The sequence below is a fragment of the Cupressus sempervirens genome, chromosome 3 (assembly GCF_028749045.1).
Source record: "Cupressus sempervirens isolate cs-2001-9-10 chromosome 3, ASM2874904v1, whole genome shotgun sequence".
In the NCBI taxonomy this organism is placed as follows: Eukaryota; Viridiplantae; Streptophyta; class Pinopsida; order Cupressales; family Cupressaceae; genus Cupressus; species Cupressus sempervirens.
This window is the reverse complement of record NC_143120.1, coordinates 112,084,205-112,228,383: the sequence shown is the minus strand read 5'-3', so window position 1 is coordinate 112,228,383 and position 144,179 is coordinate 112,084,205. Positions and strand designations below refer to the sequence as shown.

The 144,179-nt window shown below is 35.3% G+C and overlaps 1 protein-coding gene across 2 annotated transcripts; it reads left to right on the top strand.

Moving 5' to 3' along the window:
• The first annotated feature begins 51,907 nt into the window (after positions 1–51,907).
• On the top strand, positions 51,908–142,838 carry LOC149565030 (E3 ubiquitin protein ligase RIN2-like). Of its 2 annotated transcripts, none has more exons than XM_089818578.1 (13): positions 51,908–52,147; positions 55,102–55,384; positions 77,124–77,201; positions 87,922–88,008; positions 88,138–88,259; positions 100,698–100,794; positions 100,891–100,996; positions 112,627–112,784; positions 112,901–113,038; positions 113,160–113,227; positions 125,968–126,207; positions 141,523–141,886; positions 142,052–142,838. In XM_089818578.1, exons 2-13 carry the CDS (start codon positions 55,145–55,147, stop codon positions 142,100–142,102), a joined length of 1,749 nt encoding a protein of 582 aa, XP_089674704.1. In that variant the 5' UTR covers positions 51,908–52,147; positions 55,102–55,144; the 3' UTR covers positions 142,103–142,838. The 2 variants fall into 2 exon arrangements, with proteins under 2 accessions (XP_089674704.1, XP_089674703.1); XM_089818577.1 differs by having other exon boundaries at positions 141,523–141,931.
• Positions 142,839–144,179: the final 1,341 nt, after the last annotated feature.

The following is a 144,179-nucleotide window of genomic DNA, read 5'->3' as shown; positions in this document are numbered from 1 at the left end:
GCAAGTGGACAATCTTAAGTGCTAGCAACAACTCCTATTATTGAAGTAGGACCTTCAGAAGGTGTGACAATAGTGCAACCATGTGTACAGGCCCATATTTCACCTTATACAGTAGTTACACAAGTGTAATCTATGAGAACAAGAAGCGAGCAACCAAGAAGATAGCAAGAGGTGGAAGCACCTATTACATAGAGAAAATCAGAGAGATTGATAAAGGTGAAGCATGGACCTGCACCATCACCAAAGAAAAGGGTCAAGAAGACCACTAGGGGACTAGGAAAGAGGAGAAAAATTATGCAAGTAAGTGATTCAAAGAGTTCTAAGGATGAACCTAGAGATAGACCAATAGAGAAAGATGCACAAGAAGGTAGAATTGTAGCTAAGAAGAAGGCATGGAAACCAAAGGTAGAGAACCATAACATGTAGATAATAAATGATGCTAATTTTGTATAGTTGAATAAGTATTATAACTTATATAGTAATATGGATAAAAGGTAGTTAAAAAATTCCATTGTAAGGAATATGATTTTGAGAAATAAGAAATTTGAGAATATACAGAATAAGATGCCAAAAGATTTGCATAATAGGCTTATAAATAGAAAGAAGAGAGTATTGGAACAAGATATGAATATGAGGATCTTTATGATAAATAAACTATGTGAGGTTGACTCTAAGGAGGACTTAAACATAATTTTGAAGTGCATTGAGCCCTTGGTGATGAACATTAGAAGAACAATTCTTCTAATGGGAGGCAATTATTAAGATGTAAGGAAAGAAACAGAGGATGCAACTATGAAATACATGACTATAGTGCCAGTGGTAAGTGTGATTTCCAAACCTGACAACCTATTCTATGTACAACAAAGTACACTTACTAGTGAAGAGGAAAAAGTAGAGGAGACACAAAAGGCACTATCACCACTGCATATTGTTATGGGTAGTGAGTCTATGCAAGTAGATAGTACACACATAATTGTGGACACAAAAGTAAATCTATTTTCAGCCTATGGCCAAATTATTGTTAGCAATTTTACAACTTACTCTAGCTTAGATGATGATGGAGAAGAGGAGATGAAGAAGAAAGAAGAAGAGGAGCTAATGAAGAAGAAAGTAGAAGAGGATTTGATGAAGAAGAAAGAAGAAGAGGAGTAGATGAAGAAGAAAGAAGAAGAAAAAAAGAAAGAAATAGAGAGGCTAGCAAAGATGAAGAGGCTAGAAGAAGAAGATAAGAAAAAGAAAGAGGAGGAGAAGAAACATTAAGCAAAAGAAGACAAGAAGAAGAGGAAAGGAAGAGAGTTGAAGAATATGCTAGGAAAGAAGCAGAAAGATTGGAAGAAGAGAAGAAGAAAGTTGAGGAAGAGAAGAAGAAGAAGATAGAATTGAAAGTAGTTACACATATTCCTATAGTAACTTCAATAAAAGCAATAGCAACAGTAGTAGTATCAAATGATGAAGATCAGAAAGATTGATGAGCTCACTGAGCAAGTTGTTTGAGAAGAACAAATCTATAAAGTCTTTGGAGAAGACACTGATTGAAGTCTTGGACATAATGCAAAAGATAGTTACTATAACTATAGAAAATCCTAACTTGTAGGAAAAGGCCAAGGAGTTGGTGAAGATTTTACAACTTTAGTAGAGGTAGCTTCAGTGCAAGCACAGGCTAAACATGATGCAAAACTATTTAATATAGTATGCACCAATGTGAGGAATGATCTAAAGGCACTTGATGGAAGCATAAAGGAACTAAGAAAGCACATTGATGAAGGAAAAAGGTTGTATGGACAGTGCAAATTGTCATACAAGTACCTAAAAAATTTTGAGAGCCTACTAAAGGGTAAGCTAAGTGAACTTGAAACACTCACTGCTAAGTTACAACTTCCAGAGACCAGTATTGGGGACTGTGGAGTAGAAGTTGAGAAGATACATGATGTGATCAGAGGCCTAAAATCTAATAAGGAAAAGGTAGCAAAGAGATTCTCTAGTCTTAGAGAAATTTTGTCAGCAAAGATTAGCATTTTGCAGAGGCAATTGGAGGAATGTCTTGCAGCAATGACTTCCTATGACAAATTTGCCTATACTCACTTAAGTAGTTGAAGTGGCATCTTATGCACTATGTGCACTAGTCAGTATTTCAAATATAGTAAAGGAGAATTAGAAGAAGGAAGTAGTAAGATTAAAACTTGTATCTACAAATTGCTTTTCTAGCATATCAAGTTGATCAGTAGTAGGACACCCAATTTTCGTTGATACAGTTTTGTTTTTAACACCTTTGGCATTGATGTCAAAGGGGGAGTATTATGTAGAAGGAAAATTGTAAGTCGTATATGTAAGGGGAAGTACACTTATGTGTTAATGTAAAGGAGTGATAAAGAATGTAATGATCTATCAAAACATGAATAAAATTGTTATGTTTTGAAGGTAGTTTTGTGTAGTTACTTTTATTTGTTTTTTACTATGTATGACATCATTTTGGGAATTAGCCAATTTTCCCAAATGTTGCCATCAATGCCAAAGGGGGAGATTATTAGCAATATGGTTAGATAGATGTATTGAGTGTTGTCATTTATGGCAACATATATTTAGCATTTCATTTATGCATTTAGAGATAGAAAATTATCTAAGTGTTAGACAATTTGCAACAGCACAGAGAAAAGATGTGATGTGTATGGACAACTCATTGTGAGTTAGCTTATGTGCAGTTGAGGAAAGTTCTATGATAGTGTCATGATGATGTATTCCAGTGTACAGGTGTGTACAGATAGTAAGGTACAAGATATTCTTGAAATACAAGTATGAGTATAACAATACAGAAGAGAGCATAGCAAAGAATTGGATTGTACGACTTGAAGAGTTATTTTAGTGAAAAAATAATTATTAAGTCATGATGAGTTGACTACGTGGATATTATTCCATAAGTTATTTCATATTATGTCAAGTGTGTGAAGACATGGAGGGCGACTAAGCAAAGATTTATAAATGTGCAAGTTATAAGCAAAGATCTAGTCTTGCACAGATAAGTGTGATAGATGTGAAGGTAGTATGACATGCAAATAGTTGTGCGAACTATCTAAAATATATGAGAACCTTATGTGATGCAAAAATGTGTGATGTACAATAGACAAAAAGCATTGTATGTATGTCTATTCTTGTGAGCAACTAAATTGTATAATTGCATGTTAGGGCAGTGGGCTCTTCTTGCACACATTGTATTTGATCTACCAACTCCTAATAGGGTTGAGGCTTCTAACAAGGCCTAGTCTCCTAATAGGGACTTGAGACATTATATGTACTTCATAGACTCCTAATAGGGTCAATATCCTTAACAAGATTCTATTGTTCAGTAAATCAACTAGTGGGTATCATCCTGACTGGGTTTTCCCTTGGCTAGGGTTTCCCTAGTTAACAAATAATGGTGTTATGAGTTCTCTATGTGCATGGTTATATTTACTGTTCAACATTGTTGGTTTACTTTCATATGCAAGTTATAAATTAATTAACAATATTTAGTTAGGAGCAAAAGTTTGTAGAATACTGATTCACCACCCCCCCTTTCAGTATTATATATTTTTAACAAAGTTGACCTATAACAAATATTAAATACCAAATGCCTTAGATGGCTTACAACACTCATTAAATGCACCTAAAACAAATAACCATGACCCAAATAGGTCCACACAAACTCCCATGATTGATCCATGTCACAATCTCAATCCTCACACTATAAATGCACCAAGTTAGCCAAACAAACCAATGAAAACTCCATCTTGCAAGCCACACTACCAAGTGTCGTCAACTACCAGCCAAGTAGTATTGAGCTCCTACAAGCATTGCCAAGAAACATAGTGCATGTTGAGCAACAATATATGTCGAGCAAAAGTATATGTCAAGCTCCTTTAGTGATTGAGCCCCTTCAGTGACCGAGCACCTCAACCAACACTACACTCAATAACAATCGAGTACCACTCCTTTGGTGACCAAGTCCTCAACTCCAAATCCAAAATCCATCCAACATGCAAGATTAATAACTACCCTAGGATGCCTCTACATCACTAAGTAATGAAGTACATATCTACAACACAAAACACCAAATGTTTTGTGTGGAAACCCAATTAAGGGAAAAACCACCATGGGGATGAACCTATGAGATATTATCTATTAAAACTATGTATACCTTATGATACAAGAGCATCCTAGGTGTAAGATCAATCTTGCATCACCCAAAAATATTTCATTTTTAGTCTTTTCTATTTTAATAAGGACTAGTAGATATAGTGGTTACTATTTATGGAAATTTTCTATTTTTAGTAAGTTTTTCATATGAGCTCAGAATGTTCTCATTTTCTCTAGGAAGGTTCATTTTAGATTTGTAAGACTACCATAAAAATCTCATTGCTCAAGCTTAAGTATCAAAGAAGTTATTGCAGATTTTTGGTGGAAAAATTTGCAGAAAAATCTTCAGGCTCACTGTAGGAGGCCTTAGAGTGCTCGGATGAGGTCTAAAAACTTGATGGAAGGGTTATTACATAGTTTTCAGCCTATAGATCAAGAGCTGGCATTTTTGAAAAGTGGTTATAATAGCCAATCAGAGCAACAGATCGAGAGTTATGGCCTTCCGAAGTTGGGCTACTGAAATATCTAAAATAATTTGTCAAAAATGTACTTAGTCAACTCTATATGTATTATTAAGGTCAGTCAGCACTAGGTATTAAGTTTGACCATCTAGAACCTTCTTGGGCAGCATAAAATTGCCTATTTAAGAAAGGCTCGAACATTGTCTAGGACAGCTCTGGGAGATAGTTCACAGCTTGTCTTGCAAATTATTGTAATGAAGGCGCCCATGTGGGTTAGTGATGAGTCTAGTTTATGGGGTATTTTGTTCATGATTTTCTAAGTATAGACTTGAATATCTTATAGTTTTTGCATAAACATGATATAGTCTTTATGTTTATAAGTTTTAACTATATGTATATTTGATGTTTATGAAACCTAAAGACAATACTGAATATATATATATATATATATATATATATATATATATATATATATATATATATATATATATATATATATATATATATATATATATATATATATATATATATATATATATTAATGAATGTCATGGTAAATCTGGTATATTTTCTTTTCTACCTTTAATAGGTAGACCTCCTACAATTGTGTGACAAGGCTACATTAAAATAGGGAAAACTTATTATGATATATGCCTTGGATTCATGTTTTGGATTTTTTTGTGTTAACCTTTTGTAGGAAGAATAAGTCAAGTAAGGAGCATGGACTAAAGGATGAGTGGGTCTTTTAAGGTGGGTGACTGTTTCAGAGATCATTGTAGCTCCACTCCTTCCATCACTTTTCAATTGTAGATTTAGTCCAAGACAATCTAGTTGTTGAGTGTTCCTATATTCCTGAAGCATTGAATGTGGTTTATCTTCTTACATAAATGATGTTGTCTCTCCTAAAACTAAAAGTTGTTATGCTATGTAATGGAAGACCTAATTTGTAGGCATTTTGTTTTTCCTAGTTTCCTTTGAATAAGCTTGAACTTATGTTTCCAAGCTAGTTAGATGTTTTGAGAAATTCATGTTGTCGTCAAGTAGTAGAGTAAAGCATCTTGATATTATATATTGTGTCTATGCTTTATTGAATGAATATATGACAGTTCTTCACTTTAATATCTAAGTTATAATTCATTCACACTTTCGTGGGGGCCCACATGGAAGGTGAATTCTTTGTTCATGTTTAAGTAGAATTTAGTTAAGTTTCCTTTGAGTTGTTAAGTACTATTGTTCCTATAGTCACTGGTAATAGAACCATTGACTGTATCCTACAACATAGGTTTATTTTCATAGCATTATTTATTTATTGTTATGTTTTTCCTTCAAGATGAGAATTAATCTGTAAGTTTAGTTTCTAGTATAAGTTTCCTATAGCAACTGCTTTTACCTTAGTAGTAATGACTATTGAGAAGAAATAAAGCATAAACTTTGCAGTCACTATCTCAAGTTCCCATTCCCAAAATGATACATTGTAATGTCCCCATCTTTTTAGCCTCTCAGTGGAGTTCTTAGCCTTTACATTCTCTGAAGGCTAAGTGGAGAAATAAGGAGAAATTCATTAAATTAATTTCTTATAAAGTCATTAAATAAATTAAAATTAAAAGGTGATTTTATATTTAATTAACTTAATTTTCTAGAAGCATAATTAATTATTGTATTGCAAGGGAGAAGCTTCTCGAGAGTGCATTTTCTAGAAATACAACTAATTATTGTATTGGAAAGGGGGAAGCTTCTAGAGAATGCAATTAAATGATATTTTATTTCCTTCTAGAAGGGTGAAGGAAAAGAATAAATAGAGGTGAGAGCTTCATTGTTAATCATCTGATTATTGTGAATTGCATTTGATATAAGACTTGGGAGAAGAAATTAAGGTTTATAATTTCAATCAGCCATTGGAGAACTTCAACTCTTCAATATTGCAACCATTTGAGGTGGTGAAATATCTACTGAATTTGGTATTCAAGAGAGCTTCAATTCAAGAGTTCTATTTATGCTTAAATTGGAGAATACATTTATTGTTGTTTTCTATAGTACACAAGAATGATGTCGCTCTACAGTACTTATGTTTGATTCATCTCCATCCTTGGGCATCACTATTATCAAGTTCCTCTTGCAACTATTAGTAGTTAGCATTGTAATTTTTTTGCATATGATTTTGTTGTGATAATTTAGAATCAAATTTTGGCATTACTATAGCCATTATTATAAGCTCATTTGTCTTGGAAAACTCATAGCAACATTGTACATGAGAATGAATTCAATAAAGGAGATACATGTTTCATATCATTTGTTTGACAAAATGTCCATCTAATAGCATATATGATCTGCATAATAGTTGTGTTAGCCTCAAAATGGTTTTTGACACTTGAGTGCCCAACACACTTAACCACATTCTATATTGGAGCCGAGTACACCATGGATGTCGAGCCACAACATGAGCTGAGTCAGGAAAGCCTTTAGGTGTCGAGTGATCTTTAGGTGCCAAGCAGCCTTCAGGTGCCGAGTGAAGTTCTAGTGCTGAATGATTTTAGGTGCCGAGCATGATACAAGTGCCGAGTGACATTTGAGTGCCAAGTCATAGACGATGCCAAGCAATACAAAAATGCAACAGGAGCTGAGTAAGCTAGTTTTTTGTATTTGCTAAGCATCTGGAATCAGTAAGTGTCGAGTAACACAGAATGCACATATGAGTTTGTAACTTTACAAATGAAGATGTAAACCATTTTCATGGCCGACATGTGACGAATATTGAAGGATTAAAAAGATAAGAACGAATCTTTTATTTTTCCTATGCAATCTACATACAACCAATAAGAAAAATGAAGAAGGCATGCAACCAATAATAAATGTGCAAGGAATGAGCGGGAAACAGAGATTCAATATGGATCGTAGATCCATACCTAACCCTAAGTCTTCAAGTACCTTTATAAGGAAGACTAAATTCCCATTGTATGTGTGTGGATGGATGAGGGTGTGTAAGGAAAACTAATTTTCAGACTAAAAAGTATCAGATCAGAGAAAGCAAATCAAGTGCCTGTATTCTGCAATCAAAGGATTGTAAACTATTAGGTTTATTATACCTAATACTCTCCAGTAATTGTATTAGAAAGAAAACCCTATGGTGATAGGTTAGCTTAGCGGTTATTTTGTAGATCCTATAAATAGGTGATTAAATCTTTTAACAAGGTAACACTTCATGTAAGGTGCTTGAAATCCTTTAATCAGGTCACTACTGATACAGTGTAAAGCCTTTAACAGGGCAGGCCTTTAACAGGCAGACCATCAGAAGTGGTTAAACATTATTGCTGCAGTAATTTTTGTGGGTATCATCCCCACCCTAGTTTTACCTTCTTATTCCTGGAGGGTTTATGGGTTACTAAAACCTCAAGTGTTATGTGGTGATGCATATGTGTTCTTTATAATTGTTTGATATGTTTATATGTATGCAATCTACTTTTAGTTAAAAGTTTTAATGGTAAAGGTACAGTACTTCTGATTCACACCCCCCCCCCCCCCCCCTCAGAAGCATTATTCCTATTTGAATATTCTAACAATTGGTATCAGAGCAGCAAGTTCTCACAAGAAGGAAGCCTAACAGCTTGGAGGAAAAGATCTAAAGATGGAAGTCTTCAAACTTGGGAAGATTATTGACAATCAAGTGATTGATGTGCAACTGGCTCTACACAAAGTAGAGGAAGCAAGGAAGGAATTGAGAAAATCCTTCAAAAGAAGAAAGGATATAGCCATAGGTGAAAATGATAAAAACTACAAGTTAATAGATACTACAAAACTATTTACCAATGGAGACACTAAAGAGTTTGATGCAGCAATAGAAAAACTGATGGAGAAAAACAAAGTTCAAGCAGATGAGATAAGATCTCTCAAGATGGAACATGAATCTCAGGGCCATAATGTTATGTGAAATCACTGAACAAAAGAAAAAAGTAGTTGAGGATAAAGTCATGATGGAAGATGACAAAAGAAATCTTGCAAACAAACTTGAAGAAAAATGTACTGAGTTATCAAGGATCTCAAACACGTAAATGGATACACTTGCCCAAATGATGAATCTTCATCATGAACTCAATATGAAAGATATTGAGATCTCTACTTTGAAGATGTGGAATCAACAAATGCAGAATGAATTGAACAGAGAAAAAGAGGTAGCGGAGAATCTCAACAAATCAAGTGAAGCCATTAAGTACTTTGAACAGTTGATGAAATTTCCAAGATCAGCCCATGATACATCAGGACTTGGATACAACAGCACTGAAATTAGAGAATCATCAAAGCGTGTTGAGCAAAGAAGTGACAAAGGTAAGGATTCTAAACCTACTTGTCATTTTTGTAGTAAAAGGGGGCATACTGCTAATGTTTGCAGGAGTAGAAGAATCAATCAGACAAACACACCCAAAAACAAGAGTGACTGTCACAAGTGCAACATGCAAGGACATATGACACAAGATTGCAGATCTAGAGTTACAAGGACACAAAGATTTGATGGACATTGTCATAATTGTAAGAAGTATGGACATAGAGCATTTGAATACAGATCAAAGCCTATGTGGACATCAAATCAACCAGCAAAAACTAAAGGAAATGAAAGTCAGTACCATTGGGATTACAACACTAGATATAGCTGTCATTATTGCCAGGAATATGGACATATCCCTAAAAACTGTATAAGAACACATTTCGGAGGGAATTATAGCAGGTGGCTAAGTCAAACCACATGTTTCAGTTGCCTGAAAATTGGTCACATCAGCAAAAACTGTCCTACAAGGTCAAAAGCACCAAAGATTGAAGTAAACAAGGGCAAAGAAAAGATTGATGTGGAACACATCAGAACAAACATGAAGAAGACATGGTAGAAAAAGAATGAATCAAGTACATCCAATGAAAGGGTCACTTCACTCACAAGGTCAAGTGATCATTTATCATCCAATTAATCTCAAAGATGAGTCTATGGGGTTGATACATATAAAGAAGTACCATACATCAGCCCTAAACCATGAAGAAGCAATACAAAGTATGAATCTGCATGAAATAAGATACCAAGACAAAATTTTGATGATGAACTAACTTTGGATGTTGAGTAAAACTTTAATGGAAGCTGAGTTCCTAACAGTGACTGAGTTGATGACTAATGTCGAGTTGAGTAATTCCTATGGAAGCTAAGTAAAATGAAAATGTAGTGCAAACCGAGTGATGTTAAAATCCTTCATAAGCCAAGTTTGCAGTTGAGCATTTAATGCGATGGAAATAGGGTATATTATCATGATTTCAATCATTTTTCCTCATCATGATCAAGAAGCAAAGGAGATAAAGAGCGCAGAGCGACTTCATAGCAGAGAATCCAGTATTCCAAGCAGATTGCAACTACAACGCATTTTCATCAATTTTGAGGTATTTTCATTTGTGTCGAGCTACGCAGTTTCATATTTTTGTGTAAAAGAAACCCTAGTTTGCATAAATGGCTTTGAGTTCCAAGAAAACCCTAGAAAAAGAATCGTTTGAAGTCCAGCTAGTGTCTAATGAGGTTAGGCAACCTGATTTTTGCCCTATTCCTGAAGTTGCATACAAAAATGACCTAGCCGGAGCCCTTTCTTGCATACCCCCAAATGTTGTTATGGTTCAGGATGTGAGAAGATGCTACAATTACAAGATAGGAGCCCTAGGAGACATGGAAATAAGGGAAGCCTTTACGAAACTGTGTGTCGATGGAGTGTTAAAAGATGACTACAAAATTGTTGAAAGGAAGGGTTTGGCACAAGTTTTGAGTTTTCCCACCGTGTTCAAAACAGAATCGATCAGACTTGTATTGAGCAAAATTCATGATGGTAGTCTGTGGTTAGAAGATGTCCCTATCAAACTAACGAAAAGAATAATTCATAGGGTAACTGGATATCCTACCCTAGATCGGCACAAGACCTTGAGAAGTGAATCCAAGGAGGTCATTGAAAAGAATACAGGTGCTCAGTAGAACAAAAGAGGAATGACTATTCATACCATTCAAGATCCTCTAGTTGAATTTTCTGTTAGAGTTATTGCCCACAAATTCTACCAATCCAGTAGACTCAATAGTGTGCCATGTATAGCAGTGGATGTAGGTTACAAATTGGTGAAAAAGGATCATACTTATGATCTTGTTGAACTGCAACTACAGTAGATAAATGAAAACCTAATAGCTATAAGAAGGTCAAAGGGTGCCCAATGCAAATTTTGGAGCAATTTTGGTTTGTATATTCTTTTATGTTCAAAATGAATTTCCTTCTTTTGGCAAAGTTACATGGAGAAGTGATAGGACTATCATATCCCAAATAAATGAATATATAGAACAAATGGGAGACAATTTTAATACCTTGATAACAAGTTATTTTGAGGATTTCAAGAAATCCATGAAGCAAAGAGTACGGATACCAATTTCCTTAGTAGAAAAACATATTAATGATATATGCTTCTTAGTTGATATTGACTTCACCTATATCCAAGTAGCAACTCCAAGGGTGAGATGGCTAAGGCCATTTGGTTATGAAATTAACATTGATGAAACATTTGTAGCAATAACTACATTATTGGCAAAAGAGACAGATAAAAGTGCCCCACACTTTGGCACTTATGATGTGGTAAGGTCAAAGATAAATATGGAATTAAAAACTGCCTCTTACTCTTAAAACCAAATGGTAAGTCAAGATTTCTGATTCACCACAAGGGTGAAGAGCATACTCTCCTATCACCAAAAGATCCCAATTGTAAGTTTTAATGTGCCTAAAAATAAACAACTAGTATATGCCACACATGAAAATTAAAAAGCAATAAATTTTGAGTTTTTATGCTTTGGGCAGCCCTGCAAACAATGTTAGTAGCCCTTGCGCATTTGAAGCTTTGACATGCGTTCTTTTTATGCAATGTTTCAATTTTTTTTTCATAAGGATGGCAACCTGTAATCACAACTTGTTAGCACCAAAAGTTAGTATGAAATAACATAAAAATCTGCAATAAAAAGTGGTGAGTTGCCTCAAAAATCCAATTTATCTTCCAACCAAGTGCATGCAAAGAAAGTGCAAGTTAATCACAAATGCTCTCATTTTTACTCTTTGATATTGACCTAGTCAACAAGATTGGACTTGTTTACTATGATTTTGTATCCAAAAATGAAAATGAAAAGAAAAGACCCCTGTTAAAAATCAGAGAGCTTTCCAAAAATGCAAGAAATTTTAAAAAATCTCTTCATTTGCGGTCTAGAGATCAATTTTGTCAAAATAGGCAAAATTTATCAAATCGAGTTTTTGATCTTTAATACGACCTCAAAATTCAAAACACAAAGAAATAAACCCCATTATAATTTAAAAACCTTGTGGTCGTGGGTTCGAGCCCCACGGTGGGCGCCAAAAATGTACACTCGAAAGTGTCCCACTCTAAACCCTTCTATCCAAACGATTCCATGAGTTGGAATGCTTAGATGCCGGCTTAGAGCTCCCTATCCATGGAGTGCAAGAGAGTATATTTCAAGAATAAAAAGGCTCTCAGATGAGCCTTAGAGATACTCTTCTTGCTAGTAAACCATGCAATGGGAGGTTCCAAAGACAAGATGCAAGAATGCAAATGTCCCAAGGAGTTCCTCAAGGATGCAATGCAAATGAAGATTAAGCTAGAATGAGAATGTCAAATGCAGCTATGCTAGAATATAAATGAGAGTGTTACAATCCAAATATTAAGCTATGTGAGAGATTATTGCAAAATAGAAGCTAAACTAACATGCAACATGAATCTAAGCTAAAATGCCATGGATGAGAGAATGTAGACAAGGAAGAGAAGTTCTCCACAAAGCTCCAAAGAAACCTGTTAGAAAACTTGCAGCATAACAATATTCAAAAATGAGGATTGATTGAGGGGGAAAGCTCTCTCCCTTTTAAAGATGTATGGACGGTAGAGATCAAGATGAAGATGGTGGATGATCAACGGTGGAATTTGAAAAGAGGAGTGATCCATGTGCACACACAAATCAACCAATAGAATATAAGTTGACTTGTCATATAAGACAAAAGTCACAAAGCCTTTTCTTTTAATTGCAAAATAGAAAAAAGACTTTATGTGTGCACTTTAAGTGGGTTAGAAGAATGGGGTCTTTTATTTAATTAAAAGGGGACATGTTCTTTTAATCAAATAATGAACTTAGGATAGCATAGTCAAACTATAGGTTATAATCAAATAAATTGATTATTAGCAATTTGGCTTAGGTAAGTGATTAAATTAATTTAGCCAAAATGTTGAAAAGGGGGCTAGTAGTCTAGATGACCATTTTTAGGTGATTACAATACCAAGTTATGACTCAAAAACAATAAACATTGATCAAATTAATGAGGTGCAGGAAGCATTAAACAAAAGAAAGAGGCAAGAGATACTCAAGAAGGAGTATCAACAAAAACAAACTTTACATGAAATAAAAGACATATTTATGGATGCCTTCAGTATTCAGTCACCAGATGAGTCCAAGCATATCATGGAACAATTATCAGATATTGTTGAACAAGTGACAAATGCAGACCTAGAGACAAATGCAAAACTCATGGAATGGTCTGAAAGAAAATTTCAAGGAAAAGTTAATGAGAAAATATCTAGTGAAATAGTACTTTCACATATTGAATTGGCAAAGGTCATAGAAAAAGTGAAAAGGTACTTGAGAATATATTCTCATTGTACAAAAAGTTGTGTGACTTTTCATATTTCACACAAGAGACCAACCAAAAGATAATGAGCCTGGAGAGAAATTTGAATATTTCTAGCATGCAGCTACCAAAAGATCCAGCTCAAAGTGAGAAGCATTTTTCTCAAATGCTTCACACTCAAAAAGAAATAGTTGTATTAACAGCAGAAGAGGCCACCATCAAGGAAAAACTACTACAGCTCCAATCATCTATTACCCCACATTTGGAAATTCTCCATAAAGAACAAGTCTATGCTAAAATTGTTCTCAAGAAAGACCCTAATCTTTCTACTTTAGAAGGACTTATTCACCTTGTTGCAGAGACTGCCCTCCAGCATAAATCATTGGAAATTGCTTTGCATAATTGGGATGCAGCTCTTAGGATGATTATGGAGGTAAACAACACATTTTTGGCGAAATATGGTCTTAACCCTTAAAACCCTCTGACATAAGTGTCAAAAAGGGGGAGACAAGATAAGAGGCAGAAAGAATGAGGGAGACAAGAATGGGGGAGATAAGACAAAAAGGCGGAGCATGATATACAACATCAAATTTTGGTCAGAACAGACAATAGCACAATCAACTCAGGGGGAGTTGCAATAATTTTGAGATATATATATTGTAAATTACAAAATTTTGATTAAGGTTTTAAAACCTCTGTATATACGAAGCAGATTAGTGAATGTACTCATAAGGTCAATTAAGTGTTTTTTTCACTCATGTCAAAGGGGGAGATTGTTAGCCTCAAAATGGTTTTTGACACTTGAGTGCCAACACACTTAACCACTTTCTATATTGGAGTTGAGTACACCATGGATATCAAGCCACAACATGAGCCGAGTCAGGAAAGCCTTTAGGTGCCGAGTGATCTTCAAGTGTCGAGTGAAGATCAGGTGTTGAGTGAAGTTCCAGTGCCGAATGATTTTAGGTGCCGAGCATGATACAAGTGCTGAGTGATATTTGAGTGTCGCGTCATAGACAATGCCGAGCAATACAAAAATACAACAAGAGCTGAGTAAGCCAGTTTGTTGTATGTGCCGAGCATCTGGAATCAGTAAGTGTCGAGCAGCACAAAATGCACATATGAGTTTGTAACTTTACAAATGAAGATGTAAACTGTTTTCATGGCCGACATGTGACGAATCTCGAACGATTAAAAAGATAAGAACGAATCTTTTTTTTTCCTATGCAATCTACATACAGCCAATAAGAAAAATGAAGAAGGCATGCAACCAATAATAAATTTGCAAGGAATGAGCAGGAAACAGAGATTCAATATGGATCATAGATCCATACCTAACCCTAAATCTTTGAGTATCTTTATAAGGAAGACTAAATCCCATTGTATGTGTGTGGATGGATGAGGGTGTGTAAGGAAAACTAATTTTTAGACTAAAAAGTATTAGATCACAGAGGATCAAGATCAGAGAAAATAGATCAAGTGCCTATATTCTGCAATCAAAGGATTGTAAACTATCAAGTTTATTATACCTAATACTCTCCAGCAATTGTATTAGAAAGAAAAATCTATGGTGATAGGTTAGCTTAGCAACTATTTTGTAGATCCTATAAATAGGTGATTAAATCCTTTAACAAGGTAACACTTCATGTAAGGTGCTTGAAATCCTTTAATCAAGTCACCATTGATACAGTGTAAAGCCTTTAACAGGGCAGGCCATCAGAAGTGGTTAAACATTATTGCTACAGTAATTTTTGTGAGTATCATCCCCACCCCAATTTTACCTTCTTATTCCTGGAGGGTTTCTAGGTTACCAAAATTTCAAGTGTTATGTGGTGATGCATATGTGTTCTTTATAATTGTTTGATATGTTTATATGCATGCAATCTACTTTTAGTTAAAAGTTTTAATGGTAAAGGTACAGTACTTTTGATTCACCCCCCCCCCCCCCCCCCCTCCAAAGAAGCATTATTCCTATTAGAATATTCCAACAAGTTGTATGTCAATTGTTTATCAAAATGTCAGTTGGCTATAGGTATGCGTTCCATATCTAGTTTCCATGCATATGCATTGAAAGTACCAAAAGAATTGCACTTGCATATTAGTTCATTGTAAGAGGCATTGTAATATCATTTTCAAATTTCTTAGCATTAAAATGCAGCATAAAAATGTTTGACAATATTTCTTGAGCTAAAATCAATCAGTTTGGGCAAGGGATGTTACATTGGTATCAAAGCTTTGATCCTGCCATCCTGGAGGGTTGAAGTTTCATATGCAGCCACAACAATAAGGTCACCTTAGGGTTTTCACTCGTAGGAGATCAGAACAAGAGCAAAATTAGTTTAAGAATATACCCATAGAAGAAATGGGTGACAAGGGAGGAGAAGAGATGGCAAGAGACAAAGGAAAAGATAGTGGAGACAATAAAGAAAGAGAAGTACGAGAGTTCTTTAGACATTTGGCAATGGAGCAACAACAGATAGCTGAAGATTTATGAAGACTTACGACAACAATATAGAAGATGAATCCACATATCAAACAAAACCAAGTCCTAGATGCTGATAGGTGTAGTACAAAGAGCTTCCTTCGAAACCATTCATAGGCCTACACACCCTACCTTTCTCATAAATAAACATGAAGATGATAATGTTCAAGAAGAGGCAACATTTGCAGATCATCTTATGGTAGCGAATGTTGAATGGGAATCATTGACACTAGAGGTTAGGGAACACCTAAGCTTTAACAGATTTCTAAGTCAAAGGAGAGAGCATTACAAGACACGGTGAGATCGAAGGCCAAGAGACTAAAACAAAGATTTGAAGCATGCAGCCAACAATATCACATTACCTATGCTTGATGGAAGTGGGAAAGTTAGAGCTCAGTCTTGGATTCATAAGAACCTTCAGCCCATGATAAAGGAGAATGACTTTATGTTTGCTAGTTCCAATTAGGTATGTAAAAATTTGTATGATGAATTTGATAGACATGCAAATTGGAATCAAGAAAATAGTATGATAGCCTTGGGCGATGATTTGTCTACATCATTCTTACAAGAGGTTTCACAAGAGGTTATGGAAGTGATTGTGGGTGTTGACACTCAAGATACCAGTACTATGAATGGAGATTTCATAAACACTTCTAATTTTTATGACATCAACTATGAAATTTTGCATCCACAAGGGCCAAATGCTATCCTTGAGATGTCACTTGGTAGTACTCAAGAAAGGGTTATTAATGACACAATGTATGATGTAGATTCATGTACTAATGAGTCTAATTCTTCAAATTAGACCTTAGTAAATGAGTTTGAAGATTTAGTTGTTGGCATAGAGCCCTAGGATTGTGAGCTAGAGGAACATGCAATTGAGTTATCTATTGAAGGACGTAGCAGAAGTACCTTGGATGTTGATGTGCACATGGACAATAGCACACAACATAATGCGTCTAATTCAGATTCATTTCAATCAAGGAGCTTGCTTTGGGATTGGTAGTTACAAAGACCTTGTCATTTGATTGAGTCACTTAAGGTGGATATGATAGTTGATCCTCTACATAGTGGAGCAACCTCTAGTATTTTGATTACACAAGTTGAAGGTAAATCTTTACAATGGCATGATATCATTATTGATTTGTTTGAGGATAATTGTGTTATGCACCATCAGTCTCATGAAATAGAAGCTTGTGATAATGAGAAAGTTAGCACTATGATATCATTCATTGATGGAAGCCCTACACCTATTAGTAAAGACAAATATATCAATCATACAAGAGCTAGTCTGACATACTTTAGCATTAAAGAGGTAAAGAGGTTTAAAGAAATGAATGATGAATGGTTGCAAAAAGCTAAAAATGTTAAATTGGTAGCTTCTAATACAAGACAATGTCTCCAAGAAGTCAAAAGAAAGGTCAATCTTCTCAACATACAAAGGCAAAAGAGGATGGATAACATTAGAAGACTTGTTTCAAAAAGAGAATGAATTTGAAAATGTACCTTGTTCCAATGATAGCAATAAAGTTAATGAGTTTGGATGATTAAAGGATTTGGTAATGATTCCAAACATGAAGAAACAAGAGCGATTTGAGGGTTCTTCATGTGTGGTCGAAGTTTCTAATAGCTTGGAGACTCAGTTTAAGGTGAAGAAGGATGAGATTATTATAACATTATCTCATCATGACATGATGCACAAACAAATTGAGGATCATATTTGGGTAGTTCAAAAAAAGTTAGATCCAAAGAGGGAATCAACAACACCCCTAGATAGAGAAACACTTAATGATTTGAGAAGAAATAAGTTTTATTTTTATTGCAAAGGGGCGCATGATGCAAACTATGATTGTCCATTAAGGTGTAAGGGAAAGATTGACTATGTTATGTGGGCATACTATGAGGAATCAAAATAAAATAATTCATACTAGCAGTCTGATATAGAGGAAATAGATGGTGGTAAAAAGGAAGACAAGGCTCAAAACTTGTCTAAAATGGAGTCCACAGATGGGGAAGGAGATGAGAAACTTAGGGAAGCTCATCTCACTAGTATTAAGTAGGAAGTATCATTTCAAATGAGAGGAATACTTACTGGACAATGAGTTATAACTTTGATTGATACCGGTGCCACTCATAATTTCATTGATGCTAGGTTGGTGGAGAAGCGTCGCATACAAATAGAGGAGTTTGGGGGAATTAGAGTGAGAGTAGTCAATGACTATGTCCTCAATTGTTATCATAAGATCACTGGACTCCCTTTCGAAGTTAATAATTATGCCTTAAGGTAGATTTCTATGTTGTGCCTATGGGAGATATAGATATATTCTTTGGGATGAGTTGGTTGCATGATATTGGTGAGTTCACTCTTAATCTCAAGGAGATGGAGATAAGGCTTAAAGAGAATGGGAAGACATAGATTCTTAAGGCAATCAGGGACATCAATTTTAGAATGGTCTCTTTCCAGAGGATGGCTAGATTGATTCAACATGATCAGGTAGAGTGGGTAGCAGAGTGCATGTTAATTGCATCACAGGAGGGACAACAGAAGGCTAAATATCCCCCTGATATTCAAGAGCTTAAAGTTAAACACTCTAAGGTGTTTAGTGACATTCCACTAGGTAGATCACTAGACACGGGTGTTGAGCATATCATTGAGTTAGAGGAGGGGGCTAAGCCCATCATGATTACACCCTATAGGTATCTGAAGAGGTTGAAGGATGAAATTGAAAAAACCATAAAGGAGTTACTTGCTATGGGCCACATTAGACCAAGTAAGTCTCCTTTTGCTTCTTTAGTGGTGTTGGTGAAGAAGAAGGATGAGACATTATGGATGTGCATTAATTACATGGTGCTTAATAGGAAGACAATTAAAAATGGGTACCCCATTCCTAGGATTGAGGAGTTGATAGATGAGCTTCATGGAGCTTGCTTCTTCTTAAAGATAGATTTGAAATTAGGTTATCACCAAATCATAGTTAGAGAGCAGGACATTGAGAAGTCAATCTTTAGATGTCATTGTGGCCATTTTGAGTTTGCAGTTATGTCATTTGGGCTAACTAACACACCTGCTACTTTTTAGGACACAATGAATAGGGTTTTCCATCCTCAGCTGAGGAAATTTGTACTTGTCTTCTTCAATGATATCTTGGTGTATAGTAGATCTTGGGAGGAGCACTTAGTTCACCTTAACACAGTGTTGGATATATTGGGCAGAGAGTTCTTGTATGCAAAGGAGTTGAAATGTGATTTGGTATGACAGAGTTATTGTATTTGGGTCACATCATCAGTGCAAAAAGTGTACGCATGGATCCTGACAAGATTTGTGCCATTGTGGAGTGGCCTTCACCAGTGAACCTTACATAGTTGAGGGGCTTTCTGGGATTATGTGGTTTCTACAGGAGGTTTGTGGATGGATACTCTAGGCATGCAACACCTTTGACAAATTTGATGAGAAAGGGAACTTTCTTGTGGACTCCTGAGGCACAAGAGTGTTTTGAGAAATTTAATGAGTTGATGACTTCCTGTCCAGTGTTAGTGTTACCAGATTTTAGCAAACCTTTTGAGCTACACTATGATATTTTTGAAGAGGGCATTGGAGCGGTGATTATACAGGAGAAGCACCCTATTTCTTATGAGAGCAGGAAATTAAGAGGGCCAGTGTGGAGCTTCAGCATATATGATAAGGAGATGTTAGCCATTATGCATGCTTTGGTTAAATTCAAGCAATATTTGGTAGGTCAAAAATTTTGTATCAAAACTGACCATAATAGCCTAAAACACTTTTTGGGGTAGCCAGATCTTAATGATAGGCAATAGAAGTGGGTGAGCAAGTTATAGTCCTATGACTTTGATATTACATATTTTAAGGGGATACATAATGTATTTGTCGATTCTTTATCACGTGGGCTCCATTTGAGCTTAATGATAGATATATTAGAGGATTAGAGACACTTGATCCTTGTAGAGTATGCAAAGGATGTGTGGACAGTCAGATTCATAGATGGAACTATTCAAGACAGTAGATACACCCTTGTGAATGAGCTCATCATTTACAAAGGGCAAATATTTTTGGTTCCAGGCTCAATAGTGAGGAGGATGGTTCTGAAATCTTTTCATGATTCACCTATGGCAGGACATCATAGTTTCTACAAGACATACCGACATATTAGAGAGTTCTTTACATGGAAAAGGCTCAAAGCAGATGTACTTTAGTATGTTAGGGAGTGTCCCACCTGCCAGAAGAATAAGTAGGAATACTCCTATCTAGCCAGTTTACTTCAACCACTTCTGATTCCTAATAGGAAGTGGGAGTGTTTATCTATGGACTTCATCATAGGATTGCCTAGAGCCCAAGGTAGGGACTACATATATGTGGTTGTCAATCGCCTTATGAAGTTTGCACACTTGTTTCTAATCACTGCTACATACACTGCCACATAGGTGGCAGAATTGTTCTTCAAGGAGATATTCAGAATACATGGCTTACCTCAGAGCATTGTGAGTGACAAAGAAAATAGGTTTATGAGTCACTTGTGTGTGATAGAGCTTACTCTGAGTACTATCTACCACCCTCAAATAGATGGTTAGATGGAGATAGTAAATAAATGGGTGGAGGGATATCTTAAAATATATATAGCAGGGCAACAAAAAGCATTGGTAAAGTGGACTTATCTCTATGAGTATTGCTCAATACCACTTATCAGATGTCTATTCAGATGACACCATTTATGGTCTTGTATGGTTATGAGACATCCAAATTTCTTGATTTCTTGTTGAGTGATAGTGGAGTGCCTAGTGTTGGAGCTTTAATGCAAGGAAATAAAGACATCACAAGGGCGCTCAATGAGAATATTCAGAGAGCACAAATCTAGTAGAAGCAATATGCAGATCAAGAAAGAGTTGAAGATTCATTCCAGGTAGGATATATGGTGTACTTGATGCTACAACCTTATAGACAGTCTACACTAAAGAAGAATGGTACAAGGAAACTCACGCCACGATACTATGGACCCTTCAGAATCATTAGGTGTGTGGGTGACGTAGCTTATGAATTGAAGTTACCAGCTAATAGTAAAGTCCATAATGTTTTTTGTGTGTCAAGCCTTAAGAAGATGTTAGGACATTGTGTGGTCCCTTTTACAATACTACCACCCTTAGATGATGTGGGTAAGTTGATTTTGGTACCTAAGGTTATATTGGATGTTAGGGAGAAGCAATCGACAAGACAAGTTATCAAGAAATATTTGATCAAAAGGAAGGACTTGCCGATTGATGATGCTACTTGGGAAAGTGAGGAAATTTTGTAGTATTCGGACTTGAAGTTGCTTGAGGACAAGCAATTTCAGAGAGGGTAGACTGTAATGTCCCCATCTTTTTAGCCTCTTAGTAGAGTTCTTAGCCTTTACATTCTCTAAAGGCTAAGTGGAGAAATAAGGAGAAATGTATTAAATTAATTTCTTATAAAATCATTAAATAAGTTAAAATTAAAAGATGACTTTATATTTAATTAATTTAATTTTCTAGAAGCACAATTAATTATTGTATTGTAAGGGAGAAGCTTCTAGAGAGTGCATTTTCTAGAAATACAACTAATTATTGTATTGGAAAGGGGGAAGCTTCTAGAGAATGCAATTAAATAATATTTTATTTCCTTCTAGAAGGGTGAAGGAAAAGAATAAATAGAGGTGAGGGTTTCATTGTTAATCATCAGATTATTGTGAATTGCATTTGATATAAAACTTGGGAGAAGAAATTAAGGTTTTTGATTTCAATCATCCATTGGAGAAAGTCAACTCTTTAGTGTTGCAACCATTTGAGGTGATGAAATATCCACTGAATTTGGTATTCAACAGAGCTTCAATTTAGGAGTTCTATTTGTGCTTAAATTGGAGAATACATTTATTGTTGTCTACTATAGTATGCAAGAATGATGTCACGCTATAGTACTTATGCTTGATTCATCTCCATCCTTGGGCATCACTATTATCAGGTTCCTCTTGCAACTATTAGTAGTTAGCATTTTAATTGTTAGGCATATGATTTTGTTATGATAATTCATAATCAGATTTTGGCATTATTGTAGTCATTATTGTAAGCTCATTTGTCTTAGCAAACTCATAGCAACATTGTACATGAGAATGAATTCTATAAAGGAGATACATGTTGCATACCATTTATTTGACGAAATGTCCATCTAATAGCATATATGATTAGCATAATAGTTGTGTGTCAATTGTTTGTCAAAATGTCAATTGGTTATAGGTATGCATTCCATATCTAGTTTCCATGTATATGCATTGAAAGTACCAAAAGAATTGCACTTTCATATTAGTTCATTGTAAGAGGCATTGTAATATCATTTACAAATTTCTTAGCATTAAAAGGCATCATACAAGTGTTTGAAAATATTCTTCGAACTAAAATCAATCAATTTGGGCAAGGGATATTACATACATTAAATGAGTCTAGCATGATGTTCTAAGTAGAAACATGATCAATTTCATAAATGAATCATTGTTTAAGGGTGTTCAATCCTTCTGTTACTAGGATATTATTCTAACTAGTCATTTTTGGCACTGTTACTGGGGATGGTGTCAATTTAGTTCAACCTAGAAGTCATTAAGTTAGTTTGCATTTTGCTTAATTTTGCATGCATAGGTGTAGGGACCATCTTGGAAAATTCCTACCTAATCTTAATCAAAAAGAGCCATTTGAAGTTCTCAACCTAGCACTCGAGGAAACCCAATTAGAAATTCCACAAGAAGAAGGACCATTTGAGAAAGTGTTTGTTGATGCCAATGATCAATTGCCTTCACCACCGTCATCTAAAGAATATATGTCTTAACTATTCTAGAGCTACTGTCAAGAAAGGAAGAGGCTTGAGAGCCCTGCCTCACAAGTCTAATGGTGGAGGTATGTCCAAAATGGGGTTATCCAATATGTTGTCAGATTTCAAACAGGACATCATTAACAATGTTGCTACTCAGTTGGATACAATGCAAGCAAGGAGAAAGAAAGATGAATCTAATACAATATTGGCAAAATATTGTCCACATTGTAGGGAGAAGAAAAATAATTGCCAATGCAAGTCTATTGCAAGCCTAGAATCTCAACCTATGCCTACCAAGTTCAAAGCCATTGATGAGAATGGAGAGGTCCTCTACGTTGCCCAGCAAAGACCATGGGCTCTAAGACAGGGTATTCCCCAAGATCCTCTTAAAAATTATAGTAGTAATAATGCATGGCAAAACCTATAGCATAGTGGATATAGTGGATATAATAGTTGGCAACAACCTCAACAGGGTTGGTCACAACCTCAACAATCATGGCAACAACCCCAGTAGGGGTGGCAATAACCACACGAATGGTATAACTAATCAAGCCAACAAGATTTGATGCCACAACCTCAACAACAAACTTTAATGTCTCCTCCTGCAACCAATATTACTTCCCCTAAACAGGCTCAATTGCCTGCTTAGCCTACTCCTAATCCCAACAATGCTAAGCCAACAACACAGCAACAGAGCTATGCAATTTCCCTAAATAACATTCATTTAAGATCTGGAATAACTCTTCCTACTCCATAGTAGCCTATTATTATCAAAGCTGAAGATACTTTAGCAAAGCCAATTGAGATACCCATCCAATCTACTGCTCTCGCTACTCCTGCAGCACAAGAACCTCCATTTCCTCATAGGTTGGAGGAACATGTTAAGCTAGTGGAAAATCAAGCAGTATTGGATTTACTTACCCAATTGAAGCAAATGATAGTAAATATTCCTTTGTTAGGTGCCATGAAAGAAGTACTATCAAGGAAGCTTGCATAAAGCAGCCTCAAAGAAAGAGAAAAAATCCTAAAACCATTCATGACCTAGGTCAATTATCTGATCTCATGTTGGAGAAATTGATAATTCCAAAGTACTTTGATCCTAGTAGTCCTGTGGTAACAATCATTATTCAAGGATTTCAAGTCCACAATGCCCTAGTTGACTTAGGTGCTTTCATAAATGTCATGACCAAGGAAGTCATGTCTCAGATACATATCACGGGTCTTAGGTAATCACCCACCATCCTTCAACTTGTTGACAGTTCCACCATTACACCTGATGGGCTAGTGGAAGATGTTATGTTCACCTTGAATTCTTGGGATTATCCAATTGACCTTGTTGTCCTTTCCCCAAAGGCTAACAGGGGAGGATACCCAATAATCCTAGGCAGACCTTGACTGGCTACTATTGAGGCTTATATAGCTTGTCACTCTAGAAAAATGACTATATCTAATGGAGTCAACACTATACATCTAACTCAATATTCCCCAAATCAACCTCTATTACAAGATGATCAAATCATTTGGCCAAATTTGGATGATATTGAACCTAAGGTTAATTCCATTCATCAGTTAATGATGACATCTAGGGAACCTTTTATAACTTCTGGGGAGGAAGATGAGATCATTTCCTCCATTATCCTGAATGAACATGGAGTGGAAACCTAAGTGTGTTCCCAAGGGAACTGTGTTCTTAATAGTTTGATACCACCTATTGATGCTTTGCAGTATTCAAAAACTTCAAAGTTTCTGCACACATTGTTGCCTCATGAAATGGAGTCTTTCCCAGTTAATCAATTGTCCATGGCAGAAAAGGTTACTAAAATAGTAGCCATCCATAAGACAGGTTGGACTATTCGACTTCCTAAAAAACTTTGGGCTTACTGCACCACATGGATGTCTACAATTGGTGTTACACCATTCAAGCTTGTTTATGATCATTCTATAGTTATGCTGATAGAGTTTGAACATAAGACACTCAGGACAACCCTTGATCTTGGGATGAATCTCACTATTGCACAAAAAGAAAGGATATTGAGTTTCAATGGTCTTGATGAATGGCACAAATCTGCCTTGCACAACACACAATTGATACAAAACTAACACAAGAAATAACATGACAAGTATGTTTAGGACAAAAAAAAAAAATTGTTGGTGACTAGACAATCCTTTATGACTCCAGGTATCAGCATAAACCTAGCAAATTCTAAACCAGATGGTTAGGGCCATATGAAATTACTGCAATCTTTCCAAATAGAGCAGTCGAGCTCTCCACTATGGATCAGGTTCGGTGCATATTATTGGTCAATGGTCAATAGTCATAGGTTAAAATTATATCACAAATCAGAGAGTAAGGAGGAGTTCCTACAACATCTCCTAATGAGCTTTTTGCTCATTTGCCTTCCTCACTCTAGCTGTTCTTGTCACTATCATAATAAACACTTTTGTGAAAGTTGATTGTCCATAATAAATTTCTGCTTTATTTCTAGCCTACCACCCATCCATCTCATCATTTCTTTCATTTGTGGATAGCAACTGCCACCTCGCTAGCACTTCGAGTTAGCACAAATTCCAAGGTATGCAATATTAATTTATTTTTCTCTTTTTTTTTGTATGCCTTATCACCACTGCAAGTGAGGGACCACTTGCACTATTTTAGCTAGGGGGAGTTATATTAGTTTTTTCATTATGTTTATGTAATTTTTTAATTTATTCTTTTCCCTTATTATACTTTCATTTTTTGCCAATGATTCGACATTTTTGAAAATCCTTTTGCTACATGTTATTTTTCGCACATAATAAAATAAGGTGGCAAGATATGTTATGTATGAGTTTTGTGGAATGTTTTTATGAGTAATTATGAAATGATAACACATAGATTTGCATTTATTTTAAAAATAAATTCATATTTCTCAAAATTTGTTACTCTAGAAATTCCTGAGCTTTGAACTCATCCTGTAACCTATTGTTTTAAGTTTTCTTGTCCAAATTTGTGGTTGTCTGTTATTCTCTCCTGCAACTTTGTTTTGGGTACCCTAGAAATTAGATGATGGGAGGAAACCTGATTCAAAGAGAGCCTACTGAGCATAATATGTTGCTCAAAGACCAGAATTGTAGGCCATATTTTTAAGCAAGGGGATGGATAGATTATATTTAGAAGCTAACTAGCCGGGATGATGAGGTTGCATTTCAATTTCTCAACTCCTTAAAGAATGAAGTGGCAACAATTAAAGGGTTGAAGGTGTCATTTTCTTAGACAGTTTTGGCAAAAGTTATGGGACTACCATTGGAAGGTGAGGAATTTACAGAAAATCTTGATCCAACTTCCGCTAGAGCTCAATTCACTCTACATGGAGATCCAAAGCTTGATATTAATAAGAAACAAGGTACTGTTAGACTATCTCTTCTTGAGCCATTTCCACAATGTGTGATTTGTATCATTAAGTATTTCACCTATGAAGGGTGACACTCATTTTTGCATGTTTTTCATTTCAAATTCTTGAGTTATTTAAGGCATGATGATAGATCTATCAATGTCTCTAGTTTTGTATTTGGCATTTTGTCAAAACAAGCCATACTCGTACAAGAGGGTAGATGAAACTTTTTCTCCCACCATTGCTTAATTAAGCTGATAGTGGAAAAAGCTTTAAAGGAGTAGTTAGATATTTCCTGGGGGGAATTTCTACTGCAAGGGTTTAAGGAGTCTTCCCAAAACCAGTTGGATGTAGAGTAGGTCAGAGAGTTAAAACTACTAAAGAAATTAGAAAAATATTTATCAAAATTGGACAATGTTCTTCATCCAAAAAGAAAAAGGAAAGTCCCAGAAAAGGAGGAAACTTCATTAAGGAGAAGTGTTAGGTGAAGAACAAAACCAACTAAGGAGATTCCAGATAATGAACCTCAAGTAACCCAAGATTCTGAGCCAAAGGAACAAGAAAATGAAAATATCCAACAAGAAGCTTATTTATAGCCTAAAATTTCTTAGCAAGATGAGCAATGGATTGAAGTTATGGAGTAGGACACATTTGAGGAATTTCATGATGTGAAAATGGAGAAAGTTCCTAATAAGCTTGAGAATGCATAATTCATTACAATCAGAGATGATTTAGGAAGTGATGATTATGATAGTTATATCAGGGAAGTAGATAAACCAGCATTTTCTCTTACAACAGAATCTCCTATAGTAAAGAGGGATCCCTATGAAGAAAATCCAGTTGTTGATATGGACATTATCAATAAGGTGGTTGAGCAAATGTTGAACGAAGGATTAGAAACATTAGCTTCAGTGGCTCAACAATGTTCTAATCCTGAGAAAGCTATGGTTATTTGGACAAATCCTTTAAAAAGGACAAGTGCTAATAATGGTAAGTCATATGTTCCTTAAGCAGTAGATAATTCTCACCATAGTTCAATATCAACTTAATCTAGTCCAACATCTTTGTTTGATGTTATTTTCCTATTGGTTAAACAATTAAATTCTAAGAGGGAAAATTGGAAACAACCAAGGAAAGAACTAAATAAAATCATAGATAGTCACTATCAGGAAACACTTGTTAAAGAGGAAAAGGTAGAATAGTTAAGTGTAAAGCTTGACAAAATTACATCCTTAATCCCTAACTTAATGGTTTGTAGATCCCCATCACCTGTCTATGCTTTGTTTCTTAAAGAATAGTTGTTGAGCTATCAAATGACCTACATTATGTAGGATAGGACTCCCTCATTATGAGAGCCTATCCAATTTTCCCAAGCTTTGCATAACTCTCCTGCAACCATCAAAAATTTATTATGTGAATTTTATCTTCACAGTCTTGTAGTTCCAGATGACCCAGTTTTGAATCCTTTACTTTATGTTAGGGATATTCAACTTAGAGCCTTCATGTCTTGGATATGCGATGAAATTAGTTGGAACACTCAAGCTGAAGTGTATAGAAATTTGGAGTCAGACATTCCCCTATTTCTAAGGCCTGAAGCCAAGGATCCTCAAACTCTCTATTATAACTACTTAAGAATACCCCCTCTAAATCTGATAGCAAGATCATCTATCCAATGAGGAGGGAAGTATTTAATGCATATGAATAGATGGTGAATACTGAACTACCTGAGGCTAGAAATGCCATACATTGGCTCTGGAATAGTTTATCTGAGGAGATGAGAAAGAGAGAACCGCATTCACCTCTCAATTTTGCTATGGAAACCTTGCTTGCTCCTTGGTATATTTCTTTGGGAAGAGCACGAGAAATTTCTTGGATTCCATTAATCTTCTAGCCTCCATTATTAATGTCTCCATTACTTGTAAATTCAGAAAGTTTGGACTATTTTACCATGCAAAGGGAAAACGACAGGTGGAAGAAACATATGAAAACAAAATAATTCTACTAGAGTTTTGCAGAGGGAGGATCTTTATAGAGTATAACTGCTGGCTATAGGATGATAGGTAGGTTAAAGAATTTATTTGTTGTGGGACTAGAAAATGGCTAAGCTGGGGGGAATGATGATTCAAGTTTATGGGGTGTTTTGTTTATGATTTTCTAAGTACAAACTTGAATATCTTATAGTTTTTCATAAAAATGATACAATCTTTTATGTTTATAAGTTTTAACCATATGTATATTTGATGCTTATGAAACTTAAAGACAATATAGAATATATATATATATATTAATGAATGTCATGGTAAATCTAGTATATTTTCTTCTCTAGCTTTAATGGGTAGACCTCCTGTAGTTGTATGACAAGGCTACATTAAAATAGGGAAAACTTATTATGATCTATGCCTTGGCTTCATGTTTTGGATTTTGTTGTGTTAAACTTTTGTAGGAAGAATAAGTCAAGCAAGGAGCACAGACTAAAGGATGATTGGGTCTTTCAAGGTAGGTTATTGTTTCAAAGATCATTATAGCTCTACTCCTTCCATTACTTTGCAGTTGCAGATTTAGTCCAAGACAATCTAGTTGTTGAGTGTTCCTATAATTTTTGAAATATTGAATGTGGCTTATCTTCTTGCATAAATGATGTTGTCACTCCTAAAACTAAAAGTTGTTATGTTATGTAATGGAAGAGCTAGTTTGTAGGCATTTTGTTTTTCCTAGTTTCCTTTAAATAAGCTAGAACTTATGTTTCCAGGCTAGTTAGATGTTCTGAGAAATCCATGTTGTGGTCAAGTAGTAGAGTAAAGCATCTTGATATTCTATATCGTGTCTCTGTTTTATTGAATAAATATATTATAGTTCTTCACTTCAATCTCTAAGTTATAATTCGTTCACACTTCCATGGGGGCCCACACGGAAGGTGAATTCTTTGTTCATGTTTAAGTAGAATTTAGTTAAATTTCCTTTTAGTTGTTAAGTATTGTTGTTCCTACAGTCACTAGTAGCAGAAACATTGACTATATCCTGTAGCATAGATTTATTTTCATAGCATTATTTATTTACTATTACATTTTTCCTTCAAGATGAGAATTAATTTGTAAGTTTAGTCTCTAGTATAAGTTTCCTGTAGCAACTGCTTTTACCTTAGTAGTAATGACTATTGAGAAGAACTAAAGCATAAACTTTGTAGTCACTATCTCAAGTTCATGTTCCCGGATTGATACATTAAATGAGTCTAGCATGATGTTCTAAGTAGAAACATGATGAATTTCAGCAATGAATCATTGTTTAAGGGTGTCCAATCCTTCTATTACTAGGATATTATTCTAACCCATCAGTTAGCATATTGTACTTGTGAATTAAGAAGTCCATATTTTGTTCTCACATTAGTTGTTGTTTCTTTGTTTTTTGTTATGGTTTATGGTACTAAGGGGAGTACCCTTCATCAAGTGGCGTCAGAGCTAGAGTTCTTGAATGTGTGGACAAATCGTCGACTATGAGGCATTTCACACTAGGACCATGGGTTGGGCTAAGCATGTAGACAGATTGTCGATTGTGAGGTAGTTTGCACTAGGGTTTCAGCAAAAGCGTGAAAATGCCTCCATGAAGAGAGCATGGCGGAAGAGCTATAGGTGTTACACCTAAGGGTTTCCAAGCCCTCCAAAGACAAATGTAAGCATTGGAAGAACAAATGCGTAGAGGAATGAATCTTCCTGTAAGAGACAAAAGCAAGGATGAGGACGAAGTAGAAGAAAATGTTGAAGCAGAGGAAGTTCTAAATCCAGAGGAAGAGAGGCTTTTAGAGCCATCTCCAAGATTGGAAAAAGACCTAAGTTTGAGGTTCCCACATTTTTGAGAAATCTTAACCCAGAAGAGCTGATCAATTGGATCAATGAACTGGAGGAGTACTTTGAGTGTGAAGATATTGATGATCCTAATAGGGTCAAGTTTGCAAAGGAAAAACTAAAGGGACATGCGAAGATCTAGTGGCAAGAGGTTCAGTTGCAGTGAAATACAAAGGGAAAGGACAAAATCACTAGATGGGATTGGATGAAAGGTAAACTAAAGTGACAATTCATTCCCCATGGATTATGAGCTTGATTTGTTGAAGAAGATGCAAGGGTTGAAGTAAGTGGGAAAATCTGTTCAAGTGTATACTAAAGAGTTCTACTGAGTTCTCATTAGAACTGACCATGCAAAAGTTGATAAGGAGAAAGTGGCCCGTTATCTTAATGGGTTAAGGCCAAGCATTCAGGATGAGATAAGTCTAGTTCAAATGAATATTATTAAGGAGGCATACCAATTTGCCCTAAAAGTTGAGGGGAAATTGAGCAAGAAGTTTGACAAAAAGAATTGTGGAAGAGGTCACAGTGGAAGATTTGGTAGATGATCTTATGGAGGTCGTAATGATGACCAGAAGAATAAGGATGAGGTTGGAAGTTGTAGTTAGAACCAGAGTAGAAACAATTCCAATCATTTCCATGATCAAAAAAATAGAGATCAAAGAGGAAGAGGCAAAGGACAAGGATCTGGAAGAGGAGGCTTCTGTGGGAAATGTTTCCACTACGGAGAAGAAGGGCATGGAGGATTTGAATGTAACCAGTACCAAGGAAGGACAGATTGAAGAACAAAAGGCCTGGCTAGAGTTGCACATGTTGGTGAAGATGCCAAATCATCAGATTCTAAAGATGTTGAAAGAGGAGAAGTCCTAGTGAACAAAAGAGTCCTATTGAGTGGTGAGAATGAACCTTATCAAAGAAGGAGCTTGTTTTGCACAAAGTGTGACTATGAAGATAAGTGTTGTGATGTGACTATTTATGGTGGAAGTACTGACAATCTGGTCTCAAAAATGATGATCACCAAGTTGAAGCTAAAGAGATAGAAACACTCGAATCCATACTATATTGCTTGGGTGCAAGATGACCACAAGGTCATGGTCAATGACCAGTGCTCCATGAAGTTCAAGATTGGAAGCTACCAGGATGAGTTACTTTTTGATATCATACCTATGGACATATGTCATATGTTTTTGGGTAGGTTGTGGCAGTTTGACAAACATGTTATACACAATGGGCAAGCAAATACCTATACTCTAACCAAGGATAAAGTGAAACATAAGCTGAAGTCGTTGAAGAAGAAAGAAGAAAAGGTATGTAGTGCTACCAGAATATGTTTTGTTGATGGAAAAGATTTTCTCAAAGGTAAGAAGCATGAGCAAATGTGTTTTGCTATAATTCCTAAAGATGGTAAAGAAGAAGTAGAGGAGATACTTGTAGAAGTTGCAGATATGTTGGGAGAGTTTTCTAATTTTTTTTAGATAGTGTACCTGATGGATGGCCCCCAATGAGGAAGATTAGTCACTAGATAGATTTAGTTCTAGAAGCCAATATGCCAAACAAGGTAGCAAATAGAATGACGCCAGTAGAAAGTGAAGAGTTGAAAAGACAAGTTTGTGAGTTATTGTAGAAGGGATTGATTCGAGAGAGTCTGAGTCCATGTGTTGTACTAACAGTATTAGCACCAATGAAGAACAGATAATGGAGGATGTGCATAGATTCTCGTGCTATCAATAAGATCACAATCAAGTCCAAATTTCCTTTGTCGAGGATGGATGATATTATGGAATGTTTGAGCAAAGTTGAGTATTTCACAAAGATAGATATGAAGAGTGGGTACCATTGGATTTGTATCAGAGAAGGTGATGAGTGGAAGACTACTTTCAAGATATATTAATCTTTAGTAAGACATTGGAGGAGCATTTGATTCGTATTCAAAAGGTGTTTGATAAGTTGAGAGAAGAAAATTTGTTGATAAACTTGAAGAAGTTTAGTTTTGTAAAAGAGTTGGTGTACCTAGGATTTGTAGTCTCAGCAGAAGGTCTAAAAATGGACCCAGAGAAAGTGAAGGCTATCCTTGAATGGCCTACTCCAAGGAGTGCAATAAAAGTAAGATCTTTTCATGGAGTGGCTATTTTTTTATAAAAAGTTCATAAGAAGTTTTAGCGACATTTGTGGACCCCTAATTGAAACAATGAGAGGGGATAGGAAAGAGTTTAAGTGGACTATAGGAGCAGATAAGAGTTTTAATCTGTTCAAATAGAAAGTTATTGAGCAACCTATTTTAGCACTTCCAGATTTTAACAAGGTGTTTCAAGTAGACTGTGATGCTAGTGGTACTCCAATAGGAGTTGTTTTGAGCTAAGAAGGTAGACTTGTCACTTATTTCAGTGATAAATTGAATGATGCAAAAAGAAAATATTATGTTTATGATCAAGAATTTTATGCTATAGTTCAAGCATTGAAGAAGTGGAGACACTATCTTCTTCCTAAGGAGTTTGTTTTGTATACTGATCATTAAGCTTTGCAATATTTGAATAGTGGAGGAAAATTGAACCAAAGGCATTTGAAGTGGGTTGAGTTTTTGTAGAGTTATACATCTATTTTGAAACATAGGAGTTGGAAGTCTAACAAAGTTGTAGATGCTCTTTGTAGAAGACAACTATTACTGACAGAAATGCAAATAGAGGTGGTTGGGTTCAAGGAACTCAGTATTTTGTATCTAGATGATCTTGATTTTGGTGAAGTGTGGAAGGCTTGTACAAAACCTGTTACACTTGATAGAACAAAGTGGTTGGATTTCATGATCTAGGATAATATGTTGTTCAAAGGAAGCCATTGTGCTTTCCTAGAAGTTCAATGAGAGAGAATCTCATCAAAGAGAAGCATAGCGGACAATTGGTTGGACATTTTAGTAGAGATAAAACCATAGCTTTGGTTGCTGAGAATTATTACTGGCCACCGTTGCAACAAGATGTGAAGAAGTTTGCACAAAGTTGCAAAGTATGTTAGATGGTGAAAAGAGTAAAGTAGGATGCGAGCTTGTATCAACAATTACTTGCAACAGAGAAGTCATTGGGGGATGTCAGCATGGATTTTGTTCTTGGATTACGAAGGACACAACATGGACATGCTTTTATTTTTATGGTAGTTGATAGGTTTCAAAGATGACATATTTTATTCCTTGCAAGAAGACTAGTGATGTTGTTCATGTGGCAGAATTATTTTTCAGAGAAGTGGTGAGACTACATGGTTTACCAAAGAGTATAGTTTTTGATCGAGATACCAAATTTGTTAGGTATTTCTGGTGTACACTATGAAAGAAGTTGAAGATAGATTTGAAGTTTAGTTCATCACATCATCCACAGACTGATGGATAGACAGAAGTTGTGAATCGTAGTTTGGGAAACTTGCTGAGATGCTTGGTTGGAAATAAACCAAAAATAGGATATGATTTTACCATAGGCAAAATTTGCATATAATAATTCTGTCAATAGGAGTACTGGTAAATCACCATTCCAAATTGTATATGGGAGTAGCTCTAGAAATACTTCTGAATTACAATAGTTGGATAAAGGCAAAATAAGTAGTGTTGAAGTAGAAGATTTTGTTGAACATTTGAAGAACATCCATGAGGAGGCGAGGAAGCACATCATAAAGATGAATACATAGTATAAGGATAAGGTAGATATGAAAAGGAGGTATAAGAAATTTTAGATTGGAGATGAAGTTATGGTTCACTTGAGAAAGGAGCATTTTCCAGTGGGAACATATAATAAGTTAAAGATAAAGAAGTTTGGACAGTGCAAGATAGTGAAAAGGCATGATTCTAAAAATGTGTATGAGGTAGAGTTGCCTACTGAATTGAATATTTCACCAATATTTAACATTTTAGATTTGACAGAGTATTATGAAGGAGGTGATGAAGATGAAGTTGTAGAAGCACAGTGGAGTATTCTAGCAGCTAGTTCGGCTACCAAGGAGATTGAGGAGAAATTGGACAGTCGTGTTGGCAAAAGTACCAGGGACAAAATTATGAGGAATATCTGGTCAAATGGAAAGGGAGACTAGTTGAGGATTCATCATGGTTAGCAAAGGAGGAGGTTAACTGTATTGGTTTTCTTCTGAACACCTGAGGCGTGATGAAGTCACTTCTCAAATTACCCCAGGTGTCTGATGCAAGAGCATCCTGGGTCTAAGAACAATCTTGCATCACCCAAAAATATTTTATTTTCAATCTTTTCTATTTTAATAAGGACTAGTAGACAGGGTGGCTACTATTTATGCAAACTTGCTATTTTTAGTAATTTTGTCATATGAGCTCAAAATATTCTCATTTTCTATGGGAAGGTTCATTTTAGAGTTGTAAGCCTGCCATAAAAATCTCATTGCTCAAGCTTAAGTATCAGAGAAGTTATTATGGATTTTCAGTGGAAAATTTTGCAAAAAAATCTTCAGGCTCACTGTTGGAGGCCTTAGAGTGCCCAAATGAGGTCTAAAAACTCAGAAAAATGGCACTTATGTAGTTTTGAGCCTATAGATTAGGAGTTGGCATTTTTGAAAAGTGGTTATAATAGCCAATTAGAGCAACAAATTGAGAGTTATGGCCTTTCAAAGTTGGGCTACCAAAATATCTAAAATAATTTATCAAAAATGTATTTAGCCGACTCTATATGTATTGTTAGGGTCTATCGGCCCTAGGTATTAAGTTTGAGCATCTAAAACCTTCCTGGGTGGCATAAAATTGCCTATTTAAGAAAGGTCCAAACATTGTCTAAGACAGCTTTGGGTGATAGTTCGCAGCTTGTCTTGCAAATTATTGTATTGAAGGCGTCTATGTGGGTTAGCATATTATACTTGTGAATTCTATAATTCTACATTTTTGACATAAATAAGAAGTCCATATTTTGTTCTTGCATTAGCTATTGTTTCTTTGCTTTCTATTATGGTTTATGGTACTAAGGGGAGCACCCTTCATCACCTTGTTATGAGTATTGCAATGGAACACACATGCATTTAGACACACTATCTGTAACTCACTGCTCAAATACAAAAAGTATTACTACCTTGGGAATGACCACTAACTTACATCAATTATAGACTACAACTCACTAGTTGTGAACTAGATAATCATATCTTTAACATGATTAGATATATTCCATTGAATTATAATTAAAACTTGCATTTCCATATTAGATCTATGCCTTTATTTACACATCTCTTTCATGTCCACTCATCCACACATGATCCATATATACAAATTATTACATTCCTTCATACAATTAATCAACCTTTAAAATATCAACAAGGTTAACCTCATTCTCACCACTCTACTTAGGCATATCTCATATCAAGATCATCAACCTCAAATATGCTAAGCATCCAATAAGCACACCTTGATCGTCTACAACATGCTACATCACCAAACTAACCAAGAATATGAAGAACACAAAGTCACCAAAGGAAAATCACCAAATAGAGAACCATGATCAATATAAGCCAACAAAACAATAAGAGCATGATCTAAAAACATCCATAAGAATCATGAAATACCACATGAACATCCTCACAACAACTATAATTTTGAATTCATCATCATCAATATATCAAACCTAAAGATAATTGATAGTAACCACTATTAACTAAGAAAAAGATCATGCAAACTCTAAATCGCAAACCAATTGAGTTGAGAACACACATAAATGTCTGAAACATTTTGACAAGATCTACATGTAAAAATATTGTAATGCAAAGCACTATGGATCAAAATACTTCTACACTATCACCATTCAACAACTGAAAACACTAGTCCCGACACAAAAACCCATAACTCTCTCGAATCTTCACATGAACCTCTAAAATTTGAGCTAAGAAAATAAAAACATCCCTCTATCAAAAACCCACATTCACATATCCTCATCTTCAATATACTAACTACATCAACCCAATGAGCTCATTGAACACCCTATAAAAACTATCTCAAATAGATAAATATGTTGACATCAATGACAACACATATATGCATATTATTCCAACACAATATCTATCATTTAACATCTTTCCTTTGGTTTGCATAAATTGCAAGTTTTTAAGATTTGTATGAAAAATTGTCTCTTTGCCTAGAATGTAATACCTCCATTGTTTTTAGGCTTACACAATTACTTACATTTCTTTATCATAAATGTGATACTAAAAGAATGTACTTGAAAAATGTTTCATTCTAATAAGCCACTCAATGACCATGTTGCAAGAGGACTGCCCCCTAGGCATAATCAGAGGAATCAATTTCAATTTCAAAAGGTTGTTGCTTATCCATAAGTGCCAAGATTAGTGTTGAACACAAATTATTCTTCAACTTTTTAAAAGCCTGTTGTTGCACCTCTTTTCAATTTTTCCCCTTAGATCCACCTTGAAGTATTTGATTCATAGTGATACTGATTAAGATAAACCAAGTAAAAAACTTGACAAAAACAAAAGACAACCCCAAGAAGCTATGAAGCTTTATGATATTCTTAGGAGAAGCACAATCCTTGATGACTTGAATTTTTTAGAATCAACTTGAACACCTTTTTTGTCCATAATGTAAACCCAATTTTGGATTCTCTCCAATCCAAAAGAGCACTTTTATATATTTGCGTAGAACTTATGTTGTTGCAATATGAAGAATACTTTTCTCAACATTTTGTATTGTCCATCCCCTATCTTACTAGAGATGAATATGTCATCTAAGTATACCACTACAAAATATTCAATGAAAGGTTTGAAAACATCATTCATCATTCTCATGAAAGTGGTAGGGGCACTTGCCAGCTCAAAAGGAATTACCAAACATTTAAACAACCCTTTTGTGGACTTGAAGATAATTTTCCAATTATCCAAATGGTTAATTAGCACTTGGTGGTTTCCCAATTTCAAATTAATTTTAGTGAAGAACATAATTGCACACAATTGATAAAAAAATATCATTAATTTGAGGAATAAGATATGTATATATATATATATATATATATATATATATATATATATATATATATATATATATATGCCATCTTTCTTCTAGGCCAAAATAATTGGGCTACCAAAAAAAGATTCACTTGGTCAAATATGATCATTCAAAATTAATTATTCAATTTGTCATTTAATCTTATTACTGTCTAAATCTAATCTCCTATACAAAGGTCCATTTGGAAAGGGTGTGCCTATAATGAATTCAATTGAATGCTTTGTTTGTTATTGCAGTGACCCCCTAGTGAAGTGAAAATATTTTGATATCTTGATAAAATTACATCTATTTCTTTTGTTGAACATAAAAGGTTGCTATTATATGGTTTTTGTTAATCTATTTTTCTTTTCCTCTTTTGATCACATCATTATTAACACAATTTCTGCAATGAAAATTCAAATGTTTATATTTTCACACCAACCAAAGAAGAAGATGTTGTAGGACTTATGTTAGGAATCTAATACTTCTATTTAACCACATTAAAAATAATAATGGATGGACTTGACTTCTACACACATTGATATTGATACATATAGGGTTACCCCAATAATAATTACACATGTCCAAAGGTACAATGTCATACATGAACTCATCTTTGAATGGTTTGATAGATTAAGATAAGCAACATCATCTATTTAGATGTATGTCCTTTCATTAATTGATCCAACCCACTGAGTATGACTTTGGATGAGGTTTCATCTTCAGGTTGAGCCTATTTACAACTTTAGGAAATATCAAATTATTCTAGATTTCACTGCCAACTATTAACCAACAATTACTTGACCTTCCCATTCACCCATATCTATGAATGAAATAAATGATCTTCATCTTCCTGATGTAGAACAACACTAGCATAAGGATTTTGTTAGATTGTGGTGACTAATTAGGAAAGTATTGTACATAGTTCATAAATTCTTTAGGGCAAAAAAAAAAAAAGGGCTCTATTTTATCAGGATTTTGGGTCGACATGTAATTATTAATTATAACCCTAAAGTGGTAAAAATGCTTGTATAAAAGAGCTTTTTAGTTAGGGATTGTTTCATAGTGGTGATGCAAAAATTGGTTCTTGTGGTGGTATTGAGTTGTAAGGGATTACAGATTGTAATCAGGTTGTAATCAGTGGATCAAAATAATATCAGACTTGTTGTTTGGTAGATGTAGCCCAAGGATTGGGTGAACCACGTTAAATCTTGGTGTCTTGTGTTCTTTTCTATGTGATCTATTATTTTTTGATATTGGTTATATTTGCATGCAATTGTTATTTTTGTCTATGGTTTAATCCTAACAGATTTGTACTTCATTAATTATTTCACCTCTTTTATATTTGGATGGATGTGTGGGTAATATATCAACTTCTTGTTCTTGTTCATATGCTTCTTCCATTAATGTTTTCATAACCATGTAATCCTTGGTATTATGCCAAGTCCTTTTGTGAATATCACACCACATACTTATATCTTCAAGTGTCTTCTTCACTCTTATGTTCCATGTTGGCGATGGAGGTGGACTTGCTTGGGGAAGCTTCTTTTTTGGAGTTTTTTTAATTTATTCATAAGAGACCGAAGTGAAGATTAATTATTATTGTGTTTTGATTTTCTAATTATTATTTATTAAGCTCAAGTAGACTTGACCCAAGACCTCCCAAATAAGAGGCTCACAATTTATTGTTGTGTTGTAGGCTCTTGCCTATTTTTTGGAGAATTTTTTGCTATTCTCTCCTTTGGAATCATGATTTATGAGTAATCTTTTTTTTTTCACTTTTTGTTTCAATTCCTCTTCAACTTTTGTAACATATATATTAGTAGTTCCCAATATTTCAATATTCAAAAAGATGTGTTTCTATATATCTATATGGTATACTGCAATATTTTAACACTTGATGCCTTTCCAAATACTAGATTCCAAGATTTGTTGATAAAGCATGAAATTGTTAGTATAGTCATGCACCCTTTGGTCTTTCTTTTGTTGTAGTAGTTTCTATTCCATATATTTTTCATCATACAACTCACTATCCACTACGTTTCATCTCATCGCTAACCACACAACCAAATGTCGATCAAATGGTGCGTCTAAACCAATTAGACAGACTCTATAGATTGAAGAGCTTACAAGCTGCCTTAGAATAGTAGGGGTCGACCTGCTTACTTACTGATTGAGTTGCTTTCCATCCATGAAGACTCTAGTTAAGGTGGTTGAATCTCAATTCCCTTCCAACGCCATCCTCCACCACCACCTGAATTGGCTTTACGTATGTTGTTGGGAAAGGAACTGCAACTATTGGATAAGGAACCACTTAACCAATTGTTGAATCTATAGAAGCCAGTAGATCTATTGCTTAGTAAATTGTTGAATCACTTGCACTTAACTTTAGGAATACTCTTCTTTGATGAATTCAATGTAGGATTATCATTAATTCCCCATCTAATTCTTCTTTTATTGGGGGATTTCATAGAACCCATCTGTTGGAAATAACAATGGGAAAGTAAACTCTGAGAGGGGGGCTGAATCAGTACTTCAAAACTTTAACCATAAAACATTCACCACACATCCATCTCATAATTTATCATGTAAATTGAAATAGATAAATACACATGTTCATCCATAGCATGAAACAAATAACACATAACACAATAATTTTGTTACCCAAAAACCCTCCGATGAGAAGGTAAAACTAGGGTGGGGATGACACCCACAAATCTTCACTATTGCTACTCTAAGGTGTAGCCAATTAAGGTTACAATAAGTTTGACTATAAACTATGATCTTCCCTATGAAAGGTCTACCTTGTTAAAGGATTACAAAGACAATGAAGTCTCAGCCTGTTAAAAGATTTCAACACCCTGCTAAAAGTGGGCCTTGTTAGAGGACTTAAACTTGCAATAAAATAAGCACTCAGTTAAGAGATTTACACGAGCCTGTTAAGACTACTCTGTTAGGATATTTTCTCTACATCACTTGTTAGAACGATTCAACACCATGATCCTTTGGTTAGCACTCTACTAGTAAATGCCAATTCTTCTCTTTCTTGATGTGTACTTGATCCCTCTAATTAGATATGTCTCCTCTGTCCTCTCTCTGCTTTTCCTCTATTCTCTCTAACTGATTCTATAATTTATAACATTATCACAACCTCCATAGTCACCATGAATGCTCTTTGTGCTTAACATTCATCTCTCTTGCATCTCATTCTCTTCCTTCATGCATACATACTATTCAAGGTTTGTCTCCTTAAGTAAACACAAGTTAGCTAGGGTTAGGTTAGAATCAATGGCTAATGTTGATCCATTTTGCTGCATAGAACATCCCTTTATTTGATTAGTTGCATGTACTACACAAGGATTTGTAATATACACCTATATACATCTTCTAGAATCATAAAATAATCATTAAGTCAACTTAAAAATGGTTTATATAGGAGTTTGTGCCATTACAAACAACTATGTCCAAAACTGTTCACTCAACAATTGAAGTCTTTGATGCTCAACATCCACTATATCCTCAATGTTGTAACTCATCTTCTAAATGACTTGGCATACTCTATTTACTCAGCTCATGAGTGACTCAGAACTAACTATTTGCTTGACACATACTTGTGCTCGATATATATATATATATATATATATATATATATATATATATATATATATATATATATATATATATATATATATATATATATATATATATATATATATATATATATATATATATATATATATATAGTCTACAAATTTATGCTCGACATGCTTTGATCACTCGACTCAAATTGATTGCTCGACTTACTCTAATCACTCAGCTTGCACTGTAATTGATGCAGGAGCATCCTAGATGTAAGAGCAATCTTGCATCACCCAAAAATATTTTTATTTTCAGTCTTTCTATTTTAATAAGGACTAGTAGACATGGTGGTTACTATTTATGGGAGCTTACTATTTTTAGTAAGTTTGTCATACAAACTTGGAATGTTCTCATTTTCTATATGAAGGTTCATTTCCACATTATAAGGCTACCATAAAAGTCTCATTGCTCTAGCTTAAGTATCAGAGAAGTTATTGTGGATTTTCAGTGGAAAAATCTTCAAGCTCATCATTGGAGGCCTTAGAGTGCTTAGATGAGGTTTGAAAACTCAATGAAAGGCACTTGCTTTGTTCCAAGCTTGTAGATCAGAAGATGGTGTTTCTGAAAAGTGGTTATAATAGCCAATCGAAGCATTGGTTCGAGAGTTATGGCCTTCCAAAGTTGGGCTACCCAAAATTCCTAAAATAAATGTCAAAGATGTAATTGGCTAACTCTATATGTTTTGTTAGAGTCTGTCATCCCTAGGTATTAAGTTTGAGCATCTAGAACCTTCCCGAGCGACATAAATTTCCTATTTAAGAAAGGCCCAAACATTGTCTAGGACAACTCTGGGTGATAGTTTGTAGCTTTGTCTTGCATATTACTATAATGAAGGTGCCCATTTGGATTAACATATTGTATTTGTGAATTTTGTAATTTCGCATTTGCGGCAATAATAAGAAGTCCATATTTTGTTCTCGCATTTGTTGTTGTTTCTTTGTTTCTTTTATTAGTTTATGGTATTAAGGGGAGCACCCTTCATCAAGTGGTATCAGAGCTAAAGTTCTTGAGTGTGTGGATAGATCAATGACTATGAGGAAGCTCGCACATAGATCATCAATTGCAAGGTAGTTTGCACTAGGGTTTCAATAGAAGCGTAAAAATGCCTCCACAAAGAGAGCATAATGGAAGAATTGTAGGTGTTACACCTAATAGTTTTAGACCGCTCCAAAGACAAATGCAAACATTGGAAGAGAAAATGTGTAGAGGAATAAATCTTCCCACAAGAGATGAAAGTGAGGATGAGGATGAAGTAGAAGAAAATGCTGAAGCAGAGACAATTCTAAACCTAGAGGAAGAGAGGCTTTTTAAGGCCATCTCCAAGATTAGAAAAAGACCCAAGTTTGAGGTTCCCACATTTTTAGGAAATCTTAACCCAAAGGAGTTGATCGATTGGATCAATGAACTGGAGGAGTACTTTGAGTATGAAGATATAGAGGATCCTGATAGGGTCAAGTTTTCAAAGGCAAAACTAAAGGGACATGCAAAGATCTGGTGGCAGGAGGTTCAGTTGGAGCAAAATTGAAAGGGAAAGGACAAAATCACCAGATGGGATCAAATGATAGCTAAATTGAAGTAACAATTCATTCCTATGGATTATGAGCTTGATCTATTGAAGAAAATGCAAGGGTTAAAGTAAGTAGGAAAATCTGTTCAAGAGTATACCAAAGAGTTCTATCAATTTCTCATTAGAACTAGTCATGCCAAAGTTGATAAGAAGAAAGTGGTTCATTATCTAAATGGGTTAACGCCAAGTATTCAAGACAAACTAACTCTAGTTTGAATGAACAATATTGAGGAGACATACCAGTTTGCCCTAAGAGTTGAGGATAAATTGAGCAAGAAGTTTGACGACAAGAATAGCGGAAGAGCTCATGGTGGAAGATCTGGAAGACGATCTTATGGAGGTCGTAATGATGATCAGAACAACAAGGATGAGGCTAGAAGTAGTAGTCAAAACCAAAGGGGTAACAATTCCAATCATTTCCATGATCAAAACAATAGAGATTAGAGAGGAAGAGGCATAGGACAAGGATCTAAAAAATGACACTTTCATGGGAAATGTTTTCGCTGTGGAGAAGAAGGGCATCGAGCATTTGAATGTTCCCAACACCAAGGAAGGATAGATTGAAGAACCGAAGACCGGGCCAGAGTTACACATGTTGATGAAGATGTCGTATCATCACATTTTGAAGATGCTAAAAGAGGAGAAGTCCTAGTTAACAGAAGAGTCCTACTTAGTAGTAAGAATGAACCTGATCAAAGAAGGAGCTTGTTTCACACAAGGTGTAGATGTGAAGATAAATGTTGTGATTTGATCATTGATGGTGGAAGTACTGACAATTTGGTGTTAGAAATGATGGTCACAGAGTTGAAGCTAAAGAGGTAGAAACACCTGGGCCTATATTATATTGCTTAGGTGCAAGATGACCACAAGGTCATGGTCAATGAGAAATGCTCAGTGAAGTTCAAGATTGGAAGCTACCAGGATAAGGTACTACGTGATATCATACCTATGCACATATGTCATATGTTGCTAGGTAGGTTGTGGCATTTTGACAGGCACGTTGTACATGATAGGCGAGCAAATACCTACAATCTGACCAAGGATGGAGTGAAACATATGTTGAATCCATTAAAGGAGAAAATAGAAAAGGTAAGTAGTGCTGGTATAATATGTTTTGTTGATGGAAAAGAGTTTCTCAAAGGTATGAAGCGTGAGCATATGTGATTTGCTATAATTCCAAAAGATAGTAAAGAAGAAGTAGAGGAGGTACCTGTAGAAGTTGCATACATGTTGGGAGAGTTTTCTGATATTGTATTAGATAATGTACCTGATGGATTTCCCCTAATGAGGAAGATTAGTCACTAAAATGGATTTTGTTCTAGGAGCTAGTTTTCCAAACAAGGCAACATAGAAAATGACGCCAATAGAAAGTGAAGAGTTGAATAGACAAGTTCATGAGTTCTTGTAGAAGGGGTTGATTCAAGAGAGTCTGAGTCCATGTGTTGTACCAGCCATATTAGCACAAAAGAAGAATGGAGAATGGAGGATGTGCATAGATTCTCATGCTATCAACAAGATCACAATCAAGTACATATTTCCATTGCCAAGGATGGATGATATTATGGATTGTTTGAGTGGGGTTGAGTATTTCACAAAGATAGATTTGAAGAGTGGGTACCATTAATTCATATCAGAGAAGGTGATGAATGGAAGACTACTTTCAAGACAAGGGAAGGACTATACGAGTGGTTAGTCATACCTTTTGGGCTAACCAATGCACCAAGCACTTCATGAGGCTCATGAATGAGGTACTAAAGGAGTTTCTAGGTAAGTTTGTCATTATTTACCTAGATGATATTTTGATCTTTATTAAGACATTGGAGGAGCATTTGATTCATATTTGAAAGGTGTTTGATAAGTTGAGGGAAGAAAAGTTGCTGATAAACCCAAAGAAGTGCAGTTTTCTGAAGAAGGAATTGGTGTACTTGGGATTTTTAGTCTCAACAGAAGGTCTAAAAATGGACCCAGAGAAAGTGAAGGCTATCCTTGAATGGTCCACTCCAAAGAGTGTGACAGAGGTAAGATCTTTCATGTACTGACTAGTTTTTATAAAAAGTTCATAAGAGGTTTTAGCAATATTTGTGGACCCATGACTGAAACAATGAGAGGGGATAGAAAATAATTTAAGTGGATTGTAGGAGCAGATAAGAGTTCTAATATGTTGAAATAGAAAGTTACCGAGTAGCCTATTTTAGCACTTCCAGATTTTAACAAGGTGTTTCAAGTAGATTGCGATGCTAGTGGTATTACAATAAGAGCTATTTTGAGCCAAGAAGGTAGACCTGTTGCTTATTTCAGTGAGAAATTGAATGATGCAAAAAGAACATATTATGTTTATGATCAAGAATTTTATGCTATAGTTCAAGCATTGAAGAAGTGGAGACACTATCTTCTTCCTAAGGAGTTTGTTCTGTATACTGATCATCAAACTTTGCAATATTTGAATAGTAAACGAAAATTAAATCAAATGCATTTGAAGTGGGTTGAGTTTTTGTAGAGTTATACATTTATTTTGAAACACAGGAGTGAGAAGTCTAACAGAGTTGTAGATGTTCTTAGTATAAGACAACTTTTGCTGATAGAACAAGGAACTCAGTACTTTGTATCCAGATGATCCCAATTTTGGTGAAGTGTGGAAGGCTTGTACAAAACCTGTTACACTTGATAGAACAAAGTGGTTGGATTTTATGATCTAGGACAATATGTTGTTCAAAGGAAGTTAGTTGTGCATTCCTAGAAGTTCAATGAGGGAGAATCTCATCAAGGAGAAGCATAGTGGAGGATTTGTTGGACATTTTAGTAGAGATAAAACAATAGCTTTGGTTGCTAAGAATTATTTCTAGCCACAGTTACAACAAGATGTGAAGAATTTTGTACAAAGTTACAAAGTATGTCAGATGGCGAAAGGAGTGAAGCAAAATATAGGGTTATACCATCCATTACCTATACTAGAGAAGTCATGAGAGGATGTCAGCATAGAATTTGTTCTTGGATTACTGAGGACATAGTGTGGGCATGATTATATTTTTGTGGTGGCCAATAGGTTTTCAAAGATGGCACATTTTATTCCTTACAAGGAGACTAGTGATGCAGTTCATGTGGCAAAGTTGTTTTTCCGAGAAGTAGTGAGACTACATGGTCTGCCAAAGAGTATAGTTTTAGATAGATACCAAATTTGTTGGGTATTTCTAGCATAAATTGTGGAAGAAGTTGAAGATAGATTTCATTGCATCATCCATGGACTGATGGATAGACATAAGTGGTGAATGGGAGTTTGGAAAATTTACTGAGATGTTTGGTTGGAGACAAGCCAAAAGGATGGGATTTGATTTTACCATAAGCAGAATTTGTATATAATAATTCTATCAATAGGAGTACTGGTAAATCACCATTCCAGATTGTATACAGGAGTAGTCCCATACATGTTTCTAAATTACAATAGTTGGATAAAGGAGAGATAAGTAGTGCTAAAGCAGAAGACTTTGTTGAACATTTGAAGAACATCCACAAGGAGGTGAGGAAGCATAGTATAAAGATGAATATATAGTACAAGGATAAGGTAGATGTAAAAAGGAGGTATAAGGAATTTTAGATTGGAGATGAAGTCATGGTTCATTTGTGAAAGGAGCATTTTCTAGTGGGTACATATAATAAGCTAAAAATGAAGAAGTTTGGACTGTGCAAGATAGTGAAAAGGCATGATTCTGGAAATGCTTATGAAGTGGAGTTGCCTACTGAATTGAAGATTTCACCAGTATTTAATATTTTAGATTTGACAAGGTATTATGAAGGAGATGATGGAGATGAAGTTGCAAAAGTGCAGTGGGGTATTCCAGTAACTAGTTTAGCTACAAAGGAGATTGAGGAGATATTGGATAGTCATGTTGGCAAAAGTACAAGGAACAAAACTTATGAGGAATACTTGGTCAAATGGAAAAGGAGGCTAGTAGAGGATTCATCATGGCTAGCAAGGGAGGAGGTTAACTATCTTGGTTTTCCTCTGAACACCTGAGATGTGATGGGGTCACTTCTTAAATTACCCTCGGTATCTGATACAGGAGCATCCTAGGTGTAAGAGAAATCTTGCATCACCCAAAATTATTTTTATTTTTCAGTCTTTTTATTTTAATAAGGAATAGTAAACAGGGTGGTTACTATTTATGGGAGCTTCCTATTTTTAGTAAGTTTGTCATATGAACTTATAATGTTCTCATTTTCTATATGAAGATTCATTTCAACATTATAAGCCTACCACAAAAATCTCATTGCTCCAACTTAAGTATCAGAGAAGTTATTGCGGATTTTCGATGGAAAAATTTGTAGAAAAATCTTCAAGCTCACCATTGGAGGCCTTGGAGTGCCTGGATGAGGTCTAAAAATTCAATGGAAGGACATTTACACGATTTCGTGCTTGTAGATCAGGAGTTGGCATTTTCAAAAAATGATTATAATAGCCAATCAGAGCAATGGTTCAAGAGTTATGGCCTTCAAAAGTTGGGCTACCTGAAATTCCTAAAATAAATGTCAAAGATGTAATTGGCCAACTCTATATGTTTTGTTAGGGTCTGTTGGCCCTAGATATTAAGTTTGAGCATCTAGAACCTTCCTAGGCAGGATAAAATTGCCTATTTAAGAAAGACCCAAACATTGTCTAGGACAGCTCTGGGTGATAGTTCACAGCTTTGTCTTGTAGATTACTATAATGAAGGTGCCCATTTGGGTTAGCATATTGTAATTGTGAATTCTAAAATTCTACATTTGCAGCGATAATGAGAAGTCCATATTTTGTTCTCGCATTTGTTGTTGTTTCTTTGTTTTTGTTATGAGTTTATGGTATTAAGGGGAGCACCCTTCATTAGTAATTTTGCTAAATAATGATTAAGTGTTTTGTCACTACCTTGTCAAAACCAATATGAGATTAACACCATCAAATAATGGTTTGTGGATTTAGTGGAAGAAATTTGTTTAATAATACAAGGCTAGTAGAAACTTGAAAGTATTGTGAAGAATAATGGAGAATAGTAGAACTCAAAATAGGAGTTGCATGCATTAAAAATCATAATTAAATTCTTTGAAACGAGTTTTATACACATGTAACATCCCAATAGTCTTAAGATTCCAACCAGTTTGAATTGAAGATTTTTTTTTAGAGAATAAAATAATAAACACAATTAAACATATCAAGAAAACTAAAAAATTAGGTATCCCAAATTGGTAGGACCATATTTTTCTTCTCGGTGCTCGAAATTTAAAATTGCTTGCATTATTAGAAAGGAATTGAAGATATCTATTTTAGTTTCCCGAACCACAAATTTGATATTTGTCCTAAGTAATTGATGACACTTTTGACCCCAAATTTTGCTCTATAAAAATGTGATTTTATCAAAACATAGAAACCAAAAAGTTAGATTTTCATTAAATATTTTTTTTTCTCACATTTGTCACCTATGGACCACTCTAGATCTTTCCTAACATGGTTTGGACCATCCTTAAATTATTTTGGACAATTTTCATCTAGTTGTAGATTAGCGCCATTCAACTCTTGATCATTCCCAACTTGTGTGAATCGTCCCCATATTGCTTCTAACCATTCACATCACACATTGGATCATTTATTGCACAAATAATATCATTTGTTAAATTACCTACTATTTGAAACCATGTACTATACAAATATATTAAAAAAATAGACCAAAACTTTCTCCAATTAAACTACTACACCTCTTTGACACCCCATTGCACCCAAAGGTATAATTGCTAGTTAGATGCGACCACAACAAATGTTGATTTTAGTGGTCAAAATGAATGTCTAACACAAGCAAACATATATGTCCAATCAATATCTTTGTAATGAGAAGAGAAAACATTTTGTATATTTTGTAATATTTAAATTCAATATTTGAAAATTTCTAAATGACATCTTCATATGTGTAATCTTACTTTTTAAAAGATTTTATGTCATATCAGTTATATAGATTATTTCTCCAAACTATTAATTTTAACTAATAATTTAAATTTAAAAAGAAACTTCACCTACAATCTCATAACAAATTAGAATCATATTTTAATATAATCCCATTAAAAAAAATTCACTAATTCAATTAAATAAAATTTGAAGTCAAAAATTTCATATTAAAACATTAAATAAAAATGTAATGATCAAATATTTTAATACAAATTATATAATAACAATAAATTATAGAATCTCTCTTTTAAACATAGTGGAGGATTTGTTGTACAATTTGGCAGAGATAAAACCATAGCTTTGGTTGCTGAGAATTATTACTGGCCACCGTTGTAGCAAGATGTGAAGAATTTTGTACAAAGTTACAGAATATGTTAGATGTCAAAAGGAGTGAAGCAAAATACAAGATTGTATCATCCACTACCTATACCAGAGAAATTGTGAGAGGATGTCAGCATAGATTTTGTTCTTGGATTATTGAGGACACAATGTGGGCAGGATTATATTTTTGTGGTGGCTGATAGGTTTTCAAAGATGGCACATTTTATTCCTTATAAGAAGACTAGTGATGCAGTTCATGTGGTAGAGTTGTTTTTTTGAGAAGTGGTGAGATTACATGGTTTGCCAAAGAGTATAATTTCAGATTGAGATGCCAAATTTGTTGGGTATTTCTAGCATACATTGTGGAAGAAGTTGAAGAAAGATTTGAAGTTTAGTTCATTGCACCATCCACAGACTGATGGACATACATAAGTGGTGAATAGGAGTTTGGGAAATTTATTGAGATGTTTGGTTGGAGACAAGCTTAAAGGATGGGGATCTGATTTTACCACAGGTAGAATTTGTATATAACAATTTTGTCAACAAGAATACTAGTAAATCACCATTCTAGATTGTATACAGGAGTAGTCCTATAAATGTTTCAAAATTATGATAGTTGGATAAAGGAGAGATAAGTAGTGCTAAAGGGAAAGACTTTTTTGAACATTTGAAGAACATCCATGAGGAGGTGAGGAAGCATATTATAAAGATGAATATATAGTACAAGACTAAGGCAGATGTAAAAATGAGGTATAAGGAATTTTAGATTGGAGATGAAGTCATGGTTCATTTGTGAAAGGAGTGTTCTCTAGTGGGTACATATAATACATTGGAGATGAAGAAGTTTGGACCGTGCAAGATAGTGAAAAGGCATGATTTTGGAAATGCCTATGAAGTGGAGTTGCCTGCTGAATTGAATTTCACTAGTATTTAATATTTTAGAAGTATTATGAAGGAGATGAAGTTGCAAAAGTGCAGTGGAGTATTCCAGTAGCTAGTTCAGCTATAAAGGAGATTGAGGAGATACTAGACAGTCATATTGGCAACAGTACAAGGAACAAAACTTATGAGGAATACCTGGTCAAATGGAAAGGGAAGCTAGTAGAGGATTCATCATGGCTAACAAGGGAGGAGGTTAACTGTCTTGGTTTTCCTCTAAACATATGAGACGTGATGGGGTCACTTCTTAAATTACCCTCGGTGTCTGATGTAGGAGCATCCTGGGTGTAAGAGCAATCTTGCATCACCCAATTTTTTTTTTTTTTTTTTCAGTCTTTCTATTTTAATAAGGACTAGTAGACAAGGTGGTTATTATTTACGGGAGCATACCATTTTCAGTAAGTTTGTCATATGAACTTAGAATTTTCTCATTTTCTATATGAATGTGCATTTCAACATTATAAGCCTACCATAAAAATCTCATTGCTTGAGCTTAAGTATCAGAGAAGTTATTGCAAATTTTCGGTGGAAAAATTTGCAGAAAAATCTTCAAGCTCATTGTTGGAGGCCTTAGAGTGCTTGGATGAGGTTTGAAAATTCAATGGAAGAGCACTTACATGATTCCTTACCTGTAGATTAGCAACTGGCGTTTCCAAAAAAGTTATAATAGCCAATCGGAGCAACGATTCAAGAGTTATGGCCTTCTGAAGTTGGGCAACTTGAAATTCCTAAAATAAATGTCAAAGATGTAATTGGCCAACTCTATATGTTTTGTTAGGGTTTGTCGGCCCTAGATATTAAGTTTGAGCATCTAGAACCTTCCCGAGTAGCATAAAATTGCCTATTTAGGAAAGGCCCAAACACTGTCTAGGACAACTCTAGGTGATAGTTCATAGCTTTGTCTTGTATATTACTACAATGAAGGTGCCCATTTGGGTTAGCATATTGTATTTGTGAATTCTGAAATTTTGCATTTGTGGCAATAATAAGAAGTCCATATTTTGTTCTTGCATTTGTTGTTGTTTTTTTGTTTTTGTTATGAGTTTATGGTTTAAGGGGAGCACCCTTCATTAGTAATTTTGCTAAATAATGACTAGGTGTTTTGTCACTACCTTGTTAAAACCAATCTGAGATTAACACCATCAAATAAGAGTTTGTGGATTTGGTGGAAGAAATTTGTTTAATAATACAAGGCTAGTAGAAACTTGAAAGTATTGTGAAGAAAAATGGAGAATAGTAGAACTCAAAATAGGAGTTGTATGTGTTAAAAATCATTATTAAATTCTTTGAAACGAGTTTTATACACATGTAACATCCCAATAGTCTTAAGATTCCAACTAATTTGAATTGAAGATTTTTTAGAGAATAAAATAATAAACACAATTAAACATATCAAGAAAACTACAAAATTAGGTATCCCAACTTGGCAGGACCATATTTTTCTTCTCGGTGCTTGAAATTTAAAATTGCTTGCATTATTAGAAAGGAATTGAAGATATCTATTTTTAGTTTCTCGAACCACAAATTTGATATTTATCCTAAGTAATTGATGACACTTTTGACCCCAAATTTTGCTCTAAAGACCTTAAAAATGTGATTTTATCAAAACATAGAAACCAAAAAGTTAGATTTTCATTTAAAAAAGTTTTTTCTCACATTTATCACCTATAGACCGCTCTAGATCTTTCTTGACATGGTTTGGACCATCCTTAAATTATTTTGGACAATTTTCATCTTGTTGTAGATTAGCGCCATTCAACTCTTGATCATTCCCAACTTGTGTAAATCGTCCCCATATTGCTTCTAACCATTCACAACACACATTGGATCATTTGTTGCACAAATAGTATCATTTGCTAAATTACCTACTATTTGAAACCATGTACTATACAAATATATTTAAAAAATAGACCAAAACTTTCTCCAATTAAATGTCTACACCTCTTTGACACCCCATTGCACCCAAAGGTACAATTGCTAGTTAGAAGCGACCACAACAAATGTTGATTTTAGTTGTCAAAATAAATGTCTAACACAAGCAAACATATATGTCCAATCAATATCTTTGTAATGAGAAGAGAAAACATTTTCTACATTTTGTAATATTTAAATTCAATATTTGAAAATTTCTAAATGACATCTTCTTCGGTGTAACCTTACTTTTTAAAAGATTTTATGTCATTTCAGTTATAAAGATTATTTCTCCAAACTATTAATTTTAACTAATAATTTAAATTTAAAAAGAAACTTCACCTACAATCTCATCAAAAATTAGAATCATATTTTAATACAATCCCATTAAAAAAAATCACTAATTCAATTAAATAAAATTTGAAGTCAAAAATTTCATATTAAAACATTAAATAAAAATGTAATGATCAAATATTTTAATACAAATTATATAATAACAATAAATTATAGAATCTCTCTTTTATAATTTATTTTTTAAACTTGTTTTTGATGTGGAAGTCAAACATCTCTTCTTTTGTACCCTGAATTAAACTTGAGTGCATAAATTAATTGTAATAGTGACAAGAATCCCCTACAAAATATAGACGGAACAATTTGGACTTATTTTAATTTAGCAAATATTCCTTGAAAAGTTGTCCACGCGGCAAAAACCCAACAGAACATCGTAATGCATACGTGTCTAACCTTGTACCGCGTCCTGCTAACCTATCAACACTAATTTATCTGGGACATCATTTTTAAGTTCAAAAGATCCCCGGTATAATATTTGCTTACGTACATTTGTATTTTACTTTTTCTCCATTTTCTCGTAATAAAAAATTGAGCCTTTGTTTTCCAGTTACGAAGACCTGTGGGGTTTTGAACATGGAGCAAATGTAATGCCGAATGGAACCCTGCAATCCCGAATTTCAACAATTCTATGTCGATTGTCGCCATTTGATGTCTCTTTAACCTTGCAGGATGAGCAAGTTCACTACGGCGAATAGATCCGGCGCCCGTTGAGTTCAAGTATGTGTAATTTGGTCAGGTTTAATGTCCATTTTCTGCATTTTAAATTGGGGTTTGGAATCGTTGGAAAGTATACACAGATTTGGCAGCTTGCTATATGTTTTTAAAGCCTGACGATGGCAAGCAAATTTTAAGAAAGGATCTTGTTATTGATAATTACTGGTCGGGATCTATAGAATTTTCGATGGAAGGTTTATAATGATTGTCATTTTGTATATTTTGAATATATTGAATCTTTTTCTCAATTCCAATTAAATTGACGGTAATGCAACGAAACTGGTATTTAACGGTCAAAACCCTTGTTATGACATATGATGCTCGAGATAGGCCTCAAATTGTGGGCAGTTTTCATACACATCGGCTAATGTTGGGAATTCATTAAAAAGATCATCTATTACTATTTTAGCGAACAATTATTGCAACATTGGCAAATTCGCTTTTAAAACAATTGCCGATTTCAAGATCAAGGGTCAAATTTATCTAGATACTTAAAGCAAAAATGTGTCTTTTAAATCTGTGACGAGTGTCTTCTATATGGTGGAACTTCTATACCACTAAAGGTATGGTAAATGAAAACACTGAACTTTCTGGAAAATAGCTCAGCATTCATTCATGATGCTATCTTTTGGGGTCGGTTGCCGTTATAGACTGGTTTCATTCATGATGCTATCTTTTGGGATCGCGTTCTATAGTAGGCTGGACCTGCATTTGTAGCAAACTTCTCCCAAGAGCTTAAATAATTTGTTCTCATGGTTGTAGGAGTTTGATGTTGTTGTTGCCGTTTCTTTTTCGACTCAAAATCATTATCAGTATCGAGATATTTTTTAAGTATAAATGAGCAAACGTTCATTAAATCAAATGATAATAGCAAAACACAAATATGTAATTTGTGACATGGTTTCCATAATCATCAATAACACAAATTTCTGATCAACATGGCGTTTACAAGCTTATCGTAAAGGATAGGTTCCTGCTGCAATATTCACATTGGACACTTCTGATTTCTCTGCCCAACTATATGGCGTGGCTTTAATGTACTACACTTTTTATCATTGTAAAAACATTCCTAACCAATCCATAAGTAAGTGTGCACAATCAACCTAACGATAAGATATTTTCAACTGTAAGAATATAGTCTATCCATGCAAGTTCTTAAACGCCAAATGCTGCTTTGAGATCATTGTGGGGAAAACTGACCGCCACTTATTTATACTCAGGACTGTTAGAGAGAAAATGATCATTGAAGTGCTTACTACGATTTTAATGTCTTTACATTGATCAATAAAAGCCGATGTTACCTGCAAGAGTTAAAATTCAATCATGTGATCCTAAAAAGATTTTGCAGTTTAACTGGCACGGTCAACTTATTCAGCATATGCTTCTATATCAATGTACTTATATTTCATCTGATCTTGGGTACTTTAGAGAGTCCCTGGCCAAATATTTGTGCTATTGCATTCTGTCAGCTGTCAACTTACAGGTCTTGTTACTTCTTGCTATGCTATGGCGTGACTGCACCATCTGATTAATTATGTAAAATTGATTAACTTTGATCATGACAAGCTTCTATATTCCTAATCATGTTCTCCATTGAGAGGCCTTGACTCTATTGAACTGTTCTGTTTTAACTTTTTCCCAGTCATACGCTTATGTGGCTGGGTTGGTTTTTCTCTTTCCTTCATATGATATAGCAGGCATAATTGTGTAAAACTGACATAGGCTAGCTTTAGAAAATTATTTCTGGATACAACTGTGTGATGGTTTTTATTCAACGCTTCAAATCATTCACAGTGATTCATCGCCAGGAAAATTGTGAATCACTGTGATTGATTCAGAAATGTTGAATACAAACTATTGTACAATTTGATCCAGAAATAATTATCTACTTCTATGGACTGTGGAAGACTTATATTCAAAATAGGCTAACTTGTTGTGTCAGTTAAAATGAGTATTTACCAAGTGGAATTCTCATGTTATTCATTCTGCAATCTATATTGGACATTCATGTTTTGAATATTAGAGAACTCTATAGCTTTTTAGTGGAAAATTATAGATTTGTTGAGATTTGACGAGTTAATTGCTTTCTATATTTTTCATTGAAAACTTGCCATTAACTAGTTATTTATGTATTTATAACCCTTCTCCTAACATTGCTTTCTATATCTCATTGAGGTTTCATCATGTTTTCAGATCTATCTATAATTTTCTTCTCAGATCTTATCCAATTAGAGAAGTGGGATTATAATTACATGGTACAAGAACATGCAGATAATGGATTCTTGACTACCTCTTTATTATGTTCTTTGCTTCTGGTTTCGTTTCCACACTTGTGAATTTCTGGAAATCTGCCTTCAGTACTAATAACATTGTACGAGTAGCTGGCATGGGTTGGTCCTTTTGATTCTATGAGAACAATCTTGTACTATAATGAGGTGCAGCCTGAAATTGTGTTTTTGTTGTGAAAATCATTAGATCTAGAAGATTCATCATCTTGTCAACTACACTTTATTCTTACTGCCAAACAGTTCTGCAAACCCACATTAGTTATTTTTTTTATATCTTTTAACAAATTTAATGATAATGCTTCCGCCAGAAAATTTGTATACCAAGCAATATTCCTGACAACTAGTTTTTGTTATTCAGTTTTGAACATATTAATCTTAATATTAGAGTTGTTGATAACGAGTTAATAATTTGTGTAGTTTAGTCATTATTCTTGTATCTGCTTTCTCTTAATTCTGTTTGCAAGGCTTTATGTGCATCCATCTTTGAAAGGTTTTCTCAGAGGATAGTTCCATATTCTGACTAAATGCTGTCAACATTCTACTCCCTATTTGATCAATTGGAGACATTTGGCTTTTATACATACAGATGCATGAAGGGATATTCTCAGATGCTTCTTTCGAGACACATACTCGACATTTTGAATTGTTTCTTTGTTTTTGTTGGAGCAGGAAGTTTTGTGACGCATTCTAAGACACATCACAATATACCCAAATGGGCAGAAGTTATGGCCTTATTATTGCTTCATATACAGCGGTCAGCCTTTGTGGAGTTGCATGGAGAATTAATTTGGCACTGAATAGGGTCCTTTTAGATGGGAGAACTTTGGAGGAAGGCATTGAGTCTGTACAAGCTGGATATATTTTACAGTTGCTGCTTGAATCTCCTCTCACAGTAGCATTGCTTGTCAACCTTGCAATCAATACTTTCATTTTGGTTGCTCTGTCTATAAAGGTATTGAATTTTTAACAACTCATCATTGTTATAAGATCTGTTATTCTGTGTGGGGGACTAAATGTATCACTTTTTTAATAGCTTAGTGGAAGAGACTGCTACATTGTCAACTGATGGGCTGTGAAGTAAACATTTGTTTTATTACAATCTTTCTATAGAAAACAGGAAAGAAGTGCGTTATGTTATTTCAGCCAATATAATAGTTTATAAAATAAAAAAATCATTTTGAGTTTGATCTACCCGACTTCCAAACAGTTGTTATGTTCATAGTTTTCTGATCCAAAAAAGCCAAAGCCCACTGTAGCCATGATAAAGTATATCAACCTTGTTTTCCAATAGCTATCAACCAAAAAATAATACAAGCACCATTGCTGCTGTTTCAAAATATCACATAAATAGTTTTAAAAGACAACCTCAAAATAAATGTGAGGACTTTTCCATATTTTATAAATGAACTTTCTTGCACTTCACACTATTGAACTGAATTCTTGATTTCTTTTTGACTGGTCCATTACAAGATCATGTCCAGGGTGAACATTCCGACACTCGGTGAATTCTGCTTCAGAGTGATAGGTAGGGCCTTTTGTAGAAGATGAGACCCAAGTACTTGAGGAAGCAAATGAAGGTTGGTTGGTGGTCATATGGGACTAGACTTGATGAAGTAGAAAGTACTGCAAGCAAGTTCTTGGTGGGCATCAGTATATTAGGGTGTCAAATAGTGGCTGACAGGTTGTGATATGTGCTAGAGAATCAGAAAGTGCTAAAAAAGCACTTAATGTCCTGTTGAACTTCTCAATCCCTTTAGCAGCTTTTTGAAAATTGGATCATTGAAAATAGGTAAAGTACAATGGTGTATGTATATGATGGTCACCGTTGTAAACCTTATCAAATGGGAAAAAGTAAGGGCACATTTTGGCAGCAGTGGCCAAAGCACAAGAAAGTTTACATAATTTTTTTTTTAGTGAGATTTAGGATTCTAAAACAAACAAATAATGATTGTGGGGGTCATTTTTGTTAGGATTAGTTTTATAGAAGTAACTATTACATGCAAATATAACCAATGTCACAAATAAATAAAGCATACATAAATGAATAGAAGACACAAAGATTTAACATGGTTCACCCAATCCCTGGGCTACATGCACCAAACAACGAGGCCAATATTATTATCCACTAACTTCAACCTTTTACAATCTTCAATCTCCCTTACAGCTCAAATTACCGCTGCAAGAAGCTATATATTTACATTAGGAAAAATCCTAACCCTAAGCCAATGTTACACGACTTATGTCGGCTTAACAAGTTAACGCTAAACATACTTGACAAGTCGACCTTGGGAAATGGTTGATGAGAACCAAAGAAGAATTTTTTTTCCGAAGCGATGCCCCGAACTCCTTGGCTTTTGATAAGTGTACAGTACTTTTCTGATCAGTCACCACAAATCAACAATTGTTGAACTTTGTTATGAGAGCAGCGATAGTGGATTTTTGTATCTTCCTCTCATCATCAAGCTTTTACCATCCAAGGGCGAATAGCAAGGGAAGCCATTTTTAAGGAATTGATGGAGTCCATTCAAAAGCCTTGTGGCATGGAAGGAGAAGATTGTGAAGAACGACTTCTAGCAATTCTATTGACTTACCAAATGACATGTGTGGTTACTATCAGTCATACTCCGCTTCAGTTAATGTAGAGATTAGAAGTAGCAATCCTTAGGATGTATCCTAAAAGCAGATCACATGCATTAATATACAAGGGGGAAAAGGGAAATTAAAAGCTGATGTGCTGCAGACTCTTTTAAGGTTCATGAAATATTGGAATATGGAGTTTTTGACTACAAAACTTAGATGAAATATTGATAAAGGATGTTGTAATGTGTTTAAGGTAAAAATCTATCAGCTAAGAGAAGAAGCTGTAAATATAATTGATCTCATGGACTTCCGCTAGAACTGGACTCAGGCTATGTTGAAGAAGGTAAAGATGAAGATAGATAATGAACGAAATTTTAAATTTAGAGTCCATCATTTCGGTCTGTCATGTTGAAGGTTATGAAAACCATATCTACATTGCATAGGTCAATGCAAAATCAATTTCAAAAGACTACATGGTGAAACTCATTGGATAGTGGAAAGAAAAAGGGACAAGCACCCCAAAATGGGTTGGAAAAGACCGAAGTATAAACCGTGTTACAACCTCTGTCAAGCCTATGACTACTTAAGCTTTGTTCTTCTAAGAGATGCATTAATTTGGTTATTCTCTTTCCATGATAAAAACCATCCCCTCCAACCTCTCTTTATAGTTGTTGGAACCTCTCCCTCAGGTTATGGAGACTGGAATGGAATTGGAAGAGGAAGATTGGTTTTTTTGTTTCAGGTTCTCATGTTTATCCATTGAGATGAATGTTTTGCTTTTCAGCAGAGGCACTTCTAAAACTATCGTTTTTTGATTGTTTTTGCCTTTCAACTTCTGAGAGCCATAACTAATGCATAGAAACTTGAAATGAAGTTTTGTTTTTTTGTTTGTTTGAAATTGCATTACTTTCCAAGAGGAACATGGATATGTAAATATATTCAATTTTGGATGCTACCAAAAAATTGTCTTTGGTGTTGAAATTAGTTGAAGGTGCTTTCCTTTTTGAGGACGAACACTTCTTCTAGATCCAATTTGGATGAGAAAGAAAGTGTTATCTTGCCTTGGTAATGGCAGTCCTCTCCATTGCCTCTAATTCTTTAGGAATCAATCATTGGTAAGTTGGTACAAATCATGCAACTAGGATGCATCTTTTTGTTTTATGTCTCTAATTTGAGTTCAGTGATAGAATTGTCCTCAAAAGTTCATGAAGTTTTTTGATGAACAATTAATGTGGGCTATTAGCTGTTTATGTCAAATGAATGTATAGTTATCATTTTGTCCTATGCAGTTTGACATTCTTTCACGAAATGTGAAATTGTTTACTCGATGCTTTTCATTGCTACTTAAGTTCAATATACGTTTCAACTCAATATGGATTTTTTAGCTGAGTGCATTTTCTTTTTTACTGCTGGACAAGTTGTTTCTTAACATCTCGCTTTGGTGTGCCTTTTCTGATTTAGATAATTTATGTTGGAGATCTGAAGAAAGATGGCCAATACTTCATTGACAAGACATTTTGCAAGCTTTTGATCTTGATTGTCAGATTTTGTCCCATGTTAATGCCTCTTCCTAATTCCATTTCAATCCCAAGAATTGAGGAATTTGTAATGTCAAAGTACTATATGAAAAAAATATTTGAAGAAAGATGGCCAATAATTCATTGGTAGGATTTTTTGCAAGCTTTGGATCTACAAATAATTATCTTGATTGTTGGACTTTGCCCCATGCTAATGCCTTCCTCCCCATCCCTAGTTCCCATTGTTTGCGTTTTGGTGAGAGTTGTTGGTTGGAAAATTTATTAATTGTGAGGATGCCAAGAATTTCTTTGAGACCTAACAATATTGTTGTTGGATTTTGTCCCATGCTAATTCATCTTCCTAATCTCTCTCCAATTCCAATATTAGTAAATTTTGTGAATGTTGAAGTACCATTTGACTTCCTTCTTTGAAGGAAGCCAATAATGCGCTGGTAAGGAATTTCCTTGGCTTTGAATCTACATAGATATCTTAATTATTGGATTCTGTTCCATGTTAATGCCTTCTCCCTATCTGCATTTCTCATTGTTTGCATTTTGATGAGAATTGTTGGTAGGAAAGCTTATTAGTTGCGACTTGCGAGGATGGCAAATGTTTCCACTTGTATGAATGATTTTTGATGGTCAAATTTCTTGTTATCATGTGAAACTTTATGTTTTGGAGTTTGATATAGATTAGTAGACATTGATTACCTTGTCTAGGATTAGAATTATCATTTATTCCGTTGACTATTTTACAAGCTAGTTAATAGCTTAATACTATGTCTTTTAAAGCTGTGCTGGTTTTACTATTAATCAAATCCAAATTTGTTGGTTTCATTAGTTTGCCACACAATCCCCTAATTTATATTGTTCATGGTGATAGGAAGAAAAGGTGCAAAAACACTTCTTACCCTAATCTAAAAGGAGAGGATGAAAGGAATACATGATCTAAAATAATTTGTAAGAAAGTAAGGACACAATAAAATTATCCACCATAACACAATCATCTTCCTTAGGAAAACTCTTTTGAGTTAAACACTTTACCATTGAACTCGAAAGCAATGCATCAACTAGCAACAATATTGGTTACAATATAGTGTAGTGAAGGAGCCTTTAAAGATGATGACATCAATTGCCATATTTGGAATAATATGACAACATAACATTACTTACAAAATCTACTATGCAAACTCAATCCCAAGAGCCCAACCAATAGAGAAACCAATAAATGGGCACTACATAAACAAGAGCTAATAGCACCCAAAAGTGGTGTCAAAATCTTCTTGTCAAATTCCAACACCTGAATTTTTAGAGAGGTCTTAAAATAAATTTTCATTAATATCATAGTTGTCCTCACGAGTTGCACACTTTGTCTTGTTTTAACCCTCCAAAGATAGTGTGTGATAGTTATATGTAGGCAATATTGGAACCCATAAATCTCAATCTAGGAGCAAAGCCTCTATCTTGAGCTTTCTCAACTGAAAGTTAGTGCCATTGAATTTTTCCATATTTGTTCTAGATGTGCTTCCTGTAAAGGTGAGTTTTGTTCCACTACGACATGCAAAATCGAATACTTAATATTCCAAGATGAAATACCAAATTTCCAACTCTGTCTTGAATAGGAATGCTCATATGCTAAACAATGTATGTGGATTGTATGATCAAAGAGACAACCTCAACTTTCCTTCTTTATTGTGGACTTTTACCCAATTTTATGATACAATATACTGGTTATCACAAAGGGACTTACACTATTCATTCAAAGGATATCAACTTGTTTATAACTTCTTCTCACTCAACAAATGACTTACAGAGAGAAGGGTCTATATAATCTAATCTACTGATAGAATGTAAGAGATAATGAATGCCTTTGTAACTCTACTAGAATCAGAAAAGTCATAGACATCAACCAAGCTAGTGCAATCTCCCAAGGTAAATGTAAGATTTTCAAACTACCACCATACTATTAACACCATCCATCGATGCATGTCACTGTGCAAGCAATAATCGAAGTTAATGTTCATATTAATGCCATTCGACCATGCAAGGAAAACTTGCAATCAACTAGTAGCTAATGGTTTGGTCTAAGTGAGTTCACTAAAGGTGCATCCAAAATCACTTTCATTCAACTAAACTCTAGTTATAAACAGCTTGAAACAAAATTCAACTCTAAGTGAGGAAATGAAGAAACCATGCAATACTCCAAAGCAATACAATTAAATTCACCATGAAGATTTTCAAACTACCACCATATTATTAACACCATCCATCGATGCATGTCACTGTGCAAGCAATAATCGAAGTTAATGTTCATATTAATGCCATTCGACCATGCAAGGAAAACTTGCAATCAACTAGTAGCTAATGGTTTGGTCTAAGTGAGTTCACTAAAGTTGCATCCAAAATCACTTTCATTCAACTAAACTCTAGTTATAAACAGCTTGAAACAAAATTCAACTCTAAGTGAGGAAATGAAGAAACCATGCAATACTCCAAAGCAATACAAGTAAATTCACCATGAAGATTAACAATGAATGAATAATTACTTTGATAGCATTATGAACACAATTTCAACAAGTCTCCACTCATACTCTACCTCTACTCTTAATATAATGAATTACAAATGAAAAGGCCTTGACCTTTTATAGTTGCTCAATTATAATGAAGGCCAAGATCAACTCATTACAATCCCTAACTAGACTAGGGCTGCCGCACTAACATCCAATTACATGAGGGCACCTTCGCATGGGCCAATAAGAAAACTATAATGCCTTTGAGAGCCAACGAGAAAATATGTATATTTGACATAATTTGATTGATTGTGCTTGGACACGTGTAACTGAAGCCCTTTGATTGATTGAAGACAAGTGGGCACCACCTCGACTTACTTATCTTGTAGACTTGATCAATCTTTGGGTGATGAGAAAATAGCTCTTGATATTCAACATTATTAAACCTTCCCTTGTGATGGCATATTCCCAAATTGCTTCATTTTCTCAAATTTTCTCCATCTTCAATTTGAAATTATTTTCATTGAGCTTGTTGATTTGGAAAATCTTGATTTTCTTGGTGATGAAATCTTCATGTACCTGGATACTTCAAAGTGAACTTGCATTTCTGAAGGAAATTTAAACTGATGATAATTCTCTCTGATTTTTTCTTCTTCTTATTTTTTGCTTTCTTAGAGTCTCTTGATCTTTCCCTGAATTTGCATTTTCAACTTTGAGCTTCATCTTTCTTGTCTTCAAGCACCTTCTTGCTTGAAGTTTTGAACTTGATCTTGTAGCATCCATTTTCTCTCTCCCTGCTTTCTAAGCCTCTCCTTTTTTACCTTGCAAAAACAAAAGTAATTTTATTAAGCTTACAAAATGATGAGTACAAATGAAATGAAGGAAATCTCAAAGCTTTTGTGATATGGGAGCACATCTAAATTTGCTTAAGATAGCCTATTCTCCTACTAAACCAACTTGATCAAGCATTCCCATCAAAATGAGGATGTATTTTTATGATAAATTTTCTCCAAGTTTTGGGTCTAATAGGGCCTGATATTGGTATATCATGGCCATATTTTGCCTCTTTTCAGCACTCTATCTCTGATTTTGCTGAAAACATCAGTGAGAATTCTGCTTTCCAAACTCCCAAAGTTGGCCCTCCAAGTCTTAAAATTGGTGCTAGAGGAAATTGCTGCCCTTAGAATGAAGTCGCTGCTCTTTATAGAGAGGTATATCTGCTTTTAGTTTACTGAAAATGAATTGTCCTCCCCTTCTTGTATAGGCGACCTCAAAGTTGACAGGGTGTATCTCCAATCTAGGCTGACTTGCTTCATCAAGCCAAGAAAATCATTTAAATTTAAACACTTACTAAAAGTTGACTTCCATTTTAATGAGAAGGCAAGTTTTTAGAACATGAATCATGCCATGTGATCTTTGGTCCTTCCACCGATCTGGATTAAGTTTGGAAGGAGATTACAGGGTTGATAGGATTACAAACCCTGAGTAGGGGGTGGATCGGCGCTTCTTTTTTGCAATTCGCTCAATATCGTCGATTGAACTCAAATTGTCATTACCTTTATTCCATGTTTCTTCCCATCCCACCCTAATCATTTGGTTGAAATCCATGGATTTTAAGATGTCTTGAGGTCAATCTAGTCTGATTTTTGCTTTGATCCAAGTCATGATTTCTCTCTTATTTTCCAAAATTCTCATCGCCACTTGCCCTTAATCTTTGTTTTCTCCTATTTCAAATGATTGGGAGTCAAGGTTGCATTTCAAATACTACAAACTCATGGCAGAATTAAGATGTGGCTGGTGATTTTGCCATCATTTCATGGTGGAATTCTGCCCCCCTCTCAAGATTAAGAATCCCAAGAGGTGGTCAGATTCCTACCCCCTCTTAGGATTGTCTTTTTGCATTTCATATTCGCAAATCCGTACAATCTGGTCTAGTCTTCCAACTTCCCCACTTTCCTTAGTTTCAGGTCTGATTTGTGGCGTGTTTGGAGTTGAGAAAATTCATTGTTTTGGCTTTAGACTTGTTCTCAACTATAACGTCTCAGCTCATAGTCGATGAATTCTTATGAGATTTGACTTTTGTAGAGGGGCAAAGTTCTCATGTATGTCGAAATTATGAATCCCAGGAAAATGGTTGATTCCACCCCTCCCTTGGGATTGCCTCCTTAAGAATTCATCATTGGATTGCTCAAATTATACTCCAAGATCCATTGTTCCATGCTTGATCCAATTCTGGTCTGCTTGGTGGATAAATATCTGATCTCATCTTTCAAAAGTTGTATATTTCTCTTCTAGTCTTAACTGATTTTCACCTCATCATCTCACATCAACTAGGGTTGAAATTTCATCTCAGCCAGCCCGCACGCTTGGGCAGAATTCTTAGGGCCCTTAGGATTTTGTCACGGGAAAGGGAATGGAAATCTGATATCTCTTGGGATTAAGATTCTCGAGAGGTGGTTGGATTCTGACCTTCTCTTGGGATTACTTTAATTTCGCAAACTATTATCCCAAAATCATCATTCTGCACTCTTTCTTTGCTTTTCTCATCATTTAGCACTTGAAACTGAGCTAAATTAGGGGCAGAATTTTGGGGGTTTTTGGAGATTAGGAATTTTTATATGATGTTGGATTCCAACCTAGTGTTGGGATTTTTTATTTTGCAGGTAAACTCCCAATTTTCAAATTGTTAAAATCAGAGGATTGCTGCAAATGAATAATACTGCCTGTGATTTCTTCATGTTTCAAATGCAGCAATCTCTCTCACATTTATATTGGAAATAAGGTTATGAAGAGACATATCCCTTCAAGGGACCTGTCTATTCATTAATTACATAATCAATATAATTATATATATAAAATAATAATAACCTTATATATATGAACAAATTATATCTCATATAATTTTTCATAGGTTTATCTAACTAAAGCTACCAAACATTAACACTCCCTCTTCGCTAAGGAGGATAAACACAGGATGAATAGAATAGCATTGGTAATATTTAGAAATAATACAGCAAAGGAAGTCTTTGATCAGTAGACTTCCAATATATGATATCATATAAGTATTGGCCTATCAGAATATCAACATAGGATATTCACCAAGTACTAATTTGATCTCATATTAGGTAGCATGAGCATTGGCCTATTAGAACATCGATTTAATGATATCCACTAATGACTCTGGGTAATGGCCTATTAGAACATCAAATTAATGATATCCACCAAGTACTCAATACAATAATGGCCTATCAGAATATCAAGGTAAGATATTCACCAAATATTTATCATATATCTATACAAACAACTTATAGTCCGTCAATCTAATGACATCCAACACTTGGTTGTTGATTTACAAGATAAGGCCTTTCATGTTCTATTTCAACATTTACATAAAATGTATATCATGATTTAAGTTATTGTAAGGTTTTCCAATAAATTCTGCAAATAAAAGTGATAATTATTTGGAAGTCGTCACTTCCTCATGATGTACATAGGGGGCAGGCCCATACACACATGACATCAAAAGTTTACATGAAGTCAACACAGATATTGTCTTGATATCCATTATGAAACATATTAGAGAATAGGGTTTTCACCTCAAACTTATCTCTCATAGACAAGAATATAAGAGACTGCACTTGGGAATTCTTCTTCACGAAGAAACTTTGACCTTTTGACCTCCTTGTCAAGGTTACTAATAAAGTGTCAAAACTCCTTTTGAGTTTGATATCAACTTTTTTGATCTCTTAGTACAAGGTTCTCTTCGATGAAGTGTCAAACTCCTCTGAATATGTTATCATCCTTCTAACTTCCTTGCAGCAAGTCATGTCACGCTTCCCAATTCAATATGCATCTTGATAGCATAAGGCCTTCCAACCTACATACATGAAACTTTATCCCATGAATCATAGTGCTTTAACTACTATAGTTTTTGATTAATGGAGAATCTATCTCGACATGGTCTACTCCCTCTGGATCAGTACAACCAAGATGATCGAAAATTCTTTACTAAAGGATATCTTCTATTTGCTTCGTCTCTTTGTACAAGGTTATCTCTAGTGAACTATTAGACTCCCTCTTAATATAGAAGGATACTTCATAATCTTAATCATCAAAGATATTGCTTCAAGAGCCTCACTTTATCCAACATGATCATCAGATGATTAACGAATTTGAGATCATAACTTCTTTGGAGCCACAGTCATAAGATTGAGTTTTGTACACTATTTAGTATCATGTGTAAAGTATCCATCTTCTTTTCCTGCAAGAACATCTCCAGAAACAAAAGAAAAGATCAAGGCAAATAGCTCTTATAATACGTATGAAAATAAATAGGATGTCCATAGTGATTTGTCTCTAGCCTTTCCTATAGAGTGACACAATCAAAAACCTAAGATTTGCATCTCGTCCTTGTATGTATGGAATGCCTCTTTCAAATCTTATTTTTATCCTTCACTCTTTCTGTCCAATCTGCAATTGCCTTAAGGAATGGAGATTGACAATTGCTTGCACAAGTTATTGCGCTTATAATTGATATTCATGCAATTTGTCAATTACACTTTTCTCCAATTTCATGTTAATCAAATACTTTGTGCCACACCCTTAAATATAGTGTCCCCACTATAAGAGCTCTTACCAATTTTGATTCAAATCGTTAACATAATGAATAAGCATATGGTCAAAGACTTGGAGAAATTTAATGTCCAACATCTGTTTCTTGACTTCTGCTAGAATCTTCACAAATAGGTAGCTAGTAACTTGTAATTTTCTGTTCCTTTAGTTTAAATCTTATGAATGTTAACATCGATATGCATGTTCAGTATAAATATCGTGCTGCTACAAGCCTGATGGTTCTATGATTCCCAAGCTAGACAGTCTAGGAAAGGTCTTTATAAAGGCAATAGTGTTGTCTATGAGCTGTGAACTATAACAGATATAAGTTTCTCTCTCCAAAACCAGGTTGTATTATCCATTCCCATATCCAAAGGAAATCAACAACATCATTTCAATAGACATGAATGTGATCGCATTAGCAAGAACCATTTAGATGTTGGTATTGCAGAGATGCCAGGAGAAATCCACTATATTTTAGCTGTGTTGTATCTTTTGCAAACTAGCGCTCTATAAATAATCTTCTTTCGTTGCAGGATATGAGTTGTCATTATCCAATGTTTACTAGGAGTACCATTGCCAACTATCCATGTCTTTATCGTGCCTTAGAAATTCTTCTATAAATTTTTTTATTGATGAAGTACAAAGCTACATTCTATTATTCGTATTTCTTACTCCTGCTCTGTTATGTCTTTAGAGATGGTCTGGAATATATGATCTTAATCGGGTTTTCTGCCAAGTGCAATTCACGTGCCCAAATATCTTCTAGTTATGGGGAATTTAAACCGCCTAGATTGATTGCATGTGATTTGCATATTGAGGACTAATAGACTGTTAAAGTGGAGCCGCCCCAATCCTGATTAAAATAGTGGCTTATCCTGATTGCCTCTTTCAGCTTTGTGGTGTGCAGAGAATCATGTGGAACAGAGCACAAGACTTTTGTGCTTGTATAGGACAATCCAAAGTAACACACTTGAAATATAGGAGCCCATTGACGCTACAAGTTCTCTATTGCCAAAAACCAATTATGCAAGCAAATCTTTATTCGTGTCAACAATTCACGGGATCTCTACTTGCCGTGCACACTTAGATTAATGAGATCAAGCCAATAGTGAATCTCAACGCGGATATTAAGAGTTTCCCAACCAAATTGATACCATGCCTTTGAGGATATGATGCGAGCCCCTTCTAGATATCTTTGGTGGAAGCACCGATTACTCCCAATTTGCAGTTTTTGGCCAGTTCGACATCCTCAACTCAAAATCCTAGCACAAGGCATTGCTCTACTAACAAGAAGTTCAATATTCAATGCTATGGTAGATTTGAGCTCATCCTTGTAATCAGTGTAGCCGTCAACATCGCATGAACAAACACCCCTATGATCCATTGCAGCCCAAGCTGCTTGGATATCTCCTCGACTTAACGATCACAATCCTAGCAAACAACTAGGCTTTGATGCCATGTTAAAATCAGAGATTGCTGCAAATGAAATAATATTGCCAGTGATTTTTTGTATGTTTGAAATGCAGCAATCACTCTCGCATCTATATTGGAAATAAGGTCATGAAGGGACATATCCCTTCAAGGGACATGTCTATTCATTAATTACATTATATATATATATATATATATATATAAGGAACAAATTATATCTCACATATAATTATTCATAGGTTTATTCGACTAAAGCTACAAAAGATTAACACAAGTTAATTTCATTAGTTGGAGGGCAAAGTGATTTAAGATCTTATAGTTTAAGCTATATAGCCCACAGAGTTTTCAAGACAGGGATGTGTTTCCGGTATTGGTACGGTTTAGAGCCAATTTTTTGGAGATGACATTAGACGACTATTAAAAAACTAAGGGAATTTATATATATATATATATATATATATAGAGAGAGAGAGAGAGAGAGAGAGAGAGAGAGAGAGAGAGAGAGAGAGAGAATTCAAATATGCATGTCATAACATTGATAAACCATCCACCTTAGACATTTTATAAGTTGAATATATAGCAAATTAACAAAATTGAAAACCCTTCTCTTGCAACTAAAAAATGTAAACTTTCTTGCTGAGGTTCTTTCTTTTTCTTCTTTCCAAGAATGGTTGAAATGAAGAAATGAAGAAGACTTTACCTTTTTAGCCTCCAAATTGGGTTCCATAATTTTTAATTGCTATTTCTACTCACATGGTGCCCACCCAACAATAAAAAAAGGTGACTTTTTGCAAGACAACAAACCTTTTTTTGGCTGGAAAATAGGGGATGTCGTTAGGTACGAAGGACGGTTAGGGGATGGCTTGATCGACTTCGGTACCTAACGACATCCCCAAGTCTCCTATTTTCTTGAAACACCGTTTCTTGGATGTTTCCTTTTAATGTATTTTTGGAATGGCAGTGGGGGAATTGGGCAAGGGATGCGTCCCCATTGAGCACTAAGTTTAAGTTATATTTTATATACATATTGTTAGGATGTTTGAGATAGGTTGCAGCTTCATAATAGTTATGAAGATTTTATATTTTGGGAGTTTCCAAAAAAGTCCAGACTTAGCCAAATTCTAGGATTCAACACGCCTCCAATAGTGTTACCTCCCATGATCTTTCTTGACTGTCTAAGATGAAGTTGGAACTGGGACATGGATTGCAAAAGGTTCTAACCCATTTCATCACAAATCCTTTGATTTCAACTCCATATTCTTGACTAGCTTAGCCCAACTTTTGCTCACACCCTTGACAAAGTTAACTATCCAACAGAATAAAGTTGCCCAAACTTATCTCTAAATGTTGGAGACTTAGATATTGCCATGACCTAAGACTACTAACCTACTGCTAGATAGAAAAGGGGGTCCCAATTTGCAATGGGGTGATGGTTTGAAAACCTTAGTACATTTCCATCTTTCCAAAAAAAAAAAATCTCTGCCTATGCTGCCACTCAAACCAAGACTAATACAAAAAAATGTTCCTATCATATAGAACTCAAGTTGATCAGTGCTTCATACCAAATGAAAGGAAGTTAAGGTGGAGAAACATTTGCTACACATAAGAGATGAGAGATGAACAAAATATATAATCTAAAATAGCCTAAAGAAAAGACAACGAAATTAAATAATTCATCATAGTACAATGATGCATCCTGGGAAACCCTTTTAGGAAAAAACCAACCCTCCAATGTTCAAATTCTTGCACTATTAAGAAAAATTATTGATTGCATTACACTCCAATCAAGGAGCCTTCATTGGAGGCAATGGTAGCACTCAGAGTTGGAGTAACATGGAAGCATAACAATAGTTAAAAATTTCACTATGGAAACTTTATCCCAAACAACCAATAGATAGAGAAACCAATATATGAAACCACCAAAGAGAAATTACAAAGCCACACGTTTATACAACCACAAAGTGGTGCCTAAATTCCCTAGTCAAATTTCAACACCCAAATCCCAAGATAATTCCTGTAGGGCTTGTTTGGTTGCAACAATTGCCGAATGCGACATTCATCTATGCTGGAATAAGCTCTCTTCTGGTATTCTCACATTCTCAAAATAAGTTTTGGAATATCATTTGGACCTCTGTTTGGTTGACTTGGAAGAGGAGTCGGAAGATGCATATTCTATATTTGGTTGCAACAATTGAAATAGGAAGTGGAATTAGTTTTTAAAATTTTTTTAGAAGTTCAAATTTTTTTAGTTTGGTAATATTTTAAATAAACAAGATTTTTAATTTATTAAAAATGGTTTTTTAATTAATATTTTAAAAGCCAAATTATTTTAAGTAGCCTATATTTTTCTTTTGAAATTGACTTTATTAGTGAAATGTATACCACAACATTTGAAATTCTTTGAAATTCAAAGGACATTATATAATAAATTATAATTGTAATTTTAAATTAAATCAAATTATTTTTAAAATCATATTCAATATTGTTTATAGCTACTTAAATTCTAAGTGAGATTTTTAAATATTTATGTTTGTTATTTAAAAAAAATCAAAAGTAAATTTTTTTTTTGATTGGTAATGTAATATATTTCATTAAAAAAGATAATAAAGATAATATATGTTTACAGAATTCAGCCCAAAGCTGCTTAATCATAGATCCACATCACCCTACATACCCCTAAAGACTTCTAAGGCACTGTAATCCATCCTCAAAACATTACAACAAGCCCAAATGCAGACCCACATGATAGTGGAAAATGTGGGAATTCAATGTAATCCCAGAGATGCATGGAGTTAAACCAACGAACAACCTAATCCTGCACAAAAAGTTTGGTAGCTGGTCCACCAGATGAAAGTCCACGTATCTTTGGCTTGATCTCACCCAAGATCAAGAGATTCTCATCACAACGTTCCTACTACAGAGAAACATCCACGAAAGCACCAATCCCGCCTTGTGATTTGGAGCTAGTCTTGGTTGCAGATGATGGTTTTAGCTCTCTTCACAAGGGGTCTGCCCAAACCATCCCTTGGAGTCGTCAACTTAACAAGGGTTTGCTTTCTTTTGTGCTCATCAGGATTGATCCCTAGACCTTTGGTCCTTTGAGTCATGGTGATGTGTTCTACCCACAGGCACCATCCCTTTCTTGCTACTGGCAGATGGACATCGGGAGGATCATGTATGGACCAAATGAGCAATGATTGTAATTTGCCAAGCCCACCTCCAAAAAGATTAATATTTTAAATTATGAATATTTGATAGCATTTTTTAATTAAATGTTAAATATAAGTATAAATTTGATTATATGATCAAAATTAAACTCATTTTATTTTTAAATATATTATAGAAAATAAAAAATACAAACTAGTGAAGGTTATTAATTTGATATTTAAATGATCTTTCAATATATATTTAATTCTAAAACTAAACACAAGGTTTATTTGTAAAGATAATTTTATGAAAGTTAATAGATATCACATCTCATATTATTCTTTTTTGTCATTTAAAAAAAATCACATAAGGTAAGATAATAATATTAATGTCCATGAAAAAACCAAAAAAAGGTTTATGGGATTGAGCATACAAACAAAAGAGCTGGTTAAGTAGAAGCACCAAACGGTGACTAAGAAGAAACAAAAGCAAGAAGCAGAATAAGAGAGAAGACAAGAAAAGGACTAAGGGTCCTTTCTTGTCAAAAGAAATCAGTAATAAAGGGGTAAACCCGTGAATAATCCAAACTCTTAGAATGCCGTGTAGAATCGTTGTAGGACTGTCGTTGCCTGGAGAGACTGGTGCAATGTCTAACCGATTTGGAATGAGAAATAGTGGAAGGCCTTTTCAAACCCCGTGAAGGAAACAAGGGAGAGAAAAAGGCAGTGATGAGCTGATCTAAAGTACGCCCCTGAGGTATAGAAGAGTGCAGGGCAATCTCCCGAAGGTGGGTGGCCTCCTAAAGATAAAGTGCAAGACATTGCTGATCAATATAGCTGAAGAACATTGATAGAGAAGAATAATTTTTGTAAAGGCAGTAAATCTCCCTCTCATAGTAAAGAGGACATCGAAAAATGAAGTGGATCTCGGTCTCAACCTTCGCCAAAGTACATAACTGACATATCCGATTGACCCGATCCATATGGTGATCGGTCTGAGCCCTGAGGTGGTGAGAACCAACTCTGAAAGATCCTAAAGAAAACCGTAAGGCATGATTCTAGCGCTGATAGAGATAAGCAGGGCGAACAATAATACCATTCTGAATCTCAAGAAAATGCTCAACATAGAAGGCCATCTTAGGCCGTAGCCCCCTTGGGGGATTGCACCAGGTAGTGGTAATGTACTGTCTATAAATATCCTGTCTGACATGTTCATTCAACTCCTGACATGAGGGGAGAAGATGAGCAGGAGCATCCAGTGAAAATTGGTAAGGAGGAAGACGGTCTATCTGAATACCGATTGAACCCAACATAGAAGTGGCTTGGGCATACCAACAACGAGGCCTAGTAGAAGTATCGGATCTCATAATCTCAATAGAAGAACAATATGCTAGATGAGAGTATCTATGCTAGTCAATACCCGAATCCATAAAACCACGAAGCCAATGAAGAAACCAAATCAAGTCAAAGATGGTGGCAAGTTTGAGAGGATGCGCTCCAAACTCAGCTAAGACAATGTTGTGAGGTGTGAGTCTGTGACATCTTATGTGCTGTTGTAACATCAATGTCTGAACCCGCTCAATAGAAGCCCAATCAGAAGCAATAAGAGAAGGCCCCCAAACAATTGAGTGATAAAGAACAGTTGGACGGACCAAGGAATCAAAAAGGGACAACTTGGACGAAATATCTTGGAAGTGATGCCTGAAGCATTGTCTTTCCGACAAAGCCAAGGAACCCATGCCCTTACTAACTCTGGATTGAATAGCTGGTCTCAAGCTGAAGCGCAGCCCTGAGAATTTCACACCAAGATACATATAAGAGGGGGTAATCTCAACCTCTTTACCCTGAAAGAAGAAATGAAGATGAGAGGTCTTTAAACAGTTAAAGACCATAACTCGGGTCTTAGACAAATTGACCACAAGCTGTCGTTGATCACAAAAAGAAGCCAAGTCATCAAGGAGTCTTTGTAAGCTGTCGGGAGAAGACGCCAAGAGAACCACATCATCAACAAAAAGGAGAATGGAGATCAGAACTTGATGTAAATAACAACCATCATCCGGTTGAGAGGAGTTCACAAGGAAATCCTCCAACTCATCAATATATAAGCCAAACAGAGCAAGAGAAAGAGGACAACCCTGTTTCACTCCCATTGCTCTGAATCAGAATAGAAAAGCCTTCCGGAGTCTTGGGCCTATGGGTTACCTTCTCATAGAGCCTCATAATAGCAGTCTGCAACATATCTGAGATCCCAATCTCACAAAGTCTCTGAAATAAGACCAACCTAGGTACAAAATCGAATGCCGTACAGAAGTCCACAAAACAACAATAGCCTTCTGGGAGCGGTGCCTAGCCTCCTCAATGATAGCCCACAACGTGAAAGCATGATCCATAGTCTGATAATTTGCTCGAAAACCAACTTGCCCTTTAGCTCGACAACCTCTTCTATCAAACTCACTAGATAACATGGTATTCAGAGCAGTGGCATAAAGTTTAGCAAAAGTATGTTCGATCATAATAGTCCTGTAGTTACCCGGATTGGAAGTAGGTCCAGACTTGTGAATAGGGTAAACTACATATCTAGGCTAGGATTCAGGAAACCTAGTGCAAACTACTCTATTAAAGAGTGTAGGAAGGTAAGATCCGAGAACCAAAGCACCAAGCTTGAGAAGTTCTGGCTGGAAACCATCTTTATCCGCTGCTCTGCTGCATCTCAACAACCTAATGGCCTCGATAATTCTGGAGTGAACAAATGGCAGTATGAAGGTGGAGTGGAGTGAAGAGGTGGCTGCCTAGGAATGTCATTAAGCGTAATGATATGGGAGGTCAGTGAGTGGTAGTCGAGAGTGGAGGATGGGGGGGAGCATCGAGGAAAAAGGGTACGCCAAAAGATATGGGGATTCTGAATAAGCGTGGAGCAAAGGGTTCTGCATCGAAAAGAAGCAAAAGAACGTTTCTTATGGCGAAGAAAACAAAGGTACAAAAGCCGCAGATGGGTGAAGGTAGGAGATTGAGTCTCAAAGGCAGTGCAAATAGGGTGATGGAAAGCTTTGTAGTCAGTATCAAACCATTTATTCATAGGACAAGTATTCTGACGCTTATTTCTGAGAGAGGGAGGGGAGCGGTGAGGAATAGAAAGAAGAGCAAAATCCCAAATGGCAGAGGCAAGTAAATCATACATATCAGAGGCCGCAAGCGACTCACCAAAACTTGCAGGTGTCTGAAGTCTCCTAAGGTGGAAAGTAAAGAGTTCACAATCACTCTTAGGGTAATGAAAGCGAGTAGGAAAGGAGACGGTATCAACCGGGCAGTGAGAAGGTTGGAAAGAGCACGACGGGTGGGGTGAACTGCAAGTGGAAATGCTAAGAAGAGCATGATCAGCGAAGGGGAGACGCAAAATGGTGAAACTGTGGAAGGAAGAAATGAAGGAAGGAGAGGAAATGACATACTCAACAACACTTGCACCACCATAGTGCAACCAATAGGAAAAATGGTCCAAACTAGGAAGAAAGGATAAACCGTTCAAAATCAACAAACCAGAAGACTCACAGAGCTAGAGGAGGTGACGGCCAATGCCATAACCTGAGAGCGGCCCAAGAGCATCCTCCGAGGTGCGCTGAAGTCCCATACAAGTCGGGTCTAGCTCAGAAGTGCAGTATGAATCAGAACTACGATCATGCAAAGTAGTCTGAAGATTCCTAGTTTGAGCGTTGAAATCTCCAAGAATAATAATATCACCCAAAGTCGCAAACTGTAAAATACGCTCCTGAAGGTCACCAAAAGGATCTTCATTCTCCGGGTCATTAATAGCATAAGGAGAGGAGGTCGGTGGAAAATAAAAAACAACAATAAAAATATCTCTGTCGGTATTTTCGCCGACCAATCCGGACCCACATAAATCTGGCAAAGGCGTCAGAGTGAACAATTGAAGTGAAGTCGAAAATATCATTACATACCAAGCAAGCCACACCCCCAGAGCCACGAACCCTACCCCCCAGAGCCACAAACCCTACCAGAAGTCTGGACCTCATCTCTACAAACTGACAATCACTGATAACTTGGAAGAGGGCGCATGGGGCTCTCGTGAGTCTCGGTAACGGCCAAAATATCTGAGGACCCCACTGCATCATGAAGAAGACCGAGTAATGATCATAAAGAGCCATTACCATGCCAGCAGTTAACAAGAAGAGAAGGGGGCTTCCTCTTGTCAAACAGTTGTCGAAACCATCATGGCGATGTGGAGGTTGTCCTCTCTACCCAGCCAGTAGGAGGAGAATCATGAACCACAACTCTAAGATCCCTAATAACAACCCATTTCCCAGCACACCTATCATTTGCCACAATTCCTCGAGCGTGTTTGAGTTTTGTAACTTGTGCCTTAGTGAGGTCTTCATCCAGATAAATTTTAGAGGGTAGAGAAAACAACTTTCTCTTTGCTCTTAGTGCATGAAGCTTGTCGGAAAAAGAGAACTTGATAAAAAGAATACCACCTGCACCAAACCAACACTTGTCCAAAGTAATATCAGAGATACCAAGGTGATCTGAGAGAAGAATGCTCTGCAGTCATAGGATTGGGAGTAGGTAAGAGACCTCGGGCCCGTAGGTTCAGCTCACGTGCACATCGCACACGTTCATCGTCAATCTTACCCTGACAATTTTGTTTATACTCAGCCTGGGTATAGTAGTATCCGTGTTAGTGCAAATCGAAGCCCATGATTTCACTTTTTGTTCGGTGTTCACAATCATAGAAGAATGTATTGTAGCCATTTCGGTTTGTTGTTCCTTGATTTTGTCCAGCCCGTCTAATTGTTCAATAACAACCTCAATATTGGATTTCAGCCCTATCGCTTCAGAGATGGTGTCTGAGAATTTTTTGATACTTAAATCAGTCGACTGTTTGAAGCTTGAAAGTTCCACTGTCAAAGCCACGACCTGTTCCCTCAGCAAGGTATTGTCATTCTTAGCAAGGTATTGTATTAAACTTTAAATAATGTTGACCTAGTTTATACCTTATGAAGAACGGAGGAAATAGTCCAAAAATGCATTTGAGCGGCAAATTCAATCAAGCGGCCAAGTCACGAACTCGACAACCCATCAAATTGGGTTTTTTAAAATTTGGAATAAGAATAAGCTATTCTTATTCCATCATTTTTTAGGAATACCACTATGCTCATTTTGGGATCAAGTTAGGATAAACGAATTCGAATTCTAATTTTGTATTTTGTAAACAAACATCAAACTGGTGAATGTGGGTATTTAGATTTTCCCATTCCCGCCCAATTCTTGCAACCAAATGGGGCTGTAAGTATCTGTCATAGGCTCATGGGATATTGTTATCTTTCAAACTGAGCGATCCAATTTGTTTTATTCAAATCCTCTAGAGATACTTTATGCCAGTTATGATGATGTGTCATAGGTTGGTTAGTGATCTTGGTCAACATGTGTAACTCCCTCTTATAACTTTTTTAATGTGTCATGGGTGCATTGCTTTTGTATTCTTCATGTTGGAGACATAATTTCTGGAGGCCATAACCTGTCATTTGGGAACCTACTTAAGCTTTCTTAAAATAAGATTATATTTTGAGTACCTTAAGAGAACCATACATAACTATAAGCCAGTTTAGCCAATTTAAGCTTATTTTCATAATTTTTGGGCAAAAAGTGACCTCTATAATTAATAAATTGCATATAAATATTAGGATGCAAGGTTGAGATACCGTTTTTGACACATGGGTTATACTCGATGGCTCATATTGGCAAACAAAATTTGTTGGCTGATATATAGTAACTTCTGACTTGTAAGTTGTCCACTACCTTCCCAAGAATGATGAAATCAACTAGTTATTCATTGCTAGTACTTTGTGCTTGATTGAAACTTAAATTCATTTCACTTGACATTTTTCCAAGACAACAACAAAAGCAGTGCAATGTTATGTTCTTTTAAAGTTAGAACAGTTTTAGTTACTTCATGGTTATATTTTCAGAGTTTGTTTCACAATACTAAAGCTTATCCTGTTCATTTTTTATTTTAATGCCACACTTTGCTGAGAAGATTGTGGTGACTAATCATTGATAAATCCTAGCTATGAGCAGATTATGGTAAGCGGTCATTTCTTTATATGGACTTGTACCCTTATTTGCATTAGTTCAACAGAGTATCAGTAAACTGATTAGAATCAATATATTTGTTGTGTTTAAAGCTTCCATATACATTCTGAATATTTTGTAAGTAATTGGGACCTGCAGTGGGAGTTCATTAGTAATTTCGAACTTTTTTCCATTTTTCTTGTAAGAATTATGGAATAAGCTTATTAGCAAAGGTTAATACTTTGAAATGGATTTCAATTTTCATTTATTTCTCTTAACTATTTTCCAGCAACAGTGTAATGACATCTGCCTTATAAATCACCGAAGTGCGTCTGTGATGCCATCAGAAGCAGCATTCTACTAACATCTGATTAAAGTCCATTTATTTTTAGAAAGCACATTGAAACTTGTTTTATCAGTTATGTTGGGAGAGATTTTTGGGTTGAAATTTAATTCATTAAAGGATTTTTGTTTGACACACCATCTCACATTTTCTTTAAGAGGCATTCATCATGATCATCATGATCAAAGAATTCATTAGCTCAAATACTTCCAATCTTTGGAGAGATTTTTGGCTTGAAATCTAATTCATCAAAAACATTTTTGTTTTACACGATGCCTCGCATTTTTCTTTTAGAAGGCATTCGTCATGATTAAAGAATTCATTAGCTCACATACTTACAGATATGTTAAGAAGGTTTTGTTTATCTTACGTTCATGCTGTTTCATCTCTAGAACATGGTGTGTATAAAATTACATTTGTTTTCTTTTTATATTTCCTTTTGTGTTCATAAACTTTTGCTTTACAGGCTGTTTTCTTTGGGCAACTGTCATCAGCAGAAACAAGAAAGGTCATTGAGCGCATCATAAATTATGTACTTTATAAGGTACGGGTTTTATGTCCTTAGTCACATTTTTCTATTTTGAGACTTCATTTACGACACCAGCTGCTTTTTGTCTTATGTTTGGCAGCATGTACATTATTGATTACCAGTAAGAGGTGTTTTAGATAAAGAAGTTGTATGTTATAATAAAGTTATTTTTCTTAATACAACTTAACCATTTTCTTTAGTTATGTCCTTTTGTATTTCTACTGGACTATTGTGTAGTGTTAAATCTGAAATTCCGTTTGGTTGCCAGCATAGGAATGGAGAATAGGGATGTAATATTGGGAATAGGAATGGCTATTCCAATAACAACTATTTTTTGGAATGGGTATAAGCTGATTTTAGAGGTAAAATGGGAATATGTATTCCTATTCCCTATTCGAATGAACGAACCAAACAGAAAATAGAAAACGTATTCCAATTTTTCTATTCCTATTCAAGCAACCAAATGGGCCCTGATGGACATTGGAATAGCTCTGAGTTCTCTTGCTTTTTTGAAAATTCCCACACTACCTCCATACAACTCCTCTCACAGTCCCAGATCTCTCCAATGACTACTGAGGATTGAGTGACTGTAAGCAGTCACATTGAGGACACATCACATCCTTCAACCCCTCCAAAAAATGCTCTACCCAACTATTATAACACTAGTCTCAAACGAAACAGAACAGATCTGTAAGTATGCTGACAATTATCCAGCAGCATGCCCAAATAATAATAGTTAAGGCTTCTGTACCCTTTCAAAAGGTGTTTTTCTGTTATCTATTAATGTAATATTCTCGCAGAGTCAAATTTTCTGTGGTGAAGATGGAAAATGGATCATAGCTAATTAATGAGGGCTTCGATATATTCTTTTAGTGGAGCTTTCCTAGGTCCTAAACCACTGAGATTAGGGGTATTGAAAAACTGGAAACCAGGCTGCTAGGTGGAAATCTAAATGATGCTGAAGGAATATATCAGGACAATTTTCCCATTCTGCAGTCTAGATGGACATATTTTTGATATAAAAAGTATCTTGGATGCCTGTTTTCCCATCAAAACAAGAAAAGGATCAGGTCTTTTAGAGTAGACCGTAGTTTATGAATTCTTTAGGCCTTCTCATGAATTCATGTATTAGTATCATTACTGCTTTCAACTCCACGCAAGATCTCCAAACAGAGAAACTGCGTTGATCAAGCGTCCATTGCCTTCAACTTTTCAAGTGATTAATTATGCAGGATTGTCATTGAGGAAGATACATCATAACATCCAAGTTCAACAAAAACCCAAGAGTAAAGCATGCATGGATGCATGTTAATACAGTTGTGTAAAAGTCTTTATGATTTATCTTGATAGAATGCTTTTGGTTGTGGGAGGAATAGCACAGGAGCGACGTAATTAAAATATCCCATTTCCTTGTTTTATCTGCCATGATTATGGCCATTTTGCTAGGGTATGCCCCAGTCAGCAAAAATGGGATCAGTACCCTTTTATGCTAAGGTTGGGCTAAAGTACAGTTAATGTGAACAAAGCTGATGTAATGCCCTGCTTGGAGATCCTTGTAACAAGGATTTAATACAAGCCAAGATATTTTTTTGTTTTAAAAAACAAGAATGGATGTACACAACACATACGAGGATCACAAAGATCGCAACGGAAGACTTAACCACAATCTCAACAACCAACGAATCTCCAAACGCCACCACTAAACTGACACTCTCAAATAGAGAAACGAAGACCAAAGAGGACAATAGAACAAAGAATCTCAGATCTATCGAAGCATGGAAAATTAAGCAAACCCAAAAGGTACTTAAAACACCAAATTGCATTCCCCGAAAACTAGTGGAGATACCCCCTGTTTTTTGCGCAAGGAAACACAAATAACATAATTTTGCGTGAGGATGTACAACAAGAAGCCACGCGAGGATTTGCGTCTCGTGCGAGGACATGCCTGGCCCAACAACCAAAACACCCAAAATTGGTGTGGAGTTTTGTGCGAGGAAATACTATGAGCCATGCGAGGAAACTCAGCACACCATGCAAACTTTTGCATTCTCACACGAGAAAGCACAAGTTTGCGTGAGGATACAAATCAACAAGCCAAAACAAATTTAATATAAAAAGCTAAGAAATGAATTTCCTCCACACCGGGGAGTACTGGATCCACAAATCAAGGCTTAGACACTCGAATACCATAACTACAAGATGAAAACTACATCCTACCATTTGAAACATAGCAGTAAAAGAACGCACAGAAAGCAACATCGTAGTGTACAGAAGCAACATCGCAGTGTACAGAAGCAACATCGCAATGTACAAGAATAACAAAACTCATGCGCGGTTTCTTCCAACCATAATAGCATCATGAGACCTCGAAGATTCTAGCCATCCCCTGCCTGTAACATCCCAGACCACCGACTAGATTGTCGGAGCTGTCTTATGAGGACGTCACTACTAAAATGTACTACATCATAAGAATAAAGAAATCTAACATGCTAATAAGGAAAGCATTAGATGTTCCAACTAATCAAACTCATCATCTAATCATATGCTAAATATCATAATACTAGAATGCGTCAAATAAACTAACATCAACTAACATGATATCCAAGCATTCCAATGAAAGCATAAATCACAAGATAACATACTTCGAAACTCGAAGTACCAAGTGAAACAACAAGCAATATTCGCACTGGGATAATAGATCGTCTCTGTACACCGGTCCCCAGTAGTGGTGAAGGTAGCTACGCTTCCTAACCACATGGAACCCATAGGTCCACTCACGTTGTGCTGATGGAGATAATGATCCAACCACAAATACACAAAGCAAACGTCCATGGCTAACACTCATGCCAGATAGTAAAGATGATTGAAATCAAGATCATGCAACAATGCAAGTACAACAGGCTTTGGTCAGGCACTCTATGGGTAACAATGTAGGGACTTTGGTGGAGAGTTGGTAAACATGCTAACAAACCATTCGAATCCCTTGGTACTCCCTCGGGAGGCTAACATGCTGTGTCCCCGGCTAAATCGCAAGGGCTATGAATCACTTACCATTCCCCTCGGCACCACCCTTGGGAGGCTGTCTTTACATTTCTTATCTTATTTAATTTTCTATCAATTAATTAAGTTATGACTTATTAGAAACTTCTACATGTACACGCTGGGAACACCGCACGAGTAACGAGAGAAGCCCCTCCATCGCCTTACCTTACGTACCCATGCTCGTTACACGATGAGTGCCTGTAGGCATGCATTTTCCCAACCCAACCACGTGGAACCTGTAGGTCCACTCCTGCTGTGCTGATGGAGACAGTGATCCAACCACAAACACACATAAAGAAAACGTCCATGGCTAACACTCATGCCAGACAGTAAAGATGACTGCAACCAAGATCATGCAACAATGCAAGTACAACAGGTCCTGGTCAGACACTTTATGAGTAACTATGTAGGGACTCTAGTGGAGAGTTGGTGAACATGCTAATAAACCAATCCCCTTGGTACTCCCTCAAGAGGCTGACATGCTGTGTCCCCGGCTAAATTGCAAGGACGATGAATCATTGACCATTCTCCTCGGCACTGCCCTCAGGAGGTCGTCTTTACATTTCTTCTCTTATTTAATTTTCTATCACTTAATTATCACTTATTAGAAACTTCTACACGTACACCGTGTCGGAAACATCTCACGATTTATGAGAGAAGCCCCTCCACTGCCTTACCCTACATACCCATACTCATCACACAATGAGTGTCTATAGGCATGCATATTCCCAACCCAACCCCACATGAACATAACTCCACCAAAATACAAATGGGAGATCGGGCCTCGTAAGTCGCACAACAAATGCACGCACATGTGCTTGTGTTTGGCGCACCACCATCATGAAGATCAAACACAAGGGCTGGATGAGAACACAATGCAAAGAAAACACTCAACTGCAAACAAATTTGGGAGGACGGATGCAACACACATCCCAATGCAACATAAAAGTGCAACAATGATCTAATTGACATCCTACAGATGATCCAAGTCCACGATCAATAACATGCCAAGAAAACCTGAGAAAACTGGGTGACACACAAATCAAGGTAAAAATCCCAAAACTCGAAAATTTAAAAAATGAAACCCATTTGGTCTTTGGGCATAAAAGCCACAAAAATCCAATAAAATTCAGGTTTGGACACCGTATGCGAAAACGGCCAGCATAACGATGCGAAATCCCAAACTCTCATCTCGAAAATAGGGAAAACGTTCATACCCGACCAATTGGGTAGAACCAATAAATACAAATGGAGGGGAACACTAGTTCTCAATCTCTTAACATATAGCTACCAGAAACATAGGTAGAAACAGCACTGAAACATGACAACGGGAGAGCCCTTCCTGACAACAAAAAGGGTTGAAACAGGAAACAACGCAATAAAATAAATAACCCGCAGAAATTGTCGGAAATCATGGCACAACAAGGTCTCCCCGAGTTGGATCCAATGAGACTGATCTCGCAAAGATCCCACGCCTGTAGCTCTCACAACAAACAGAAACGTAATCCTCCAGAAGAGGATTTTGGAAAAAGCTCTCAAATTCTCATTCCAAAAGTGAGAAGTGAGGAATTAATTTCCTCTTTCAGTACTTATTCACTTTTCGAGTGAATAAACAATTAGGGCACATAACTAGAAGGACTCGCTAGATCTCGAATCTACCCAAACGAAAACAAGCTATTTCAAGCAATTGTAATTCATCTATGGCAAGGCGGCTAGAAATTAAATTCAATAAAACTTAAAGCCTGAAAATTCAAAATCACAGAGATTTCCTTAACAACTTTGGTGACAATGCGAATCTCTAAATGCACCAGACACACTCATGGGTCTAGTGACATAATGCAAATGATTCTGGATTTAATCAAATCACTGGAAGGTTTAATTGAACAATTATATGAGACACGTCGACCATACAAGGACATCGGTCATAATGAACATCTGAATCACTATCTCCAGGTGCCACTTCTAGGGATATAAATGCTGCACACTAAAACACATGATCAAGTGCAATTACATATAATATTATAGCCGAAGTAATAAATGCATTAAATACCTAAATTAATTATTTATTCAAATATACTGAAATAATCCATTTACATCACTCACGTTCGCATAAAGCATAATAAAACAAGAATGAAGTAAATTACCATAGCATTAAATCCAACACATAAAATAATTAGAGCTATGTCCAAATACCGGATAACCAGATATCATCACAAAACATACTGTCATCTCAAAATGGCATCATCATGCAAATATGATAAACTGAACAACATAGTAGTATAGCATCTATGATACTGAAATCAAAGTAAAACATTTGACCCTCAAGGTCAAATCAAAATAACATGAGAACAAGTATCTCTCAAATCAAAATAAAACAAGGTACAAACTGCAAACACTAGAGGCACTATTGCAGAAGATAAATGCTGATGAGCCCGTCTAATGAAATTCAAGGTGCCCATTCATTGAACAAAATAAAATAGCCTATCAATCAAACATTCATGTGCAAGTTTGGGAGGGGGTGTGTAACGCCCCGCTAGGGGATCCAAAAGAACTAACCTAAATTTTTACTAAGTTTGCCAAACATTTTTTTAAAAAGAATAACATACACATCAACCATAAAGTAGCGGAAGCAATAACATGCAATCATAATAAAGCAAACATCATGGATTACATTCCTTAAGGATCCCAAGACGTTGAGTCACATTTAAATTTAAATAATACTAAGTCTAATAAATACCACATCCACATGAAAGAATAGTTACAAGTCCAAGTCCATTTAAATAATATACATTTGTTTCGAATGCCACTTGGCAATAAATTCGAAATGCACAGTCATCCACTGTACATGTTATAGGGTATGAAAGGCTGAAAGAATATACATTAATAAAATAGGTTACATCATCCCTTTCGGATCCATGAAACGAAGTACAATACAAGTAAAAATCATCCGCCATAAAGATATAACCATCCGTCATAAAGATATAACCATCCATCATAATACATAAAGATAGAATGAAAGGAGAAGCAGACGAGAAACTCTAGCCACGGCACAAACGGACGGATCTCAATGGTAAGAGTAAAAAAGCACTATCACCCAACCTTGTGGTAACCCAAAAAGGTCCACTCCCACCACATTGAGGAGATAGTCTCAAGTCCCAAACAGGATATCAATCCCAAAATTAAAGTAATATCTATGTCCTTGAAACCCTAAAAGTAATCTAACTCAAAGGTTCCAAGATAAATCCACATCTAGACCTAGAGGCAAACACAAAAAACGTAGGAAATCTACTTTGTAAGCGGGTAAGTGTCATCGAACGAATCAATGCTCGAGTTGTCTAACTTGACCCCAACTCCTAGTGACTCTATGCGGCACTAGTATCCTTTTGTATTGGCAAGGCATACTAACGATGCATGGTCACAACCAAGCATTATCTCTACTTCTATCCTAGTCTGTACTAGCACTTGAGGCATGAGCGAGAACATACAAAGATACTTATTAGGTTCATTTTATTCCCATTTAGTGTAGTGTTTTCACTTATTAAACAACTTACAATGGGTTAACCTGGCAGCCACTTTGGGCCTCGACCTCCATTGCAAGCCACTTCCTGACATTACATATAGATAACCTACCCTAAGCTCATGAAATCACAAATCAAAGAATCATAGTATATCACCTCAGTCCTATATAAGTGATTGGAAAGCATCAAAAGATAATTCACAATAACCCATCAGTTCTTTATAAGCAACTAGAATACATCCCAAAAAAATACTGATCGAAGACTCAAAAAAGGTTAAGTCAAATATGTCGTAACATCCATCTCGTTATCCCACAAGGACACTAAAAGCAATAAACAACAATATAACCAAACTCATCATAGAGCATACCAATCACATTACCATGGTTGAGTTTAAAAGATCAAAGATCAATTCATCATAATATCACAAATACAGAACTCCCAAGCCTCTGGCAGACGTCCTAAAATTGGTCAACACTCTAGTCAACCAATCCCAAAGCACAGATAACATACAGATAACAGTGTAGGTCGTAGTTTGGTTTGATTTTGAAAGCACATAGTTTTGAGTTATTAAGGTAAAGTTTTCGTTTCAATGTATCTTTCAAGTAGATGAGATTCACAGTTTATCCTTACAATTTAACCCATTTTTATATTTGAATAAAATGCATAATTACCCCTATTCGATTTTAAGTCCATTATTCCAAAATAATTTAGGGGTAATTATTTACTTAAATTATTAAAATAATACTTATTGATTTTCAAATAAAATAATTTACAATTTTATTAAAATCAGTATTATTAATAATAATAAAAAAATAAATTTTAAACTTCATTGAATAACTTCTATTATTAATTAAACTTAATTAAATTACATTATATTAAATAAATTAATAATTATATAAAATGACTATATTAACATTCATTTATTATTTATTAAATTAATAAATATTAATAAAAAATAATAATAATTAATAATTTAAATTTAATATTATAAATTTTTAATAAAACAACTTATAAAATATTAATAATGTAAGCGGTTATTTGAAGGCCTGTCTGCCTTTAAGGCTGTGTGGCTGCCTTGCGGCCGCGGAAGTACAAAGTATTGATGTTGTTGCAGTACCCTGCAGTCAGCGACAATTAAAGCCACCCAAAAAGGTGAGGGGGGGAGGTGGGATGAAATCCTCTACCCTTTCTCTTATTTAATTTTTAAATATTTTAATAGATAAAAATCATTTTTTATAAAAAAACAGTTCCACTCCCAATTTTTGTTTTTAATATATATATTTTTAACAAAATTCCTATCAATACTCTGATAGGAAAAATACAATGAACCTATCAAATTTTTAATTTAAAATTTCCATTCTTTCAAAACCCTTCCCCGTTTAATTTTCAATTTTAAAATCTATTGAAAGAGGATTCTAACGATATTTTTAATCCTCATGTATACAGAAGAAATCAACATGCATACCAATCATTTCAAAATAAAATAATGGAAGATTCATTACAATGAAATTCGGATAAACAATTCAGCAATCACGAAGAAAACATGAATATTTAAATAACGTAATTAACTAGGTGAATCAAAACACAAGAATCTAACTGGTTCTGATGCTAAAATTGCAAACACTCAAAAGATTGTGAGAGAAATTTTTGCTCTCAAAAGCTTCGTTCTGAAAATTTCTTCTCCAAAATTCTCGGTCCCTCTAAAATGGACCCTCAAATGTTGATAGGGAGTTCTCTCTTAAATACGGGGCACTAATTGTGCAATCACCCGAGGGAACTCCTTGATCACAACATTTTAACTATCTATTATCTTTTTCGAAACTTCATGCACACTTAATGCAATTTTAAATATCTTTAATAACTTAATTTCTTTTTTCACTCTTTAATTAATTTATTATATTTTAAACTCATGCATAAGCTTTATGCAATTTAATTAAAATAAACTTTATTAAATAATCTCTTACTCTCTCTTAATAATTTTTCTTGCGTTTTTAATATAATATTTATTAACTTTAAGTAATAATATTATTTAGCATTTATTTAAAAATAAGATCTTTTAAATATATTATTAGTAAATTAATTAAATATTATTACGCTCTCAAATTAGAACTATAATTTCCTCTTTTAAATTTAATTCTTTTTATTTAATTAATTTCCCAATTAATTAAATATTGAAAATATCATAAATTTTTTCGATTAATTAAATCATTACTTTAATCTTTTAATTCGACTTAATTAATAGAAAAATCACCAAAGACCTATACCACGAAATACAAAAACCCATCATAAAATACCACATACAAGATCAAACTAAAGGGTTATAATCACAAATTTACATCATGTGACGCATTTGGAAGGTAATCATCTTAGATACTTGTCATAATTTTCTAGGACAAATGGGTTTAAAGGTTAGGATTTGGACTTAAGAATTTATCTCCGTTCTTGTACCATTGAGATAATGCGATAGGGTACGCTCATCCTGACAATTTAGGGAAATTGATATCTGGTATTTGCAATTTGCATAAAATCCATGCATGTGTAGACACATATATACTAAGCTAAATAGGCAATGGCAAGAAGTGGTGCATTGTGTAGATCCCGACTAGCAGGTGAGTACGACTCTCTTCCTTAACTACATCAGAAACGTCATACATAAAGAAAATATACGCTCACACCATACACATGTAGTGTGGGGTAAGTATCCATAAGAAAACACGTATGATAATCCATCTAACTAATCATCATTTATTAACTGAAATCACTGTAATAATCATCATCATGCATACATGAAGTAAATAGTACCAAGTAGTCTCATCATAAAATCAACTGAATATGAAACAATATTTGATAATCTGAACGATATTGTTACTAATCATCAAGCATAAAACTGGCCTAAAAGAGTTCGGCGATGATAATAAAAATGTAAACTAGGGGCAGGCACTACAGGGGGATGACAAGGGGGACATACAATGAAATGGGGGCATACTACAAATCCTTAGTGGAATAAAAGAGCATAGCATTACAGCACAGACAGAAAAACCAACAAGAAAAACAAAAAGAAAATGTAAGGGCACTCATCCAGTTTGCATCCATTGCTGAACCTTCCAAGTAAGCAGCTGGTGTCAAAAACCGCAAGAAAAAATGAAGGTCTCAGTTGATTACAGTCCTTTAATTATGCGAGTCAGGAATGCTACCAAAAGCTGAAAACCATCTGTTGCAGTTCGGACACAACTATACATCCTTTATGACCTACAATGACCATAGCATTGAAGCTTGAACATCATAACAACAATAAAAAGAAAACAAAATGGCAAGGGAATTCATCCTATTCACGTCCATTTCTGACATCCAAAACCATGGCCAGATGTGAAACAATAAAGATAAAAGCAAGCCATCGGTTGATTATAGACCTGTACCTATTTTAGTCAAGAAACTGTTCAAAAAGAAAATATCATTTGTATATTCCTTGAAATTATATTTTATTATCACCCAGGCCAAAGAAAAGTATACCTGATGCAAATGTGGAAACTCCAAACTCACGGTGAACAAAGTGGGTTTGTTCGTAAGTATATTGAATGTCATAACTTCTGTGTAATGCAGTTACCTGAAAGAAATATCAAAGGTTTGCTCTTTCCCAGAAAATACCAATTTCCCAAAGAACGAAGTGTATTGTCCCCTTATGTGTCCCCTTAGGGATATACCAAAAATTTATTCAGAATAACAATGACAATAACGTAATTTATTTGCCAGAGTATTTTCTTAAATTTAAAGGGAGTTTTTTAGCCCAAATTACGTAGACATCTGTGGAATGGATGGAGTATGCAATCACTCTGTTGTCTACTTCTACGTGAATATTAATTGAAATTTTTTAGTCCAAACTAAGTAGACATCTTTGGAATGAATGGAGGATGCAATCACTTTGTTCTCAACTTCTTAGTATCATAATTTTGTTATTAGCAGGGGTTGTGGCTTGCCATGAAGATTTATCGAGGAAAAATGTTAATCATTGGATGGATAATATTAAAGGACATTTTTGAGCTCAAACTAATAAAACATCTGTGAAAAAGATGGAGTCTCCTATTGCTTAGTTCTCTATCTTTAACCTTAAATATGAAATGACATATTTGAAAATACTCCAAGGGCATAATCTGATTATCACTAGATGGCCTGAGCAGGGGATTTTTCTTATATGGATAGTACAGCCAGATATTGTGCAAATCACCTTATGGTTGACTTGGTTCTCAGTTCTGGGATCTCTCAAGGTAATTACTGTATTTTTTTTGTTATTTTCATTTAAGGAATATATGTCTGTTTTACATTATTATTATGAGGAGCTATTTTTTCTCTTTAGTTCTACCAAATTACTAATATCTAGTTGTTGACTTCATCAGATGTTTCAGGGACTGGCAAAAGATCGCCTTGAGCGACTGAATGCTTCTCCTTCCGCAACACCATGGGCTCATTTAAGAGTGTTTTCTGTACTAGTATTGATTCTTTTCTCTGATTTATTCTGGTAATTTGTAGCTCATGTCTTATTTTACATAAAGTGTTACTATTTGTGTTGCTTGGTGTCTATCTTTATTTCCCTAAATTTGTCTGAACTTTTTCAGTAAGTGAAATGAGTTGTTCTTTTCATGCCAATGCTTGAGTGTTTGCAAGAATAACATTGATTCCAAACTTTTTAACCAATTGCTGCCGTATATGGCAAATCTGAAACATTGAAGGCACTTTCTTAAGTGCTATCTTTTAAGCTATGTCAAAACTCAAAAGGTTTGAGTTCGAGTTCAAGTTTGGCAATAATATAATTCAGATGAGATTTGGCAAGGAGAAAAAATCATGATTAAATTTGCCTTTATTAATTTAAGAATTTCAAAATAGTAATATGCTTAAAAATGTAATTTAAATATTGTAAATACTAAATACATTTAATAGATCTCTAACTTACCTTATATAAATTTAAGAATAAATTTTAATATAAATATTATAAATACTTAATGTATTCAATTAGATATCTAATTATCAATATTTTACATTACATATTTAAAAGATCAAATTCTAACATATAAAAATCAAAACAATGTTGATAAATCAATAATATGCTAAATATTAAAAAAAAAGTAAATAAAGAAAAAAGAACAAAACATAAAAACAAATTGAACATAAATATGGACTCAGGAAACATAAATACAGACTCAGGAACTAGTTAACACATTTTTCTCATAATTAAAAGGGAGTATTGATTAAAGACGTATAATGATTATATAGCTATGTTGCATGGGTACTCATACCAATACCCTTGGGATGCATACTGGGTACTGGTACAGATACCCAAGTACTGGGTACTCAGTGGAGAGCATCAAAGCTAAGGACCTTGATTATGGCTTCTGATTTTTGTTTCAGGTTTTTGTTCGCATATCAGCTTGTTATTTATCATGCTTATTTCAATATGTAATCACTAATCAGTTTTGAGACTTTTGTGCAATGCTTGTATGACATTTCAATTTGTGTACTTAATCTTGTAAGTTACTGTTTGACAGTAAAATTTATCACTTTTCTTGTTTGAAAAACTCAATGTCATTATATTTCCAGATTTTCTAAAAAAACAAATATGATATTTTAAAAAAATTGATGCAGCTAAAGTACCCCATTTCCTATTTTGAAAATAATAACTTTACTAGTACCTGTCCCCATCTCCAAAGTATCCAAGTACCCCCCCTCTCTGTGCAACCTTGTTCTGTGTGCAACATTGTTACATAGAAAAGCATCATTTATAATTCTTGCTACAGGTTTTTATGCACCATTCAGGCCCTACTATCATTAATTATTTATATTTACAATTTAGGAGCTGAGTCCAGCTTTAGACACTTGGTTTGTAAATTTTCAAATTCTCAACTTGTGTAATTCCCAATTCATACCCAGATTTGTCTGACCTATGGTGGGTTTTCCCCACCGAGAGCTGGGGAAAAAAAGGTGGGTTTTACCCACTTTTTGATGGGGCAAGAGTAGGCATTGGTGGCACTGGCTGCAGAAGGGAGTTGGTAAAATTTGTTAGTTGTAGAAAAGTTAGTTGGAGAAAAGAATCTGTATCCAACAGGGCAGATGTTGAAAAGACCAGAATGGAGCTTGCAAGATGTTGTTTAATCTGAAAAATATAGCTGAAAATGTGTTTTAATAATTTTTTTTTGATAAAAATACTCCAACCAATTCTTTTTTATATAAATTTAAAGGTGCTGTTTAATCTGAAAAATATAGCTGAAAATGTGTTTTAAAAATAATTTTTGATAAAAGAAACTCGAACCTATTTTTTTATATAAATTTAAAGGTGAACTGAAACGTTTTTCTGAGTTTCTTAAAAATTTGTTGAATTTCAAATTTTTATGGATGAAATCTGGCAAACCCTGTGAGATAGCTTTTAAGTGTTCCAAAGCAAGAGAACTATTATGCAAGTTTTAAAATTTGACACATTTTGCTTGCCAGTGGGGTTTACTAATCCAAACTTCTAGTTTTATAAGGCCATGTTGCTAGAGATTGAATCTTGATTTGAACAGATAAGAAAAACAGAAAACATTCCTTTGTATATTGAGGAAGGAAAATTGCATGACAACAGTAACTATCCATTAGCAATCAATTATCTTCTTTTAAAAACTACTCGTGATTCAATTAAATTATCATAAACTAAATGCGATGATTGTTTGGAAAGACGTCTTAGGCTCCATTGTAACTATTGATCATATCTATACAAAAACCTCTTGCGACTTAAGTGTCATGATCAAACTGCAGCAATTGTTTGGGAAGACCTCTTAAACATGAAATTATGTTCTAAATGTTATTGTTCCCATTTTGTATGAGTCTAGTATAAGAAATGAAAGGGATCACTATCTTCAGATTAGGAGGGAAAACTCATTCCAAGGCAGTTTAACAGAAATGAAGACTACCAAGTTCTTAATTTCATGCCTATCAGAAATTCATATAATTGTCCCACTCTTCTATGTGGTATGTCTCATAGCTTGTTTCTCACAAGCTATGGGTTTTCCCTTCTGTTGAATTGCTTTGGCTAGATGCAGCATCCAAAGTTCCAGATAGGCACAGAATTTAGATTCCCTGGTCTGACAATATTCTCAATACAATAAGTAGATGCTTGTATCAGAAATTCCTTCTCAATTTATCAACTAATTGATTCTGATAAAACCATGGCAGCAAGCTTTGTGAGCAATTGTGAATTACAAAATTTGGAGGCAGACCAAGTCACTTCCCAGACCAATTTGAGCCCAATTAGTGCAAAAGGCTTGCGCAGACATTTTTTCATTGAGATTATACAATTTTTATAGACTACTTAAATATATTAATGATAAAGAAAGACAACTGAATTTTCTCTCACATAATCAGGAATGAATCTATTTACCATCCCTGATGCTTCAGCCACTTCAAGTATTAGCTTCTTTATCAATAGCCTCTGAGTTGGCCCTGTGCCGTAGGTTACTCTCGACTTCGTCTTTGATTAGATTTTATTTTAATTTCTTGTTGATCAGAAAAAATGATACTAATTTCCTCACAGTTACTTGGTAGAAATGGTATTTTGAAAGATTCCCATTTCCAGGAATAATAATAAACGAATAGGGAAGAGCTGAAGGCCGGTCTTGCTTGATAGATTTTTTATTAGAGATGGATCAGTTAACTTCAGTTTGAGCATAGACATCTGAGAAAAAACATCAGCAATGCACTGTACCCAAGGAACACAATGCCCAGTCTGCCATGCCACAAGTCAGCGATTGGAAATCCTGTTAAGGGGATGATTCTGAGACATCCTAATGAAGTTGAACATCCTCCAGGGATGACATGTCCATCCATTTCGACATCTTCTTGAGACAGTGCCAGGGATGTGAGAACTTCCTCATTGGCCATTAACATAAAAATAATGAAGGAAAAGAAACTTGAAATAAAGATCAATGGAGGGACCTTGAAGCCCCTGAAGTGTTATATTGACATTTTGAACTTGTATTTTGTAACTTTATACCTATCGTTGATGATGTCAGTTGGATCATTGGATTTACATTATAACTTCAGCCATCTGTAACACGCATTATTTACAATTGAAAAAATGATAATTTGAACTGACCTTAATAATTTAAGTTATAATATCATTCAATTTTGCATCATGGATCATGTTATATAATTAAAATATATCAACTTTTGCTTCTTCTGATTCACTTGAGTTAGTTTTTATTTTTTTTCATTTACATTATTCAGTGAGTTAGTTTTTTTCATTTTCATTTACATTATTCAGTGGTCATTATTTCGGTTTTGTTTTCTATATTAAATTTTTCTTTTATAGAAACTAAGCTTCATTGTGTAAGGTGAAATATGGATGTACTTAGTATGAACTCAATTTTCTTGTCTGTATGGTTTAAAATTGTTCGTACTTGTAATTAATCCAAATATTAACAACTAGCAAAGGAGGAATCCATTACAAGTGAAATTGTTATGCCACTGCTAATGGATATTAAAGAATTTAATCGAACCGGGAAACTTGGCGAAAAAGCATACCTTGGGGCTGCTATTAAAGGAAAGGCAAGGTTATTGGTGGCACAAATGAGGACGGGATCTCATCAACTTAGGTGCGAGATGGGAAGATGGAAGAGGCCCAAAGAGACATGGGAGCAGAGAATTTGCATATTTTGCAGGTCTGGAGCAGTTGAAACAGAATGACACTCTCTCAGAATGCATGGCATACAACATTTGATCTCTCTATGATATCATCTTGAGGGCGGACAACATGCATAGTTTATTTGAAGGGGGTAAGATAAAACAGATTGCTGGTTTTTTGGTTAAGATACATACCAAAAGATTAGAAATGGAAAGGAATTCAGAAATTATCTAGTACGGTTGCTCTTCGGTCCCTTAGATTTCTTTTGTCTTGTGGACGTCATTAAAAAGCATTCATTCATGAGTAATACTTGTAAAAGAAATGTTAGAATTAAACAATAGCAAGATAAACTATAATATTCTAGCCCAATTTCTAACCCAAGCCTTAAGGACATCTCCAAATTGTGTTCCTAACCCATCGTTATTCCACCATCTTCTTTGGAGTGCACCCCCTAAGGTTTTTTCTTGGAAGGGACATTCCCTTATCACAAAGTAATTGGTGAAATACTTGTTTATTATTAATAGAGACCGAGAGGTCAATATATACAAAAAAATTGAATGATGTTTCCTTAGGAAATGATTGTAAAGAATAGAAACATTCTATTCTAGCTAAAAGAAAGCTAAAGAAAGCTAACAGATAATTACAGACTAACTAATATTAGAAACATCGTAATATTTACAATAGATTACAAATAGATAACTATTAACTAATAATAAAAGCTTGTCTATTATCATAATACCCTTCCTTAATGGATAATCTATCCTCAACACCAAACTTTCCTCTTTATTTGACAAACTTATCAAGACCAAGAGGCTTGGTGAGAATGTTTGTAGTTTGATCCGTTGTAGGAACATACTGCAAGTCTATTGTCGCGTTTTCAACCAGCTGTTGTATGTAGTGATAGTGTACATCCACATGCTTGGTTTGTTAATGGAAGACTGGATTTTGTGCTAACTTGATAACGCCTTCGTTATCAACAAACAATGTGGTCAGTCCAGTTGGTGACATCTACATATCCCCAAGCATCCGACGAAGCCAAACAATTTCACAACTTACTTTGGTTGTCCCTTTGTATTCAACCTCTGTAGAGGAGAGAGAATCTGCCTGCTGCTTCTTATTGGTCCATGTGACAACACTGGATCCCAAACTAAACACATATCCAAAAGTTGACTTTTTATCGTCAACAGAGCCTGCCCAATTTGAATTTGTGAATCCAATGAGTCTAGGATTAGAAATCTAAGAGTAAATGAGTCAATAATCGTAAGTGCCCTTAACATAACGAAGCACATGTTTTGTTGTCATCCAATGATCAGCCTTAGGAGCTGTCATAAAATGTGAGATGTAGCTAACTGCAAAGCTGATATTAGGCCTAGTGGTAGCAAAGAGATAGATGAGACTGCCTACTAGTTGCTAGTATGTAGTATCATCAACAGGAGGAGAATCAGACTTGGCTGATAACTTGAGACCTTTCTCCATGGGTGTAGATGTAGGCTTGCAATCTTGCATACATAATTTGTCTAACAGAGCCCTGACATATTTGGACTACTTGAGATGAATATACTAGAAGACTGTTGCCAAGCCTCAACACTTAGGCAATAGTGCATGAGCCCAAGGTCAGTCATATCAAAAGACTGACATAAATTTTGTTTGATTCCCTGAATCAAAGATGCTGAATTGCCAATGATGATAAAATCATCCACATAAGTAACCAGAAGGATGACGTCACTACTAGTAGTCTTGATGTTCAAATTTGAGTCTAAAGAACTTTGGAAGCCTTGATCACTGAGTTACTTATCAATTTTCATGTACTTGCTCGAGGGGCCTGCTTCAAGCCATAGAGAACTTTCACTAATCTGAGAACCTGATGTTCTTTACTGGCAACCTTGAAACCAGTGGTTGCGTCATGTAGACCTCTTCATGGAGATCATTGAGGAAAGCACTCTTGATGTTCATCTGATGGACCTTCCAACCAAACCGTGCTGCCATGGCTAGGACTAATCTGATTGTGCTCATCTTTGCAGTAGGAGCAAAGGTCTCCACATAAAAGCCCTTTGCAACTAAATGAGCTTTGTACTTATCCAAAGCACCATCAGATTTACATTTGATTTTGTAAACCCATTTGCAGCCAATGGGTTTCTTCCTTGGTGGAAGATCAGAAAGGACCTAGGTTTTATTCTTTAACAAGCTCTGATGTCAAAATGTCATGATTTGTTCCCACTCTGGAATTCCTTTATCATTGGAATATGTTTGAGGTTCAAACACACGATGAATGTTGGCCATGAGAGCAAAGTTAACGAATTTTCTCTTTTTCCGAGTAGTTCTCCCATCAATGAACTCATCATCACGAAGATCAGTAAGTGTCTTAGCCCACCACTTAGGCCGGAGAGGAGAATGACCAGCAATAGTTTCAGGAGATTCTCTATGATCAGGTTCCTCATCAGAAGAACCTGGATCAAACTCAGGTGAAGCATCTACAAATCTGGGTGCTGAGTGATCCTGCAGGAGAAGGTGGAGGTGTTTGTACAAGGATCATTGGAATAACTAGCACTGTAGGAGCTACAGGAGCCCTCCCATCAGGTGGACTTAATGGACTTACTCCCAAATCATGAGCCTTCATAGGCTGGTTTGCTGGATCAGGAACATGAGAAACATGCATGAATGGTGCTTGCTGCTCATCAAAGACTACATCACGACTGTACAGGAGATGAGATGTCTTAGTGTCAATCAAGCGATAGGCTTTGTGAAGACTACTGTATCCAACAAGCATGAGTTTCTAACTCTTGTCATCCAACTTGGTGCGTGATGCGTCAAGGATCCAAACAAAGGCAAGGGAACCAAAAACTTTCAGGTGACTGATTTTGGGCTTGCGACCTGACCAGGCCTCATTTGGTGTCTTACCTTTGACCTCCTTTGTGGGTGATTGGTTCAAAAGATAAATCGCAGTGTTAACTGCTTCTGCCTAGAACTTCTTTGGAACATGTCTGTGCTTGAGCATGGATTGAAACATCTTGATGATTTTTTTGTTTTGACATTCAACAACTTCAACTACAATGTTTTGTTGTGGTGTGTGGGGTGTGGTTAATTGACGCTTAATGCCATGAGTATCACAGAAGCTAGAGAAGTCATTAGAACAATATTCCCCCCATCGTCTAGTCTAAGAGTACTAATAGATTTCCCAGACTCTTTTGACTAAAGGTTTAAACTTTTGAGATATAGAAATGTATTTGATTTCTTGTTAAGAAAATGTACCTATATTTTTTTGTTGGAATCATCAACAAACAACATAAAATACCTAGACCCAAAAACAACAAGAGTGGCTATAGGCCCACAAATATCGGCATGAACAAGCTAAAGTAACTGAGAAGCTCACCATGAATCGTCACTGGTGAAAAGTGTGCGATGTTGCTTCCCAAACCGACATGCATTACAAACTCTAAGTTGCTGAGTCTAAATCTGTGGCAAACCGACGACAAGCTCTCAAGCAAGTTGAGAGAGATAATGCACATTTAAGTGCCCATATCGCTGATGCCAAAGTGTGCTAACAAAAGACCACCGAGTCACCAGAACAAGAAAGTTGGAAAAGATCGTGATCCTCAAGACCTACTATATCAACAGACCGAATCGCCGTATCAGTGATGGTATAGTGATGTGAATTGAAGGTGACATCCAACTGTGGAGAATGTCGCAGTAATTGATTGATTGAGAGTAGATTTAGTTCCATCCTTGGAACGTAGTACACATCGAGGAAAATGAGATTCCTCCCAACAGATTGAATTCGAGTAAGGCTAGTAGTCAATGAACCAGTCTTGACGGTGGGTGAAATGACAAGAGCACTTGAATCAATATACAAGGCAGACAACTTCACATGATCTGCTAGTCTTTTAGCCATGAAGGCGTAAAAGGTAGATTCTGTCTGCTCAGTGCACTCTGCACTGTTCGCTTTAGGCTGCGAACTTGATTGCTTAGATTGGGTAGCTAAGCGTTTCTGACATTCAACGTTCATGTGACTAGACTTGTGGCAATAGTTGCATTGAATGTTCTTCTGGGAGCCTTCTGAAGCTGGAGTAGAGGACTTTTGCTGAGATTTGCCTTTATCCTTCTGAAAGGATGTAGTAGCCAAGGCTTGCTCTATGGAGATGGAGCTAGAATTGCTATCGAATTGTTGTTTCCGTCGATCTTTCTGAAGTTGTGCAAAGATCTATGAACTTTAGATCAACACCAAAAGACGTGATATTGAGAGTTTCAATAAAATGCTCGGAGGACTTGGGTAAACTCTAGAGAGTGATAACCACAATGTCTTCTTCCTCCATTGTGTAACCAATGACAAGCAATTGATCATGGATTTCTTGAATCCTATTCAGGTGAGCCTAGAGTGATGTTTGCTCATGCATGATAATAGAAAACATAGTGGTCTTCAAAAAGAAAGCTTTGCTTTTGTTAGAAGTCTCATGTAGATTCTTGAGATGTGCCCATATCTTGACAACTGTCTTGCTGGAAGGAATCTAAGAGTTGATTATTAGCTACAAATAATTTGAGAAGCACCACCGCCTTTCGATTATTTAGATTCCATGTATCCTGATCAGTACCAGGGGTAGTCGGACGCTCTGTAACACCTAGAATAATTTGATCAGTATTCCTATAATTAAAAATTGCTATTATCTATTGCTTCCAAGTGCCATAATTCCAACCATTGAATTTTGAATTGCCCTTGAGCAAAATATTAATTAGAGATGCCATAGCATGTTTTACAATGAAAAAGCGTGAACATTTGTGAAGGCACTTACTTTGAGGCAAAAAAATGGAAGACAGAAAATTTGAAGGGGTACCTAGAGGATAGCTCAAAAAAACTCAGAAAGAATATGTTGTCGGTTTGTGGATATGCCGGTTCAAAAATCGAGGCACAAAAATTGAGGCACCCAGAAAAATCCTACGACAACCTAGTTGAGCTCTCAAAAACCCACCAAGAATTTGTAATCGAATTTTTTTTGGAGCCCAAAAATTAGGTTTTTAGAAGAAAACTCTAGTCGACAACCATGGGAGGTAGAAGTTGCAAAAAAGATGGAAACCATAGGCAAAAAATCGATTGATTTTTCCAGAGAAGGTTGTTGCTTGCAGAAAAGTCTAGGAGTTGTAGAGATGTCATGAATTTTTAGGGTTTTAGCAGCAAAAATAACGTCACTTTTGAGAACGCGTGGGAGTTGAATGTGATTGCGATTTTTAGGCTATCGAACTAGAGAAGTCATGTATTTATAGTTAAAAAGATCGAGTGGTGCAAAAGATTTTCTAGATGCAAGCCAGAAGAATCAATCATGATTTTAGAGACTTTTTTCCTCCAAAAAACCCTAGACGAAACTCAGGTTTTGACAGAGGAAATTCTGAAAAAAATGGAAACCCTAGACGGGTTGTAGAGAAAATCTTAGAATAATTTTGAAAAACTAAATAACTTTGATAGAAATTATAATTTTTTTTGCTGATACCATATTACGAAGTAATTGGTGAAATACTTGCTTATTATTAATAGAGACTAAGAGGTCAATAGATAAAAAAGAATTGAACGATGTTTCTTTAGTATAACTATAGACTAACTAAAATTGGAAACATTCTAATATTTACAATAGATTACAAATAGATAACCATTAACTAATAATAGAACCTTATCTATTATCGTAAATTCCCTATCTATGGCCTTATCACATATGCATATGTTGACTCATTAGAATATTCTGGTCACTATATCAATCTCAGTCATGTTGGTCAGCTGGAGAAAAATCTCACATATTGACATTATAGAGATTATATCCATCCATGTGGTGTCGGCCAAATCGGAATCACACCCATCTCCGGTAATGACACTAAATATTCATCTCTGTCATGTCAGCTAAATGGGGAATTACACCCATCTCTCACACTGACACCAATGAGTTCAAGGTCACTTTCCTCCCTTCATTAGGGACTATTGATCATTTTATGAAATATTAAATACTTTAATAAACAAAACATCATCTCTATAATATTTATTTTAGTGATTTCATAATGTTCTATGTATGTATGCTTATATACATATATATCATTTATTTCAGTGTCATAGTATCCGTTGATAGTATTATATTGACATATAAATGAATTGAAAAATAAAGCATACACAGACACACACCCCTTAATTAATTATATGCCCACTTTTACATATAAATGAATTGAAAAATAAAGTGCGTGCGCGCACACGCACACACATACCTTAATCAGTTCTATGCCTGCTTGTACATATATGACTGTGACCACCTGTTAGGGGATATTCTTTCCTTTGACTTGACTGCATACATAAGGGAGATTTGTATGTTTTATACTTACTTTATTCACTTCATTCTTCTTTGGTGCTTATTACTTTCTTTTCGTCTATTGCTATGCACTCTTTTGGAGAATGATTTTGATCTCCCAATATTGAAGGGATTGCATCTCTTGAATGTTGAAGAGACATATCTCTTCGAAATCATAACTCTTCCTATTATAACGAATTGTTTATACAAATTGTATCTCTTTACGATATCAATTAGTTTACTTTATACAAATTGTATCTCTTTATGATATTAATTAGTTTACTTATAGAATTGGTGCTTTGATGAGCATTTGTCAACCTTTCTTTGATTACTTTCTTTATCGTTTGGATTGTGCTTGTCAATTAAAAACATTGCTCTGCAATTGTTGTTTACATATTATCCAATTAGTGGATTGCTTATTGTAATCAACTCTTATATTTGACTGGTTGATCTGTTGGGTCTTCATGTGTGATCGATCTTTCATTGAACAATGTTGGATAATTGATATGCTTTGCTAACTTTTTGTAAATCGATCCCAAGTCTATCAGATCGATATTTACCACAATGACTAATCTTTTGTGATGAGCACATAATCTGAGTTTGCTGATGGATACATTGTCTACCAAACTACTTAATCGATATCTGTTGGGTAACTAATCAGTAGATTGTTGATTGTATTCTCTGATCAATTCTCAATTGATCCTTCATATGCAATGATATTATATTCTTCTGTTTTTTTACATGATTCCATCTTACATAATAGTTGACTCTCAACTCCTTATTGGTTATCAAACCTTGCTATTAAGCTGTCCACCAAATCATTTCCATTGAATCACTTAACCATATCGAAATGTTATTTGAATAGATCAACTCCTTGTAGAGTCAATGTTCTCTATTTCTTAGTGGTGTGAGTTATATTTAATTGTTGTCTACAATATAATCATACTTGTTAAATTATCTATATTATTCCATATTCTTCATTTGTTCATCTCTGTGCTCTAATTATGTTCGACCCATATCATTCTTTGTTGTGTTTACTTTCCAAAGGAGGGATAAATGGTTAGTTGATTGATAATCCTCTTGACCACCGCTTACGATTTGCATATTGATCTGTTAATATCTATTCCTTATTTATATATTTGTTTGTATTATCATGTATTTATTTATGTATAACATTAATTTATTGATTAATGCATTTAGGAAATTTAAATAAATAATTAATATACTAAGCAATTATATTTGCATTAAATATATACATTTTTATATTGATCATATGTCAATACAGGGTTATGACAAAAACACATTTGAGAGATCAATCGACAATGTTGAGAGGGATTAGTTTTTCATATGTTGACATTGGTTTTCATTTTACATGTAACATCAAAAGTTTCTACATTACTTTCGGAAACTTCCAAAAACCTTTCCCTTGGCTGTCCTGTAAAACTACTGTTTCAGTTTTGATAATATGTTTGATTTCCACTCTCATGTGAACTTTAAAGATAAATTATTTAACACACACATTATATGCGAATGTTCCATAATTCATAGAAGCATGTTTTATCCATGCTTTTTTAATGAATAATAAAAGTTTCCCAATATATTTTTAAATTTTCCCTATTTTTTATATAGCTATTCCCTCTGCCGTCCCCTGCCTTCCCCTTCTCCAAGAAAAAAAATCCATCCCAGAAACCCGTTTCCCTGTCCCTCCATCCCCTTGTCCTGGAAACTTTGGGTAACATAGATTGTCTGAATGTACTTTTGAGTCTCATTGGCCTCCTTCTGATCATCTGCAATGATTTTTTTATTTTTACTGCATGCTACGCTATCTTAATCACACTTTTTTTGATACCTCTGTCTTTCGAGTGCACTTCATTATTGTATCATAAGTTTTAAAATTTTGAACAAGTACATTTACATGTTGGTGAATGTTTTGGCATGCACGCCTTTTACTCTCAAATGCATTTTTAAGGCTCATTATGACCATGCTGTACAGGATTCAGCTATGCACAGTTGTTTCTAAAGGTGCAGGAACAAGCACATTTTGGCTATTGATTTTCGAGCCTCTCAGTATTGCATTTGAAACACTGCAGGTAGAATACAGGTTTTGACTGTATTATTAGTTGATATATGGAACCTAGATTGTTCACTGAATTTTTGTGTGGATGGTTTCTACATTAAAAATGCAGGCAGTGATGGTGCATGGATTACAGCTGATTGAAACTTGGCATCGCCATCATGCAGATGACATAGTTCATTGTCAAGGATTAGAACCATCTGATAGATCTGCAGCAGGTGAACTTTTTAATGACCCTTTGTATCTCCTCATCCTAAACATGTTTTACAATTGTAGTTTATTCTTATATATGATATTTTTATTCTATTCTGTAAAAAGGTATTTGATTTTTTAAAGATAAGATTTACTACATTGGTAGATTTTTAATTGTATTGTAAAATATTTAAACTCGGCACCATCTAGGCACCTACATCATGCACTTTGCCTTTAAACTAGGCGCCTTTGCTTTGGTATTTTTTTTGAGCATTGTTGTGAAGAGAAACAATACATTGGGGCACTTTGCAGGATGGTAGGCTCAGGTGGCCTTTTCATCAGAATTAATTGTGAACAACCCTAAAAATATAGGGAAAGTAAAAAATAATGGAAATTTCAAATGTTTAAATGATAAGGTGTGCACCATATTCATTTTTTTGATAGGTAACATTATTGGTGTTATATTGATATTAAAGAGAGACACAATATTTGAGGTATGGCCATATACCTTACTGTCATAAATCTACCCGTCCCATGGCCATACATTTAACATTTAACATTGCAAAAAACTGCAGAGTATTAACACCCTGCCGCAAGCAAAGACCGCCGAAACCAGAAACAAAATACCAGAGACAAAACAAAACAAAGGATGCCCACAAGCTAACGTCGTTGTCCCCACCATCATCTTGTTGCTACTCCTTAAATCAGTGCGTTGCCTCCTCACCTGTGAATGTTGGCATAGAGCGATCATCCAGCATCAAAATCCCCTGCCTCACATGATGACATTTACTACTACCAGCCCCCTCCACTTCAAGCAGCGAGGCATCCACCCAGACACCCTTTGACATGGAAGCTCCCGCCTCCGGCCGATTCTTCTTCATGAGTTGGTGGCGCAAAGGTTGCCCTAGAGCGAGTGTGCTCTATCTCGGTGTAGCCTTCATGAAGCCTAGGTTGCTCTTAGTTGACACCCCAATTCGTCCAAGCAGAAAATCCACAATCTTTCTCCAACCCTGCTCTGCCTTTGGGAGATGCACTCCTTGTGGATTTGCAGAGGACCACACTACCAGTGGTTGAATTGAAGATTCCCACCACCAATTAGTCTCCTAGGCTCCTCTCCATCTATACACCCACGCCCAATACAACTCGTTCAATTATATCCTTCAACCCCAGAAGCCACTGCATATTCACACAAGCTGTGACAACATGACGAACCTCCTCCTTCGTTTCCCTCATTGTTAGTTCCAGTGCCAAAAACAAAGACGCCACGTCTAGGTTCAATTGCCGCTTCCAATATGCATCCAGGTTCTCTGGCCCAAACTATTACAATAATAGATAAGACGTCTATTATTAGTTAATGGTTATCTTGTAAATATCTTTAGCTTTAGTTTGCTTTCGTTTTTTGCTTTCTCTGGAATAGAATGTTTCTATTCTTTACGATCATTTCCTAAGGAAACATCGTCTCTTCCTTTTGTATAAATTGACCTTTCGGTCTCTGTTATTAATAAGCAAGTATTTACCAATTACCTTGTAATATGGTATCAGAGCTAAATACTTAAATTTTTTCGGAAAAATTTATAATTTCTTCTTGAAATCATTTGTTTAAATTTTTCCAAAATTATTTCAGCTAATTTCCCCAAAACCCACCTAGGGTTTTTCTGCTTGGAGAAATTCCCGAATTACGGGTCTGCAAATCGCGTGGAAATCGTGGCCATTTTTTGAAGACTTGCGTTTTTGGGGTGAAAATCTGCATGTTTCTGTATCAAATCTTCATGCTCTTAGCTGTCTCAGTCTGTCATCGTGCTTTGGGAAGCAGATTCGACCATTTTTCATCAAGAAATCTGAAGTTTTTTCAAGCTTTTTTCAGCTAGGGCTGTTTTTTTTCGAAACCCTAATTTTTGGGGTCGAAATTTTTTTTTGTTTGCAGATTCTTGGTGGGTTTTTCGAGAGCTCAACTGGGTTGTCCGTTTTTCTGGGTGCCTCGATTTTTGAGCCAGCGGATTCAGAAAACGACAGCAGATTCTTTTTGGGTTTTTCGAGCTCTCTTTTGGGTCATTCTCTGATTCTTCTGGGTCTTCCGTATTTTTGTCTCGAAGAACGTGCCTTCACAGATTTTCACAGTTTTTCATTGAAAAACGTGCCATGGCATCTCTGACAAATATTCTGCTCGAGCATAATTCCAAATTCAATGGTCGCAATTATGGAATCTGGAAGCAGCGCATCATCGCAATCTTCGAATATCGAAACACCGATCAACTTGTTCTGGGTGTTAAGCAGCGTCCGACTTCTCCGGGTCCTGATCAAGATACATGGGATCTGAACAATCGAGAGGCAGTAATGCTTCTCAACTCTCCGTAGCTGATGACTAGCTTTCTCAGATTCCATCCGGCAAGACAGCGGCCGAAATCTGGACACATCTAAAAGGTCTTCATGAGACTTCCGACAAGAGCAGAGCCTTCTTTCTGAAAAACACCCTGTTTTCTATTGTCATGAATGAGCGCACCTCGCTCCAGGCACACCTGAATCGGATTCAGGAAATCCGTGATCAGTTAGTTGCCATCGGTCGCAAGATGGAGGAAGAGGATATTGTGGTAATCACTCTTTGGAGTTTACCAAATTCCTATGAGCATTTTATCGAGACTCTCAACATCACATCTACTGGTGTTGATCTAAAGTTCACTGATCTCTGCACCCTGCTACTTCAGCAAGATCGGTGGAAACAACAGTTCGGTAGTAGCTCCAGTTCCACCTCCACTGAGCAAGCCTTTGTTGCGAAATCCTTTCAGAAGGATAAGGGCAAGTTTCAGCAACCATCTCAGCAGAAGTCTTCTGCTCCAGCATCCGATGGTACCAAAAAGAAGAACATTCAATGCAACTATTGCCACAAGTATGGTCACATGAAGGTTGCATGTCGGAAACGCTTAGCTGCCTAGTTTAAGCAATCAGGTTCGCAACCCAAAGCGAACAGTGCAGAGCACACTGAGCAGGTGGAATCTGCCTTTTATGCCTTCATGGCTAAAAGACCCGCAGATCATGTACAGTCATCTGCCTAGTACATTGATTCAGGTGCCTCTCGACATTTCACTCACCGCAGAGACTGGTTTACTGACTACCAGCCTTATTCAGATTCTGTTATCTTTGGTGGTGGAGAAGAGTACACAGTTGTTGGTAAAGGCAACATTCAAATTCAGCCTGTTGGGAGGAAGCTCATAATCCTTGATGTGTACTACGTTCCAGGGATGGAACTAAATCTACTCTCGGTCAGTCAGTTGCTGCAACATTCTCCACACTTGGCAGTCACCTTCAGTTCACATCAGTGCACCATCACTGATCGGGCGACTAAGTCTACTATTGCAGTTGGTCTTGAGGATCATGGTCTTTTCAGACTTACTGATTCTAGTGATTCTCAGGACTTAGCTATGGCTGCTCGGCGATCTTCCATCAGCTCACTTTGGCATCAGCGATATGGGCACTTAAATGTGCATTATCTCTCACAACTTGCTCGGGATGAGCTTGTTCTTGGTTTGCCAGAGATTCAAACCCAACACCTTGGAGTTTGTGACACATGTCAGGCTGGGAAGCAACATCGCACACCTTTCCCCAGTGGCGATTCTTGGCGAGCTTCTCAAGTACTTCAGCTTGTTCATGCTGATATCTGCGGCCCTATGGCCACTCCTTCTGTTCTTGGGTACAAGTATTTTCTGTTGTTTGTAGATGATTTCAGTAGAAAAATGTGGGTGTATTTCCTTAAAAAGAAATCCGATGCATTTATTGTATTTCAGAAGTTTAAACCCTTAGTTGAAAAAGAGTCTGGGAAATCTATTATTACTCTTAGATCAGACAATGGGGGGGAATTTTGTTCTAATGTTTTCTCCAGCTTCTTGGATACACATGGCATCCAACGCCAGTTCACCACACCCCACACGCCACAACAGAACAATGTAGTTGAACGTCGGAATAGGACAATCATCGAGATGGCTCGTTCCATGCTCGAACACAGACATGTTTCGAAGCGTTTTTGGGCAGAAGCAGTTAACATTGCAGTTTATCTGTTGAACCGGTCACCCACAGTGGCGGTCAAAGGTAAAACTCCGGAAGTGGCCTGGTCAGGTCGCAAGCCCAGAATCAGTCACCTGAAGGTTTTTGGCTCTCTTGCTTTTGTTTGGATCCCTGATGCTTCACGCACCAAGTTGGATGCCAAGAGTCAGAAACTGATGCTTGCTGGATATAGCAGTCTTCACAAAGCCTACCGCCTTATTGATGTTGAGACATCTCATCTCATATACAGCCGCGATGTAGTCTTTGATGAGCAGCGAGGACCATTTATGCCTGTTTCTCCTGTTCCTGATCTAGCAGACCAGCCTATGCAGGTTCATGATTTGGGAGTTCGGCTTCCATTAGGTCCACCTGATGGGAGGGCTCCAGTAGCTCCTACAGCTCCAGTCCTGCCAGTGATACCTGTACAGCCACCTCCGGCTTCTCCTGCAGAATCACCTCGTTTTGAAGATGCTTCACCTGAGTTTGATCCAGATTCTTCTGATCAGGATCCTGTTGATCAAGCATCTCCTAGTACTACTGTTGGTCATTCTCCTCTCCGGCCTAAGTGGTGGGCTAAGACACTTGTTGATCTTCATGATGATGAGCTCATTGATGGGAGAACTACTCGAAAAAAGAGCAAAACTATAGATTCTGTTAACTTTGCTCTTATGGCCAACATTCACAGTGTGTTTGAACCTCAAACATATTCCGAGGCTAAAGGAATTCCAGAGTGGGAACAGGCCATGCAATCTGAACACCAAAGCTTGCTGAAGAACAACAGTTGGGTCCTTTCTGATCTTCCCCCAGGGAAGAAACCCATTAGCTGCAAATGGGTCTACAAAATCAAATACAAATCAGATGGTACTTTGGATAAGTACAAAGCTCGTTTAGTGGCAAAGGGCTTTTCTCAGCGTCAGGGCATTGATTATGAGGAGACCTTTGCTCCTACTGCAAAGATGAGCACCATCAGATTAGTCTTAGCCATGGCAACACAGTTTGGCTGGAAGGTCCATCAGATGGACGTAAAGAGTGCTTTCCTGAATGGTGATCTCCATGAAGAGGTCTACATGACGCAGCCTCCTGGTTTCAAGGTTGCTGGTAAAGACCATCAGGTTCTCAGATTGGTAAAAGCTCTCTATGGTTTGAAGTAGGCCCCTCAGGCATGGTACATCAAGATTGATACGTACCTCAGTGATCAAGGCTTCAAGAGGAGTTCTTCAGACTCAAATCTGTACATCAAGACTACTGATAGTGACATCATCCTTCTGGTTATCTATGTGGATAATCTGATCATCACTGGCAGTTCGGCATCTTTGATTCAGGGAATCAAACAACACTTATGCCAGTCTTTTGATATGACTGACCTTGGGCTCATGCATTATTGCTTAGGTGTTGAAGTTTGGCAACAGTCTTCTGGTATATTCATCTCTCAGTCCAAATATGCCAGAGCCTTGTTAGACAAATTCCGAATGCAGGATTGCAAACCTGCATCTACACCTATGGAGAAAGGTCTCAAGTTATCAACCAAGTCTGATTCTCCTTCCGTTGATGATACTACGTATAGGCAACTAGTAGGCAGCCTCATCTACCTATCTGCTACTAGGCCTGATATCAGCTTCGCAGTCAGCTATATTTCACGCTTTATGACAGCTCCTAAGGCTGATCATTGGATGGCAGCAAAGCGTGTGCTTCGTTATGTGAAGGGCACTTCTGATTATGGACTTTTGTATTCTCGGAGTTCTAATCCTAAACTCAGTGGGTTCACAGATTCAGATTGGGCAGGCTCTGTTGATGATAAAAAGTCAACATCTGGATATGTGTTCAGTTTGGGATCCGGTGCAGTCACATGGACCAGCAAGAAGCAGCAGGCAGTTTCTCTCTCTTCTACAGAGGCTGAATATAGAGGGATTGCTAAGGCAGGATGTGAAGCTGTCTGGCTTCGTCGGATGCTTGGGGATATGTAGATGTCACCAGCAGGACCGACTACTCTGTTTGTTGATAACGAAGGCGTTATCAAGTTAGCACGGAATCCAGTCTTCCATGAACGAACCAAGCATGTGGATGTTCATTGTCATTACATACGACAGCTGGTTGAAGACGGGACTATAGATCTACAGTATGTTCCTACCTCAGATCAGACTGCAGACATTCTCACCAAGCCTCTTGGTCCTGATAAGTTTGTCAAATTCAGAGGACAGCTTGGTGTGTTAGATAGATTAACCATTAAGGGAGGGTATTACAATAATAGATAAGACATCTATTATTAGTTAATGGTTATCTTGTAAATATCTTTAGCTTTAGTTTGCTTTCGTTTTTTGCTTTCTCTGGAATAGAATGTTTCTATTCTTTACAATCGTTTCCTAAGGAAACATCGTCTCTTCCTTTTGTATAAATTGACCTTTCGGTCTCTGTTATTAATAAGCAAGTATTTACCAATTACCTTGTAATACAAACATCTGTTGAACTTCCTCCAGGAAATCCAGATCCGCAAACACAATAATGTTCTTAAGGCGCCGAGCAATGATCTTGCCCTCGTAAGTCTACGTCTGATTCTCAGAGCCTAAAGCAATATTTGCCTCCATTTCTGTCGCCTTGTCGTCTGTCTAAATTTAACTCGCTTGGAACTCTCTGGAAACATGCAAACTCCAAATTACCAAGAAATGATTTCACACAAGTTGACATGTGTGGAGGATTGGGATCTCTACATGCCGTAAAATGATAAATGCCATGGGTAGGAGTCATGATGTCTTCCTCAAGATATCGGCCAAGATGTAAATGTTTTAATTTGTAAAGTTGGCCAAGGCAAAAATATTTTTCTCTGTTTAATCTAATATAAGGTGTCTCAAGTTCTCAAAAATTTCATTCCGAGTTCCCATTGCTGCATTTGTGCCCATGTTGGCCAACATGTCGGCCACCCTGTTTGCTTCTCGGAATGTATGGGAGAACTTGAAGTTTTCAAATTCCATTAGCAAACCTTTGATCTGCTGAATATATTTATCAAGGTGCCAAGCCTCCATCTTCCCTTTCTTTATGCCATTCATGATTATCTCCGAGTTTTCTTCCAAATGTTCTCTTCTATTGCCCAGTTTGGCTCCTAAGACAAGAGCCTCTTTTGCTGCATAATATTCAGCCACATTATTCGTGCCATCATGCAGGCGTTTTGCCACAAAGGCTAGAGTATTGCCCTTGTAATCTCTTGCTACACACCATACCCTGAGACCCTTGGGTTTCCCCTAGCCGCCCCGTCGAAGTTAATTTTAACCCATCCTTCCTCTAATGCTGTCCAACAAACCTTTACCCTTTTTTGAATAGGATTAACCCTACCAAGCCCATAAATGGGCTGATGTGCACCATATTCATTAGTTGACTATATTGTGAAACATTACAGCTAAACCGAGAACTCGTAGTCTGCATACAAATTAATAAATTACAATGTCTAATTATTTGAGTTTTCATTACCAACATATTCAACAAAATGAGAAGGCCTAGGCAACTAGATCTACTACAGATATGTCTTTTGCCTCAACTTCATCTAATGTAAACTAGAGTATGAAATTGAATCTGAGCCAATGTGAGGTCTACCTTGTCCAATGGAAACACAACCAATCCATCATGTGCCTCCTCAGCAGTGGCATGGTTGAAAGTCAAAATCAACAAATTTTCTGAATATTTAAAAGCACACAAATTTGTAAAAGATATATTCAAAAAATGTACAATGAAACTGAATATATTACTGATTTCTTTCACATATAAATATAAGTTAGAGTTCAATACACATCATAGAACAAAAACGAGTTCAATACATATTGATATCAACTTTAATACAAATGATGGACCAAAACTGAGTTCAATACATATTAACTTCAATGCAAATCCAATTGGAATATGGGTCAATTTCATCAATATCAAGTGCTTCATATGTGTTCTTCCCCTTTACCTTCTTTGCGTACAATTGATGGTTGCAACTTGCAATGCACAAGGACAAGGTCACTAGAGCTCTTTTGAGTCAACTTGCTGCACTTGTGAATGGTTAAAAAAGTCTACTATCATTCTCACAATTGGAATTGTCACAAGGAAAATCTACTATTATTCTCACAATTGGAATTGTTACAAGGCTAGGACAAAATGCAGATGGCAAGAGTTGGAAGATGAGTTTGTTTCACCAAAATCTTACCATGGCAAATGCACAAAGACAACATGTGCAACTTTGTAAGATATTTTATAAAACAAAACATATCTGTTTTTTTTACTTGACTCAAATGAATAAAGGTTAACAAAATAATCTACTCTTTGCTCCCATATAAACTCACAATCTATAATGTATGATACTATGATGTCTTGCTAGTCCTCATAAGCATTTTCTCATTTGCTTATATTTATGTTTTGTGAATCAGTATTGCAACACTTTTAAACCAATTCAACACTTCACAATCTCGTAATCTGTAATATATGATGCCTTGCAGGTCCTTATTGGGAACCAACCTTTCCATGTATTTTCTCATTTGCTTATATTTATGTTTTGTGAATCAGTGTTGCAGCACTTTTAAACCAATTAAACACTTTACAACTTGACCATAAGCATCCACAAATCACAATGCATTTAAGTAAAACATACAACAAAATAGAACTTATAACACTGGGACTCTGTTCTTGAATCTTGAGGAAACCTTGGGCAAGGGAAAATCCTGGTGGAGATTGAACCCCCAAGATGATGCACTAATCTGAAAATATCTCTTTTAGGAGATCTGACTCTGTTGGGAGTCGTTACATAGCATTTAGTACATTGGTCCCTATTTAAGGACAAAATCTTGTTGGAGGTCTGCAACTCTGTTATGAGTTGAGAACAAAAGAGAGCACAATTGCTCAGGACTGAAGGTCAAATCCACCTTTTGGACTCACTGTCCAATAACAAAGAAAGTATTATAACAATAATGAACTATACATGACATCACAATGTCCGATTAGTCCTACTGAAACTCGCATATGCTTTGATCCAACATCAAGTCTCGTGCATCATATATCACATTTATCACACATCACATATCCCATGCTCGCATATCAAACAAGTCATTCCTTTATACCCTTGAGAATAAATTCTGTTGGCTTACTTAACACTTCACCAAACCTGTCCATACAAGCATCAATATGCAAAATAGGACCACGCTATCCAAGAGTTAAGTCCTTGGATGTTGTCCCCCCATCGCCAAGCAATTGAATTGTCAAAACAATTCAATTAGCTAGGCCAAATCACCTGATCTCATAATTTGTCCTGTAACTCTGCTATACTGAACTTGTTATACTTCGTACTGCCAAAACATATGCTATTCACCATATAAACACAAGCGATCATACCAAAAGCTCATGTACGCTATATATATCATTATCCCAAATTGATAGCCATGTATGATAATTCTGTTGTGATCACTGACCAAAATTGTACTATTGTATCTGTATTCCTTCTTTGGACTTGGGCATTTTTCATTTACAAACTTTACTGAAACTGATTGACCATGCAAATGAGATATGTTCCCATCAATGACAACACCTGAATACTCATTCAACACTCACTTTCCAACAGGCTTTGCCATCCAGAAAGTTCACTAGATCATATTTTCATTTTTGGTAAAGCATCTTGTGGAACTTGCCATCAATGTTGCCAATTGCTTTAAAGCTTCATGCCTTGGGCATTTCCATATTTTTCCTTTGCTGCGATCATCATCAATCTTGAATCTCATCATTATTTAATCTTACAACAGCTGCCTCCTTGACCATCCTATGATAGTTTTTAGCTGAAAAACAAGACCATGACATGACAACCTTGCAACCTGATAGGAGAAAACATAACCAATCTGGATGACAAAACAGACATGGAGTAACTGTGGCTGTATTAAACAAAGGATATGAAAGCTCCTTATATAGATTTACAAATACGATGTTTCTAAAAGAAACAATTGTGAACTAAATATGGAAATAGAAACTACCTAATAAACTAAAGACTAACTAAGATGACCATTAAAGAAACATTATAATATTCTAATACCCTCCCTTAATGGTCATTGTCATACTGATGTCTTTTGGTCACAAATTCTTCAAAACATTTTGTTGCTGTTGAGACCGTCCCTGGATTTGCAAAATGTAAATGACCTAAACACCAAAATTTATCTAAAAAGGAACAAAGAATGGTGTCCTCTTCTTCAAAAAGCTTTGCAACAAGAGACAAGAGCCTGCCACTCAGATGAGTTTGTCACTAACCCTCCAAGAATCAACAAAATATCTGACCAGAAAGCATCACCAAAACAGCCAACCAGATGTTGGATAACAAAGCTACTCTTCCCTAGAAACAGAGACAAACATTGATAACAACTAACATGATTTTGAGGAAAAATTGACAAACCCTCCAAACTTTGCAGACAAGCATGATGCCCGAGACAAATTGCAAAAAACCACTGTTTTTAGGAGAGAAATCAGAAAAACTAAACAAGATTTTTGAGGTGAAAAATTGAAAAAAACCAAACAATCCAAGACATGGATTACTGATTACAAAGCTTTGTTTTTTCGGAAAAACAGTAAACCCCAAATATAATAATTTTTTTAGGAATTTTTTTCGAAACCACAAAGGAATCCCATACAACTTTGCAAATAACAAAATAAAAAATTATTTGAGGAAAAAATTATAAAAAACCTAACAGATAATTTTTTACGGAAAAAATTATGAAAACCCATCAGAAGTATTTTTAAGTGAAAATATTATGAAACCCCATTAAGGAAACCTTCATGTGGCAAAACACGAGACTTTGCATGGTAAACCAGCACATGCAAGCAACATGCAAGTGCATGCAACAAATATGCAAGAAATCACGGGATCAAAACCCTTAACTAGGCTTGCTATTTCTAGAAAAAAATTTCGAAGACAAACCACAAAAGTTCCATAAAATACCTCTAACAATTTTCATTTCTACAAATTGAAAAAAAATTCTGGGAAAAATTCTATGTCAAAAGAGCCTCGAATTTTTCTTAAAACATTTGCCAAATTTTATGAAATCCTATCGACCTGCTCTGATATTATGTTATGGTAATGGTAAATAGATGATGTTGTCGTTATATTAAACAAAGGAGATCGATGTTTCTATAAGAATCCATCGTGAACAAAAGATGGAAATAGAAACTACCTAATAAACTAAAGACTAAGTAAGTCTTTAAAGAAATATTATAGAATTTTTAATAATATGAACATCGAGTTTTATATGGGCATTAAATTACAAGATGGTATAATGTAATCCAATTGAGTATGTAAAACATGAACTGAATTGATACATATTTAAATATTAACCAGAGAAATGTCTTTACTATTCCAAGTTTCAGTGTAAGTAAAAGTAATTTAGGTTTGTTGTGTTGATATTTTCCATTTCTCAAAGAAGAGAATGCTATATCAATATGAAAAGTCTTTATTATTCCAAATTTGTTGGGTGTATGCTTGATATACAATGAGTCTTGTTGGTGGTTTAATGTAGAGGTCTGAAACATTTCAAAAATATGCAAAAAAAAAGGAAGCGTGTTCAGTATGATGTCTGACAAAATCATTTTCTAGTGAAGCTATTTAAATGTTGAGAAAGGTTTGCAGGTGCATCTTGGGAATGGAAGGGAAGTTTTGTCAGGAATTGTGGTTTTTTTATGGAAATTGTAACTTTGTTGATGGCTCTTGGACACTGTCTGCACATTTGGTGGATCCGCGGTCTTGCCTTTCAACTTGTAGATGCTGTTCTTTTCTTGAATCTGCGAGTAAGATCTATTATTCCTAGTTGCAATTAAATTTTCAATGGAAGGATGCAGGATTAGTTTATATTTCTTACTTATTTTACATTTCCAGTTAATGACATAAAATATCCAATTCACAGGCACTTCTAAGTGCAATTTTGCGGCGTATTAAGGGATTTATGAGGTTAAGGACAGCAATGAATACTCTTCAAGGAGCTTTACCTGATGCAACTCAAGATGAGTTGCATGCATATGATGATGAATGCGCCATTTGCAAGGTAAGATACCAGTTAAAAATTATGCATAATGTTTTTCCTTTTGTTTTGTTCTGGTTGATTGCTTTAATTTTCATATATAATGTACATAGAAATTTCTAATATTAGAAAATGGGTAATACAGGAACCAATGGCCAGGGCTAAGAGGCTGCCTTGTGCACACCTTTTCCATCTTCAATGTCTGAGATCCTGGTATGATGATAATAGCAATCTTATTATGTTGTCATTACCGAGGCCTTTTGTGTTTTTATACTGTCATTTATACAAGTATGGTAGTTATCAAATATGACGAATAATCAAACAATTCGCTTTGCTATTTAATAAATTAACACTAATGTTAATTGTTGATAAAATCCTGTACTGTAACAAATGGAAATGCTCCTTATATCTTATTAAATACTGATATGATTTGTATGCTCTTCGTTTTTTGTTAAAAAAAAATCACTTTTGAGATCCCCTGGAGGAGTGTATTAGCAAAATATCTGAGTATATTACAAGAATTTAAATAGGAACATATACAGTGAAACTAATAAAGAAAGAAATATGGAGAAATGGGAACATTAACTATGAGAACTTGTAGAATAGCTTTATCATTCTATTTTATTAACATCTGGAACATACAGGTGTAAATTCTAGAAATGAGCACGAGCAACTCTACTTTTCCGTTTGAGGTATAACAACTTTCTACTTACATGGCATTGACATGACAAAATGAAAGTGTAAATGCTTTGCAATAACTTGACTTAAAGAATCAAAATGGGAAAACCTGAAAACTTAACAAAAGCCTGAAATATTTGTAAAATTACACAAAATACAGTTGGCCCTGTTATTGTTGTTGTGAATGTGGTTTTATCCCCGCTCACATGTCTTAAGTTTACTTTGGTAGCATTCCATTATATTAATAAAAAATGTGGCCATATCTGGTTGTTATATATTAGTTAGTATTAAATATTGTGCATAGTGCATTCAAGTTTTGTAGCAGGTAGCTAGCTAGTTGTTAGCTTATACCTACCTCATCGCACCTTTTTATTGATACAAGGCGTTTGTACATTTTGTACCATCTCAATTTAGTAATTCAATTATTGGTGAAGCGTTTGCAAGTTTCTTCTCGCTGCATTGTGAAGGTTTTTTTGTTTGCAGGTTGCGTTCTTGGTGTACAACGTGATATCAGAGGACTCAACCTGGCAACTCTTTCCTTGCTGAGAATTTTCTCTAGTTTATATTTATGAGGTCTTGGAAATTTTCGCAGGTCTGAGCTTGCCCGATTGGCAATAGATGCACCATTGCATTTGGCGCATATCACTAATAATCAACTTAGCAAGATCTTCTATGCTCTGGTGGTTACTAGTTGTGGATTGGGCTTTTGCATCGATTCCATTTCGTTTTTTGTTGGCACATTAGATTGGTATGACATTAGCCAAACACTCATTATGTTAGCTTTATATAGGTTGGTTCATCATTCCTAGGTTGTAACAAAGGATATTTTTTAGACCACATAGGTCGTGATGTGTTTGGTTTACTGTGACCTCTTCTTGACTGCAGACTCATCTAGCATCACAAGCCTCTTTTTGTTGCATGGAGGCCTATCTTACCTCTTTTTGTTGCGTGTAGCTCTCTTTCCCATCTATAGCCAGGTTTGTGGTGCGATAGAGTTCTTTGACCCATATGGGTTTTCTTTTTTTGTATGCTTGTGGCACACCTGTATGAGGGCCTGTCAATTCCTCAGTCTTTTGCCTTAGACCAGATAATATTGAGGGTTGGGAGGTGTTGAGACTCTTGCTTTATGATTGTGTGGGACCTCTTTCTCATTTGCTGACTCCTCTTTTAGATTGGGATTCCTAACCTTTATATAGGCTACAGCCTTTTCCGCCTTTGAGCTCATTTCTCCAACTGGCTCAATTTTGGCACAGATTGTATGGTTGGCTTGAATAGCAAAATTTTGTGTATTTGCCTCAAGTCATGCAATTAAGGGTCTCAACTTTCCATGGATGTGTTTGATGGAGCAGGCTAGTGCAGAGTGGTTGTGAGCTAGTTCTTGGGAATTTAATCCTGCCTTAGTTGTGCAAGAGTATTTGCTGCTCCTTTTACGTCTAAACGCTTTGTTTGTGTGGTATGAGCTGATGTGTGGGCTCGTTGTGCTTTGTGGAGGCAAGTAGAGGCTTAAGGTGGCAAGGGTGGCCTGCCTTTGCCTTTGCTTTGCATATCAAGTATCTCTTAGCCCAACCGACTTATTTTTAGCCCCTGCTGTTAAACATGATTAAATAGAGAGACTAGTCACTATGCGAGTTTTATTTCCTTACAACATACAATATAGAACACTTAATGTTTCATTACGAAACACCAAATATCAAACCCTCTCTTGAACAAAGACACCACTTATGCTAAGACTGTAATGAAAGATCATAAGTTGATTCCAAGGTTCCTTCTTAATATGGATACTTGCTCATTGATGATAATGTGATATGCTGGTATCACGAGGGGACACATTTTTGTTCACTTAGACTTGTCAACTTAACTTCAAATGATATGGCTTTGCAATGTGCAATGAAAATATCGTCCAATTTCCAAAGTTCAATTTGAACTTGGGGTACGTTTGGCTGCGGGAATAAGAATATGGGAATTGGAATACGTATTCTGGAATTGTTATTCTAGAATTGAAAATGAGAATACGTATTCCTATTCTCTGTTTGGTTAGACAAAAGTGAAATTTGACGGTGCTCCTGAACTTGTGTTCGGCATCAATTTCTACGACTTTGGGGCTCTTGCAAAGAAATACAAGGAAAAATTTCGGTTGTGCGAAGAAATACTTTGTCCTCTTGGCGAATCCATAGGTGTTTTGTGACATATGTTGGAAATATAAATTTTTATTTGGTAGGGTGCGGTCGTGGGATCGACTCTTAGATTGTCTTGGAAACGCAAGTTGATTGTGGATGAATATCACTATGATGCGTTGTAGGGAAGGGTCGGCATGGCTTAGAGAAAAAGCCCATGAAAAATTCCTTGGCTTGATGCAAAAAGAAAATGACAAAGACCAAAACCACGCATGAAAACTTGATCATAGACCCAAAAATATTATGTTTTCTGAAAAAATAAAATAGGAATAGGAATACGTATTCTAATTCCACCTATTTATGTGGAATAGCAAATGCTTGTTTTTTGGCCAAAATTGGAATATGTCTTCCTATTCCCAATTCCAATTTGGTGCACCCAAGCAAAGAATTTGAAATTTTAAGAATTTACATGTGCCTATTCCACTCGTATTCCCGTTGCCAAACAGGCCCTTGTGGATCTAATCTACTCTTACTTCTACCTAAGGATGTATGAAAGAGTGAATACACTTGGACTCTACTAGATGCAGTCTTGTAATCAACTCCACTTGCCTAGTGCAACCTTCTAAGGTGTTTTCAAATGACTATTAAATTCAAGCCTAAGGAAAACATTGTCTCAAAAGGAAATCGCTATATAGTACACAATAAGGCTGCATGTATGTCCCTCTCCTAATGATGGCAATATGAGACACTGATGGTTTAATAAGGGAATAAGAACAAGGATACCTACTTTTGAAGGAGATATCCCTAAAACAACACTTTATGGATTAGCCATAGTAAAGAGGGAAGAATCTTGTTAGCCATGAAAGAGATAATTGGGAAAGGTTATCTCACAACAAGTGGAAAAAGACCCTAAGAAGGAAGAGCTCTTTGTTACAAGACAAAAATAATAGCTTCAAGATAAAGAGCAGAGGAGAACAATAAGTCACCCTTTTAGCTCCCTATTGTTAGGTGGAAAAAGGGATTCTTGATAAAGGATGACACACTTAAAGTCACTAATTAAAGGTATTTGTTTAGGATGGGCATGCTTTTACAAATAAGGAATAGGTGATCAAGGATACACACCTTTTGCATAATTGAGACAGAAAATTTTCTATAAGATAAATGATGTCACATGATTAAAAAATGCCACTCCACCAAGGAAAGTGGGTCCTTAGGAAAAAAGAAATAGGTGCAAAGGAAACATGTTGCTTTCCAATCATAGAGGCAAGAAAAAAAAAAAAAACATTATGCATTCTAAGTTAATGGTCAATTGCAATAGGTATTACATGTCCAACCAAGGAAGAGATTGTAGAGAAGGATGTCAATCTCTAGAATAGAGAAGATGCTAAGGAAAACAAGTCCTTGCAAGGAAGAACATCACATTATAATTGATACAAACAATAAAAGAGATGATGGGTTTTTTGAAAAAGAGGACAACACATTAAGCATCTTAAGTGAAAGAACATCTATAATAGATATGCACTTTGAAGCATGAAAAAGATTGGGAACAAAGATGAAATGCTTTGCGTAGAATAAAGAGTTCCATACCAGAAAGGATGTGTCATTGCAAAATATAGAAATCCACAAACGGAAAATGAGTCCTTTGAATAATGAGAAGAGTGAAAGAGAGAAACCTTGGCCCCCTTGCCAAGTGGGATGCCAAGGAGGAAGAGTTATTATGCTGCTCACAATGAAAAATTGAAAAGTAAAGCATAACATAATGCAAAACAGAGGGCCCTCGAAGTAATCCATTAGGATCACATGATGTGGAGCAATATAATTGGGAAAAGGAATGTTGGGGCATGTTTTTGATATAAAAAAAGAGTATAAAATCTGTTAAGAAAATAAGAGATCTATTGACTAAATTTTATAAAAATTGTCTAAATTCAATACAATCAGCAAGATAATGTTTATCACTTGTGTAAAAAAGACAATAAAAATTACAATTCTTTGGAAATTGTCTAAAAGGGAAACCAACTTTAGCATTTTCTTAAGTTTTCAAAAGATTCTCCTAGCTGGAGCCAAACAATCATCAAAAAGAGGTGTAACAATGGCTTGGGACTTGGGTTAAAAGAATTCTTAAACAAGGACATAAGGAAAAAGGATAAATAGGATTGGAAGAAGGCGAAATGTTGGCTTGAGGTATAAATCCTATATCCTTTCTAGTGGCTCGTGTAGGGGGATCTATAGGAACCTTCATACCGTGTTCATCAATACCAAGACCTTTTCTGCTATAGCCTTGTTGAGAAGTAATTTCATAATCCACATTGTGATTAGCCTTCAATGTAGAAGGACATTCATAATGAGTGTTAAAGTTATAGTTCAGTCGGATAAAATGTCATTAAAAATATATACACATATATATGATATATAAATAGACTTTTCATATAAATATATTATGCAATTAAATAAGCTTATATGTATGTATGTATATGTATATATAAACACACACATATATATATATATATATATACACCATCATTCAAAAACATATTTAATTGATTGCATATTAATGACATAATGATTGGATGATTGTGATATTGCATTAACCGACTGATAAGTTGCTGTTTAAAGTGCTGATTAAATTTGGTGATTTGAATTTGGGTATCGTGGAAGTCATGAGCCTGATGGGATGCGACTTCACACTGGAGTCACTCTCATTGGGGTTGTCACTCCCTGGCACCCTATAAAGGGTACAAGATCTGCGGTAATAAAAACGAAACAGAACATATAAATCTCAGTCTTCTCTAAGTTTTAATATCACAGAATTCATTCAGAACTCCAATCACTAATTTGTAATCAAACAACTCTGCCCAAAATATTATTATAAATAGCAGAGTTATCTAATTTGAATAAGAACAATTATATATAGATATACTCATAAGGAATATAGATCAAGTGACATAGATTTCTCATGGATAGATAAATCTGATATAAATTTCAACATGGTATCAGAGCAGGCTTAAGAGACGATCAGATCAGATTTTTTGACAAAGATATACATACATTGTTTTTATATTATACTAATCAAAATGGAGAATGGAATCAGACTTGAAGGTGCTTCAAATTTTGAAGCTTGGAGATTGCAAATGATTCCAATACTAAAAAAGCACGAGTTAAAAACAACTGTGAAAATCCTAAACCTAAATCTAAATCTAATGACGACAAGAGTCAATGGGAAACAGTCAACATTAGAGCAATGGAATTATTAGTAGATGAGTAAAAGATCATCTACTACCTATTATCACAAAGTTAGACTTTGCATATGATATGTTCAAAGCCCTGAAAAACATGTTCGAGATCAACAACACTAGCATAATTCTTATTCTTAAAAGTCAACTCTCTATTATTAAAATGAATAAAGGAGAGACCATCACCTCATACTTTATGAGGATAATGGAATTAAGAAACCAACTCTGAACGATTGGTCAAATCTATGATATTAAAGAGTTAACTATGGTAATGTTAAATGGACTCCCTATTTTATGGGACAACTTTAGACAAGGAATTAACACTCATTCCAAGCTCCCCAAATTTGATCGACTAAAAGCTAACTACATTCAAGAAAAGTGTAATCTAATATCTAGGGGTACCGGCACGGAATCCACAAGTGAAGACATTCAAATTCTGACCACTAATTTGAAAAGGAAAAAGGGAAACAATGGTAAACAACCATTCAAGAAACAAAAATATTATTTTAAAATACAATGTTATAGCTGTGACAACTATGGTCACACTATAGCAAGTTGTCCTGACAGATTCTAACATCAAGCCTCCTTCGCTAAAGCCAGTAATTCAAACTTGAATTTAGAGAAACTTGTATTCTAACGAACTTCAATATTGAATTCAGAGAAACTTGTATTCTAAAGAACTTCAATATATCTCAAAATTTATGAAATTTTAGAGTAAGAGGGAGTTCACAATTTTTGCAAAATGAAGAGGGAACACCTCCAAGGTAAACTTGGTATGTGTAACAATTGTAATTACTGAGAAGAGTCTTAGTATTTTTGACTATTGTACTAATGAATTGCTTTATTAATGAGTGTTATTTTATGAATATATGGGCCTTGTGTACATCATAAGGAAGTGACGGCTTCCAAATGATTATCACTTGTATTTGTTGAAATTATTGGAAGGTGACGATCTTACAATAACTTAATCTTCTATTATGATGGATATCTTATGATGTCTAAGCAGATCATGATAGATTATATCATGCATGGTGGATTAAGTTCCTTAAATAGACCATGAATGTTCATATGATAAGTATTATTGAGAATACACATATACCTTGTGAACATTTTGAGTTTTGGTGAACATAACTTGATATTTAGGAGGCTATTACTCAGAGTACTTGCTGGATATGTTCAGGAGGCCATTACTCAGAGTACTTGGTGAATTTTATGTGACTTGACAATCAGGAGGCCGTTACTCTTAGTATCATTTCTCATAGTACTTGGTGAATGCCACGAGACTTGACATTTAGTAGGCCATTACTCTTGATAGCATGAGATGATATCTAAATGGTGGATATCTTCTAATCAAAGACATCCTTAAGAATTTTCCATTCCTGATATTACGTTGAGGTAATATCTATTCATGTGTTTGTCCTTCTTAATCAAGAGGAAGTGTTAATGTTATAGTTCAGTCATATATAATCTCATTGAGAATATAAACAGATATATATGATTGTGATATTGCTATTAGGATTTAATTGTGTGATTTTGAGTCAAACTTATTGACCCATGTTTCATGATATTTAACATATCTATGATATATAAATAGACTTTTCATATATATATATAGACACACACACACACACATATATTTAAATATTGTTTTTATGCAATTAAATGATATATATATATATATATATATATATATATATATATATATATATATATATATATATATATATATATATAGAGTCAATTTATCATTCAACATCATATTTAATTGATTGCATATTAATAACATAATGATCAACTGACTAAGTCCCTGTTCAAAATGTCTATTAAATTTGGTGATTTGAATTAGGGTACTGTGGAAGTCACGAGCCCGATGGGACACGACTCAATGCTAGAGTCTCTCTCATCAAGGTTGTGACACCCCGACATCCTATAAAGAGTACAAGATCTGTGACAATACAAAACGAAAACAGAACACATAAATCTCAGTATTCTTTAACTTGTAAAATTGCAGAATTCATTCAGAACTCAAATAACTAATTTGTAATTAAACAACTCTGCCCAAAATATTATCATAAATAGAAGAGTTATCTTATTTGAATAAGAACAATTATATATATATTCATAAGGAATATAGATCAAGTGACATAGATTTCTCATGCATAGGCAAATCTGATATAAATTTCAACAATGAGAATTATGAAATTTTTTAGTATAAGGAGGAATAAGAAAGGAATTGCTCTCTTTCATCATCTTTAGGTGGGGAAGAAGAGGATGGTTTATCAAGATCATCTTAATGTTTACTTAATGTTACTCTTGGAGATAAATCATCAAGGATGTATTGCAGTTAGAGATTATTGAAAATATTTTGGTAAAAAGAGGAATGTTTGAGATCAGCTAGAGAAGTGCATAAACAAGCTTCCTTAAGTTCATTCATTAAGGTGGTCTTAGTAGAAGCGGATCTAGGACTCACCAATATAGGATTGCTAGGAGTATGGTCTTTATCTTCATTATCAAGAGACTCCCTAGGAGGAGGATTATGGTTATTTATGCCAATGCTGATCTAAGACACTAACTTAGTATTGTTAGGGGTGTGATCTTTACCTTCATTACTGAGAGACACACTAGTAGAATGATTAAGTTTATATATGCCAATGCCATCTTTAGGTTCAATAATTTCAACAAAGACTTGACTTTAATTCACATATTCCATCCGTTTTGTAAAAAATCTTATGAGAAATTACATGGAACATAGATAAGAGTTTTGAAAAATGTCGTTTAAGGAGGACAAACATTAGAAATGCATATAATTCCATATGCAAGAATACCATGGAGGAATATACAAATCATGAAATGCAAGAAAGTATTATCTACTTAATGTTTTTGTAAGTAAGAAGGAATGTAACAACATGAGATATCACACTGCAATCTAATATAGTAAACTCCATAATGAAAATGAAAGCTACCCAAATTAGATTTAAGACTGCAATGTATAAAAAAGAGTTCTAAACACCGAATCAGAATGGAAATGTCATGCGTCAAGCTCACCAAGATGTACAAATAGGAAACAAGGAGTCAAGTGGATGATCCTCTTTCCTTATGGCACATTCAAAAGGAATATGACTCACTAGGCTCAAGCAGACTAAGCGTTGAGTAAGCTTAATGATCCTTCATAGTAATGTAAGATTGAAAACTAGAAAGGAAGAAAAGGTGAGTTTCAAGACATATAGATTGTCAAAAAGCAAATAGGTTGATTGATTAGAGATATATTATTGGGTAATGCAAGATTGAAAATTAGAAAGGAAGAAAAGTTGAGTTTCGGGACATATAGATTGATAGAAAGCAAATAGGTTGATTGTGTATCCTAAAATAGAACCCAAAGACTTCAACTGGCCTATAGAAGATTGGAGGAACTACAATGACTTGGTCACCCTATTCTCGGGACTAGGGCAACATGCTCTCTACACTCACAATCATGTTAGTTGTAGACTGTCTGCGAGGTCTTGAACTTCTTAGGTTTGATTCAATGTGAGTGCGACTTGCTTCTGCTCACAAAAAACAAGGAAATTGTTTTGTGGAGAGGGGTTTGCCTTAGTCAAATCGTGGTTTGGAATGAACTTAAAGGAAAGCATGGAAAGCGTGCTAATATAGAACATAGGCTAGCTTTGAAATATCTATGTTACCGGTTCAAGTTCGGGTTCGAAGAACTGGTTTGCTGGTACGACAAGATTTTGAAATGGGGTTTCAGTTCATTTGGGTTCGTTAGTACATAAACATTTATATACATACATATACAAATGTATGCAGCCAACAATAATGAATTAAGATTAGAATGCCACACAATATCATAAAAACAACAAAAACACTATAAACTTGTAATCATGACATCAAATCTATTAGCAACACCAAAATATCAAATAATATCAAGGCCAAGTATCATTATTTTGACTTTCAATAATTGGAACTTTATACGAAGTTTTGATCATCTAATGGATTATCTAAATCTTCATTTTATTCTTCTCATCATGAAAGACATTATTCAATTTACAAACAGTGCCAATGTCAATGAGATCAGTTGCACTAATGACATTCTTGCTTTCTAAGCCGTCAAATGCTTATTACTATTACATTGTATAAAGAGCTTGTTAGTTTGTGATTAACATCTTACTTGACAAATGTTATAATAGTAGCTTGCAACTACTCCCTTCATCTATTGAAGATGATGTTTAATATGTAAAATATAATTTATCACCATAGAGAGCTTCTAATTAAACAAATAGGGGTCATTTTCATCAATTGAATATTAAATTGTCTTTGGAAGATATCTAGAGTGCTAGTTTAATTTGATGTAACAAATATCTTAACTTCACAAATTTTGTTTTGTAATGTTAAAGATCTTTATTCAAATTCTATAATAATCATTTTCTGCACTAAATTTTAGAATGTTTTTTAGCGGAATCATACCTAGTTCACACTCAGTTTGCCTGGGTCTACCTTTGTTTGACCATGGCTCGACCTAGGTTCGGCCTAGAGGAATGAACCTACTTGGGTTTGAACCCAAGTGGAATTGGGGCCAGAACCAAGGATTGGTTCGAAATTCACTTGGTTCAAAGGGCTAGGGGGAGAATTGGGTAACTATGTAAAATATGAATGTCTTATACCTTGGCAACACAAGTGCTTCTTTGAATGCGATCAAGAATGCCGATGCATAGCGTTGTTGCACAAAAACCTAAAAGATGGTCATGAAAGACAAGCCTTGCACAATAAATATTGGAGAAAAAGAAGATTGACTTGAAGAATTGAACACTTTGAGTGTTTGGATATAGAATTCTCTTGAAGCTTGAAATCACCCTTAGAATACTTGAGATCTATCTCAGAATGCTTGAAATGTGAGTTCATAGGAGAGAGCTTGAATTCCAATTGCATATATGATTATTTAGGCAAGGTAGGTTGCTTATATACCTCTTGGACATTTAAGATCACAAAATTTGAAGGGGGTTGATGGGGATTTGAATTTCTTGCTTAACTGCTGAGCCCAACCTCCAGTTCAAATTTCAGAGGGTTTATGGAGGAATAGGTCACCTATTGCCCTTTAAAATCAATGCAATTCAAAATGGGGGTTCCATTTGAAGTGGGGATGCCGAAAACTAATGCGGGAGCCCATACATGCTAAAATGGGGCCCAAATTGAGCATCTAATTATAGGTGCTTAAAATATAGGCTGGTACATGCCTTAATTTGTCTTCAATTTTTTAAATTTTTAAATGGAATGATAAACTGTTATATATATCAAACCAATAATAGTTTCAACTTTTATATGGTAATATATTTCTATACATCTTTTCACTCTCCTTAATACAATTTTTTGTATTAAATAAGTTAAATTATAAGTCACTATATAAATTAGAGACTTTAGTGACTGATTAATGTATATATGTATAAATATGGGCGGTACTTTGTCTTGGGTGTCACTTTAAGAGCAGAATATTATTTATTTGCCTACATTGAAGGTGAAGATCTTTGCAGATTAGACAGTCCGTTGAATTCAGGTATGAATGGTTATTATTGGTCGATTTACCTTTTTGTTGACTTTTGTTTTTGTTGTTGTGTTCTGATTCTATGGCAAATCAACACAATCTATAGAGGGGACTTCAAAATTTAAAGACGTGACATGAATTGACATGACTCATGTCAGACTTGACCCGTGGGTAGCATGTTGGCATAACAAATAATTTAATTTAATGAGTATATAAACTTCATTAATTCATTAATATGATAATTACAAATATCTTTGATCAATATGATATATTTTAATTAATATGATGATTAATGAATAATTCATTATTCAATTATATGGAGTAGTTTTAGATTAATAGATTAATAATAATTTAATGTCTCAAATAATACTTTGTTTTATTTGAGACGTTCGTATTATAAGCTAGATGTGTTGGGCTGCTGACGGTAAAATTGCAACATAAACAACAATGGCTGAGGTCTGTTCTAATTTGTTGATAGCAGCAATCATTTGGAAACCTCGACTGGCAGATTTCTTTATTCATTTGAGCTATGAATTTGTTTAGTTCTGGACCAAAAGTCTGAAAAATGGAGTGTTTTTTAGACATCTTCGGAAAAACCCAGAGCTTATTTAATAAGCTGTGCATAAGTCATGGGTTATTGAATAACCTGCAAGCTTTTCACATGTTTTTCAATTACGTATGGGTTATTTGAGAAAGAAATCTGTTTTCATGGAGTAGTCAGGCTACTTCGTCATGATAGTGCCAGTAATTTTAAATGTTATTGATGGATGTATGTAATCGCATGTGTCTGTTAGTGTTCACTGCTCTATACTGGGCTCCTGATCCATGACTACATCATTTACGGCTACACTATGATTTTTCCTTTCGATTCTATGGTTTTCCTTGCATTGTATATTCTCTGTTTGCACCCAGTAAATCAGATGTCTGTCAAGATTTCACTTATTCATCCATGATATGAAAATTGATTTGGAATTTTCTTGACTGTTTAATTTATTTCATCCCGTGCTTGTTTATATTTTCCTACATCTGGTTGTTTATTGCAAGTTGCTGTGTGAAACCTTGCTTGTAATTGATGAGCTTTGTGTCCATAAAATAGTTGTACGTGTAGATGAGAATTTTCCTAGTTTCCATAAAAAACTTCTTGTGTGTTTTTTATTTGTTCTGCTGAAAATACATTTTAATGCGGTCTATCATTCTTCATATGATTACAGGGTGATCTTACAGAAATAATGTTTTTTTAATGTCGACTTTTGGTTTCATAGGATAACAAAGGATTATAGTTTTCCTAATTGACGCCAATGCAGAGTGTTCTGTAATTTTTATCTTTTACTCTTTTAAGCAATAAATACATGCTCTAAATTGTTGATATCTTCTGATGAAATTCTGATGTGTGGTCAGGTTGGACCAAGGCATTGGAGAAACATATTCTTGTCCAACCTGTAGAAGGCCATTGTTTATGGGTGGCTCAAGGACGTCTCCAAATGCTAGTGTTGGCCAACAATTGGTAGAAGGTGAGCAACTAGTCAGGCCTGTAAACACAGGGCCTGATGCATTAGCTCAAAATCTGTCTGAAAATAGCTTACAGGCAGGCCCATTTTCAACTGAGCGGTGGAATTCTACTGGCATAGGCATGTTCAGGTTTGTGTGAACTTAGTATCTGGACACAAATGATGAATTTAATTTTTCTTCAAATCCATTATTCCAGTTCTTTAATTTTTCATACAGCTGATTTATATAATAATTTTCATGTGTGAGAACAACTACATTTTTATTAAGCAGCATATTACAAACTTTTTTTTTAATGAAAATTTTATAAATACTTTAAGTGCATTTCAATTGTCACATCTCAATTAGCTTGATGTGGGGGACTCACCTAACCCATTTAAAATATGCTCTCTTACATATATATGAGGTCAGAGGAATACTCCACCCAACGTTCATATGTAGCACCTATGTCACAAGATTTGGTGAATTTCATTCATGAAATTTGAAATCCTGCAAATTTTATAAAACCCCAAAAACTTTGTTTTTGTTTGCCTTAAATTCGTACGGAAATTTTGGGTTAGGGTTTTTTACTCGGAATGTATTTTAGAAAATGTTCTCAACTATATTTTTCGGATTAAAAAGGAATCGCAGGCTTCATTGTGGAGTTTTCACAATTATTCCTACGGAATGCAAATATTTGTCCTGTAAAACGACTTTTGCAACTCCTTTATGCTGCAGTCAGTGGTGCAACTCGCCAGGAAAAGTTGGCCATGTCTTCTCCAAGAATGCAAATGTTTTTGTCCTGTAAAATGACTTTCGCAACTCCTTTATGCTGCAGTCAGTGGTGCAACTCGCCAGGAAAAGTTGGCCATTCTTCTCCAATTCGATAGGTAAAAGATAACCTTCAAGCTCCAACCGTTGCAAACTGGTCGTTGCTCCCGTCAGTCTGCGACTTCAAATGTGGCAGACGCACCATATTTTTAAATTAGAATTTTTATAGAGTTTAATTTTTAGGATTGCTTTGTAAAAATATTTAAGAGTACATTTCTATTCTATTTGTATAATGATATAGAATAATATTTTATTTATTTTGTATTAATGTTCAATATAAACATTTCGTTATTAAATTTTAATATTAACATTTCATTATTAAATTTTAATATTTTGTTATATTTCTATACATTAGTTAGTAATATATGAAATTAACCAAAAATGAATTAAAATTATTATTATTATTTTTATCAGTAAATGGCCGAAGCCTTGTATTATATTGAATAAATTAAATTAAATTTACAGAATTCTTCGTTCAAGCGGGCACTGGTAGGAAAGAATAGAGCAAGAAAACCTTCAATCTTGCCCGGGACCGAAGTCCTATATTATGTAGTATAAAAGGGGCATACCCCAGTTTATATGAAGCTTCATATAGGTTAATACAAAATTTGATGAAGCAAGTAATAAGATATAGACATCCTTTGAAAAGGGGACATAAAACTGGAGAGAAGCAAGGTTCTAAACAAAATGTAGCAAGGATCTTGCCATGAAGAATTAATCCATCTGCCATCTGCATGACAAAATACAACTATCTTCTAATATGGGATTAGTACCAATTCAATGTGATCATAAAAATGGGAGGAGTAAAGAGACCAATCAACATACTGAGAGACTCTTCATACAATAAGAATCCTAAATTGTATCGATAGAGTTAATTAGAAGATTTTACAATATGCTTTATGTGAATCTTTATCCAGAATCTCATCCCATTACCTTATCAGTTTATAGTTTATACTTAGAGTGGATTAGATATTCAGGGTCCTTACCTAGTTCGAATGAATAGATTAATCAAAATTATATTAACTAAATTCAATAATTTTAGATGTTCATTGATTCTTCTTATTCTTATCGTATGAGTTTAAGAGGAGAATAATTAAACAACCTCTTCCCAATTGCTTAGGAGATTACAAACCTAGAAACATCATCTATCGGGTTAGGGATCCTATTCCACCTCTCTTGTTTGACAACCTCTCTGAATGCCATTTTCCTCACTTCCAGAGTGTGAAAGAGGGCAATAGCAGACTCCATACTCACAGAGAAACATTGGGGTTTGATAAGAAAGAAGAGCCGTAAAAAGATTTAGTATTCCGAGCCTTAAATAACAGATGGTGACTCATGGGTTGTTAAGCATTGATTGATGCCTTCTTATATATGTGTGGAATTATTGAGATACACTAAAAGAGACTATACTTAATGTTTCATGATTATTTCTCAGATGTCTTATACATGTAAGTAGATTTTCTTGCTATGAATGTCTGCCTAATAATTACTTCTAATAAAGGTGCGTCATATTTCTACTAAATTGTCCTTTGCTCTAATCTTAGTATTCTTCTTAACTTAATTCTATTCTGCTAAATATATAAAGTCTTCTCCCTCCACTCCTTTATTTGCCAATTTATCAGCTTTTAAATTCCCTTCACGATAAATATGTTGCATTCTAATCTCCTCAAATTGATCTATGACATTTAATATCCAATTCGGTGTTTGTTGCTTTCTAATTGCATTTAGGATAATTTGTGAATCACCTTCAATAATTAACTTTTTAATATTATTTTTTATGCTTAATTTTAATCCTTCTTTTAATGCTTCCAATTCAGCTATATTATTAGTTACATTACCTAATGGTTTAGCTTGTTTTAATATCCAATCTCCGTTTTCTGATCTAACTATACAGCCTAATCCCGCTTTCCTAGGATTCCCTCTAGAAGCTCCATCAAAGTTTAATTTCTTCTATCCTATTGGAGGTGCTGCCTATTTACGTTCTTTTCTAGTTATACTATCCTTTTTTGGATAAACTAAGGGAGGATTAATCAAATGAAGCCAATTTTTCCTCATAACTCATCCCATGCTGAGAATGTACCTTCTGCCTTGGGTGTGTTCCTGAGATGGCAATTCTTAACATTTGTGATGGTTGCCTCGATTTTATTGAAAAAAAGTTATCTTACTAAGTTCTAAATTTTGAAATTTTCGTCTATTTCTTTCCTTCCATATTTCCCACATAATGATTGTAGGTGTAATATTCTATAATTTCTCATAGATGCTTATCCTATTCTCAATTGGCCAACCCCTAAGAAATCCCTCAATATCCTGAGGTAAAGGGGAAGTCCAATTCAATTTATTCTTAACCCAATATCAACAGTCTTGCGCAAAGGGGCACTTAAACAAAATATGCTTCATATCTTTAGAATCATTTTTGCATAGACTACATTTGGATGGTTCTTCAAATCCCATTTTAGGGAATCTATCGGTTGTAAGAATCCGATTCTGAATTACCGCCCAAAGAAAGATACCAGCCTTAGGTAGGCATGTTGAATCCCAGCATAGATCCAAGCGTATAGCAATATTATCCCATCTTTGTGAGTTAATTATAAGATCATATCCTAGCTTAACTTTGTATATTCCGTCATTAGATGCTCCCCAGATGAGTTTATCTACCCGATTATTGTGAGTCACAGATCTATCCTCAAGAATTTTTTCAAGGATAGTTTTATCTATACTTGAAATATTAATATTATCCAAAGATTTCCATACCCAAGGCTCGATCTCATCAATCCTGATAAGTGTTTTGGCATCTGAAACCTTGGGTCCCCAAATATCAGTAATGACATTGATGTTGTTTCTGGACATTCCAGAATTAATAATCTGGGGTTGACCATCTCATGGATCATCCTAGAATAATGCCTCATCACCTCTACCTAAATTCCAAATAAGATATTTGCTGACCAGAGGCCTACATTTCATCATAAAGTTCCAATTTTCTGAACCTCTTGGTGGATTTCTGATTCTAAAGAGAGAGGAAGGATCTAATGGATTAAGATATTTATTATTAAATATTATTGCCCATTTTTTATCTTTTTCCTTATATAAGCGCCATACTAGCTCTTCTCCTAATGCCTCATTCTGCCAACTAAGATTTTTTATCCCCAATCCTCCTTTATTTTTAGGCCTACATATCTTATCCCATTTTGTTAGTGATTGTTTCTTTTTCTCTTCTGTTGCACTCTAGAAAAAAATTCTGAGTTTTTCTTCCAGTTTTTTATTAACATTATTCGGTAGTGGAAGGCAAGATAGAGGATAAGTAGGAATAGCTGACAAATCAAATTTAATTTTTGTTACTCTCCCAACTTTAGTTAGCCATTTTCCTTTTCATGATTCTGTTTGTTTTTCTACTCTTTCTAATATATTGTCCTAACCCTTTTTACTCGTAACTCCTTTTTCTAAGTATATCCCTAAATATTTACATGAAAAATTACTCTTTTCGTATTCCATATAATTGCATATATATTCCTCCATCTTCCTTGGTGTGTTTAGAAAGAAAATTTCTGATTTCTCTTCATTAACCTTTTGTCCCGACGCTGCTGAATAATCCAATATAATTTGTTTAAAAGCTTTGATTTCTTCCTTCGTACTACTCCCTAGAAGAATGGTATCATTTGCAAACTTTTGATGGGTGATGTTTGGAACATTCTCAGTGACAGTAATACCTTTAATTAATCCTATACCTTGTGCCTTTTGAATAGCTCTACCAAATGCTTCTGCCATAATTATAAAAAGAAAAGGTGACATGGGGTCTCCTTGTCGGATACCTCTTGAAATCTTGAAGAAGCCTTTAGGAGTACCATTAATAAGTAGTGACATTTTGGATTAGATATACAATTAAAAATTATATTTATTCATTGTTTGGAAAATCCAAACCTTTCTAGGCATTTACATAAAAATCTCCAATAAACTAAGTCATATGCTTTTTGTACATTTAACTTCATAAACATACAGGCTTTTTTGTTTTTAACTACTGAATGTATAGTTTCCTGAATGATGGATATTCCATTGAGAATTGATCTACTAGGTACACACCCAGTTTGTTCTTCTGAGATAATTTTTGGAAGCACAGTTTTAATCCTATTTGCTATTGCTTTAGAATAAATTTTATATATTGTATTACATAATGCTATGGGGCGAAAATCTGTTGGTGACTCTACTGCAGCTTTTTTTGGTATTAATGCCAAAAAGGTATGATTAATTTCAGTTAAGATTGATCCCTGATTTCTAGCTACCTCTATTGCTTCCCATAATTCTTCCCCTAAGATTTCCCAGCATTTTTGGAAGAAAATGGCTTGAAAACCATCAAGCCCTGGACATTTATCTGGGCTAAGCTTAAAAAGAGCTAATTTGATTTCTTCTTTTGTAAAAGGTTTATTGAGCTCATTCTTGTCAAATTTTGTGATAACTTTAGGTATATTATTTAGCATAATTTTTTGTTTAGTTAAATTGGATGAGTCATAATTTTTTAGTAAGTTCTTATAATGTGACGAATGTTTGAACAATTTCTATTGGATTATCAATAGTACTACCATTATTATCTTTAATTTGAGTAATAGTTTTAAAAGCTTTGTTGTGTATTGTACTATTGTGAAAGAATTTTGTGTTTCTGTCTCCTTCTGTTAACCATTTTTCCCTCGAATTTTGTGTCCAAAAGATTTCTTCTTTTGCTAAAATGTCTTCTTGTATGATTAATAGTTCTTTTTCTTTAATTTATTTTTCATTGTTCATACCATTTTTAATGATTTCATTATTTAATTTTTTAAGATCTTCATTATTCAGTTTGTCTTGGAATATATTTATTGAGATGTGTTTTATTCCATTTTTGTATGTTTTCTTTGAGCATTTTAAGTTTTGATACAAAACAATACATCTTTGATCCTATAAACTTGCCTTCGTCCCACCATTGTTTAATATTCTCCATGAATGTTTTATCTAAGAACCACATCTTTTCACATTTGAAAGGATTCCTATTAGGTTTTATAGATTCTGTTAATTCAATTTTAACAGGATAATGATCTGATCCTGCAATAGGCTGAATTGAGGCAGTGATTGTGAAATCCACTTCTGCTAGTTCTCCTTTGAAAAAGAACCTATCCAATTTTTTTGCAATATGACTAAAGTCTTTTCTTTTATTATTCCATGCGAATACTCCATTACTGGTTGGTATTTCTATCATTTTATTAACTCTGACCCATTCTCTGCGAACCTCCACATTTTTCTTTGAGGTCAAGTATGGCATTGAAGTCAATACCTATAATCATGTTTGTCGTAGGATATAGCTCCATAAAGGAAGATATATCATTCCAAACTTTTCGTTTGTCTGAAGTTTTATTTTATTCAAAATTATGTTTAATTTTAAATATACTTTTAATAAATATTTGTGATTGATTTTCTTATGTGTGTTGTGGCTTATATATATTGTTGTATACATCTAATGATTTCTAATCTATTTAGCTATGTTAAATTATTTGATAATTTAGTAGATATATTACTTACATTTTAAAATAAATAAATTATACAAAGGTGAATTTAATGTTGATCTTTTTTCGAACTTTTTACCTTGTCAAAATTCATCCGAATTTTATAGTTCCCCAATTTGAACTCAAACTCGAACTCAAACCTTGTGACTTAGTGTAGCACAATACAGAGAATAAATCAGAAAATTGCAAAAAAATAATTTACCTTCTATTTCTCAATGATACGAAAATTCACACATTCTTCTATTTCAGTAAAATGAAATATCGATTCTTCAATTACAAAATATTAGCCACTTAGGTTTTACAACTTTGTAAGATGAAACTACAAGCTACTGTTTTACACTCCTAATAACTCCTCTTTCTTTGTGAAGAGAACAACACAACGCTGAATGATCCACTCAATTCTGGATGATTAAACAACTAACACGAGCCTCCTTTTTATAGCATTTTTGCCAAGTTTTTGTAGGGACTAAACTGAGTTTTTTGCCTGGACTCACAAGTTTCATATTTAGACTCATATAGCAATAGGTTATTACCAATTTCAGCAATTCAATTTATTTTCGACATTTTTGTGTTTATTTTTGTCCAACAAAAGACATCTTTAAGATCAACATGTGAAATGTCGGTTTTCTGTGATCGCTGCAAATGTACTAAGCACTGCCATGTATGTGTTAGGTGTTTTCCAATTGCAGCCTCCCCTTATATTTATAAGAGAGTGAGAGAATAGACACGCCCCTTCATGGGACATGTCTGTTCATTATATATATAAAGGTACAAAACATCAACGTGAAAAACATGCTGAGACAAGGGATTGGAAGAATGAGATTTGGTTGAAAATAGTGGGGACTTGGTGTTGGAGAAAACTTGAAAACATAATGATAAAATTATGAATGTCTGTTCATTATCATAATTAAACTCGTATATATATATATCCACTAAAGCTACAAAACATCAATGTGAAAAACATGCTGAGACAAGGGATTGGAAGAATGAGATTTGGTTGAAAATAGTGGGGACTTGGTGTTGGAGAAAATGGTGAATACACACCACTATTACAAGAGATAATTTTACTTTATGGAATACTATCAAAGTAAAGATTTGTATATGTTGTATTTATGGTTTACTCATGATGAGAGAGTGGAGATCAAGAAGGAGAAGAGGAGGAAGGGAAGAACAGAAAGACAACGAAGGAGAAGTTGGAGCAAAAAAAACAGGTAAAGAAGATGAACTCAAAGAACAATGCATATCTTCTATTAGCATAATCATTGCACCTCTTTTAGGTGCAAGTGCAGTTATAGTTTTGTGCATATATTATTGTGTGCCATATTATAATTTTATTACGATATTAAAATTCATTTTTTAAAGTTTTGATATTATAATATTATGTATATTAATATTACTTTAAATAATTCTAATTTTTGGAACTAGATTATATATTAAATTTATTCTATATTTAAATTTAATTTTATTGTCATTATATATATATATATATATATTAATGACATGTTTATTATTCATTAATGTTACATGATAATGATTTTACTTTTAAGTTTTTATCATTATTATTTTTATGATTAGATTATACTTACTCAAACACAAGAATGGATAAAGAGTCAAGTCTCAGTGTATTTACAAAACATAATTACTCAAAAACAGAAACTAATTTTAGAGAACACAGAAGTCCATTATTATCATCGATTTGCCATTAAACAAACATTACATGTCATATGACGTAAATCAATGACAGTCCCATGGAGTCTAAGAGCAGGGATACCAGGAGCTTCGATTTGGGGCATGAAAATGTCGGTAAGGAGCCTAAAAGCAGTAAGTTGAGGGATAGTGCCCCTAGTGCATTCCCTATTGTGGTATAAGCCAGGATCAAAGGGTGCAACTCCCAAAACCAAGATCACATTAAGGCATTCGAGACCACCCCAATCATCAAGGTGGATGCCATCTTTCATTAATTTATCATTATGTTTTCAAGTTTTCTCCAACACCAAGTCACCACTATTTTCAACCAAATCTCATTCTTCCAATCCCTTGTCTCAGCATGTTTTTTGCTGTTGATGTTTTTTTGAGCAATTATGTTTTTTAAATAAACAAAGTCTTGACTCTTTATCCATTCTTGAGTTTGAGTAAATATAATCTAATCATAAAAATAATAATGATAAAAACTTAAAAGTAAAATCATTATCATGTAACATTAATGAATAATAAACATGTCATATATATATATATATATATAGTTCCAAAAATTAGAATCATTTAAAGTAATATTAATATACAATATACATAATATTATAATATCAAAAATTAAAAAAAATGAATTTTAATATTATAATGAAACTATAATATGGCACAAACTATAACTGCACTTGCACCTAAAAGAGGTGCAATGATTACGCTAATAGAAGATATGCATTGTTCTTTGAGTTCTTCATCTTCCTTACCTGTTTCTTTTGCTCCAACTTCTCCTTCATTGTCTTTCTGTTCTTCGCTTCCTCCTCTTCTCCTTCTTGATCTCCACTTTCGCATCATGAGTAAATCATAAATACAACATATACAAATCTTTACTTTGATAGTATTCCATAAAGTAAAATTAACTCTTGTAATAGTGGTGTGTATTCACCAAGTTTTAGAAAGCTCCTTCAGGATTTGTGACATGGCTTAACCACCTCCTTTGTTCTATAAGTCTAGTGGTTGTATCGGGCATTGAAAGGTTGATCTTTTGGTGCCATGACAATCCTAGCTAGTAAGAAGTGGTATCAGATCTTGGCTACAGGTTCGAATCTCCTCGGGTAACACTGGGGTGGGATTGTTGGACTAACCGCCAACGTTCCTCTTCAGGATTTGTGACATGGCTTAACCGCCTCCTGTGTTCTATAAGTCTAGTGGTTGTATGGGGCATTGAAAGGTCGATCTTTTGGTGCAACAACAATCCTAGCTTGTAACACTTATATCTTTATATATATATATTTCTAATAGTAATGTCATAAAAGTAAAGTACATTACAATAAGTTACCTCAGAAATGTCATCGAGTTACATCTTTTTGGAAATATTACAAATCTTTCAAAAAAACTAACACATCATCCAATAGAAAGGTACGTCCTCACATCATGTGGTTACTTTAAAAAATGGGACAAAAACACCAATTCACTACCAATTGCACATAGCAACATTACATTCAGAAAAAGAGGGGGTCCTTGTGGATGCTCAAACCATCCCACTAATTGTAACACGGGCACCGTTATTGTCCTCTTTACCAGATATTAGTATTACTCTCTTGGCTTGGGCAATTGGTTGTTACCAAAAAAACTGGCATTGTAACCTGCTTCAAAATCATCATCTTTGGCCTTCCCAGCCACAATGCTGACAACCAAAACCACACTTCAAAAACCAAGATTTCGCTCCTTTGATAAGCCTGTTGGCTTCAGTTTTATACCAACCACCACCACCCCCCCCCCCCCCCCCCCTCCCCCCACCCATCGCCGCCAAAACACTAGACTCCAAAAAATTCTCCCTAGGAGAAGAAAAATCTGACAAAAATCAAGCTTTCCAATCTAAAAAACCCCACAACATAGTCACCATTTTGATTTACCCACATTGTCAAGCTAGAAGAGAAACCAAAGGAGAACTAAATGTCACAAAGCCCATGCACAGATCAACATGTAGACACCACACCCATCACAACTCACCTTTAAGGCTGGAGGCACAAAACCGCGAATTCACTCATCCATGAGAGCATCAACCTTTTATTCTGGCCTTGATTCATTCTCCCTTTTATTTTGGGGGTCTTGTGCCTGTTGTTGTAAACTAAGCTCCATTGCAGTTTCATCTTCCAGGCGCTAATGTACCCGTAATTTCATGGCTTTAAAATCTTTATCTAAAACATGTTCCATAACAAGCAGTTTAAGGAGTTACCAACCCACCTTGGCTTGCTTAAGTCTTGTATGTCGTCCCTTCAATTTTATCAATTTTTGATTCTTGGTCTCCCATCCATAGACCTAGCTTTGGGACAGAGAAATGAAGGATTTCATCCATGCCAAGTCTAGCATTCTCCGGCACCAATTTATTAAGATAATATCTTATACTTTCTATAATAGTCAACTACTTGTCTGTAGTCCGTCTTTTAGTCTAGATAGGAATGTTTCCTATCCCGTCTCTTTTTTCTTCAGTCCAGATAGGAATGTTTCCTATCCTGTCTCTAGTTTTGTTTCTAATGCCGTCTTCAGTCTACGTTGTTTCTTTTAGAAACAACGTCCTTGTAATTCTTTATAAGGAACACATTTGTTCCTCTGTTAATCAATGAATCATTTGGAAATCCGTTAATCTGCCAACTCTTCTTGAATCTTGTAACACAATTTCTCCATAACATACCTAATTCTAGGTTTCTCCTCACCTAAATGAAGGGCCCATGCCATTATCATTGAGAAAATGTTAGTGTTGTTGCGGTTCCTGTTCTTCACCTCGAGGAACATTTTCCCTAGTAACAGCTCTGCTGGCACCAATTTCTCCATAACATACCTAATTCTAGGTTTTTCCTCACCTCATTGAAGGGTCCACGCCCTTATCATTGAGAAAATGTCAGTGTTGGTGCAGTGCTTGTTCTTCACCTCGAGGAACATTTCCCCTAGTAACAGCTCCACCGCCTCGGTGAGCATCTTATGCCTAAATTCAAACATTCCATCCATGCGCTATTTCTTCACCTTCCCATAAAAAGGGTTCAGCTGGTTCTCACAAGTAAATGTGAAATAGAACTCCACTACCACTACCTTGTGAGGAGAGCTTCTTGAAATTTTTTAACCGTTTATTAAAAAAGAGGCTGTACTTACCGTTGGAATGATGTTCATTCCTCACCTCATTAAATGTGGCACACAAAACAATAAGTTTAATTTGCCCCCCATTAAACACTGCTATTACACATTTAAAATGCATGGATTTGTTTTTTCAAGTTCGTGAGGGATTGGGCCAAAAGAATTTCATCTCTGAATTCCAAACACCTGTATAGTTATTCTTGGGATGTCACACATTCTATAGTTTGTTTAATTCTGCATCGCCAATCACACACCGAACTGCACGCTCAATATCCTGTGGCATGGTCTTTAAAGGGAAAGAAGTTGCATGACAAGTATGCCGAAGAAATAGGGATTTCCCAATGCATAATGGGGACTGGAATGCACTCATTTGAGGGCCTAAAATCCATTACTGCAGATGAATACTCTGAGAAAATGAAAAGACCAGAGGCGGGATGAAAAACACAGAGATGAGAAGGACGAGCCAAAAGGACCCTAAATAGTAGAGCCATGGCGACGAGAAATGATGACAAAGAAAGGGCAGTACTTCTTGCCATTAATATGCAAAATGTGTGGGAGATATGAGATCCTCCAAATCTGAGAATAACATGTGCCTCATGTCCTTCTCAAGCAGGTGTCCTCATATACACGAGGGTGCTGTCAAATTCTCTTTGCCCGGCCAACTCACTCCCTGACCTCTCCAGCCAACACAAAGGTCACTAAATCCAACAATACACATGACAAGACCACCCCGTGTGAAGCTCAAAAAGAAATTCTCAAAGGTGACTAGTGATGACTAATTCCACCCATGCGAGGAAGAACCTCAAACTACAAGGAGTTGCGACCATCACAGATAATGATTATAACTTGAGTCAAGTATCCTGTCAGCACTTAAGAACCAGTACCTCTACATCCATGCAGGCTTAGGCCCACCTCAGAGGCCAATTTAGTCAATAAAGGGGAATGACTAAGAAGATCCCGAATACCATCTGCAACAAGCTCCACATTACCATGATCACTGCAATAACCCAGATTGGCCAACCAGTCAGCAAGGCCATTTGCTTCTCAAAAACAATGGCTCACCTGGTAGTCTTCAAATCTTGGCAGAAGCCTCCAGAATTCCCCTAGAACATATTGTAAATCCCAAGTGACAGGATTAAGGGTTGATAAAGCCGAGGTGACCAGTTGAGAATCCCCTTCAATGTGAATGCGGGAAATTCCAAGCTTCAATGCCAGCTTAACCACTTCCAAAAGTGCTCTTACCTCAGCCTGATAATTTGTGCCATCACCAATTCTGGTATACGAGGCTTTAACTAATCCTCCCCTGGATTCTGATGACACAATCAATACCTGATCTGCCCAGATCGCCTTTGGAGGCGCCATCGAAATTCAGTTTAAACAACTGCTCCCTTGGAGGGATCCACTTAGCCTGACTCCAGCAATCAGCTGAAGGCACCTTGCCAACCAAGACCCCCTTGAAAGGAATAGAGACCAGCTACCATCTATTCAAGAGGAGGTTGTCCGAAGATGAGAACAGAGATGAAAGGTTTTTGCTCCTAGAATTAGCATTCACATTTTACAAAATCAACTTCTCAATCAAATCCCAAACTTGATCCCCTAAAGAGACTTCACACATGTAATTAAACTAACATATAAAATAATTTATGTTTAAAAAATATTTTTTTCAAATATAAGCATAGCATGAAAAGAGCGGGGAAAGATACTTTGACAAAATTGTGAAGCCAGCGATGCAAACATCCCACCCTCCCGTGAATCAAACAATTCCCATGTAATCAAACCAATAGTTTGATAGAATTCTGATTGCAAAAATCTTTACAAACAATATGTGCACATTTACTTCCAGAATTACTCTTAACTATATTAACTTAGAATTTCATTAACACTTATAGCCTCATATACCAAGAGTTCTGATTTCTTACTATAGCAGAATACAAATGACAAAAAATACAAGGTTCTAAATAACCTTTTGTTTACAATCTTAACCATCCCTTAATTGCAAATTAACTTCCTCCAGCCACGTGAAATTTCCTGTATCAATGCATAGCCTTTGTTGAAATTAGGAAATTTGGCATGTTAAACTCTCATCTCTTTCCTCTCAATGACTAATATATCCCAAGCACTCAGCAAAGAAAATGGTTTCATGACAATCTCCCAATGGTAGATTCATTAGAGTTTTCCAACAAAAACAATGCAACCGAATATGAGAGCATCTGACTTAAATTTTTTTTCCGACGCCCTGGTTTCCAAGATATAGTGTTCGGTGGTGACAGAAATGACATTTTGCTGGACAGCATCTGCCCAGAAAATAGCCTTACTGGCTAAATAAAACTATACAAAGATACAAAAGAATCTTATAATATGACACAAAATAGTATATGAACAAAACTATAATGATACTATACCAAGTCTTCTGTATAAATGTTCCTACCCATCTGGCAATGCATTAAGTTTGTTAGTGTTGGTGGCCTGCACAGAAGCAACGACTTCCTCCTTGCTGCTTTCCTCCCCAAACAGAATGTTTTGTCAGAATCAGCTATCAATTCCATCCAGCAGAATCTGCCCACCCACAGGATTGTAAAATCTCCATCAATTTCTTGGTCCGCTGCCTCTCACCAATGCAACTGTTTTGCCAGGTGATATGATCAGAGATAGATTGTGATTTACAGTAATGCACGCAGTTCATGACTAACAGCAAGGGAAAATATGAAAATTCATGATGGTTCGATACAAGTTCATCTATGACAAACTGACTTCCTTTTTTTTTTCACCCAGTTGCACCCAAAAGTGAACTGATCAATCTGGGTGCCATTGGACCCATATCCAGTACCCTAGAGGGCAAACCCAGAAAAAGAGTAAACTAAAAGCAATTTAAATGCCCTTCAAAAGATGCATGCAATGCTCATTAGAATCCTCGAGACTAGCACAATCTGCTTCTTTCTCATTAGTCTAGTCTTACATTGTTAAAGCTTCTGTCTGAAATTGATATCATAACTCTAGCTACCTGGTCTTCTTGAAAGGAATACAAACCTAAGCTAGGACTTTCTATTATTTAAGGCCTCTTCAAAATGCAGAGTGCAAGTTTCTAATATATCCTTTTAGCATAATTTGTATGGAAATTCGCATCTCAAGCTAATTCAGAATATATATATTTTCTGATTTATGGATAGCATAAACAATATATGATATATTATATTTTCATGATTTCAGTGAAGTACAAGGAGAGAAAAGTAAGTCCCACCATCTTCTACAAGTTAAGAGTCTTAAGACATTGAAATGCAAGTTTTACATCACAGAAGTATCATTGTTAATTTGCGACTTCGATCCTTAATGGTTCATGGAAATAATTTCTACCTGTTGAAGAAATAGGATCATTCATCTATCTGTAACTTGTAATAGCACTTATGGATCTTTTATGTGTTTTCCAAGTTACTATACAAACAAATATATATAGGAAATAAAGAGGCATGTCTCTTGAAGAGACATGTCCCTTTGACATATTAACTTACATTAGTTATAGTTATAACACAAGTAATATATATCTTCAATATATTGTAATAGATTTAAAACAAGATATATATATATATATATATATATATATATATATATATATATATATATATATATATATATATATATGTTAATTATTCCATATATAATATTTGTAATATATTATATATCGCATATATATAATATAATTTATCCGACAGAATTATAACATTAACACTACCATTATTCTCAATTTTAACATTTCTGCTGTAAATTTTGAATGTGTATTTTTATCTGCCAAGAAAGCACTGAATTGAGCAAAAGTGACAGAACTGGCTACTTATATTGCATTAAACATTGCTTTCAGATGTTCAGTCTGTTAATGCAGTTTTTGTTGTAATCCTATGGTTTTTTCCCTCAGTGTGTGTGACATGAGAGGGAAAGGGAAATCAACTTGACATCTACTATGCTAGCTAATTCATGAAGTTTATGCACCATTTTCAATACATTATGAGAAGCTCCTGGTTATAAACTTATGTTAGATGCCAATGTCAATGCTGTTCCATGGATAGCATAAACGTAAATTTGTTTCTTGTGAGTGATTAACTAATCTAATTATACTTTAGTTAGTTGAAGGCTGCAGATTATCTATTTTGAAGCATCATGACGTAAGAGTAGTTGAATAAACTCAATCGTGTAGTTTTGAGGAAGATCTGCAGGCAAACTTTTGAATCTATTGGTATTCTGAGTTTTTTATAGACACATATTTCCATTTATACTGTTTGTCTTAAAAATCATTCTTTTAACCATCTTCCAGGGGCGTGGGACTTGATACTGGTTGGGGAAATCCTTGGCCAAATGCAGGGTTGGATGGTGCTGGTCCCTCAACAGGAATGAGTTCTGTGGGATTTGGTAGGGTTCAAATGATGATGAGGCAACTTGCTGGTGTCAGTGGAACCTATGCAAATACCGCATCTTCTGATGACAATGCATGGAGACTCTGGTCCATGCCCCCACATGATGGTAGTTCAGTGCAGACAACATTCTCTGGCAGGCCAAGAACAGCTGCTGTTGGGGGCGTACGCATTAGAAATGCTATTCCAGGACAAACTGCAGACAACAATGGTATGCCAAGTACGACTGGCATGATAAATCCCCGCATAACTGCAATGGCCAACATGGTAAGGGAAGTACTGCCACACATTCCTGATGACATTATCATTCAGGTTTGTATTGCCACAAACTACATTTTTTAAAATAGTTTTTTTTGGCTAGTTCTTCTGGTTTAATTTAGGGCTAGTTCGGTTTTGAATGCTTTGCGGTGCATACGGATGTGTGGAATGCAGGACTTGCAGCGGACTAGTTCTGTTACTGCAACGGTGAACAATCTGCTTTAAATTTGAAAGGGATCTTGATACTACTAATGATCACACTCTCACAGCCATTTAAGTTTTACATTATCCTCCAAAAATTTCAGAGGATAATTTGCAATCCTGACTGGAAGTCTAATGACACAAAGAATTCCAGAATTGTTTGGACAAAGTTTTCCAGAAATCAACATGGTGCATGTTGAACAAAACTGTTCAACTCAGTCTCAACCTTGTATGGTTGCCATATACGAATGTCAAATATCATAAATGTGCTGTAGTGAACATTATTTTCTACTGGCATCCCTAGTGCTAATAAGCGTCAAGCGATTGGCTTGATAGAAGAATGTATAGTGTGCCTAATTATGGGTAGCATTTTTAAGGGAACTTTACAATAATTTTGCTTTAGATTCCACAATATATTTGAGCTCTCTCAAATATAAGGTGTTAAATTCTCAGATAAAATTTGTGATTAGATAATTCTAAATGTAGATTATAATTGTAAATTAATGTAGGCGAATCTTTGGCTACAGAGAAATCATGAATTGTGTACTTGAACCAAGGATATCGTCAATGGATAAGCAGGATCAGCGAGGACTTGAAATATGATTCATAAAGACTCGTCTGTATCAGTATGATTCCATGGGAGTTGAGTTGCACTTTTTCAAGTCCATCAGCCAGATGGTACTGAGTATTGCACACGGCTTCTTCCACATCTTACACTAGTAATCAATAAATGCATCATCCTTAATCTCTTCAGCATAAATTTATTTTTAGTGTTTGACCAGTTTAAATTTGGAAGAACTTTGGAGTGTGTTATATTTTGATTTTTGTTCTGTGGAATTTGTTAACTATTTATGCTATCAGTTTTCAGGGCGCACAACTCAACATATGACCGATTTTAGAACTGAATTTAATTTCTAGGCATAAAGGACCATACAATTATTCGTGGAGATAAAGAGGATTAATCCCTAATGGCTATAGTCGTTGAGAAGAGTAAGGAGAAACTTCTATCGAAATCCATCCAGGAAGGGCACATGCCACATTGTTATGTGCAACCAGTTGTGTTAACACTATGTTTTGTTTCAATCTTTATTGGTATGGTCGGAGAGGTCTTGGGTTTGCTATCATATAATATCAAATATCCAGAAAATATGTAAAAAATTATGGTCACATCCATTAATATTGTCTTGTTATGCGTGAATGGAACTGAATATTTGAGTCGATTATCGCTTCATTGTGGCATGTATGAGTAGAGAACAATTTTTCAAATGTTCAATTGGGAATGAGGTATACTAGCCGATATAAATTTCTTGGTGATCAGCTTTACAAGATCTGTATTTTCATGATTTAAGACTAAGTGGAGACTTAATATTTACGAGCGTCTACCTGGAATTTGAAGGTCGCCCTTTTCTATAACTGTTTGCCCATTTTAATGCCTTTCATTTTATATTTTAAGAAAAATATTAATTGTCATTTTTAAGTTCTTTTAAACTTCAATATCTTTTCAATGTAATATAAATATAAATTGGTAATATTTACAAAAATCTTAAATTTTATTCCAAGCTTCTAAATTCACGTCTTGTTTGTGTAAAATTTTAGAAAATAATTATAAAATAGGGCTTGCACGAGATAAAGTGCAATGGTGTAGCTGATAGTGTATTCCCAAACGTACGAATGTTTTAACAAAATAATATAAACCGACTGAATGCAAACATTTCTGGGGTGTAATTCTTAGACGGGTTTTTATGCTTTCCTTCTCAATGAGCCTTTTCGAAGGCATTGAGGTCATATAAATAAAGTGAAAAACAAAATCAACATAAAATCCGCAGAACTCAACTGATTACTAACAAATATTTATTACACTACATCTCAACTATTCTCTCTACATTTCAATGATGAGTTTTATGCTTAAAAAAGGTGAGGAAGATAACATTTTTCCTTGTTGCAATCATTCCTTAATTCCTTCATTCCAGGAGAATTAACAAAACTAACTTCTTTCAAGAATGTAGCCAACGCCAGTGAATTTCCTTGCTGCGGTCATTCATTCCTTCATTCCAGGAGAATTGACAAATTTAGTTGACGTTAGTGAATCGTCTAATTCACG

Coding starts and splice junctions, on each gene's coding strand:
- LOC149565030 (XM_089818577.1), top strand. CDS start 55,145: ATGGGCAGAAGTTATGGCCTTATTATTGCTTCATATACAGCGGTCAGC. Junction 88,260..100,697: donor CTTTTCTCTGATTTATTCTG/GTAATTTGTAGC, acceptor CATGCTGTACAG/GATTCAGCTATGCACAGTTG. Junction 113,228..125,967: donor CTTCAATGTCTGAGATCCTG/GTATGATGATAA, acceptor ATGTGTGGTCAG/GTTGGACCAAGGCATTGGAG.